We start from the raw sequence: 144,179 nt of genomic DNA, 5'->3' as shown, positions 1-144,179 counted from the left end.
TCTCAGATATTTGAGAGGAACATCCAATAAGGGTTTAAATTTTGGGGGCTCTACTAATAATTTATAGGGCTATGTTGACTCAGATTTGGTAGGGGATATTGATACCAGGCAGAGTACTACAAGTTATGCCTTTACTGTTGGTGGGGCAATGGTGAGTTGGGTTTCTAGGTTACAGAAGATTAATGCTCTATCCACTACTGAGGTAGGGTATGTTGCTACTACAAAGGTAGCCAAGGATATGATATGGCTTTAGTTCTTCTTAGAAGAATTGGGACATCCTCAGAAGGATAATTATTTGTTCACGGATAGTCAGAGTGCCATTCATCTTGCAAAGAATTCAGCTCTGCATTCAAAGACCAAACACATACAACTGTGGTACCATTTCATTTGATCAATTTTGGAGGATGGAAAGTTAAAGCTAGAGAAGATACATATAAATGAGAATCTAATAGATATGTTGAATAAGGTAGTAACAAAGGAGAAGTTGAACTCCTCTTCATCTTCGGTTGGTCTTCTAAACTGAACATGAATAAATGTATAGCAGAGTCTAGGGTGGTATGATGTAGTGAGAGCCTCATAGAGTAGCGGCATAGCTATAGGATCAATCTCCAAGTGGGAGATTATTTTTTAGTGTGGAGCCTGATCAGTCCCCAAGTGGGAGATTGTTAGATTGTGGTGACTAATCAAGAAAGTATTGTACATACTTCATAAATTATTTGGGTTTTGGGCCCTATTTTATCAAGATTTTTGGCCAACATGTAATTATTAATTATAACCCTAAAGTGGTAAAAAAACTTGTATAAAAGAGCTTAGGGTTAGGGATTGTTTCATAGTTGTGATGCAAAATTGGTTCTTGTGGCAGTATTGAGCTATAAGGAATTACGGAAGGTTTTAATCACTAGATCGTAATAATATTAGACTTTTTGTTTGGTGGAGATAGCCCAGGGATAGGGTGAACCACGTTAAATCTTGGTGCCTTGTGTTCTTTTCTGTGTGATCTATTATTTTTTGTTATTTGTTATATTTGCATGTAATTATTTTTTTTTCTATCCATGGTTTAATCTTAACAAAAAAAACAACAAGAAAAGTTCCAACAAGAAGTGGTCAAAGATAAGAGAGAATAAGAAGTGTTACATTACTCAAAGAGGTGTGACTGATGAAGAGTCAACTAGTGATGAGGAAGATGATGAGGATTAAGTGTCCTTTGTTTCTATCATAGAAGAAAGGGTGGAGAGATCCCTAATAACAAGTACTAGTATCCACAAAAATTAGATAATAGATAGAAGTTTCTGACATCATACGTCAAGTGACAAGAGCAAGTTCCACAAGGTTGAGGCCTATAATGGAGGAATGGTGAAGTTTGGAAACAACTCAGTGTGCATGGTGATGGTAAAGGTACTATAGCCCTAAATGAATCCACTACATGTGAAGATGTTTATCCAATGGAGGGATTGAAATACAACCTATTTGGTGTGACTTAGCTAATGGAAAAAGGCTAAAATTTTGAGTTCAACAAAAGGTCTTACAAACTATTTGATAAGACAAGCAAGTTATTGGCTATAGGAGAACAAAGAAGAGGTAACCTTTCCCACCTCAATATTTCAAGTACTACTTACATGGTAGCAATAAATGATAATAGTTGGTTTTGGAATAGGAGGTTGTGTCATGCAAACTTTTGAAAGCTTTGTCAATGTAGGAAGGAAGAACTATGTAAGGGGTTTACCCCCTATTACTAAACTTGACAATGTTGTATGTAAAGGTTGTCGATTAGGAAAGTTCAAAATCTTCTACCAAGTCATTCATGTTAGAACATGCATTAGATCTAATTCATAATGACTTATATGGACCTATGAGGACTAATTATTTGAAAGATAAGTCAAAAGCCTTTCATGTGTTCAAAGTGTACAAGGAAAAGGTAGAAAGAGAAACTAGTAGAGCACAAAAGTGACTAAGATCAGACTAGGGAGGTGAGTTCACTTCACAAGAATTTGAAAGCTACTATGAGGATCATGAAATCAAAGGGAAACTATTAACTCCCAAAACACCACAAAATAATGGTCTCCCTAAAAGAAGAAACAAAATAATCATAGACTATACCAAAACATTAATGATCCAAAACAATGTTGCATAGATCTATTGGAGAGAGGTTATAAGCATAATAGTGTACACCTTAAATTGGGTACAAGTAAAGAAAGGGACAAAGAAGACTCTATATGAGCTATGGTTTGGTCACACACCATTTGTCAGCTACTTCAAGGTATTTAAAATTAATTGTTATATCAAGAGAGATGTATACCAAGGGAAGTTTGAGCATAAGAGCAATGAAGGTATCTTTTTTGGATATGCTACCAAGATCAGAGAATACTAATGCCTAAATATTTGGGAAAAAATTGTGGAATCTGCAAATGTAAAGTTGATGAGTTCACAGAGAAGAATGAGAAAAACAAAAATAAAGAACCAAAGGATTACAAAAAATTTGAGTACATTCCACATAATGATCGAGTGGAGAGGGTATGGGTTGAGGTAGAACCTATACAAGAATTAGTGCCAATTTGAGCAAAATAAGATAGACATGAAAAGCATAGGAAAAAAGCACCCAAAGGGGAACCAATACTAGCTAACTACATGAGATGACACTAGTTAGCAAACTAGATCATTGGAGACAAGAATGTTGGAGTACTAACTAGGAGGGAGAGAGGGAGAGAGAGAGAGAGAGGGAGAGAGAGAGAGAGAGAGAGAGAGAGAGAGAGAGAGAGAGAGAGAGAGAGAGAGAGAGAGAGAGAGAGAGAGAGAGAGAGAGATCATGTCTACTCTCACTCATGGAACCTAAGGCTATGATAGAAGCTCTGAAGGATGAAGATTGGAGGAAGGCCATGGAAGAAGAAATTGATCAGATAGTGAAAAGTGATACATGGACCTTAGTGGCCTGACAAGAGGACAAGAATGTCACTGACACAAAGTTGGAGTTTCAAAATATAATGAATAAAGATGGAGAACTAGTCAAAAACAAGACCAGACTTGATTGCAAGGGATATGCACAAGAAGAAGGTATAGAAAATGGAGAAACCTTCACACCAGTGGCCAAATTGGAAGGAGTTGGGATACTCCTAGAATTTGTTGTACACAAAAACTTCAAAGTATATCAGATGGACATAAAGTCCACATTCCTTAATGGAATAATGGAAGAGAATGTCTATATTAAACAACCATAAGAATTTGAGAGTTAACAAGGAAAGAACCAAGTGTGTAGACTGAGAAAAGCCCTATATAGGGTGAAACATGCACCAAAAGCATAGTATGAGATGTTGTAGTCATACCTGATCAATATTGGGTTTGTAAGAACCAGTAACAACTATAATCTATACATGAAGAAAGAGATATAAACAAGCCTACTAATCGCACAAATTTTTGTAGATGATATTATCTTTGGTGTAGATGACAAGCTAAGTGTTGATTTTCCTAGAGCCATGAAAGAGTTTAAAATGTCTATGAATAGGGAAATCAAGTTCTTCATTGGACTTCAAGTATCCCAAATAAAGGGGGTATATTCATAAAGAAAACAAAGTATGTCAAAGAAATACTTAAAACATTTGGCATGGAAGACAAAAGACATGTAGGCACTCCAATGGCAACTAGTTATAGGCCATCAAAGGAGGATGAAAGCCCTAAAGTAAAAAAGCAACTTTATCAGTGAATGGTAGGTAAACCATAGTATGTGGTACATAGCAGACTAGACATAGCATAAGCAGTTGGGTTAGTGCCCAAATTCTTGGCCAACCCAAATGAACCACACATGGCAGCTTTGAAAAGAGTCTTCACATACCTAAAAGGTACTAAAGAATATGATCTATGGTATCCTCGCAAAGAAAACTTTGAACTTAGTGGCTTTACAGATGTTTACTATTTAGGGAACATAGATGGAAGGAAGAGCACAACTAGAGGTGCATTACTTATTTGAGGAAGATTGGTGTCTTGGACCTGCAAGAAACATAATTGCATATTGCAATCAACCACTAAAGAAAAATATATTGTTGAAGCTTTGAATTACACTCATCTAGATCAAACAACTACTTGAAGGAATCCAAGCAAAAATGGAGGAACCAATAGTTATCAACTATGATAACACCAATGCTATTAATATATCCAAATGTATGATCATTCACTCAAAGACCAAGCTCATATCCATCAAGTACCATTTTTTGAGGGAACGGGTGCAAGAAAAAGAGGTCAGGTTCGAATATGTACCAACTTAGAAGAAACTATTTAATATCTTCACCGAGGGTCTTGATAAAAAAAGATATGTTTAAGTGTCTGAAAGAAAAGCTAAGGGTATTACAACAATCCATGCTCAAGAAATGCAACACACTCCAAGTGGATTGACAGGAATAAGGGACTACTCCATAGGGAATAAGCTCTGTTATTCTTGCATGGACTTCACTTAGTATGCTTTTTCTAAGTCGATTACCTATGTCATCACTTCCAGTGGACTTATTGGAAAAAATAGTAGACAACCTAGCAAGGTGACTCAGTATGATGAGCACAAAGCAAGATACCCATGACTACCTAGTCATGTAGAGGGTAAGAGTGCAATCGACATCACATTTAATGGTGATTGGAAAAAGGACCAAGGAAAAGTCAAAAGAATTCAAATTTGAATTATTTGCAACTAAAGCTAGTCACCATAAACACATTGCACCCGTGACTCTGGTACAAATATGCCACAACTTGACAAGGGTGATGCACCACTACAATGGGTGGTTGAGTTTTGAGTAAGTCAAAAAAAGTCTTGAAAGGACCTGAAACCTTGTACAAAGGGAGAAGAAAGATATAACAATGAGGACCATAACACAAGTATGGAAAACTACCTGAAAAACTAGAGGGACACACCCAACTTCCCTACAAGAGGGTAAATAGCCCCAGAAACAAAGACCATCAAGATTTACATTTTGGTCTTGACTTATGAGAACGTAAAGCCATATCAAGTGAGGATTTGGTGGACTTGCCTATTTTTTCCTTTTAACTTATGTTGAACCATCCTCCACCTTCCCAGTAGCCTTTTTCCAATCCCCACTAACCCCCAAAACCTCAGCTACAAGAAAAGCATCAACAACGAAAATTTGGCCAGAGTCAATGGCAAAAAAAGGGCCAACATCAACCTTCTGTCTCAAATCTGCCAAAGGGATAGCAATTGAATCAACAGAGTCAATAGTAGGAGAAGAACCATCAGCAAGAGAAGTGATAGCAGTTGATGGGACAACATTCAAATTGCTGGAGATAGAAACCAAAACCTCATTTGAATCAGTAAGAGAAGACCAGTCTAACTCATCTACCACTATGGACACTTTTTGAACCGTATAGTGATCATCTAAAACCACCAACAACCAAGAAGGTGATTTCTTCGAATGAACTTTGTCAGAGAAACAATGTGCTGCAAGATGGCTAATTATATGACATTTATTACATCTAAAGGGGATACCCTCATAAGCAAGAAGTTGAATCCAAGACCCATGAGGAGAAGCAAACTTTATCTTTCCTAGAAGCCCCTTAGAGACATCGATCTCCACAAGGATGCCAGCATACATTATCCTATAAATGTTGCAGGAAGTTATATCAACCATCAAGAAATCCCCAAGGACCTCCCCCACAATCTCCAAGATTGACTTCAGCCAAAAGTGAAGGGGGAGGTTCAGCAGTCGAACCCAAAGAGGAATCTTATTGAAGGTTTCAGTATTTAGATTAAAAGTTGGATACCAAGGCTTAACAATTAGGGGGAACCTTTCCTCCCAAGAGAACCCACATCCCAAGATGGAATTTTTGTCATCAGCATTAGCAAATTATACAATAAAAAAAACCCTTGCCACAGGGTAAATTTGAGCTGAATCCAAAATGATTGGTTCCTAGAATTTGGAGATCCAAGCATGAAAAGCTGAAAGAGAAGGCCAAAAACTCATAAACCTAAAAATAATCAGAGGATGAAGGGTAGTAGAGGCAGCTAGATGAGCCCCAGTATGAGAAAAAAAGTTAGAACCAAGCATAGGAGTTCGAAAAAAGCCAAGCACAAGAACCTAATCAGAAGCAAATGCTTAAGTGGGATCCACTATAGATTCACCAAGGCGAGTACCACATGAGCAGATGCAGTGGGGAATCAAGTTGTAGTAGAAGGATGGGAAGCCTTCACACCAGCACTAGCCAGAGAACCATGGGTGGGAGCATGAGTTTGAAACATTGCATGGATGGGAGCAAGAGCCATCTAAAAAAATCTTTCCAAGAATGTTAGTAATAGGGAGGGAAATCAATTTTTGAATTCTTAGATTGAAGCTTCTAAGTGAAGCAAGAAGTGAAGCAAATAAAGTTGAAGGGGAAAAGGTTAGATTGCCAAATGAATAACTTGAGAGCTAGAAGTACCAAGCTAAAAAGGAATCTCATAAATAGAAGAAGAGTGATCAAAGAGATATCATCTTCAAGGTAGTGATTGTATTGGGTAGAGGAGAGTGATCCTAAAACAACACAAGCACTATCATGTGCATAAGTTGAAAGAGTAAAGCACACAAGTGACTAGAGACTAGAGTTGTAGAGCCCAAAGATGGAAGACCATAGTTCTAAAATTGGTCAAGCAAGTAAAAGAAGGATCTAAATCAAGCTAGTTCAATAGCAAAACTGATAAGTCATTTCTCTATTGTTTACTCATCTATACAACAACCAAATTATTTAAGGGCAAACGCTAATAGGTTCTTTGTACAAATCCCTTAACAGGGTAACACATTAACTTGTATTTTAGAGTCCTTTAACAATGTTGCTCCTAACAGAGAAAGGTCATAATAGGTCTTAGTCTAATCCCCTAATAGGGTGGCACCTAAGAGTGTCATTGTAATCTTTTAGGAAATTTTCATGCCTTGTTATAACCATGTGTACATCCTTTGTAAACCTTCAAAATCAAGTGATGTGCAAATATTCAATAAGCTTTTCTTGCTTTTCTCTAATATAAACAATGTCATGACTAGAGCCATCAAGATACCCCTAAACCCAATCATCAAACACAACAATGTCTGAACCCCAAGATATCATGCTTACATGTCACTCAATCGCTCCCAAAAATAATGGTTTGGAATCTCAAAGTTCATCTACAACATGTTCATCTCATTAAAATTCTACTCTTCTTGTAAAGCAATGATCATGCACATGTCGTGTGCTTTGCAAATGGAATAAATCCATGGTCAACCAACTACAATCCTTTCATACACAAAAAAGGAACATTAATAGAGTTTGTATCTCTATGCAATTGAGAAATCAAAATTGGCTTGGAAAGCTCGATGCAAGCACCTTCTTCGACCTTGTAGCTATTATGTAACCTTAGGTGTAGGGTATAATATAGTGACAAATTTTCATATTTTGGTGAATTCAAGGTTTTTAGGGTGTTGTTTTTGGTGATTTGTGAGCCCTTCCATGGTGGCCCAATTGCCTAGCTTTGTCGGGTTCACTCGGTCATACTCCATCTAATTTCCAAGAAAACTTTGCATTTGAGCTTTTCTCAGGTGATATTCACCTTTCACGCATCTAACCAAATAATGGTAACTAGGGTAATGTTCACCAAGTTTCAATGTTGCATTTACATGTGGTATGAGGGAATTCGTCAATAGTTGTTCATTTTGTTGTGGAGTTGGCTCGTTTTACCTTAGGGAAAATGGAGGAGTCGGCTCATTTCACCTTATGGAAATTGGAATTGATTCGTATAAATCCCAATTGGAAATTACTATTCACCCAAGCAATGAAACATTGACTAAATACTGTTGGCACTCTTTCAAATTTCTTCAGTCTATGTGTATCTCTAATTTAACTTCTCTTCAAGTAATGGGGTTCTAGATTTCAAGTAGGACACATCATGGGCATGACTCAGAGATAGCTTTCACCTTCCATTTCATAAAATATACTCCAAATCATTGCTATCCCTTGGTAAGAGTGAAAATTTTGCCTCCTAAATGTTACAAATTTTTAAAAATAGAATGGTTTCAATGGTTACATATTTAAGGATATAACTGATGCCCTAACCATAGTTTTGAAGTTTCCCCTGTAATTTCTTTAAACCTAAAAAATGCACTTGATTGCTCTAGCTTTTAAAATCACACTTCATTAAATTTTGTCTATTAGTACTTGTAGAAACTTTTAGTGAGATTGATTCAGTTAACTATGACTATTCTTTCACATAAGATATTAGGTGTCTCTAGAAAAATAGAGACACAATATATCTCCAGGTTGCTAACATATAGCTGCAGGCTTCCTATTCTTACTACTACATAGTAACCACCACTTTTAAAGAGGGATTTCTTCTTACATATGGAGTGTATCTTGAGGAGTAATTTCAAGAATATGCCTGATAGATCCAATGCAAAACCAAATTTTCTTTATGGAATATGTCTGATAGCTACCATCCATTACCAACTTCCCTTTATGACATTTACTAATTGTGAATTAGAATGACTTCTCAAGTTATGTTCTATAGAGTTTTGAAATGGGAAAGGCAAGATAAATGGATGAGTTTGGGAGATGAAAGAATGAAACAAAATTTATGGATGGGAATTGGTGGTATGTATTGTAAAATAGACTCTCCTTGAGCTTATCTAGGTTAATTTAATAAGAAGCTCATATATATAGCATAAATAAATCATGTTTAATTGACCTTGATGAAGATTTCAAGCCTACAAATCATACTGATTGCTTTGTAGGATGAGAGAGATTATCAAGAGATATAAAATGATGTGAAATTAATTTCTCAAACGTGTTTAGTTAGGTCACAAATTTTGAATAGGTGGGAATTGTCTAGATTTGAATTTGAACTTTTTAGAAAATCAAGGGTCATACTGATGGAATTAAGATTTGATCTACATTTGCAGAAATAATCGAAGATGATGAAAAGTTTAAAGGTCTATGTAGGGAATGATGCTTGATCATGATGGGTGTAATAAATATGGAATGCTTTAAAAAGTGTGTAGAGATTATGTCATTTGTCAACATGTAAATATTTTAAGATACTCTCAAAATGAGCGAGAAAATAAATAAGAATTTGCATGGTGTATATAATAATAGTAAATATTATATTGTTACAAATCTACCCTCTATGTTTTCTTTGACACCAAATTCCCTTTGTTTGTACAAAATCTAAATTGCTAGTTTGAATGATGAAAGATAGTTTACTTAAGATTAAAATATTATCATTCTCAAAAAAAATTATTTCATTTTTACTTAGTTCTAAGGCAGTGTTCAAAATAGAAGCTCACAAATTTATGAAAACTTGTTAACATCATACATCTCACCAACCTTGCCTCCACTCTCTGGCTAGTCCAAGTTGCTTGTTGCATCAAATGAAGGATTATCTAATCACCCCTTTTCACAAGTTAAGAAAGCATTTGCCACTTTCCACAAATTATAAAAGCATTCACCACTTTCCTTAAAATATAATGCATAAAAATAAATTGGAAAATGGTTATATTATAGTTTTTTTTGTCACTAACCATGTAAATATCACATCTTTCTTCCAAGCTCAATTGTTTAAGCATGTTATCATTTAAAAAAAAAAAATCAAAATCTAAACTCATCTTCAATACTAATCAATAAGAACACTCAAATATTGAGCTTAGTCATAAAAAGAAGATAGTTTGTCATAGTTTTAATGATAAGTTCCAATACAAATACCATCTTTGCAACCTCTTATACATCGAACTCAATTGATATCAAAGAAAATACTCAACCACTAAACACAAGAACATCGTAACACCAATAACAATACTAAGGAGTCCATATTTATTACACCCATCATGATCAAGCATCATTCTTTGCATATTATCATGGAATGCTTAAATATGGAATGCCATAAGGACCACCACTTGTGAATATAATGAACACCTACTTGATGATTTTAAGCTCATTCGTATGGTGTATAATCAAGTGGGATTACTTAGTAACGTAGCAAGGAAAACATATGTGCATGAGCCTCATTTGAAGGATCATTAGGTTAATTACATTAATAATTATGAAGTATAGATATGGGACTACTATAGAATGAACTTGGAGTTATTTGAGTATTCTCTACAAATAGAGATACCTCCAAAGGTCTAGAATAAGGATATTGATGATGCATCTGATCTTCTATACAATAAGGATGAAGTGTATAAGAGTAAATTTCAATGGCAAGGTGGAACAATTTGAGAATGATAACATTAATCATTGGTCCTGGCATAACACAAACTTAACTCTTAGATGGTTCAAAAATACTTTCCCTCTAGATCCTTTATTCAAGAGGCAAAAATTGTTGGAATCATATAAAATTGATAAGGGTAAAGGTCAATATTCCTACTTCGAAGCTTGCGACTCCCCTAAGGCCTAAATCAATATACATGCACAATAAGATTGTTTCTTATGAAGTGAGAAAAAAAGTAGGGAGGGACAAGGGTAAGAAAGATAAAACTCTCATACACAAGGAGGATGTATAGAAGAAAGAGGCACATGTAGCTCTGAAGAAGTCAACTACTATAAAATGAAAATAAACTTTTACATTTGCATCTAACTCAGGAGTAATTATTGTAGAACTAGAGCCCGAGCATATGCTTAAAGGGAAGGTATATCAGAGAAAAATATCCAATGCTAACCTTCACCACACATAGGTACTATATACAAAGAGTTTGAGGAAGAGGATGTCCCCTTAGTTAGAAGAACTAGTTAGATCATATTTAAGGATATTACTAAATCATTGATGTCTTAGTGTGAGTGGTGTATCACTAATCATAATTTGTATCTCTTATGACCTTTGATATATAATTTCATACTATTTTATCTCTGGCCTCTATTGTGATAAGACTTTAATTGTGTTAGGTCCTACAAGAAATGAAGACCATTCTTCATTTACCACAATTGGCATTGAGTCCTTGATCTCATCCTCATCTCATTGAATGTATTGAACATACTTTCTCTATTCTTTAGTAGTCTCAAAATTCATTGTGTCTTCTGCCTGATGATGATCTTCTTGAGCATCTATGTCCTAATCTTGCTTATCCAACTTTTGATCCTTTCACTTTTGCTTTGTCTACTCAACTTGCTCAACTTTATCTCCATCATCTTGTTCTTCTTGCTGATCTTGATCACTGACTTCATCTTTGATATTCTTTATCATTATTGATACTTCTTGCATAATTTTGTCAATTTCATCCAAATTATCAACACAAGTAGTGCTTGGATCCTTGAATGGATCTTCTTCACTTGTAGTTGCATCAATAGGTATTGGCACACCTCCTATATAAAAACTAGGTTGTTCAACTATGGTACCAAACTATTATGCTTCCTTGTCACTTCTTCTCAATATTTTAGGCTCATTAATTGCAATTCCCACTGACTTCCTCTTAGGTTTCATGGAAATAAGGTCTTTAAGTACTTGATGTACTAAATTCTCCATTTCTTCTTGAATTTTATCATATCGACTTGCCATAATTTCAATGCTTCTCAACATCCCACTCAACAATGGATTCATTTTTTCAATGGTTCTCAACATCTTATAAATTTGGACATTCTCACATTTTCAAAGATTGAAGAGATGGCAAGTATTGCACAACTAAGTCATCTATAGAGGATTATTATTCATGTCCAAACCCACAAAGTAGAATAAGTAGTATAGAGTTGAAAGGATTTTAGTATCTTCTTAGGTTTCATGGAAATAAGGTCTTTAAGTATTTGATGTACTGAATTCTCCATTTCTTCTTGAATTTTATCATATTAACTTGTCATAATTTCAATGGTTCTCAACATCCCACTCAACAATGGATTCATAATTTTAATGGTTCTCAACTATTAAGATAATATCTTTAATATCTTTATTAAGATATTATCTCCTTAGTTAAATAATTTCTATAATGGTCAACTACTTGTCTATAGTCTGTCTTTTAGTCTAGATAGGAATGTTTCCTATCATATCTCTTTTGTCTTTTGTCTAGATAGGAATGTTTCCTACCCTATCTTTAGTTTTGTTTTTAATTTCATCTTCAGTCTACATTCTTTCTTTTAGAAACAATGTCCTTGTAATTCTTTATAAGGAACACATTTGTTCCTCTAGTAATCAATCAATCATCTGGAAATTTGTTAATCTGCCAATCCTTGAATCTTGTAACATGGTATTAGAGCCTAGTTCTTAAACTTTTTGAAAAATTTATAATTTCATTTGAAATTATTTGCTCAAATTTTTTGAAATCTAGCTAGGTCTCTTTTCTGAAAATCGTGGCAAGATTTTTTTTTGCAAGGTCTGCAAATCGAGGGAAATCGTGGATTATTTCATCTGCAACTCGCAATTTTCTTTTTCCTGCTCCCGTGTTTTCTGAACTCATATTTGTGACTGAGGAACTCACATTTTTTTGTGCTAAAAACCATGGATTTTCTAATTTTGGCTCAGTTACAAATAGCTCACTTGTTCAAGTCGTGGCTTCTTTCAGGGTAGACGCAAAATCGAGACCCTCTGCCAATGAAAAATGGGAGCAATAATAAAAAATGTGTAGTTTTTTATAGACGATTTTCTGTGTTCAGCTCTACAAACTCACACCATTTTTTGGTGTTTGTTTAGCACACTCTAGCCCCATTCATCCATGCACATCAATCCTTGAAGAAAACTTTCCATTGTTATCAAGAAATCTGAGTTTTTTTCAAGCTTTTTTCAACCAGGGTAGTTTTTTTTGAAACCCTAATTTGTTGGGTTGAAATTTTTTTTTTTAAAGATTCTTGGTGGGTTTTTTGAGACCTCATCTAGGTCTTCATCAAAATTTTTTGGGTACCTCATTTTTTGTGCCTCAATTTTTAGACCAGCAGATTTACATTGTAGCTTTAGATTCCTTCTAGGTTTTTCATCTACTCTTCTTGATACTTGTCATTTTTTTTGGGTCAGCCTCAACATTACCTCAAACTTTGTGCAAATGACATCTTTGACTAAACTGATGTTGGAGGGCAGTCCATGATTCAATAGCCACAATTACAACCACTAAAAATAGTGTATGTTAGCCATCTTCAAGTAGCGTCATTTGGATGAGCTTGTTCTAGGCACAAAGACTATGTGACCTTTGACCAAGAAGAATAGGACAAGTTTAATGATTGTAATCGAGAGTTTGTTATGCTTCTCAAGCTCTCTGTTATCAATGATCAACTATCGTAGATTCCTTCTAGCAAGTCAACTACATAAATCTAGAAATATCTGAAGGAGTTGCATGAATTATCTGACAAGAATTAGGCATTCTTTCTGAAGAATAAGTTGTTCTCCATTATGATGGATGAACGTATGTCCTTGCAAGAGCATTTGACAAAGATTAAGGACATCTGTGATCAGCTTGAAGTTGTTGATCAAAAAATGGAGGAAGAGGATATGGTAGTCATCACTCTAAAAAGTCTACCATTGTCCTATGAGAACTTCATAGAAACACTCAACATTACATCAACTAATGTTGATTTGAAGTTTTTAGAATTATGCACCAAACTTCTACAGTAGGATCATTGGAAACAACAGTTTGGCAGCAATGCCTCTTCAGCCTCCTCAAAGAAAACATTTGTTGCAAAATCCTTTCAATAGAACATCGGCAACCATTAGTCTTCTCAGCCTTTTCCAGCATGAACCTTCTGCTCAATCCCTGGATGGCTCTACGAAGCAAAATGTATAGTGTAATTACTATCACAAGTTTGGCCATATGAATTTCAAGTGCCAAAAATGTTTGGCTGCCCAAGCAAGGCAAAATGCTTCCCAGCCAACAACACAAGTTGTCAAGCTTCCTGATCAAGGCGAAGCTGCATTATTCGCCTTCTAAATCTGTTTCTTTTTTTTTAGGTTTGTTGATTTTCTCCTTAAAAATCATTTCATGTTGTCTATAATATGCAAGGTTGCGTGAGATTCTAGGTTTTACCATTTTTTCCACAAAAATGAAGTTTTGAAATTGCAATTTGTTTTGAGTCATAGCACTCTTTTGGAAAAGCTTCTTGATTTTAGCATTCTATAGATCCAAGGAGGGTCTCAGTTATCACAAAATGTTTTGACATCTGTATGTTGACCATTAAGGGAGGGTATTAAGATATTATCTCCTTAGTTAAATACTTTCTATAATGGTCAACTACTTGTTTGTAGTTTTTTTTTCAATCTAGATACGAATGTTTCCTATCCTGTCTTTAGTTTTGTTTCATATTTTGTCTTTAGTCTATGTTGTTTCTTTTAGAAACAACGTCCTTGTAATTCTTTATAAGGAACACATTTGTTCCTCTGTTAATTAATCAATCATCCAAAAATCAATTAATCTGCCAACCCTTGAATCTTGCGACATCAACATCTTATAAATTTGTACATTCTCACATTTTCAGAGATTGAAGAGATGGCAAGTTTTGAACATCCAAGTCATCTAAAGAGGATTATTGTTCATGTCCAAAACCACATAGTAGAATAAGCAGTATAGAGTTGAAAGGATTTTAGTATATGTATCTTGTGGAGCTATGTAAATTTGAATTCATAGGTTAGTAATATTAAATTTTTATATAGAGAACCACAGGTCAAAGGGAACCACAAACCCCATAAAAGCTAGACCAAATAGCAAACAATGGAAACAAAAGCAACAGATTGTGTGCTTTAAGATACAGAAGGAAATGAATATAAAAAATTGCAAGATGGCAAGTTTAGGTAGAAAGGAAAGGAAAAGTAAGACCTAATGAAATCCTCTTAATGAACTGATGAGAGTTAACTACATCATAAATCTATTTTAGGAGTAAAACATGCAAAAAACCTTAGCAGTCAAGCAAAAATAGAGCAAGCTGAGATGACCTTCATAGGGATGTGGTTGGTCAAAAAGATCAAAAATAATTTTTATTCAATAATTTAATAAGTAAAATATTTTCACTAAACCTTCACTACACCAGTGTCAAATGCTCACATCGAAAGAAAAAATGTGAGTGATTATTTATCAACTACAAAACACATGTACTAATATGGTATACAGTCTCTATCCTTTGATTTCCTAGTTTATCTCTCTTATGAATTTGCTTCTACTTATAACACATCTAAATTTCAACAATTTAAGTGTTGTCCACTAGAGTCTTCTTGGGATTTGAATCACACCTCATGCACGCCCTTACTCTAGAAGCATCAAAACATGAGCATAATCAATTGAACTTCTCACTAGGTAACTAGATAATTTGTAACAATCATTAATAAGAGACTAGCTCTTTATGATCCTAAATGATGGATTTGGTTTGCTAGGCTTCAAACCACTTAGACTCAAGGGATTATAAGACTCGATTTTGATTCCCATGCTTCCAATACACAAAGTTCTTTCAAACTATTCCAAAGGCCTAATGGGTAGTCCAATAGCCCTACAACAGACTTAGGATGGTAATAACTTTGTCTTGCCACAAAAAACTAACAAGATGATAACATTTCTAGAAACCCTTTTCAGATTTCTATGACACATCAAAAACTTTCATATGCTTGTTTTGGATCAGTACACCTAACCATGACTGACCCCTTATTTTCAATGCATGAAAATGACCAAGTTTTGCAAAGGAAGTATGGGTTAAGGACCTCCTGGACAATGTTTAGTTATGTCTCCAGTTGCTCAATTCTAAAAGGAATTAGACCCTAGTGCTCCACAACATCAAAACCCCTAAATTGTGGCTCCAAACCCTTGTTATCTAAGGCTTTCTCAATCACTTGATTCTACACGTTTCTTAACCAAATTGATGATGGATTCACCATCAAATGCACATTGTATAATGCTCCCACTCACAAAATATACCCCTTGTTTGGCCAGATTAGCCACTGGTATACTTGGGTATCCAATTTCAATGCTTTCCTCACTATTCTTGAACTGTGATCACCCAAATCCTACTTGGATCTACATATGCATGGTTAGTAATCAATAATACAAATTAGAATTATCATTCCATGAATATTAGGCCTTTATATTCATGGAGTGATTCCCATTATTCTAGGTTCCTACTATAATAACAGTAGTAGTTAACAAAATTACTGGTTTACAACTTGAAAAAAAAATTCACTAAAATGTTAGAAACTTCATCCAATAGCAAATAAATTGGTTGAGAAAACCATGCCAATGCATATGGAAAACAAACCAATCAAATTTAGATTCAAAGTGGAAATGAATTGTAGTTGTATTATTGTTTGTTCACTAGTGCTGAGTACACACACCAGTCTTTATTTTTTCTCTATCGTAAAAGACTCCTTCCTTCATATAAAAGACTCCCTATTGAATAATATAACTATTTTAGAAACTAATTCAACCAACTTCAATTGTTGAGTTGAACATTAAGTCTAAAAACTCTAACAAACCAAAACTTTCCTCTCAATCCTTAAACTAGCTATTATCATTTAAATATTTGAATTTTAAATTAAAAAAAGCTTTATTTAAACAATAAACCCTTTCCTAAGAACTTAAACTTCCACACTAGCCTATTCTAGACTCTTTAGACTAGTTATTTATTGTTGGACACTTTGGTCCTTATACAATCAAGACTTGGTCCATTTAGGACTTGTAATAACTTCTAAAATTAGCTCTTTGTAGGTTTATAATTTTTGTTGGAATGTATATTTTGGTTTATAAAAAAATTTTGATGTATATTTTGGCAGACAACAGGCAAATGAAAGACTAGAGTTACAATCTCACAACACATTACACAAAAATTAGAATTTCAAAGAAAGTGTAAAGGACTAAGGTGGGCAATAATTTCTTTCCACTAAATAGTATTGGTATTATTAATTAATTTTAATTCCTAGCCTAAAACTAATACTACTTATTCTCAAGGAAGTAAACATATTGTCAATGGATTAAGATGTTAGGAGAGGGTGAGTCTCTAACTAATACTACTTAGTCTTAGGGAAGTGAAACTAAAGGGATTGTTAATGGAAGGCTATATGTTGACAAGGGTAAGACCCCCAAGGGCAGTGAAGGGATTAATCTTACATCAAAATGCCCAAAACTTAGAGATTCTACCATAAAAGCTTTCTTTGGAATCGACAATGTTTCTGGTCCACCAACTTGTGCAACTACAAGTGCAGAAGGAAATCACAATAGCTCACCACCACCAGAAGATGGGGTTGTTATTTAGTTCAATCAAAATGCATCAAATGAGGATAACAATGTTAGAACAACAAAAAATGTTGTAACAAAAGATAATATTGATGTTGGTAGGAAGAAAAGAAAAAGGAATGTAAAAATGAGGTGGGAGTGGGAAATGAAAAGGAATTTCCAGGTTGATTGGGTAGCAAAGTATTGGTTTATTGAACCAGTCACAAACAATGATGAACCACCAACAGAATGCAAGTGTACAATTTGTACCTAGAAAACTAAAAGAGAGAAAAAGTTCTAGCTAAATCTTGACAATATAGAAAAACATATTGGTGAGGTTTATGAAAAGCAAATAATAGATGGAAAGGAAGTAGCGACAATGAGATGGAAATCAAAGGAAGATTGCCTTCATGTTAAGTATGCCATAGAATATGAAGAGCATTTCAAGAAAATAGTGGTAATTGATAGTGGTAGTAGTGGTAATCCAATCAAGGCTGGGCATCAACATGCAACCAATGATGCAAACTTGGCAAAGACTATTCAGATGAGTGCTATTTTGTATATTCTATATAGAGGGTGTCTTATGAGAGACTTTTCATAATATAGCAATTTTTTATCTTTTTTGAGAGTTCCTCACTATCCTATGTCATATTGGTCAATATACATTGGATGGGAAATGAAAAGTTGTCTTGCTGAGGTGGAAAAGAAAAATGTACAAGAGAGAGTAAAAGAATCCAAGTTCATTTCATTATCCTTAGATGAAGTCACTATGGTAGATAACATTGTTTGGGTCTGTATGCATGTATGTACTGTAAAAGAACATGTTCGTCAAGCTCATCTACTTTGTGTTCATAAAATGAGGGCCAATTCAACTGTAGATAATTTATATTTAGAAGTTAAGAAAGCTTTGAATGAAATTGCTAGTATGGATGACTTCACAATTGCCAAGAAGTTAGTGTGTCAAAGCTAATGGAGTTGTAGTAATGCAAGAGGAAAGGATTGGTCTTTGTGCAAGATTACAAACTAGTATTGCAGCTTACATGCTTGGCATACACTGCATGGCCCATTGAATGAATTTAGCATATAAGATTGTAAGTAGTTTCTCTACAGTATCAAAAGTTGAAGATCTAATCTGTGGGCTCCACTCCTACTTTTGCATAAGTCCTAAACATTTTGCAAAATTTAAGATTTTTTTTGAGGGAGTAACAACAAGAAATAATATTCTCAAGGATGTTAAGACTAGATGGATATCTTTAAATGGACCAGCAGAACAAGTTCTAGCAGAATATCAATCCTTGATTGGAGTTATATATGAGCAACGCCTTACAATAGACAAAGCTCTTGATTTGTTAAATAAGTGAAGTGATATTGAGATCCTATTAACTTTAGTAGTCTTCTTCCCATGCTGGATTTAATGAACAAACTTGTTAAGAAAGCCCAAGATAGAACTATATATATTCATGAGTATAGTGATTTACGTAAAATGGCATGCATGGATTTGGATTCTTTATATCTAGATCTCATAAGTCATGGCCCAATTTTTTCAAGGTGGGAGATAATTAAAAATTTGAATCATGCTGAGAATTTTTTACAATTCAATGCAAACAATGAGCTATGTGTGTTTGTGAAAGGATTTCAAATACCAATGCACCAATCTAAGACAAGCAAGAGAGGCATAGTACTATCAATTAGAAAGGATGATTTTGACAAGATTGTTAAATTTGTTAGTGAAAATGTGAAGTCTATGTCCTACCAACTTTTAAGTGAGATTCATGAAAGATTCTCTCGAGAAGAAATTCTTGAAGCCACAAGTTGGAAATTCTTGAAGCCACGAGTTGTGTGTTTCCTCAATTTTGGAAACACTTTAGAGATAATCCAAGTGATGCAAAGTTGTTTCATAGTAAACTTGACGAATTGATAACACATTTTTCAAAGCATATAGATTGCAATGGAAAACCAATACAAGGAATCTTATATTCAAATAATCTTTAAAAAAATGTAAACATTTTGCATTGTGTATGAAACACCAGATGGAAAACTTTGAGAATCCATTCGATCCTGGTGATTTAACAAGGCTCTAGAAAAGGATAAGTCAGACTGAAGTATTACATACTTCAATATCAGAATATTTCAAACTTGTTGACTTATGTCAAACAATGATATTGGAGTCAGTGGAAGATGAGAGAGTTTTCAGTGCATTGGGGGTTTTGAAATCAAAGGTCAGAAACAAACTAGACAAAAAATTGGAAACTTGCTTGAAGTTGTTTGTAACTCAATACAATGTTAGATATTTTCCTTATGATAGGTAATTGGCCATTCGGAATTCCATGTGTGAAAGATGAGGCCTTTGTGACACTTTAAAAGATGGTGGTACTACTATTGATTTCGACATAAATGATGAATTTAGATCTCATTAGAATGAAGACGAAGATTTTATGGATTCTGAATGGCTGACTCAAAATGAAGAGGAACCTATTAGTACTAGTCAGTTTCAACATCTAGAGTCCATATGGGATATATAAGCATCACATTTGAGACTGAGTCAATGAAGTGATTTAGCATTTGGTTCTAAGGTATTTATAGCTATACTCTACTTCAGTTCTTCCATATTCAGTCATATTTTGATTGCAATTTAGAAAAATAGAGTTCAAGATTTTTGTTACTCTATAATTGACATAATTTTATTTTTGTTAGGATAACTTAATAGCATAACTTAATGACAACTCTGATATCAATACATCTTGATAAAAATGAAAATCTCAAACAAGAAATAAGAGAATTACGTCACAAATTGAAATTCTCAATGAGTGAATGCGTTTACAAAGATGGAAAATAATTTACAAACCCTGTCTGAAATGGTTTTTTTTTGTGGCAGAACATGCAGGCACGACTGTAGTTATTACAACAACATCAATAGCAAGGGCCTTTACTTCAAAATTCTCAAAGTCCTTCTCTTCAACAACAACAAGAGGGGTTAGGTCTTGGATTGTAGTTTCTTTTAGATCAAAGTGGTTTTAAAGTTGATAGTTTTTATTTAATTTCTTAACAAGGAAGGGGGACATGAATAATTTTGGTAGCAAGCCCTTGCATGCTCTTTTATGACAAATCACAATTAATACCCTAATGAAAGCAAGATAATACACTGTCCATTTATTTTGGTTGCTCACCCTGAATCTTATCATACATCATTTCTTATCATGCATGAATAAATCTCTCTTGTAGATTCCTTAGATATTTTGGGGTGAAATCCTTGCATTTGATTGTGAATATAGTGCATTCCTTTTGTGTTCATTGAACATAGTTTTTAGCTACTTTTCTTAGTACATCACACTTACTTTCTTAAACAAATCATAAACTGGGGCTTTAACAAGTAGCTTATGGTAGCTTATGGTTTGCACTTATTGACATTAAATTGCTTCAACAGATCAAATGCATATAGGTTGGGAGATGGGAGTTCCCTCTATTTGGATTATGGAATGCTTGTTAGTTTGGAAAGTAAATGTAAGCCTTAGTTTGTCATTTCAAATGTATTCAACAAGAATATCACATACTAGAGTCTTTGGTGAGGATAACCTAAAGTTGAACCACACCACATGAACCTACCTATTTCCACATTTACAGTCTCATCTTTTTAAGTAATCTACTCCATAGTCACAATAGGAGAAGTTTTCTCATCCATCTTGAGTATGGTATCCACACTAAATGGAAAAAAATTGTGAATGGTTTTGCAACTCTCAGGTCTTTCAAATATTATTGTATCATTGAAGACATTATTTCTCAAAATTAATGATCACCTCATCTTTTTGCTGAGTCTTGTGAATTGTAAACCTTCAATCATTTGGAATGGCCTATAAGTATCCACATTTAATTCTTAGGACTCTCATTCAGAATATGAGCAAATGCAAAACCAAGAGGTCAATTTCCTGGTAAGATTTCCATTATTTCATGTTAAATTCTAAATTTATTAAGTGTTGTTCGGATCTAGTTTTTAGATGGTAGAACTTGGGTGTTGGGATTTAGAAATGCAATCTCCTTAGGACTGCACTTTAACCACAATACACTAGACTATCACTAGAAATGCAATCTCATGGTTTTTTTTGTTTGCACTTCTCACAATAGCACACTATCTTGGACTATCACCAATGCTTATCTAAATTCTTTTGCAACTAACAATAATAACAGACTCTAATACCATATCAATAATTTTTAAATTTGAGATTTTTTTGAATGGTGAAATTATAAATCTAAATTCTCACTATTCGTATTAAATGGTATAGAACAATATCATTAGCTATGAATCTAAATTATAATATATTTATTGTTGTCATACTACTTTTGTTACTGTCATTGTTGTTATATTGCTAGAAAAATATATCAAATAGCCTTTTTTGAATTGTTAGTCTGTAGGAATTCCTCCAACCAAGTTGGCATTAGAACCGTAATAGTTATGTTAGCAAAGATCATTTTGGGACTTTAGGAGTTTCAGTAGTCATGCTTTTCTAGAGCTATAGAAGCTTTAGTTATTGAAAGGTTTTACTTAGGCTTAATGCTTTCTATGGTAGAATCCATGAAAAATAGATAGGGAATTGTTGTTTGGATTCATCAATTAATTAGCCTTCAACCCTTCTGAATGAAATGCTTGGATTGTTCTTGACCAATGCTCTCTCATTGGTAATGTTGAGTGTACAAGTATCCTTAGTTTAACTTGACACAAGTATAATAGCATCCCTTCATGCCCTACTTTCTTTCGTGACCACCCTTGGTGTCACCACCATGAGAACCTATCTTGTACACATCATCATTGGTTCCTTGATCATCCTTTGGATGCCCCTTTCTCCTAATTCCCATTGGAATTCTTATTAACAACTTTACCTTTATGGGTTTTATGTTTGAGAAAAAGCACCCCATGCCTCCAAATCTTAACAAGATTCATAGATCTACCTCAAGGCAAGTCCATAAGCTTCAATATTTTTTGAATCTCGATTTCTTCTTCAAAAATTTGATTTCAGCACATGAACATGACCAAACACCACTTGACTTTCCATCAATGCCCTTGCACATGATGTGATTGTGAAGAAGCCGAACCAAATTTTTAACTGTAAGCTCTAGTATCACTTGCATTACTCATGGGTTGTAGCATACCCATCTAATGTCATGTGTAGTTGATGAATGACCTACTTGCATGCCACTGAGTAACCATTTGCTACTGCAACTTAAAACCTTGAAAACTTTGTAGCTTTCAACCTAAACTGGAATAATACCCCCAAATTGGTGAGATTATTGTTTTCTTCCCCATCAATGAGTATCATTATGTGTTGCCCTCCAATTCAACCCTCAGATCAAAAATAGTGGTACTTTGGTGCAAACTGCTTTCCTTCCTCAAAGAACAAAAGGCCTTGTTACCATGCCTATTGGTGATACCTCATCTTCATCCACACTTATGCCTCTATGCATAACTTGAGCTCCATCTCATCATTATAATCACCTCAATCCAATGGACCTACCCCTCAATACTTCTTCTAGCTAAAGCTTAATTGCTTCCTCCACATTTTAGTGTGGGCTATGTCACCTTAATAATTCTTGAAGATTTGTCCTGTCCCTTAATGACCCATAGGTAATGAAAGTGGCACTTCCAAGTTTTGTAAAAGCCATCTGTATCGAGTGTCTTATTATTGTTGTAAGTTGCTAGGCTCACAAATCATAAATTGGAGGTTTAAGATGTAAGGAGTCTTCTCTAGCATATTTTACTTCAAACAGCAAGTATAACAGTCAAAAGTTGATTGGAATAGTAAATGTCCATGTTTGTGATACAAAGCGTGGAACAACCAACCTGTTTATGGATCATTAGGTCATGGAAGTTATAAAGAAACAAAGGGTGGAAAAGCTAATTGATTTTGGTAGAACTCATAACTTCATTAAGATCAAGCTAGCAACAAACTTGGACTGAATTGTTAATCAAGTATAGTTAATGTTTACTTCGAACTTTGAATTGAAAAGCTCACAAATTATAGGCAATTTAGGTGTAGCATGGAGTCTACATCTTTTAGGCTTTCACTAGCCTTTCAATTCAAACTGATACATGTCAAATAACCTGATGAAAATAGCAAGTATTGAATTTACATTTAAAATTTAGATTGTATGGTGTTCTTGAATCAAGATGCTAAAATAAATGCTATGTTCCTAAAGTATCAAATCCTCTTACTAAAGATTAACTTATGCCTTATGAGAGCAATGCTAAAATGAGAAATATAATTACGAATTGCTAAGATGAGAAATATTATTATAAAATTTAATCATATAATTGTAATGTATATAACTTATGTCTAGTAGTAGTACAATGAATTAATTTGCCCACAAAATTTATGTTTAATTTTGAAATTATTATTATTTGCTAATTTATATCTTTTTCGTCTAATACAATGAAATTATTTGCCCAAAAAATAAATATTTTACTATGATAATTATTTTTTGTTCGCCAATGGAGATTATTATTTTTCCTTTGTAAATTGATTTTTTCACCACAAAAAATAATTTTTTTTTTAGGTGTTTTACTACTTTTGCCAAGTTTTTACACCTTTTCTAAAGGCGGGGGGGGGGGGGGGGGGGGTGTGGGTGTTCTTAAAGTATCCTTGCTTAGGTGTTTTCCACTTGTAGTTGTAGTAGCAGATTTTTGCAAATTCTCATGTGGCTAAAGCGATTATGTGATCATATCTTCATCCTTCTTATATAACAAAAACCTTACTACCATGGTAGTTCTTGATGGTGACTAAAACTTGATGAAACATATCATGGATCAATTCTTTGCAATCCCAAATCCAAAAGGAGGGTCCTTGCTTTGATTTTTGCAAAGATCTCAACCATTATAAACCTCCTTACAAAAGGATTGCTAATGTTGTCATTAAGGCTTTGAAAGTTCTCAATTACCAAGTGCAATATCTACTTTATGGTCTCATCATCATATTGTACTCAAGGGGTAGTGATCCTCAAAATCTCACACAAACACAAGGTGATTACCATCATATGGTACTCAAGGTGATTGGTTGACCTTACTCAAACACACTTCCAATATATCAAATGGAATATCAACACCTTAGTCGAGTTCTTTGTCAATATTTTTTACACTAACCACCATTGTCCATCACTAGGTACCATAGTACAATCTAAATCCCCAAAATCTTAATCTCCCTTGGCAAGATCAAAAAAATTGAATACCATTGTGATTTACCAATCTAATTTGAAACTAAATATGTAATGATAGTTAAGGCTAGTTTCCTCATATGTCAAAATTATGGTGTCCCCATTAATTGGGTTAGCTTAGGATAATTATTTCCTACAAAAAAATTATAGAACTAAACAATAACAAGATTAAATATATATTATTCTAACCTCTATCCTAAACCAACCTTAAAGAAATCTCCAAGTCAGGTTTCCTAACCTTTAGTTATTCCATCATCTTCTCTAGAGTGCACCACTTAAGGTTCTTGGATGGGACATCCATTATCCAAGACCAATCATGTATGCATATGTTGTTATCATCAAAATATTATGGCACATGGAGATTGTCTATTAATCCTAGTCATGGTGGTTAGTTGGAGACCTTAACACCTCACATACCCCATGATAGAGATTTCATTAATCTCCATGGGGTCTGCCCAATGGACTTACAGAATATTATCTATTTCACAATATTAACCATTTATATAGAGATGACCCCAAAACATATACTGGCATGAAGCCATTCATATTGAAATGGGTGGATACTCTACCCTAGCTCTATGGTATATGATCAATTGCTTTCTATAAGAATTTATTGCTTATAACATATAACAATTAACTATATTTATCTTTAATAATATTATTGTTTTTACTTAATAATATCAAAACTTAAAATATTCTTCCTCTAAATTTCTATATGTAATTTAATAGTAATGTGCCTTTATTTCCTAATATTAATGTAATTCATAATTTAATATATAACATAAATGTATTACTTCAACTATCATAACTCATTTTAAACTAGTTTATCTTAACTTTTATTAAACATGTTCATTTTAATTTATGATATTATATTTTATGTATTGTGTCCTCTAATTATGTTGTATTAATTCATTGTTAATTAATGATAATTATCATATTCATAAATTAAACATAACTTTTGTAAACTAATAGACATAGTTTTTTATTACCATCTTCCTTTGTTAACAAATAAATATGAATTTGATTTAATGGTTTTTTTTTTTCAATGATCCCAATAATTTTATTAATAATTAACAAGATTTTTACATTGTTCCTTCATTCAAACGGGCAATAGTAGGAAAGAACAAAGTCAAGAAACCTCTAGTCTTGCCTAGGGACTTACGTCTAGTAATAGATACACACAATAAAATTGTTCCTTGTTTTACACAATATTTACTTCTTGATTTGTCCTTTTGACATCCCCTATATTTTCCCTTAAGATCTTTGTTTTTTATTAAGGAAAATAGCTTTTGAAGAGTGCCTGAAACCCTTTAGATGAAAGAATTTCGATGAAGCCCAAACATAGGATACCATAGACAAAAGGAGAAACAAATCACCAACCAAAAAAGGGTGACCAGGGCAGCCCTGCAGATATCGTAGTACATTTCTACCACCAATTGCAACTCAAAATAGTTAAGACCTCCTACTCCCAAAAGAGTGAGATCTAAGAAGACGATCTGACGATGGTTGGGAATATTTGTATTTTTTACCTTTAACCTTTGTCCTACCTTCCTCCACCAGAGAAGCCTCCTTCTCCCACAACAAAGAATCACCATCTAACCCAACCAAAGAAACATGTAAGATCACATCTGAAACTTTGTTCGATGAAACCCGAACCCCAAAGGGAGGGGAAGCAAGTAGCAGCCAAATCCAACAAAGGATCAAGAACAGGTCTAGCTAGCGCAGGGCAAATGGTACCCTTAGCAACCACAACCAGGGGGCATCCTTAAAAGCCACATCTTTAAGGACAGAGTAATGCTAAACCAAAGCCCCAGACCACCAAAAATGTTTATTCTTTGATTTCCTAATTTTCATAGGGTAGCTAGCATCAATATGACCAGTGACAGAGCAGACCCTACAATAAAAAGGAATTCCTTCATAGTCTAGAATCTGACTTAGGAACCATTAGGGACCTCAAGTTTCATCTTCTCAGGTAGTCCCTTCTACATATCCACCACCACAAGGGTGCAAGCATAAGTAGTTTGCAAGATATCAAAAGACTTGGAGTCCACCATTTGGAAGTCACCAATGGCATCTCCCATAGCTTCAAGAATCAAATCTAGCCATAGGTGAAGGGGAAGATTAGGGAGTCTAACCTAAAGAGGCAAATGAGTAAAAGATTATGTTGCAGGATCAAAGCCCTCATGTTAGGGTTTGGCCAGCAAAGGGTAACAATCCTCCCAACTAAAGAGGCTACATAAAATAACCCTCCTAACATCAGCAGCATCAAATTTTATGATGAAAAAACCCTAAGCCACAGGGAAAATTTGGACAGATCCAAAAATCAAAGGATCCTAATGCTTAGAAATCCAAGCATGAAGAGCCTGTAGTGAAGGCCAAAATCCACAAAATCTAAAGATAGCAACCCTCTAAGCAAAGTCATCAGCTGTGAGAGAAATTTCTCTTGCAATATCCTCATCCAAAACCAAATGTATCAGACAACTTACCATGACAAGATTCGCCACCAAGGGCAAGGATGGGCGATCCACGGTCAGAATCCTCAAACCATGGTCTGCAGCCTCGAAAGTTGCCACATCCACAAACAATTTGCCCCCAGTAGCACAAACAACCTGAAACCCCAAACATACTCTAAAAGAAGCCAGTCGAGCAAGAGCATCCCCATAAGCAAGAGGGACCACCAAGGAGCTACCAGAAAGGGCCATGGCCAGGGCCTAGATTACCAAGAAAAATAGCAGCACCAAGTGGGAGCTTTCAAATGTCGACCAGGAGCGGGAGCAGGAGCAGGACAAGTTTAAGTAAGGAACTAATGTTAGTATTAATCAATAAAATTAGATATTACTTATCTATCTTAACATGTAATCTAGATTGACATATTGATAAAAGGAATGTTTGTCTATTCACAACATTTAATTTACTTCAGCAAGGAAAAATCATGAGATTTTCACTATAATGACTAATTTTTATTCTAGATTTTGACCTTCTAATTTAATTAGTGCTATAGTAGTGAGCCTATTTACAACAAATAGAGACCAAGAAACACTATAGTAAGGACATCCAACTGAAGTGTTAAGATTATTTCAATCCTTAGGGTAGCTATCTTATACTATCATACCATGAGCTAGAGAATTGATAATTATTCTTCAAGCATAAGATTATTTTGTTTGGAGTTATGAGTTTTAGATTAGGTGACCTAGTTATTCCTTAGGAGAAAGTCCTCTCCATCTACTCCTTTGTTTGGTAATGTATTTGCTTCTTTGTTTTCTTCTCGATATATATATGTTTAATACTAACATCTTTGAATTTATCAATTATCTTTAATCCATTTTCAAGTTTAGAATTTAATATCCAATTAGGACTACTTTTCCTTGATGGATCGAGAATTATTTGTCAATGACTAACTTGCTAATGCCCATTTCCAGGCTAAGATTTAGACCTTCCATCAAGGCCTCTAATTCTAGTAGATTATTAGAAAGTACTCCCCCTAAGGGCTTGGCTTGCTTAATTATCCAAGAGCCTTTGTTTGAATGGACAATACATCTAACTCTAAGATTATTATTTTCCATCTCTATTATGCATGCTTCCACTTTTCTGAGGTACCAAGTTAAGTCTATACTTTTTTAAGAAAATATTATTCTATCTCTCTCTTTTTCCATATTTCCCATAGGAGTATGGATGGGGCTATTTTCCATTTATTACTATAGAATATATAGTTCTCATGCATGGGCCAACTTTTTAGAAAGTTCCTTAAATTGTCAGGAAAAGTTGATAACCAATTAAGTTTTTGACATAAAATTACCAACATTTATTAACAAAGGGTCATTGGAACAATAGGTGTTTAGTCATCTCATATTCATTTTTGCATAGAGAACATCTTAAAGGCCCCTCAAAACCCATCTCGGTAAACCTATCAACTGTAAGGATTCCCTATTACAAAGCTACCCAAAGAAACATACCTGCTTTGGAAGACACATTGCATCCCAACAAAGATTGAAATAAATGTCTATCTTTTCCCATTGTTGAGAATTAATTATCATTTCATATCCTCTTTAATTGTCCTTCCTATATTTGTGATTAACTTGTCTATTTTCCTTATATTTTTCCCATTGGGGAGGAGAGGTTCCCCTTGATGGCCTAACCTTGGTATCAGGATTTCAATCCAATTACTAAATCATTTAATAAGATACCCCTATGGGTAATATTGTCAAATCTTCCCCTTCTCTTTTGGTTGGATTTAGTCTTGGGGGTTGTAGGGGAGGCCATTGGGGACTTCAAGTTGGTTGATTTAGAGTCTTATAATGTGTATAAGACAACGTATGCTCGCATTCTTGTTGAGATTGATGTCTCTAAGGGTTTCCCTAAAAAGATTAAGTTGGCTTCTCCAAAGGGTTCTTAGATCTAGCTTCTTAATTATGAGGGTATTCTCTTCAAATATAAGAAATGTCATAAGATCGGTCATCTCACTACATGATGCTCCTCTGATAAGGTTAGATCGAAGAAATCACCTTCTTGGTGGTTGGGGATTTTAGATGATTACTACACGATTCAAAAAGTATCCAAGAATGAGGATGGGGTGGATAGCTCTTCTCAGAATGATCTTTCTTTGGCTAAGGATTATGTTGTTGTCCTTCACGATACAAATGTTGTCCATAAGACAATTTTGATTCAAAATGTTGTTGTTGTCCATTCTTGTGCTTCTAACTCTGTCCAGAACATTGTTGCTGGTGTTGATTCAGCTATTTTATCTCCTATTGTTTTATCTTCTATGAGGGTTTTGAGGGTCAGTAGTGGGGCTACCCCTTTTCCTATGGTTTTCCCTAATTATTTGGATTGGCACATGGCTACTAGGAAGGTGGAGGATGGATGGACATCAGTTAAAGGAAATAAAAGTCAAACCCTCCAAACCTTCATTTGATATGTCTTTACATTCTCAAAAGATTGGACCAAAATGTAAATCTTGATGGTCTTTGGCTTTCTGGGTTGTTAGTCCTCTTGTTGGGAAATCTAGTGTGTCCCTCTTCTTTGTCGGGTGGTGTTCCACAGTTGTATTAAGATCCTTTGTTATTATATGTTTCTTGTCCCTTTGTACAAGGTTTTGGGTCCTTTCAAAACTTGTTTTTACTTAATCAAAACTTGTCTATTATTTAAATAATTGTTCAAAATTTTGTTTTTCCTGAGTTGATAAATTTGTCTCTTTAATGGATTTCCACTTCCATTCACCATGTTGGTCATTATTAATTATTAGTTTCATCATTAATTATTAGTTTCTCTCCTAACCTTGACCAATATCCCAAGTAAGATTATTGGATATAAGGGGATGACAATGCATCATGAAATTCTAAGTTCTTGTCTTTTAGGTGATTTTCTAGTTTAGAATAAAGATAAAGGATCTGAACTATTCAGATAGATGTGAAATAAGATTTTTGCCCATTTTCTTTCATGTTCTTATGTTCTTTGCCAAAAGAACTTCCTTAGCTTGCTATCTAGGTTTCTTTTTACTCCTTTTGGAAGTGGAAGACATGACATCTGCTATGTAGGAATAACAGATAAAACTGGCATGGTTGATCTTCCAACTTTAGTTAACCATTTCCAATTTAATGGTCCATTTTTGCTCTGCAATATCTATTCCTATTTTTTCTCCCTTGTTTTCTCCCCTATTTTCTTTTATTTATACCATTCATTAAATATGGTGGGGATGCCACCTTTTAACCTTTTCAAAAGTCATTGCATTATCCTTTCTATCTCTTCATAATTAATTATTATTGTTTATTTTGTCATCCTTCTATTTTGGATGATGTTTTGAAATAGTAATTTGTTTTTTTATTAGTAATGATATTCTCCTTTTCAATTGGTTGTCACACTTGTATTGTTTAAGGTTGTTAGCATGTAGCTTAGGTCTACGTATTTATTTTGCAGTTTTTAGATTATTATTTTTTAATTTTAAACAATTGATCCACCTAATTTGGACAGTTCGTGGAGAGATTGTACTTTTGAAAGTGAGGTCACAACTTCAATTGATATTAGATTTTATCCAATATTGAGAGTTTTAAGGATTTAAGGTTTTTAATAAGGGAATTTGAGGGTATTTAATTGGTTAATGTTTTAAAGGAACACAAATTTTAAAAGGGATCGTGTCTAATGCAATCTTGTTCAATTTGAGGCATTTGAGGGTATTTAATTGGTTAATGTTTTAAAGGAACACAAATTTTAAAAGGGATCGTGTCTAATGCAATCTTGTTCAATTTGAGGCATTCAAGTTGTGTTGCTCAATAGGGGAGTTACACTAAAGCAAGGAGATAAGATAAGATAAGATAAATTTATTAATGTCCAACAGGAGACCGAGGGTCTAAGGGACTGGAAATAGTACAAAGGGAAAACACCAATAGGGGCAGCACCAAACGGTGTCTTTAGAAAGAACATGAAAGAAAAACAACAAAAGAAATGAGAAAAGGAATAACAACAACTAAGAACTCCTCACAGGCAACAAGTAGTTCATAATGGAAAAGTGGGCATTAAAGTAATCAGGTTATCTAGAAGGTTGCCTCTAAGGTCTACTAGAGGGATGCTGCTGAGTGTGATCTCTACGAGGTCTCACAGATCTGGTGTGAATTGAGATAGTGTAGGGAGATCGCTTCAATCCTTGGGTAGGGACCGTAGGACTGAAGAAAGAGGTGATGAGTTGCATAGGGTTCGATGTTGAGAAAAGTTGGAGTTGTATAGTGTGCTCACAAAGCCACATGGTCTCTTGAAGGTAGAGTGCAAGAAAATGTTGGTCAATATATCTAAAGAATAAGAGAAGAGACTGACACTCTCTGAACAAACAGTAGAATCTCCCTCATATCTCATAGTAAATGGGACAACAAAAAATAAAGTGAGACTCGATCTCAACCTCCCGAAGGTGACAAAGCTGATAGATCTTGTCCTCCTTGCCAATCTGGTGTTCAGTCTAAATATGTAACCGATGAGATCCCACTCTAAAAGATCCCAAGGAGATGCAAAGAGCGTGAGTCCAACAAGTGAGGTACAAGGGGCATAAGATGATCTCATCCTGGATATCAAGTTAGTGCTCAACATAGAATACCATACACGAACGGAGCCCACCTAGGGGATTCCTCCAGGTCATGATAACATACTGTCTATAGATGTCAAGTCTAACATGCTCATTCAACTCCCGTTGAGGTGGAAGATAGGTTGGAGCATCCAAAGAAAATTGAAAGGGGGGAAGACAATCCAAACTAATACCAATCGAGCCCAAGAGGGCAGAGACCTGGTTTACCAGCAACGAGACCTGTGGCTAGAGTCTGAACCTGCAACCTCTATAGAGGAATAGTAAGCCAAGTAGGAATATTGGTGACAACTGTTGGAGGAATTAGCAAAGCTCTGGAGCTAGTGAAGAAGCCAAACTAAATCAAAGATGGTCCCTAATCTGAAAGGGTGAACACCAAACTCTATCAAAACGATGTTGTGTAGTGTGGACCAGTGACATCTGATAATGCGCTAAAGGAAAAGAGTTTGGACTCTCTCAACAGAGGCCTAGTTAGCCTCCAAGGAGGGGCCCCAAACAGTAGAGCCATAGAGGATAGTCAGCTTGACCAGGGAGTCAAGAAGGGACATCTTAGTCGTAGTGTCGAAAGCATTGTTGCACAACTAGAAACTAAACAAAATTGCCTAACAATGATTATATAAAGAAAGTGATTAAACATAGTGTAAAAGATGCACCTTAAGCCAGAGCAAAGAATGCATAATATAAATAGGGGGTGAGGGGGAGGGGTTTCCCATTAAAAATTCATAGAAAATGATACTTACAAAAAAGACTTAGTGCCACATTTGTATGCAAATAAAACATAAATATTTATTAAATGAGATTAATAAAATCATAAGAGAGTTTGAGTGCTATTAAAACAAGTGTAGAAGGCAAGATAAATATAAAAGTGAATTAATGATCCTGATGATGGGTTATGGAGCATGATAAATGTTTTTTATTAAAGAACAACAATATATGAAGGGATCCTTAAACCCATAACAAAGTAGGTTTTAAATAGAAAGACCTGAAACCCATCTACAAAAGATGTGCACCAAGCTCTACAAAAAGAAATAAAACTCAAATGAGAGACAAATCCTAGAAAGAGGGAGTCAAGAAGCACACTTGCTCCATCAAAATAGAACTAGCGATCCAAAAAAGATAAGACAAATAATGTATTGAGTGCCTGGAACATGGAACCCACAAAATCTAAGATTTCCCCTTTGATCCCTTCGTAAGGGATTTCAAGGTCATGACAAAAGGAGAGGAATTCTTAAAATGTTTGTATTTGACCATATTCCATCCTTCTTCAACCTTGGCATCCTCAACTTGCCAAGAGCTCGAGTCCACAGAGCTACCAGGCATTGGCAAAGCAGAGATGAGGTTAGCGCCAGGCAAAATAACATTTCCCTCAACAATAGATATAGCAAGCTACTTAGGCACAACAACAACATGAGAAACATCAACAACACCATCATTAGTAGAAGAACCAACCTTAAGCTCTAATGGGACAACAACATAAGTCATATCAACTGGGGAAAGGACATTTTTCCCATTGACAAAACCAATAACAATGGAACCATAATTGGAAATGTGAGTTTTAAAAGCTCGTCGAGCTCGACAAAAGAAAAAAATTGTTGAGTACTCAACATTTGGCATGAGAATGCAATTTTGTACCCACTATGCATTTATATATATATCTAAACTCTGCAGGTTTGATCTGTGTTCTCTTTAATTAACTCATTACATGCATCTTCTCAAATGTTGAATTTGGCAAAAATAATATATTTTAAATTGTTTTAAGTTGTTTTTTAAGTTCTTGAGAGTTTTTTAAAAAACTAGCTAAATTTTTGCCAAATGCTCTTTTTTTTTTTTGGGTGGGGGGGGCGGGCAGGAGAGGTGGCGTCATATAAGGCCCAAAGTAGATTTTGGGGGGGAAACATCATCCCAAGCCTGCTCCAAACCATTCGATGGACCACGATAAATGTTGATGATAAAAAAACTATCACATAATATGATTAAAAAAAAACTTTTTTTCAAATGGTAAGAAAGCTAGCATAACAAAGAAGGCATAGCAATCAATCATTATAGTCACTGTTGGACTTTTTCCCTATGAAGACGGATACCTAATTTTTTTTGTGATGTTTCTTGATTTCTTCTTCTTTTGTTGTGCTTGTTCTTTTTTGGACACCGTTTGGTGTTCCGTTTGTCTGCTTTTTCTTTGTTGTAAGCTTCCAGTCCCATAGACCCACGTTGTGGTCTTTTGTTGGACATTGATAAATTTATCTTATCTTATCTTATCTTATCTAGTGATAGATCATGGAGCATGATCTGAAATGTTGATGCAAAAATCACTATTCAATCTAATCCAAAAACAACTATTCCGAATGGGAAGAAAGCGAGCAGAATAAAAAAGGCATAGGACAATCATTTTGATGATGGATCATGGAGTGTTACTACAAAAGCTACCATACAATCTGAACTAAAAACAACTCTATCAAATGAGAAGAAAGTGAGTAGAATGAAGAAGGTATAGTGAAGCATGGCAAAAAGTTAGATAGAATAATTTGAAATTCACAATTTATTAGGTGCTGGAGCATGGGCAATGTGTATGAAGCAGAGAATAAGGCTTAAAGAAATACAAGAGCCAAAACAGAGGCATAGCAGCTAATAATTTGATTTTTTTTGTGTTACAAACAATGGGCTATGATTCTTAATAAAATTTAAAAAGATTTTCTGAGATCGTTCTGCAACTTAATACCATCTTCATAAGATGCTCTTAACTTGGTCTACATCAATGGATTTTGTAATTTCTAATATTTCAATAATTAAAATTATATATTTTAAACAAAACATTTCCTGTTTTATTCATATTCTAATTATTTGATAATGGAGTCAACGTCAAACTAATGTGAGATATACAAACAAGAGCTCTACTCCTACCTTTTGCAAGGAGAAGGTAGATTTTGGAAAATAGAGCAGTTTACAATTGAATGAGGCACTATATAGTTGATCTTAGAGAAATATAGTTAGTAAATGTATTATTTTGAAATTGAGAAATATTGATCGTGTATTGCTGAGCACGAAGTGTCTGTTCCATTTTTCTTTAAGTAAACATTTCAATGAAGTAAAGTATTTCATTTTGCAATTTAGAGGGATGATAAATACAATCATAGATTGTAAGCATTATATGTATAATGAGAAGTTAGAAGTGTTCATGATAATTCTAAGTAGACATATAACATGTTCTGTGAACAGAAATCAGATCTAAAATATTATACTATTATGAACAAAAAGATCAAGATGTGTAGAAGTATTTCTTCAGTTTTAGTACTGAGTTTATAACAAAACAATGTGATGAGAAAATATTGGAGGCAGATCTACATATACTAAAACACTTCATAATTCAAATTTGAAAATGAAAAAATAAACATATAGACAGATTTTCCAATTTAGATTTGAAAATAAAAAATACAGCATATAGAGAGATGTAACAATAAAGCAAACAGGCGACAAAGCATATGGAAGAAAAAATCATTATCACTAAACTCTATACGCCGGACCTTAAAATAATCAATTTCATAAGGTGCTATGACTTTGTAGTGATAAACATGAGATAGGAAGCAAAAAAATATGGAACCAAGGTTATAGCTCAGTTCGTAACAACTTCTAACTTTCAAAAGAAGATACCTGTCATGTTGAGCTGTACCCAACATACGTTTAAATTTTATTCAAAATTGTAGGCAACACTAAAAGAAAAGAAAATAGGTCTCTAGTCGCCTGATTGGTTACACTTGTGCCATAAGAATTAGAGGCAATCCCAGCTTAGAACTTTAAATTTCAGAAATAAGAATAGGAAGTCACCATAAAACCCCAACTTAGAGCTTTAAATTTCAGACATAAGTGATAGATTTAAGTAAGACTTGAACAATGAAAGTAAAACTTATCACCTTCATCTTAATGCGCAGGCTTAAGCTTCGCTACTTTGAAAATAAATTTAAGGCAAGGCAAAAGGGCTTATAAACCAGTAAAGCAATTTATATTCTTTGTTTAGAAATTAGGGATGATCTATTACCAGTAGCAAACAATAAAAGATTCATATACATATGAAATTAATTGTTTGAGAATCCACAGCCTTACACTATAAAATTTGTGACATGAATAAGTTTGCCTAAACAAAATTGATGGATATGATTATAGAGCATAATCAGAAGAAATGTTTTAGTCTAATACATGTTTGAAGTTGCTACAGCTTTTGTTGAACTTCTTTTAAGAACCTTAGGCAACTATTTTTGTTCACTCATTTTCTCAAGTATAAATATTCATTATGCATGACAAGACACAACAACTTGAGGAAGTACACAACAAACAACAAGAAATCATAAAAGTTTGAATCTATTTCCATAGTTACACCACCCTGGGGATGAGGACATTGCAATGGGGAGGGGCGGATATACTATTCATGTTGTACTTAAAAAGCTATTTATGAAAAGTTGTACAACAATATAGCATATAAAGACGTAAAACAGAAAATTAGTAAACTAGAATTGCTAAATACTTGAACATTGCATTGCATTGCTTTGAACATTGAGCAATAGAATTTTAAATATTAGAATCAGCTAATGGTAGAGTTCTATTACATAATAGATATCCAAAGTATGAGTATCTAATCATAAAGATGATTACATCGAGTAGCATGATATCAAAACAAGTACAAACTACAAAATCAAAATGTCAAAATGTAGTAAAGGAGGCCTCTAATTGTCCTTGGCAGATCAGAAAACTCATTCATCACCAAAACTATCAAATTAAAATTGTCTTTTTCATAAATTGCACTTTTTATTTCTGTCATGATGGGAGACACCTAGACATCCTGAGAGGGGTCAGGGGACCATTTTTGCATCCGCCTAACCCTTCCAAGGATTCCAGGACATCCCCACATTTCCGACAGACAGTGGTAAGATTGTTGGCACCATTGGAGACATCCCGAGTGCGTCGGGGATTTTGGGGGGGACAAGTCCCCAAGTACACTGTCTATTTCCTAACTACTTTAATAGAAAGGGTGCTTTCCTTGACTCACAAAATACAAAATATAGTATCATGTCTTTGGCACTAAATCTCTTATGTTAAACCCATGGTCTAGTCAAATTACAGTCGAGATGTTGATAAGTGACTTTTTCATGTAATTCTACTAGATTTAATCCTAAAAGTAGCAAAGAAACAGTAAGTCAAAAATGTTAAGGCATAAACAAGGGCCAAAAAATTCATGCAAATAAACATACATTACCTCACAACCTATGGATCCAATTTTGACTACTGTTAAATGGAGCATAAGTGAATGCTTACCAAAATAGTATTCTACATGCATTTTTATGTTTGTATTTAGATCTTCATTTTGGAAGAAATCTGAAAATCACATCTTAATAGTTAGCATTTTCTTATTTTTCATTTCCTATCAGCCGGATCACTCTGTTGTTTTGATAGTGGCCTTTGAATGGAGGTTTTCTAAAGATCCTCCAATGGTCTTTGTCGGCCATTAGAGGATCCTCTTTAGTTTCATCCATTTATTTGTTTCTGTATTATTTTGCCATACTATGTTGCAGGAAAACCAAGTTGTAATGTAGATTTGAATGAGCAACATCCTCATGTGTTGACCCTCATTTCATTAAATTTCTATGCGTTTGATGAAATCTGTGTGCATGCATGTGAAACATAAAGTCGTGTATTGATTTTCTAAAAGGTTCTAAAGTCCCTATGCATCAAGATCTACTATATGGCCCTGTGTGAGCAAGAGGCTCGACTCCCTGACTATGTTGTAGAGATAGTGCTTCAGACATCACTTAAAGGTTACCTTGACCAAGATGTCCCTCTTGGACTCTCTGGTCATGGATCCATAGTTTTGGGTCCTCCCCTTGAGTCAGATTGAGCCTCTGTGGAGTGTATTCAAACCATCCTTTGGCACATTATTAGGTGTCATTGGTCCACCCACTTGGTATTTATCTTGGCGGAGTTTGGTGCCGACTCTTTCAGACTTGGGACCATCCTTGATTTTGTTTGGATTCACCAGTTATAAGGCCTCATAGACTCCTCTAAGGATCATCACAAATACTCCTGCTTGGCCTACTATTCTTCCACGATGATTGCGAGTTTCGACCCTATGAGCAGCACGGCTTGGTGTTGGTTCGCCCAGGCTTCTATTTCTTTTGGTTTGATTGGGATTGCGATGGATCATCTTCCTCCCTTCCAGTATTCTCTTCACTACTCTAATCTGATATAAATTTAATTTACATTGACATGGTATCAGAACTTTGCTAAGGAAGATTTGAATTAAATTTGAAATATTAGATTACTCTCCCTTGATATTGTAGTCACATCTCATTCTTCACAATGTCAAGTATGATCAAAATTGAGGATTGTCTTGAAGGTACAAGCAACTTCACATCATGGAAGCTTAGAATTATGACGATATCATACTACTCTCCCTTGATATTGCAGTCACATCTCATTCTTCATAATCTCAAGTATGATCAAAATTGAGGATTGTCTTGAAGCTTAGAATTATGATGATACTATAAGAAAATAAATTAAACTCGTTTGTGAAAGAACAAAAATGTAATGGGCACCCCTAGATGTCCCAAAAAGCTAAACCAATTTGCTGAAAGGAATTTTGTCAAACAGTTTGCATGCAACCTCTTATTTCTCCGTTTAATGTTTTAAACCCCTTATAACTCCGAAAATCAAACGTTTATTTGTTTGTTGTGTTTTGTGCATGGAATTGGTATCATACAACATAAACAAGAAAAAAACTACAATAATATGCAAAGTGGAAATGAACTGCTGCTAATAAAATGTTATTTTCAGAATTCATAAAACCAAATACATGGCAGATTTAACAACTCACTAATTACTTCAGCAGTATTGACATAATAATCCAGCCCATGCTTTTGAACTTGCTGCTACAATACTTTGTCCTTCAATCAGTCCACTACCTTCGTAATACCATTCCCTCAAAGCGGCATAAGCGTCGGACAAGTAGTGAAGAAGATATGAGCAAAATACCAAATCTGCCTGTAGCCGGAAATGCAACTAAACTGCCTGATAATGAAGCCAATAACAAAGAATTCCAAAGGCCAAACCCCAAGGGAATGACGTCTAGAATGTTACAAGAGAGGATAGACGTCCTCAAATGCCAAGAACGGAGCTGCAACTCACACACCAATTTCTTCTCATATTCAACCTGTCTAATGAAGTCACAAATGCTTCCTTTTATTCTATTTCCAAGGGTCCGCTCAACTCATATGGGCAATGTGGGATAAAAGATGTGTAATATATAAAACATATATTAAAATACCCCTTATGTCTCCTTTGGGTACACATCACCATAAAATAAATATTAAAGTAACACTTTAATATTTTACAATTAAATTAGATGTTACTTTAACAAAACTTCAGGCATTAAAATGTATTAGCAATCGGACTCCGAATAATGCGAGTGATAGCTCATCGGAAAGCTCTCACCGAAGAGTATCGAATCCAATCACCAAAATTGACCTGCACTGTGTCCTGCCGACTTACTAAAAAATAGTAAGTATGCTTGAAACTGAGTAAATCAACTTCGTTTTGGTTCAAACTGGAAATGACTAGGCCAAAACACTCCAGGATCCCATTAAACCCTTCGTTAGCCTTCGGGACCATGTAGAACAAGGCTAACGCACACACACTTGGTCAACTACTAAAAGAACGTGAAGGCCAAAAGATGGGATCATTACAAAAAAATGGACCTTGCAGAGTAAATTCAATGGATTGAGAACAATCAAAAAGCCATGAAACTTATAGGAGATGCAATTAGGGATCATATAGTACCCATATTAGAAAAACATGAAACTATAAGCCTTATGTATAAATCTCCTAAAAGCACATTTGAAATAAATAGCATCAGCACAACCTTTCCTCTAAAGAGGTAAATTAATCACATAAGCATGAACAAAGGAGAATCCATCAATGCATATTTCATGAGAGTCACTAAGCTAAGGGATCAACTCTTAACAGTTGGACATGAAATTGATAGCAAAGAGTTAATACTAATTTCTTTAGGTGACTTACCAAATTCATGGGAGTCATTTGTTCAAGGAACAAGTGCAAGATCAAAACTCCCAAAAGTTGATTAGTTAGGATCCAATTGTCTTCAAGAAGAAACTAGACAAATGACAAAAGAAAACAAACAAAAACCTATAGATGAGGATATTCATGTTTAAACACAAATTCTCATAAGAAAGGTAAGAAGAAGAATTTCAAAAGAAAGAAAAAATTTCATGGGAAAGGTTCATCCAAGAAAAGGAAAGATGTTTCTCGAATTCAATGCTTTTGATGTAATCAGTATGAACAGTATCCAATCAAATGTCCTAACAGAACAAAGACACGAGCATCATTTGCTAAAGTTGGAAAAACAAATATAGAACATTATTCTAAGAAATTTGTTTTCTACTCAACATTATCAAACCAAGTATCAAACAAATTCAACTTGGATGATTGATAGTGGCTCATCAGGGCACATCATAGGATTCAGAAAATACCTAGATACTACGGTAGAAGAACTGAAGAAGTAACAAATGGGGATAATTCTACACATCTAGTAAAAGGGGTCGGAACTTGCACCATCAAATTGAAACCAGGCATCTCTATTCAACTAATTGGAGTACTATTGGTACAAGGAACTAAGAGAAATTGTAGTATCCAACCTAGATATTCTCTCCAATTTTTCCTCAAATATATTTCAGAATAACAAACCAAAATTATACAATAATAACTTGCAAATAACCACTAAATAGCCAGCACAACTAACCAGCAAATACTCTTGAATTAGTTATTGCATTATAAACTAGCAATACAATAACAATCCAATCATAAAAACAATAATAACAGTTAGATTGGATAAATAAACATGAAAAGTAATTGTGAACTCAATCACTAATGCACCACAAAAGATGAATCGGGGCTACATCCAGTCCACCGAAGAAGAACCTGAGAGTTTGTGTCCTTGGATCTTGAATAGAAGCTGAAGCTTCCTTAATTTCTCTAAGAGAAATCTCAATCCAAATCAATTCAAGCATGTTGAAAGTGAACTCCCTCCTCTCCTTTTAAGCACAATACGATGACTCTTCATTTTAATTCTCTTTTCCCTTTTCATTGTATTTTTTCCACGAGAGAATAATATAACTTTATAAGCTGAAGTGACTTACTAATTCCCTTTTTAATTTTAAAGACACTTTATCAAAACAAGTTAATCTTTAGACATTAAAATAAATATCCTATCCAACACATAAAACCATGTATAAGAGTTTATCGAAAAACTCGTGCTTAGATACTCCAAGTTCAATATTGCAAATGTAGAAACACGGACCCCAATTGGTTTACTATAAATAGTAAGTATCAAGACCCCCCCGCTATCTTCGCTTTGATCGACTTGAAAGTGAAGAAGCATGTGTCAAACTCATATTGGCCTTTATCAAAAACCTAGTTAGCCCACAAGACCATGATGGAAAAAGCTAACGATGCGTCAGATGTAAATAGCTAGAAAAGGGGACATTACAGAAATTTAGTATCCATATTTGCCATGGAAGACAACGGATATAGGGGTACCTTCATTGATGGGAAAGTTTTGGCATGGCCAAAGAACTCCACCATAAAGAAACCTCAAACCATAGGTATATGACAAGGATACCATACAAACTTTGCACTGAGACAAATTAAGCCCTCAACCATGAGACTTCTAACTCAAATGAGATTTGGCATAGAAGATTAGGGTATATTCACTTTTGTGCCCTAACCTCAATGGAAAATTTGGTAACATGACTACCCAAACAAAATCAAACTCATAATAGGGCATGCAAAGGATATGCCTTATGGAAAAACAATAAGGGAACTTTTCAAAATAGTTTGCGTAGAACAAAAAATATATTAGTAGTCCACTCTGACTTATGTGGACCCATGTTTGTACCTCCCATGGGAGGATTCCTATATTATATTATTTTTGTAGATGACTTATAAAGAAAGACCTGGATATACTTTCTCAAGTGTAAAGAGTCAAAGAAAATACTTAAAAGGTTTGAGGAATTCAAAGTCCTTACCATAGTACTGAGAACAAACAATGGGAAGGAATACACCTTAGAAACTTTTTTAAAATTATGTGTAATGTTGGGATTATTAGGGAGTTTATTGTACCCTATAATTCTCAACAAAATGATCTCATTCAGAGGAAAAATAGAACTATTGTAGAAGCCGCAAGAACAATGTTATATGACCAAAACATAGAAACCTCATTTAGGGCAAAAGCATCTAGGAGCCATTTTAAAAGAAGACATTGCCTTCAAAAGGGCAAAGAGCTCTAATGAGATAGAAATTCAAGATTCACCTAAAGTTATGGAGGAGGATCTTGCTCTTGAGTTTCAAAGGGAGTATCCAAAAGAAACCACAAATGGAAACCAAACTATTCCTGAGATTTAGAGGGAGTATCAAGAGGAAAATAAAAATAATAACAAAAAGAGACCACTTTGGGTCAGAAGGATGATTTAGGAAGCTGAAAATTATGTAGCACTCAAAGAAACCTTCAAAGAAAGTAAGAGACCCAACAGATTCTCAAGTTATAACCATTAAATAAATAGGGATAGATGATTTAGGAAGCTGAAAATTATGTAGCACTCAAAGAAACCTTCAAAGAAAGTAAGAGACCCAACAGATTCTCAAGTTATAACCATTAAATAAATAGGGAAATTGCTGATGTATCCCATCATAGTTTTTTTGTTGACTCGTTGGAGCATTATCTCCCACGTCAAAGTGTTTGGGCATTCACTTTGCATCTACATAGATCTTCTATTGATCATTAGCTTCTAATCATTGTCAAATCAATTTAACTTGCCCTTCTATTTCTAAAAGCATCTATGGACCAAGGAATATCCTATTTTCTAGCTTATCCCAGTTAAAAGAAGTTTTGCAGCTCCTTCCATATAATGCTTTAAATGAAGTCATCTTGACAGAGGAATGATAAGTGTTGTTGTCTGCAAACTCAACTAATGGAAAATACTCATCCCACTTAGTGTTGGTCCATCCAATACATTCTAAGGTCTTTCAATATGTGATTGACCTGTTTCGTCTGGTCATCAGTTTCTGGATGGTGGGATAAACTAATAATCAACTATGTACCTAAGGCTGCAAAAAGAATTTACTAGAATATAGACATCATCCTAGCATCCCTATCCAATATAATCTTTTCATGTACCTCATAAAGTCTGAAAATTTCCTGTACAAAATTGTGCACTATGGTGGGTGCTCCATATGTCAAGTTTTTAGATATGAAATGAGCTACTTTAGTATGTTTTCAACTACCAATAAGATGAAATTGTGCTTAGGCAAACCTTGGAAAAGAATTCATGAAGACTACCTGCCATTCCAGTTCTGGCATAGTATGTGGTTGTAGTAGCCTGGCATAGCATGTGGTTGTAGTAGCCTTGTTGAGTGTTGATGTTTTGCCTTTACCCTTTGGCACTGCAAGCAACTGGCTATAAGTCTAGCAGCATCCCTCTTCATAAATTTCCAAAAGTACGAAGGTTTAACATTTGCCAGAAGTTTAGTAACTCCTGGATGTCCAGAGTAGGACGCTAAATGTACTTCCTTCCATACTAGATTTATTAATTTCGGCGACTCTAGAATATACATTCTACCTTGAAACCTTAATAACCCATCTAGCTCAAACCGGAACTCATCATACCTATGATCTCGAGGTCTACCTCAAAAGGCTTCTCTTATTGGATGGTAAAATTTATTGCCTTCTAAATGTTGAACAACCTGTTGCCTAAAATTTATATGCATTGAAGCTACAGCTGATATATGTCATCTATGGCTTAAGGTATCTGCAACATGGTTTTTTCTCCTTTGATGTAACTGATCTCAAAATCATAGTCGTTGTGCAGGAGCGCCTCTGCTACAGGAAGCCAATATGAAATCTTATGACATTCTGATCCCAAAATGTTATTCATTATATGATTCATATGTAAATCTGTTTAAATCCAAATACAAGGTCATCAATAATAAAATGTTCAACAGTACCGAACTGCGGCAAAGGTGAATCAAACAGTTACTATGCTACTGCCCAAATGCCATTATATAAGGGCCGAAATTGTTTCCAGAAAGATAGAGAACCAGAGGATGAAAAGAATGTAAAATTTTTATTTCCTCTGGTTGTTGACAGCCATGGTGCATGTGAAATAGTCTGAAAGTTTTAGTGCTTGGTTTAGGTGGTCCAATCTAAAAATTGTTCCACCTTCCATTATATCTGTTGCAGCATGCGAATGTGTTTAGGATTTCAAAATGTAGTATCTCGATGGCTTAAACTGATTTTGGGTATCAGTATTATACGTTTCTGAGATACAGTTGGTAGTTGGTTTTCTTTGTTTTGCATTCAATAGTTGGTTCTATCCATATGCATTGATTATGCAGGTTCATTGTTACCCGTTCCTTGTAATAAGCAAATATTAATATTGGAATGGCATTCATTTGATTTTTCAGAGGGAACCTCGATTTTGTAAGCCGTCAGTAATCAATAATAGATGATTATCGGTCTTGATGGCCATGACAGATTCTGAGTTTCTAATTTGTTGTATTGTTATTGACCTTTTTAAAGTTTTACAGTCAAGTCAGGATAAAACTAATTGCAGATGTCTATAAACACCATATATATAGTTTTATCTATATATTATTATGCAATCAAATGATATATATATATATTCAATCAAATATATATCTTATTAAATGAACTCAAATATTATTTTATTAAAAAAAAAGTGTAATAAAGATTGTGTGGGTATATATTTACATATATACTTATTAAATATCTTTACATATACTAAATCTCAAACCTTGTATATTATAACACATTATAATCATTCATGAATTAAGCAGAAAGAAGTGTAGTAAAGATAAAGATTGTGTGGGTATATATTTACATATATACTTATTAAATATCTTTACATATACTAAATCACAAAACTTATACATTAAAACACATTATAATCATTCATGAATTGAGCAACTACAAAACTTTGACCCATGCAGTTGTTTTATGTTCGGGTCATCATTAGTTTAGAGGAGTCATAACCCATGTTGGATACTGACTCCTTCAGGAGTCATGATACACCGTGGGTCATGACCTTGACAGTGGTATAAACAAATGTTGACCACTGCTGACAATAAGCCATCGAACAAATACACTAATATAGTCTTCTAAAGCACATTGTCGGAATCAACATTTAATGTGACATCCACCTTATTACAGTGTAAAGAGCTTTTGCAGTTGCTACAGTTTGTGCAGTCTGACATCAAGACATTTATATTGGTTAGTATAGTCTGAAATCAGAGAGAGATTGAGAAGCATTAGAATCAAGAAATGATAAATAAATCAGTACTATATATATATAGTAAATATCATATACCAATCTGATCTAGAAGTTTAACATGGTATCAGAGCAGCATTGCAATCGGGACATCAGATCAGGAATCTGGTCTCAGAACAGATTTGAGAAGTTTCAGAATTCACCAATAACGTCTTACGACTAGACAAGCAAATCTTAGCGATTGTAGGTCCATTGTGTGCCTCTATAGCTAATATCACAAACCTGTAAATAGAAGATCATAGCAAGCATAGTGGCAATACATAAGCAGTTTACGTCTTAGGTTGTAAGCCTTCTCTTGAACCACAGCTAGCCTTGGCATTCACAGTTTGGCATCAGATCACTGGTCAATCCCTTAATGAGGGTGCTATTGAAAACTGCAAAGACAATTATAATATATTCAGAAAGGTCACGCATTAGTGGGAGTTGAAATACATTCAAAATTTGATATAAATGATGCTATTCAGCGATGAAAAATGCAGCTTGTCTTTGATCTGGTTTGACACAATCGATAATGCAGCAATTACATCATCTGTGGAGTTTGCATTCATCAAAACATTCAGCATGCATCTGAAAGGATTGAAAATTGCGCCCCCCAATCACTTTGCAAGATTTTAAGTCATAATTTTGTTAAATATTCTGTCAGTATCCAGTTGCGTATGTCGGCACAGTGTGGGACTGATGTGAATATGTTTAAATCATTCAACAAAATTCTCCATCAAACGATAAAGAAAAAGGAAATGTTTATCAGATCTTAAGGATTAGAAGTGCTCTCCTGAGGTGCAAAACCTTTCTCCAGTTTTAGCATTTCAAATAATGTGAGTATATAGTCACAGAGACCATGGTCAATTGTTTGATACAATGCTTGTAGGTGCGCATAGAGTATGAAAGTAATGCAAGGAAAATAGGGGGTTTCGAATGTGTATTCAAGCTAGCTGGAAAGGTTAATTGTCACATGGTTAAATGATTCTGAGGATCGTGAACAGAGCTTGGTGTCTGTTTGACATCATGTCTCAATTAGATGGAGTATCTCATAAAAAAAAATAAGAGATTTTTTTGTGAAGGAAATTGGTTAAGTGCAGATGCTTAGAGACTTTTAAGTCCAATACAATTGGTTGCATGAAGAAGACCCCCTGAATTGAATATTGTGTCACCATTAAGTAAGCCAATCTATGAACATTCAAAGAGCATGCTATCTAACTATTTGACGAAATGTCAATAGGCTGCATAGTCACATCAAGTATGTTGAAAGTATACTGATTAAAATCATTTTGACAAGGATGCTGGCACAACATCCAAATAACTATAACTATCTAAGTAATAAGATGGTGATTTTACTGATTGAGGAATATTGCAAATGCAATATATGCAAAATGTGGAAATAAAGCATCCGAACTGTTGGACTTAATATCAGAAAAAAAAAACTCTTGAACAAATTATTTGAGTCAAGAGTTGTTGCAAAGATGTTTTGTTATCAAGCAGTACAAGGTTAAATGCAGGCTTGAAAATACAGATACACGTTTAGAAGTATTTGAATTGATGAAGCACAGAAGTTCACCAGCAATATAAAAATTGCATCACATATTGATCTCTTTAAGTTTTAAGTGGCAAAGATGTTTGGCATCGTGAAAGAATATTTTTAATCAAGTTTACAAAAGCACAAAGACTTTCTCCAACAAGAAGTACCAGGTCAATATGAAGTAAAAACATCAAGGGTACGAATTTATGTTAGTGTTTGAAAGTAACCTCCCTCAAATGTCAGGTACAAAGTTATGACAGGTGGGGCATTTAAGTCTAAAAGTTTTTGGGATAGTATAGAAGAAGGAAAAAGATTGTCGCCATCGGATAAGATGCTAGAAAGTGGTTTAGCTAATGGAGGAGGATTTCCCATATCCGTGCAGTGTACATAACTGGTCCTTGAATGCATAAAGTGCTATCATCCAAAGACTCGTTGGGAGGAGGTCAGAAAGTTGATATCAGATTCAGAGGGAGTTTGACTTCATGTAAACTTTTGATGTCGTGTGACTAAATGATTTTAATGGGCCTGCCCCTATGTACATCATAAGTGATGACTTTCAAATGATCATCACTTGTATTTGCTGAAGTTATTGAAATGTGATGATCTTACAATAACTTAAATTTTTCTATTGTGATAGACATTTTTTTGTCTATGTAGATCATGATAGATTATATCTTACAATTCAACAACTAAGTGATAGATATCATTACATTGACGGTCTATGAGTTGGTTGTATAGATATGGCATAAGTACTTGGTGAACACCATGTAACATGGTATTAAAGATGCCATTACCTTATAATCATTGGAGTACTTGGTGAATATCATATGAATTGATATTCAGGAGGCCATTACTCAGAGTACTTGTTGAATATCATGTGTTGATATTCAGGAGGCCATTACTCATGATATCATAAATGATATAAAAATGTTTGGATATCTTCTAATCAAAGATATTCTTAAAATTGCAATTTCACATTTACATTGAAGTAAATGTGAAAGTCATGAAGAGGTGCCTTGGTGTATGGCTTGCCAATCTCCCCATGCCCAGAGTATTGTGCAGTGGCTCAGTCAATCGCTGCATCACAGCAATCAAAATCAGAAGAAGTTATGGATGGAGAAAGTCATGATGATATGGCTTGCAATTTAGTAGATTCTTGCTGTAATTATATTGAGTCTGATTTGGAAGAATCAGAATGGGATGTAAATATTCAGAGAGATGTATATGGGGTTTATCACCAGAAAAAAATTTCAGATGTTGAGGACGAAGTTGATAACAGAGCATGCAATATGACATCTGATGTGGGACATATAAACTTGAGGAAACCATCCAAGGAAGAAATTGACAAAATAATTGCAGATATGGTTGCCCAGGTTTAGAGTACTTATAACTTAAGGAATGGAACAATAAATAATGACACTGGTAAGTCATCTGGCATTTTCATTAAGGATGTTACTCATAAAATAGCCGATGTTGATAAAGGAAAAGACCCTGTTAAAGCTAAGAAGTGGGAACCCAAAAAGGGCAATTGTATTCAAGCTGTAGATAAAAGGACAGAAGCTACAGAAGTAAAAAAGCCTGAACCAAATGCAAATAAACAAGTTGAGATTGTTGTTGGTCAGCCTCATGAGGATAAAGGTATGCTTATCCACTTCCTCCATATACTCCTGTTGATATGATGACCATGTTGTCACAAATCACTGTGAAGGTTCCTTTGTCTGAAATGTTTAGAATAGAAGAACATAGAAATAAGGCTCTAACATGGTTGATAGGGATTGGAAAGTATAGTATTCCTGGGAACAATTCACCATTAGAAGAAAAGGCTCAAAATTTACCCAAAACAAGGGAGGATGAACAAGGGGTAGTATCCCAGATCCCACCTATATATCTAGACAAATCTGTAGCAATTTATATCGAAAATATTGACCCTTTCTTTCTAAGCTTAATTATAAATGGTAAAACTATAAAAAAATGCATGATTGAATCTGGTGCCTCAAATATTGTTATGCCTTTTAAGGTCATTGAATCTCTTGGTTTGAAAGTAGATACTAAGCAAGGAAGATATTGTGCTCTTGATTCCCCAGAGAAGTCCCTGTCATAGGCATTATTAGTGCATTGCCATACAAGCTAGCTGCATATCCTGAAAACAATCTTACCATGAGTGTCTTAGTAGTACATATCCCTCCTTAGTATGGTATGCTATCGTCCAAAAAAAGAGTGTTGCTATGGGGAGAAGTTTACAATGTGACTTATCATTTGCCACTTTCCATATTGGTGATAAGGCCATTAAGTTAAACAGAGAGCCTAGGGTAACCCACATGATAGAAGAAAACATAGACAATGATACCACATGCTTCTTGGACAATGACATAAATGCCTTCAGGGTTGAGATAATTGTTCTAGAAAATGAGAAAACCCCCACATTGATTGCACAAGAGATGGATAAATGTTTTGATTCAGAGGAACTATGGACTATGTACTTTGATGGTGCTAGTTCCAAGGAGGGAGCAAGGGCTAGAGTAGTGCTCATCTCCCTAGACAAGAAAACTTTCAAATACTCTTACTCTAAGCTTCACATGTACAAATAACATAGCAAATTATGAAGCACTCCTGTTGGGATTGAAAGTAGCTGCTAGACATTGTATAAAGAAGTTACATGTGATTGGTGATTTTGAGTTAGTAGTGTCTCTGGTAAGGCATGCATATGAATCAAAAAATAAAAGGCTGAAACAATACAGAAATACTGTCTGGGACGAAATTGAAGCCTTTGATGCATTCAAAATCATTTGGATGGACAGAACAAATAATAAGATGGCAGACCTTTTGGAAAATATCACTATCAAACCAAATGATATATCTTTTGCAGGGGTATCTAAGGTTGAAATACTAACAAGGCCTTCAATCCCTGATAATGTCAAAAATTGGCAAGTTTTTGAAGATGATCAAGATATATTGAAATTTCTCAAGAGTGAAGACAAATACCATGGATAGGAATTGGATTGCAGTGCTTTGGTTGAGATTGTATTCAGAATTGGATTAACTTTGAATAGACTCAACTCTATAATATTACCAAGGATAATTATTGAATGAGATTATCTCCAATATTATTTGATGTTTGGTAAAAGGTGAATTAGGCTATCAAGGAGGAGCTTGTATAAATCCAAGGGTTTGCCCAATAGAGGGTAAGGGTCAATGATCTGTAAATCTTTGTAAAACAGACTTGGACCTGTAAACTTTGAGGGAGTCATTAGATAGTATCTAGGCAATTTGATTAACATTTATACTCTTCAACCCACAAATCAAATGATAATAACATTGGGTACGTTGGAAGCCAATTACTTCCTAATCAAAAACTTAGACCTGTTGAGAAGCCTATAGCATTACATGATGCAATTATGTAATTTGCATGTCCAACCTAAAGAGGGGACATTACACTCCCTATATAATGATATGGTGACATGAAATTAGTTTAATGGAAGTTTCAAAAAGAAGGAAGTCCAATGAATAAGAAGACACCAAAAGATAGTTCCTTCACCACCATATGTTCCTGGGGTAAGTTCTTCTCCAACCCTCCTCTCTTCTCAGTCTCTGATTTCTACAGCACCTCAACCCTTTGTCTCCCCTACTCAATTTTTTGTCTCACATGCTCCCCATTTATCTCTACAATCAATTGTATTTTCCCCGTTAGGAGCCATGTATACTGCACCCCTCAATCTGAGCTCTTCGCTGGCAATTACCTCGATTACTCCTACATAATCTTCTGTAAGTCTACCTCATTTCAGTCCCCCTGGAAGATATTCCTCCTGCCATCATAGGAGCCTGCTTCAGCACCATTAAAAAGGCCAGGTTGGAAAGAATCAAAAAGTGGAAAGGTAATTGCAAATGTTACCTCTCTATACAATGATATGGCAACATGAAATTAGTTTAATGGAAGTTTCAAAAAGAAGAAAGTCCAATGAACAAGAAAGAAATGCCAAGAATGAATGCACTGTCCCAGGTATATCAAGAGTGCAATTACTAAATGACCTTTTGCCTGCCAGAAACATTTAATGCCATGATCATTTGCTTCCTAACCCAATCAGACTCTAATTACCTATTAAACATAATGCAACTATTGTATCTAAAGAAGTCATAAAGTATCTAAAGCATAGCAACAAGGGCAATCAGATATCATGACAAATGAAATTCTTATGTGATGAATGACATTAGTATGTATGTGTTACAAAACAATAACAATGCATAAGTAATCAGTCAGTCTTGTGACAGTTCACAACCTTTTCAAGTGAAGCTTAACAGTGGTAGTAGAAGATCAAATCATGAGATAAAATTAGTCTAAGAGCAACTTTAAAAGGAAAAGTCTGGTCCAACAAACAAGGCAACAGGGCCAAAAGATAGTTGGAGACTAATAGTTTAAATTTTCGGCATCTACCTAGAATGAAAGGCTTGTTATAGACATATTAAGAGCACAGTTAGTAGATGATCTTTTCCTTTGAACCATTTAATACCATGGTCATTTGGATCTAAACAAGTCATAAAGTATCTGGAGCATACAAAAAACGGTGGTCTTGTATCAAAACAATTTTTTTTTTTTATGAAATGAATGAATCTAGTATGCATGCACTGAAACACAGTCATAGAAGATAAACTAGATAGAAAAGAGACAACCATTTGACTATTGAAAACTTTTAAAGGTGATGCAACAAATTTGGTAGAAGAACATCAAAAGGGTATGATCACATGAAAATAATTTAAGGCCAACTTCAAAAGGAAGGATCCAATCCAATAAAGAAGAACACAGAGCCAAAAAATAGTCAAAGAAAGCATCTACCAAGAGAGAAAGCATTCTTACAGACATATTAAGAGCATTAGTAAATGAAATTTTGCCTAAAAGATTTAATACCATGAGCATTTATTCTTAATCCATGCTAGCCTGCTAAACCTACTGCAACTACTTCCAGCATAATTGGATCTAAAGAAGTCATAAAACATCTAGAGCATACCAAAAAGGGAAAACATAAAGCATGAGAGACTTAAATTATTATGAGATGAACCACATTAGATTGTATGTGTTTCAAAACAGTCATGGTGGAAAGGTAAAGATTAATGGGTTAATCCCATGAGCATTGACAATAGTAGAATATCAAAGTGAAAAATGAAATGAAATTAGATTAAGGGCAGCTTTAAAGGGAAGAGTTCAATTGAATGAACAGGAAGACAGTATCAAAAGATAGTCAAAGACAACGGCAAATCCAATTAACAAGAAGACAGGGCCAAAAGTTTTAAGGCTTTAAGCATCTACCTAGAAAGAAAACATTGCTATAGACATATTAAGAGCAAAGTTAGTAAATGACCTTTTGCCTGAAACAATTAATGACCTGATAAACCTACTGCAACTACTACCAGCATTTGTTTAAGGGCAGCTCTAAAAGGAAGAGTTCAATCCAATGAACAAGAAGACAGTGCCAAAAGATAGTCAAAGACTAATAGTTTAATCATCTATCTAGAATGAAAGCATCATTACAGACATATTAAGAGAAAAGTTAGTAAATGACTTTTTGCCTATTAACATTTTAAGACATGATAAATCTACTTCAACTACTACCAGCAGTATTGGATCTCACAACAATCCTATGATTGTTGACAACTTTTTCAGGTTATGCATAACAGTGGTAGTATAAAATAAAAAGGGTATGATGACACGAAATTAGTTTAAGGGAAGCTTCAAAACGAAGAGTTCACTCCAATGAACAAGAAGGCAGTGACAAAAGATGCTCAAAGACTAATAGTTTAAGGATGTACTTAGCATTAAAGCACTTTTTCAAACATATTACGAGCACAGTTAGTAAATGTATTTCCTGAAATATTTCATACCAAGACAATTTGCTTCTTAACAGTGATAGTATAAAATAAAAAGGGTATGATGACACGAAATTAGTTTAGGGAAGCTTCAAAAGGAAGAGTTCACTCCAATGACCAAGAAGGTAGTGCCAAAAGATGCTCAAAGACTAATAGTTTAAGGATGTACTCAGCATTAAAGCACTTTTACAGACATATTAAGAGCACAGTTAGTAAATTATATTTCCTAAAATATTTCATACCAAGACCATTCGCTTCTTAGTCCATTTAGTCTTTACTGACCCACTAAAACCTAATGTAACTACTACCAGCTTATTGGATCTAAATAGGTCATAATGCATCTGGAGCATATCGACAAGGGCAGTCAAAAGCATGATGGACTTAATTTTTTATGAGATGGATGACAACAATATGTATATGCCACAAAATAGTCAGTGGATGACTAAAGAATAAAGAGATGGGTCCTATGAAGAGTAAAGAGATGGTCTTGTTGGTTCCCAAAACCATAGATTGGAAATCCAAAGGCCTGCCACTTCTCCGATAGGACTTCTCAATTAGTTCTGGCCAACGAATAGGAATACTTCTCAATTCCACTGCACGTTAGGCTTTGCTACACCTAGGCAAGTAAACCTTCACCTCAAACGTTGATTGTCTGGTTCAAAGTTTTTCTAAAGCAAATTTAAACTTCTGGAGTTCTCCGGCTGGCAAGGTCCTCAAACTCAATTAAAATAAAAATTGGATGTTGGATAATGATTGAATGTTTTGTATAAGGTTTTAAAAATGGATCCAATGCTTGTAGAAGGAATATATAGATTTTCTGACTTCAATAATAGTAAGACCAGTACCTCTCATCCGAGCAATAGAGTCAACTTCAGTGAATTTTCACGTACAACTTTATAATGTTTTACGCACTTTAACTGCCAACAATTTAATAATCAAGATGCAAAAGACGAAATATTACGCAATCTTAAATTAGTCCAGATTGAACTTTAACTCGTCTAGGATGAAGACAAATTGGACACAGATGTGGAAACAATTGAATATTTCACACTATCTGTGATGATCAAATTAAAATGCTAGATGACCATGTCCACTTATCTGACATTTAAATTGTATACAAAATTCTAAAAGACAATTACAAAGGACAATACACTTGTAGTTTAAATCTCCACGCCTTTAATAATAAACAAAGAACATTTTATTTTATTATTAAAATAAAATAAATCAATTTATATTACAAGTCATATTAAACTCCTTATTACTTCGTAGAATAAACAAATATAAAATACTCCTTCAAAGTGTATGAATGTAATTGTTCCGATATGTTTGGAGTATTGAATATGTCTTGTTCTTCCCTTTGCATTTTAACTTATGTTGGATAATGATTGAATGTTTTGTATAAGGTTTTAAAAATGGATCTGATGCTTGTAGAAGGAATATATAGATTTTCTAACTTCAATAATAGAAAGACCAATGCCTCTACTCATCTGGGCAATAGAGTCAACTTCAGTGAATTTTCACGTACAACTTTATATGTTTTACGCACTTTAACTGCCAAAAATTTAATAATCAAGATGTGACAGACCAAATGTTATGCAATCTTAAATTAGTCCAGATTGAACTTTAACTCCTCTGGTAGGGAGACAAATTGGACACAAATGCGGAAACAATTAAATATTTCACATTATCTGTGATGATCGAATTAAAATGCTAGATGGCCATGTCCACTTATCCGACATTTAATTTGTATACAGAATTCCAAAAGATAATTACAAAGGGCGATTTGCTTGTAGTTTAAATATCCACACCTTTAATAATAAACAAAGAACATTTTATTTTATTATTAAAATAAAATAAATCAATTTATATTACAAGTCATATTAAACTCCTTATTCCTCCTTACAATAAATAAATATAAAATACTCCTTCAGAGTGTATGAATGTAATTGTTCTGATATGTTTTGAGTATTGAATATGTCTTGTTCTTCCCTTTGCATCTTATATTTATATGCAAAATGAAAAGTCCTAACTTTAAACAACATGCCTTTTCCCCTAATTATCATAGGTTTATGATTAAGTCATATCTTTATATGCGATAATCTCTATTATTATAACCACCGCTCTTTGAAGAATCAAATGACCTTAATCGATAAGATTAAAGCTCTTATTCATTTTCCAGATATGGTTGCCGCCAATATTTATATCTTTTATGAGGCCCTTCGAAGTTACAAGACTCCCGATGATATTGAAACTTGAAAAAATTCCGCCTTGTTCACTCGCGTGGTTCCAACTCACGCTAATGCTCTTATCTGTCTAATATCTTCCTTCTGTTCTTCATTCAATGCATTCCATTCAATTGTCTAGCCTCGTTTTGGAGTATTTAGGCACGATATTCTTCCAGGAATTGCGTAGAAGCCTGGGTCTCTGCTTGTATCTTCTCTATTCATTTTAACGGGGCTTCAAAAACATTATTAATGAATTCATAATCTTGATTTAATTAAACTATAACATATTCTTGACTTTGTACAGTGATTTTGTATATTTTAATCATTTTCAATCATAACCGCATAGTTGTGAGTAATACATATGAGTCAACTTCTCTGTTCCTTTTGATCTCCTGACATGGACTCTAGGCTACTGACGGTGGTGGCTTTTTAAATCTTTTGCTTGATGGGGCCAGTGAATGGACGACATGGCTTTGATGCCCTTCATTATCGATGCTTCCCAAATATTCCTTCTAAAGTCGAATTCATACTCTTTCTTTGCTGTGTTTGGAAGTTGACTTCAAACTAATCGCTTATACTTAGTTGTCCTCACTCTTGCCTCTATTGCATTTACATGCTGTGTATGATGTTTTTTATATCACTGAAAGCTCCTTCTGTGCCCACGGTAACATAATAAGGCTATTTCATTGAATACTCAGTGAACAATACTGATGGATCTGTTCATAGGATCTTCTATGAAGTGATGTTATTGCTACCTTGATTATGTGATATCCTCTTTGATGTCTATCAGTCTCCTATGCATCATTCATGATTTTATTTGAAAATATTGCAACTATCCTTAAGGTTTTTGAAATTGCTCATTCACTGTTATCCATAACTCTGCAACAATGATTTTTCTTCAAATATTTAACCCAGCATAAACACATCTTTGAAAAGATCGATATATTATCTGTCATTTGCAGAGATTTCATTGAATCTTGTTAAATCATAAAATATAGTCAATGGCCCTGTCACAATTGAATGTATATTCCTTAGTTCTTTCCATAGATCAACCACCATTGATATGTATGCATTGTGGTTATATCTTTGACTTTGACATTGATGATGATATATCCATTTCTAACATTATAAATGGGGCTTAATTTTTGCAAAAATTAAGGTTCCATCAATGGCTCTCATTGGGGACATATGCTCCTTGTGGGCATAATGAGATTCCAGCTATCTCTGGAGGAGCAGACCAAGCATCCATGCTTCACATGATGCATGGTAAAGTTTAGGTGGCCACAAGCCCCCCAAAAAATGAACATAAATTCTCCCCTCTATCAAACACAAAGTTTTGTTTGTGTAACACTTTGAACCTGCTGATCATGATATCATATTGTTCCTTAGTAGAATCTGATCCATTAGCAAATGTTAGAAAACAATCATCATGTGACATATGCCTTTCTTTTATTTCCTTCGTTTGTTGTCCATCTTTCAAATCTGTATTAGGTGAATCATCTATATAGACAGTACATGCTGGCTTTGTTTCATCAACATGGTCTTTGAACGGAAGCTCCTTTGAGTAACACCTTTGAGAAGTTTTACAAGCATCTTCTTGGACATCCTTCTCCATACAATATGCCCCATCACCATGCTCAAGAAATTGTGTCTCCTCACGAAAAGGCTTAACTTAATGAAATGCTACTTCACTTTCATCAAGGATATGATTAGATAGTATATTTGGAAAACTTTCAGCACTATTCTTCAACACATTCTTTTCTTTGTGTAAGTCTGATTTTATCTCACCTTCACATGTATGATGTACTTCCTACTGAGGAGATAAGCTGAAAGGTATATCATCTTCTATATGCATATCATGAGTTTCATCAACTTCAAAATTAGACCTGCTATCTTCATCATGATGCCGATGGACTTGATTGCAAGGAAAATCCTCCTCAAACAATGGATTTGAGAATATAGTGAATTCAGGTCTTCTATTACTTCTTCTTCAAACAATGGGTTTAGGTACATGGAGAATTCAGGCATACTAGCATGAGAACTTTCATCTGAATCAGAAAATGTTTCATCAAATAGTGTACTAATTTCATCCTTCTAGGAATCATCATCTTCTTGATCAGTAAGATAGATATCTTCATCAACAATATATCCTAAGATTTCTTCATGTTCATATGCCATATGCAATTCTATATCATCTTCACTATATGGTTCCTCGAAATGATCATCTCTTTCATCAAGTATCTCCTAAGTGTGCACTGATCCATCAACTTGCGCACCTTGGTGGATTGAGAAAAAATTTGAGCTATTTTTCTCAACATGCTTCTAATATTCTATATCTAACAAGGCTGAAATTTCCTTCGCACTAAGAGAATCCTCTTCCACATTGTCACATTCACCGTCACCTGTAGGCATATAAATATCATCATGGGCTGATCCTCCTTTGGAATATTCAAAATGTTCATCTCCATTTGAACTTGAAACTTCATTTGAATTATATGTTACTTCAGTGTGGCATTCACTTTCCTCTACAACTAGTTCATTATCAATAAGTTTGAGAAAGTTAAGAAACTGATGATCATATAAGAGGCCTAACTCCCGCATCCTGTAGAGAAGATCAGATGATGGAGGTCTATATTCTGAAGGTATTTCTTGATAGGCATTAAACATCCTCATAAAGAATTCTATTGCAGATTCATCTTCTCGTTTTTCTAAGTTCCAAAATGCATCCAAAGGAGATATATAACTTGAACTCTCATCCAATATTTGGAAGAGAAGCATCAAATCAGGATCTTTTGGCCAGATTCCCAACTCACAAAACTTTCTTATCAATTCTTTGCATGAAGGCATGATGTCTGAAGGTACTTCCCGAAAAATATCTACCATCCTTATAAATAAGTGTGTTGATGTCTCACCTTCATATCTTTCCAAATTGAAAAATTCATCTAAAGGGTGTATGTATTCTTCCTCCATGGTGTAACATAGATCCACCTCCTGATCATAGTATACTTTCTCCATGTTAGGTAATCAAATCATTTTTTTTTGAATCCTTTCCCTTAGCAGAGTTACCAACTGAAGTTTTATTGAATAGAGTCACCACCTCTTTCAATGTATTGATCTTCCAGGTTCTTACTTCTAATAGAGCACACCTCCAATCAAACTGATACAACTTCTGATACTGATCTACGAACTTAGAAATTCTAGGTAACTTTGCAATATGTATTGCGAGCAACTCTCCCTAGCAGAGTCGCCAATCTGTTGGTTCCCAAAACCGCAGATTGGAAATCCAAGAGCCTGCCACTTCTCTGATAGGACTTCTCAGTCAGTTCTGACCAATGAATAGGAATACTTCTCAATTTCCCTGCAGTTCAAGCTCCGCTACACCCAGGTAGGTAAACCTTCACCTCAAATGTTGACTATCTGGTTCAAAGCTTTTCTAAAGTGAATTTAAACTTCTAGAGTTCTCCGACTAGCAAGGTCCTCGAACTCAATTAAAATGAAAACTGGATGCTGGATAATGATTGAATGTTTTGTATAAGGTTTTAAAAATGGATCTGATGCTTGTAGAAAGAATATATAGATTTTCTAAGTCCAATAATAGGAAGACTAGTGCCTCTGCTCATCCGAGGAATAGAGTCAACTTTAGTGAATTTTCATGTACAACTTTATAATGTTTTACGCACTTTAATTGCCAGCAGATTAATAATCAAGATGTGACAGACCAAATGTTATGCAATCTTAAATTAGTCCAAATTAAAATTTAACTCCTCTGGTAGGGAGACAAACTGGACACAAATGCGGAAACAACTAAATATTTCACACTATCTGTGATGGTCGAATTAAAATGCTAGATGACCATGTCCATTTTTCCAACATTTAAATTGTATACAGAATTCCAGAAGATAATTACAAAGGATGATTCGCCTGTAGTTCAAATCTCCACGCCTTTAATAATAAACGAAGAACATTTTATTTTATTATTAAAATAAAATAAATCAATCTATATTACAAGTCATATTAAACTCCTTATTCCTCCGTACAATAAATAAATATAAAATACTCCTTCAGAGTGTATTAATGTAATTGTTCTGATATGTTTTGAATATTGAATATGTCTTGTTCTTCCCTTTGCATCTTATATTTATATGCAAATGAAAAGTCCTAACTTTAAACAACATGCCCTTTCCCCTAATTATCATAGGTTTATGATTAAGTCATATCTTTAATATGCAATAATCTCTATTATTATAACCACCGCTCTTTGAAGAATCAAATGACCTTAATCGATAAGATTAAAGCTCTTATTCATTTTGCAGATACGGTTGCCACCAATATTTATATCTTTTATGAGGCCCTTCGAAGTTACAAGACTCTCGGTGATGTTGAAACTTGGAAAAATTCTGCCTTGTCCACTCGCATGGCTCCAACTCACGCTAATGCTCTTATCCGTCTAATATCTTCCTTTTGTTCTTCATTCAACACATTCCATTCAATGGTATGGCCTCGTTTTGGAGTATTTAGGCACGATATTCTTCCAGAAGCCTGGGTCTTTGCTTGTATCTTCTCTATTAATTTTAAAAGGGCTTCAAAAACATTATTAATGAATTCATAATCTTGATTTAATTAAACTATAACATATTCTTGACTTTGTGTGGTGATTTTGTATATTTTAATCATTTTCAATCATAACTGCATAGTTGTGAGTAATACATATGTGTCGACTTCTCTATTCCTTTTGATCTCCTGACGTGGACTCCAAGTTACTGACGGTGATGGCTTTTTAAATATTTTACTTGACAAGGCCGGTGAATGGACGACATGGCTTTGATGCCCTTCATTATCGATGCTTCCCAAAATATTCCTTCTAAAGTCGAATTCATACTCTTTCTTTGTCGTGTTTGGAAGTTGACTTCAAACTAATCACTTATAATTAGTTGTCCTCACTCTTGCCTCTATTGCATTTACATGTTGTGTATGATGTTTTTCGTATCACTAAAAGCTCCTTCTATGCCCACGACAACATAATAAAGCTATTTCATTGAATACTTAGTGAACAATACTAATGGATCTGTTCATAGGCTCTTCTATGAAGTGATGTTATTGCTACCTTGTTTCTATGATATCCTCTTTGATGTCTATCAATCTCCTATGCATCATTCATGATTTTATTTGAAAATATTGCAACTGTCCTTAAGGTTTTTGAAATTACTCATTCACTATTATCCATAACTCTGCAACAATGATTTTTCTTCAAATATTCACCCAACATAAACACATCTTTGAAAAGATCGATATATTAGCTGTCATTTACAGAGATTTCATTGGATCTTCTTAAAATATTAAATGTAGTCAATGGCCCTATCACAATTGAATGTATGTTCCCTAGTCCTTTCCATAGATCAACCACCATTGATATGGAATTAGCTTAAGGGCACATTCAAAAAGAAGAGTTCAATTAAATGATCAAGAAGGGAATGCTGAAAGATAGTCAAAGAGTAGTAGTTTAGAATCTAGCAAGAATGAAAGCATTGTTACAGACATATTAAGAGGATAGTTAGTAAATGAAGTGTTGTCTAAAAAACAAAATACCATGATCGTTTATTCTTAATCCTTTCAAACTTTAATGACCTATTAAACCTACTAAAACAACTAACTAGCATAATTGGATCTAAAGAAGTCATAAAATCATGACAAACTAAATTTGATATGAGATAAATGACACTATTATGTATGTGCTGAGAAATAGTCATAAATGAATAAGTAGAGAGTAAAGAGAAAGTCCTATGACTCTTGACAACACTTTTATGTGATACACAACAGTGGTTGTAATAGAAGATCAAAATGGGTATGATGGCATGCAATTAGTATAAGCACAATGTCAAAGGAAGATTTCAATCCAAAGAACAAGAAGGCAGTGCCAAAAGATTGTTAAAGGCTAATGGTTTAAGCATCTTCCTAGAATGAAAGCATTGTTATAGACAAATTCTGAGAATTGTTAGTAAATGACCTTTTGCTTGAAATATTTAATATCATGACCACTTGCTTATCAATCCATTCAGACTTTAATGACTTGCTAAACATACTATAGCCATAACCACAATTATTGGATCTAATGAAGTCATCGAGCATCTAGAGCATACTAACAAGGGCAGTCATAAATCATGAGAAACTTGATTTGTTATGAGATGAATGACATTAGTCTGTATGTGTTACAAAACAATCACAGTGAATAACTAAAGAGTAAAGTGACTATCCTAGGACTGTTTACAACAGTGGTACTATAAGATCACAAGGATATAATGGCATGAAACTAATTTCAGGGCAGCTTCAAAAGGAAGAGTTCGGTCAAACAAATAAGAAGACAGAGACAAAAGACAGTCAAAGACTACTAGTTTAAGCATCTATCTAGAATCAAAGCACATAGCAAAGTCAGTAAAAGATCTGAAACATTCATGTCCTTTTGCTTCTTAAATCATTTAGAGTTTAGTGACCTAATAAACCTACTGCAACTACTACCACCATTAGTTAGTAAATGACCATTTTCCTTAAAACATTTTGTAAACATTTGTAACAAATAAATTTCATAACAAAATAAAGAAGAACTATAACCTAGTTCCACATAGAAATGAAGGAGTTTTTCTTCAACCAACTTTTGAAACAAAATATCTTAAATCCTTTTCAAGCGACATTAACAAATTTAACTACTAACAATTAACTAAGATAACCATTCAACTGAAATATCCGGAATCACGATTAACTAAAGTAACTGAAATAACATTTGACTGAAGTAACAGAAATAACGATTAACTAAAGTAACAATTAACTATCTTTCCTTACATAAAATAAAGTACATACATGATGAGTTACAAGAGGAATATAGATGCGTATCAGGAATGGTAAGAAGAAACATACAAGAAGTAACTGGCAAGTCTTTAACTAGCTGTGCAAGCCTCTGCTTTTACTAAGAGGAGAAGTATTGACTTAGGCTTAACCTCCCAACCTTGGACCATATTCATCCCCACACAATTTGTTGAATAGAAAAGCCCTCCCTACCTCGGGATCAGGCTTGGGATACTTTGTTACATCCCAATTTTTGCACTAATTTCTCTTTAGTTAAAAAATAGCCGTTGAACCAAAATAAATTTTTATGTTCATGTGAAGTTAGTTGTTGTTCCATCATGGTAGTTATAGCCGTTGTGTTCATGTGAAATGAATATAGTTTATAGCCGTTGTGTTCATGTGAAACGAATATAGTTTATAGCCGTTGTGTTCATATGAAATGAATATAGTTTATAGCCGTTGTGTTCATGTGAAATGAATATAGTTTATAGCCGTTGTGTTCATATGAAATGAATATAGTTTGTAACCGTTGTTCAATCAGTTATTATTTATGATGAAATTCCTAACGATATTATTTAAGCAAATTATGAATTATGAAATTGATGTTTTTTGGCGAGAATGATTGTTTTGAAGGTTGCAGGATAAAGGCTCGAGTAGGAGGGGAAGCATTACGAAATGAGGTCATCCGAAAATGGGACGATCATGTGACCTAGTTATCAGGAATATCAGTTTTGATCTAAAAGACGCGATGGCAAGGTTGTTAAAGCTTGACAATTAAAGTTCAAAGTGGAAAGTTACATGAGCTAAAAATAATACAAGATTATTAAATTAAATAATAAAATTCTTACCTTTATTTATTAAATAAGTAATATCATTTAATATTATATCATTATTTTGATTAGAATCACAATTAAATATTTGCAAAGTGGCACTATTATAATAGGATCTATAATACAACAATGTCACTTTGAATATACTTAACTACAATCTAACCAAAATAATAATATAACATTAAATTATATTAATAAAACTATTCACCCTCCCAACGTTTCATATTTTCCAATCGATGGGAATTTCAATCGCATTTCAATCTTGTAACGACAGGAGATGAAGAGCCAATCAATATCTTTTATATATTGCCTTTGTCATTTTCGAATGACAGCAACAAATGTTCCCGCCTGTTCATGCTTTCGCCATAGTCTTAGGTATTGTCTATCAATAATCCAAGTTGGTCTTAAGTGAAAGTCTCTCTCTCTGCAGTGAGTTATCTGTTCTAGATTTCCTTTTAAGATCCCTCGATCTTCTTGCCAAACAATCACCACTTGCAACCTCGTTTTGATTAACCATGAAATCATTCATCTAAGCAGACATGAAGCTATTCATGCACGTTTTCTGAGAGTCAGGATTCAGCTTATATTGAAGACTTCACCAGCAGGGCGCTCAGTAAACTGTAGACAAGTAAGGGTGTATTAAAAACGTTTTTATTTCCTTTGCTCATGGGTTTCCATCTTTTTATGTCTTCTTTCTTTCTGAGTCAAGTTGAAACAGAGTGAAGGAGTTATGTGTAAGATTGAGTCATAATGTTACACTTGTGCTCATCATAATTGTAGTAAAAGCAACAGAGTTTGTAAACATTGTTTAGCAATTAAAGTAGATGATGCTTATGATAGTATTAAGATTTCTGATCTCATTTTATTTTGTCTGATATTCCACTTCAATCAACAATACTTTTGAATATAGAACTATTCCATTATCAGCCCGTGTCATAAATCTGTAGAATTGTGTCATGAACTATTCTGCCTCAATCAACCAAAATTAGTAATAATGATCAATTCTGAAAACCAAGGAAATTCTGAGAATGCAGAATCATAATCTTATGAATAAGATATAACGAGTTCAGGCACCGAGGAATCACCGATCTAAAGATCTATTAATGGTGTGAGGTGTGGATGAACCTAACACAAGAAAAACAAGAAAGATATCAATAACTAATTATAATCAAAATAATCTGATTAGCTCATGTAAATCCACTTTGATAATTAATTGTCAAGCTGAGCGGTGGAGATCGGGTTATAAAAACCCACCTCTGAAATCCCTGGCTAGGGCAATAAAAGGGCAAACATGCCACAACAAAAGATCGCGTTGTTGTCCTGATACTTCAGCTATTCAATCGAGTAGCTATTGGGGCCTCAACCCACCTGAGTACTCCGATGACTGGATCGATGAACATCCCAAGCCTGACCTCAGGGTAGGGAGGGCCATTCTATTTATTTAGAACTTGTGGGGGATAAGTAAAAAGGTCCGCGGTTGGGAGGTTAAGCCTACGTTAATGCTTCTTCTCTCACCAAAGTCAGAGCTTGGTCAATTAATTGGATAAGTCTCTCAAGTAAATCAGTACGTATCTTTGTTTTTATTAAGTTTCTTTATTTCTTTTATGCAATATATATAACTGAAATATTCTCTCTCTTTGTAAATAGATGTATCATAAATTGAATCTTTTAGTATGTTAGTTTGCAATTTTTCTTTACAGTAATCTAGATCAGGATTAAATTTCAGTATTTTCAAACGTTAGAATGAATTTGAAATTCAGTAATTAAAATAGATTTAGAATTTAGATTAACTTCAGTATTAGTTTAGATATATCTCATCAGATAATTAGAATATTAAATTCAGCTGATTTTGTAGTTGTAAAAGAACCTAATGTTACATACTTCTAGTCCAACCACCTAAGCATTTCCGGAGTTTAGAATGTCCACACAATTATGGATGGACATGTCTGAATAACAAGCACTACTGACATCAAGTGATCATAGACGGAAAACATGCCTTTAACGACATTGGCCAAGGTTTTCGGATGGGTTTAATTACCCGATCACCACCGTTCAACTTGACAACAAGGGAACGATAAGTATGAACATACATGAGCTATTAAATGATTTTTCTTTTTCAAATAATTTAGAATTGTTATGTCATGTCTGATTTTTATTCCATGTTATTGCAGATTTCTATCTCACCTCATCACCTCTTCCTTGGCTATACAGTCGAGTGAGTCCGGGGTGTTTGAATCTCAAAGAAACCAGCTCTTTCTGTTGATCCTCAACTGATATAAGAATATTACATGTTTTCAGCATATCACTTTCCTGTGACCTGAGAAATATAATCTTAAGACTTGCAAGATAAATACCATTTAATTCTGACATTCTATGGTAGAATAAAGATATGATATCATGACATGGATATTTGGTCTTGACTCATCATAAGAAGTTTTTTTTCCTAAAGAGGAACTATCTAATGATATTAAAATAAGGATGATGTACAACATACTTTGGAAACTGTATCATACTGCCGTAATTACAAATACAATAGTATCTGATCAAACATATTATAATCATTGGGATATGGGGAGGCAACCACATAACCTCGTAAATTCGAAAAGTAATTTGAGTCTTGGTTGGACGCTATTAACCAGCTCCTTCATGGAAAGAACTCTAAACGCGGTCTTAGTGTGATTACCAATCACGTATTTCAGCAAGAGTATAGATTGAATGGGAATTATCGTGGCAGAAAAATATGCAAGGAAGGAACGAAAGGATATTTGTAGGGGAATAGAACGTAAGGAATTTTGCAGAGGGAGATGTTGTGAGAAATGAGACTCAATGGTCTTATATCATCTTGGTTTCTTACGGCTTTCATAATAAAAGGTTTCCCAAGATCATCAGTTGTAATTCATGATCGGTTTTTAAAAAGATTTGTTTTGTTGATCCATCGAGAATCATATGCCAAATGTACATTTCGGTTTCAAGTAAAGAATTGAATTAAATAAGGAAAAGAATTTGAACGATATGAATCAAAGATAGATTATAATATATTTATCTAATTGCACGTAGATATATTTATAAGATTGGCATCATATTATATGTTTTTATCCAAGGTTGTATCTCTTGTTATGTATATCTAGATACATGTTTTATTTGGAAGATTATTTTATCTTCTTGTATATGTATTTAAATGTACGTATTAGATACTCTTTTATAAGAACTATATTATGGTGTCACCTTTATTTCTATACCTATGTGCACGTACATAAATATGTGTTACAATGAAATAATGGAAATGTCAACCATAAGCTGATAAAGGTATGTATTTTAATTAAGTTAAAATCATTTTAGTTTTTAATGTTTATCTAATAGCTCATGCATCTCCAAATGATTGTGCCCTATTATACAAGTTGCTAGGTCCTTACCAAGATAGTTAGAGGTCATACCTGTCGACTAGATAAGTGGACTAAGATAGTATCACATTCTGTTGATCTTGGTTAGCAATGCTTCTCCCCTTCATCTTCTCCTACAATCACCCATGCAACATTTTTCATGATAATAACAAGTTCCATGATAAATCCATAATAACATTTAATGTAGATATTAGCAAGTAATTTAATTATTAACCATAATTCTAGAACCAAGCAACTACTAACTTCTATCATCATATGACGAAAAATGGATAGCGATCATCATCATTAAACAATTAAACAAATAATGAATACAACGGATATTTTTAACTACCCTTTTCACATGATTATGAAAGGAAATCCATTTAATTCAATGGCTATAAATAAATTTAAATTAGGTCAAAATTTGGGATGTAACATACCCTCCCCCTTTAGTTTTTTTATTGTCCCCGATGAATGTCACAACAAAAACTTAAAATTAATATCTATCCAGACCATTACATTAATGAAAAGAACTTAAAAGTAAAGTTCAAGCTCTAGCCCTGGAGAAAAGGTGAGGGTATTTTTGGAAAATTTCATGATAATCTTCCCAAGTAGCATTATCCTCTACATATCGATCCCACTGGATCTTGCATTGAGTCACATCTCAATTTCGTAAGTGTAGCTTACGCACCTCGAGTATTCTAAGTGGTTCTATTTCTACCACCCCTGGATCTCTCACCTGTAATAGATTCCAATCAATTATATGATCATGATGAGTGATGTACTTCTTAAGATATGACACATGAAAGACGTCTTGTATCCTAGCAAGAGTTGGTGGTAGGGCAATTCTGTAGGCTACCAAGTTCATGATTTCCAATATTTCAAAGGGTCCTTCGTACCTTGGGGCCAAGTTTGCATTTTTACCAAACTTGATTATACTTTTTTTGAGGTTTTACTTTTAATAGCACCTTTTCTCCCACTGAGAATTCTCTAAGTGTCCTTTTTGCATCTGCATAACTTTTCTGTCTATCATTGGCTTCTTTCAATCTTTGACAAATTTGGATTACCTGTTCTTCCATTTCCTTAAGCAATTTAGGTCCAACAATACTTTTTTCCTCTAATCGATTCCAACTCATAGAAGTTCTACATTTGCGGCCATATAGAGCTTCAAAGGGGGGTCATTTTAATGGTCGATTGATAGGAATTGTTATAAGAAAATTCTACGAATGGCAGATACATTTCCCACTGGTACTACCAATCCATACAATAAACTCTTAAAAGATCCTCTAGAACCTAATTTACGCTTTCTGTTTGACCATCAGTCTCAGGATGATAAGCTGAGCTGATGTTTAGCTTAGTCCCTAATGCCAAAAATAATGTTTGCAAAAAATGGAGGTTATTCTAGCATCCCTATCTGAGATAATTTTCTCTAGAACTCCATGTAGTCTAAAAATCTCCTTTATGAATTTATAAGTGATTTTTGGTGCTCCATCGATTAGATTTCTTGGTATAAAATGAGCAACCTTAGTCAATTTATCTACTACTACTAGAATGGCGTTGTGTCTATTCTGTGTCATAGGTAACCCTTGTACAAAATCCATGGAAATTATCTGCCATTTCCATTCTGGTATCTCATTTGGGTGTAAAAGGCCAATTGGATAATGATATTTTGCCTTTACTCTTTGGCATTCCAGGCATCTTGCCACAAAATTTGTTATTTCCCTTTTCATTCCTTTCCAAAAATATAGAGGTTTCATATCTAACAACATTTTAGTCATTCTAGGGTGTCTTGAATATGGAGCTGAATGGGATTCCTCTAGAATCATTCTTCGAAGTTCAGTTTTGTTGGGTATATAAATCCTGTCATGATATCTTAAAGTTCCATCCTCTTCTATCCTAAATTCTCAATACCTGGGATCTTGTGGGTCTCTAATGAGAGCTTGGCTGATCTTTGCATAAAAATTTTCATGCTCTAGATGTTGCAATACCTGCTCTTTTAATCTGAAATTGATAACAACCATCGCGAAAATGTGTCTCCTTTTGCTTTGTCATGTCCCTTCCCCCACTATAGTTCTATGGCGCCGGGTTAATCTATCTCCACATCCAGATAGATTAACGGCTTCATTAGAAAGGATGCCTGCCAGTCACAAGGGAGATTAATTTGAAGTTGTCACTTAATGTATTGAAAGTAGTTTAATAAGTTACTTTATGTTTTAAAAGTCATTTACTTTATAAGGTGACTTAAGTGACTACAAGACGAAATTGGAGTTTAATCCCACATCTCTTATCCCAATGCTTTTCCCTCACTTCGAAGTTATAAATAAGAGACTCTGTCTTGGGATTTGGACACAACAAGTTTATGTTATTAAACAAATTCATTAACATTACTTGATGTGACTTGGCTATTTTCTTGGGGATGAAAACCCTTGAGAAAAACATTAAGTGGAGTAAGTGGATTGCAACACAAAAACAATTTCCTAACCTAGCAAGCATTAAGGAAAACTTCTAGATTTGTGATTGATAACTTCAAATTTGGATTGCTTATTAAAATTGTATTGTGCTGAAAGAAAAGGTTAAAACGATTTGTTTAATCAAAAGTCCTTAAAGAAAGAAGATGGAAAAATGCCAGCATTCAATTCAATAATCTTCAACAAAGTTATGATCAGTGTCAAATTCCAATTGGGTAATAGAGTCAAACATATATTTTTTACATACAACTTTATGACATTGATGTTGTAACTCTTGCTAAAGATTTACTAATTATGATGCCACAAATTGTTATATTTTAGTGTATTTAGATTAGTCTATTATGCTTTAACCATTAGCAGACACAATAGATACAAATAACAGGAAATAACTTATATCCTATGCTATTTGTATTTGTTAAATCCGAATAACAATAAACAACTTAGTGTACCTATCAAATTAGTAAATTATAAACAAATAAATGATCAACACCATAAAGGATGAATTATATGTATTCCAACTCTAAAAAACAATTAAAATCCTTACTGATTTTATTGCTGGATAAATTGTACTAAAGACACTCAGCTTCCCGATGCTCAATTCAGCATATTCAGATCCATACAATGCTTGAATTAGTGCTCAAAAAATTACAATCTTCTTTGCTTAGTTCACAGATCCAACTCCTCCTTTAAAGAAAATAAAAATTTCAAACGTATATGCTTGATAGTGATCAACTCTCTTTAGAAAAAACGTATCCCTTTGGATTTACATCTTATAATATATATAGATTATGAATGGTCACGTTTTGAAAGGTTGTGTTTTTTATGAAGAGTTATGTTTTTACATCACACCCTTTCAAAACGAATGACCAACCGCTAGTGTTTATGAAATAATCAAAACACAATCCATTCTTTAGCCAGCGGTTTAATTAACATATTATATCTCTTCATATTCTCCTGCCCTGCAACATATGATCATTGCTCAGTCTGCCCAGGTGTATGTTGTTCCTGCCGTGAGCAAAAAACACTCCAACTTCCGTTGAAAATGATTGCACTGGCTTCTACGCTCAATCCTCCATTGCATGCAGGTTAAGATCCTTTCACTGCACTTTAATCCACGAGCCATATTTGATAAGATTTACTCCTAAACGCACACCAACAGGCTCATAAAAATTGTTGACACTGATAACACAAACTTTGGTGCATAGACATGTTGATAACTTGAAGCCTTTGTTCTCCATGTCAAAACTAGTCATCCGCTCTCACATCACGCAGACCTGCAAGCAAACAAGAAGAACCAATGAGTCACGCAATATTTACTAAACCTTTCAATATCCAACGGAGCTTCCCCGCAATGGTTTCTCCTGCAATGATTTCAAATTTTTTCGTGTATCTCGAACAAGTTTTCCTGTTACCACCTTCGCTGGGAAATAACACTGACTCCGTGATGGATGCGCTGGAACCTTATTCAGTTGCAACCAGAGAAAAATTTCAAATCGTGACTCAATCTAAATTGTGAAACTCTTAACACGTTGGAGGTTATTCGCACATATATTGCTTGGTTGCGCTTGAATTCACTTCTACACCCATCCTCAAAAAAATGGATAACCTTGCACACGTATAAATTCCGCTAAGCATTTTGCAATGTTAATACCATGGATAAATATTTTGACCAAATGACTTCATCACCGCTCAAACAGTAAGAACGCAATATTAATTATGCAAGAATATACTGTCATTTTCTGGCTACAACCATATGACCAACACAATCGGGACTTTCAAAGCATAGTGCCGTCCAAAACCCAGGTAGCAGTCTGATTCTAGCGGTTCTGCAATTTTTATCAAAAGTATCAATTCCATACAACTCATCATGAAACTTCTTATAGTCAATTTCCAGATGACACCTTTTCCCTAAGACAGGTGAAGGAATATCATCTTTCTCATCTATATTCAAACTTTTGGACAGTTTAGACATTTTCTGAGTATTCTTGTCCATGGCCATTTTAACCTTTTCCCTTCTTGATCCTATGAAGTGCTCACTGAAATTCTCTGATTCACCTTCTAAGGAAAATTTAGAGGCATCCTCACTCTCCGAACCTTCATCATCACTATTTGAATCACTTGAGTCACTTGTATCATTTGTGCCATCACTCTCTTCAGAGCTTGAAGACTCCCTCTGTCTATCATCAGGCAATTCCAGTGCATCAGGATCATAATTATCATCTTCTATGTCATCAGATGGCATGTTCTCCAAGTCGAGGAGTTCCACATTTCTAGCTGCAATAGTGGCTATGTCGGCAAAAAAATTCTCCCAACTATCCTTAAATTCAAATTATGTGCCCAGTTTCTCATTGACTAAATCTACACAATTAAGTTTGCATGTATCTTCCAGTTCATCCTCTGAGAAAGGTATTGATGCTTGAGGCTAATGAAGCCACTCAAAATAAGGATCTTCCACATTTTCTAGAAGGCACAGACCATGATCTATAGGTATGAGCTCCACAGGTTCACATCTAACTTGAGGGTATCCTCCCACTCTTTCCATATTCTTCACAAGAAGGTTGCCTGGATGCCTATCAGTATTAAGTATCCTAATATCTAATATGCCAATCCTATGTTTAGAAGCCATTGGAAAACTAGAAGTTCCATGATCATTGGCATCAAAATCATGTAGGACAAACTGCTGAAAGGAAGCTATCTTGCTTACATTCTGTCTTCCATTTTGAAATTTGCTTTCATTCATTTCTTTGTTAACATTTAAAAAAGTTGAGTATGTGATTTTAATGAGCACAGCAAAGGGCATCTTTGCAAAATGATCATGGTCTAAAAGATAAGCTACCATTTCCCTAATTCCTGTCTCGCCCACTCTCATTAACCTCATCAACCTTGGATGCCCCAGAACTTTGCCCACAAAACCTTTGCCTATTGCTTCCCGTCTCAATCATTTTCAGACTTATTTTGAATCCTTTATTTTGTGATTGTGGGCGAATTATACAGTCTGCTTCAAGATTGACAATTATGATAATTATTGACCACTATACCCTTCTCAATTTCTCTATGTCATCTTAATGCCATGACTCCTGCAATTCAAGCTGAATGATCAGTTTAATTGGCGGTTGTTGGGAAGAGATAGGAAGACTTGATCATCTCTAAGTTGCTGCCAACACTTATAACTTCCACTGATGACTTGGCTTGAAAGGTATGCTGGGAATCATCATTATTTGCAAATTTGGATGACAATTGTTCAGACATAGTATTAACCGGGGTCAAATATGAGTAAGGTGCATTCTTCTTTAGGACTAAAGCCTATTTTTAAATAGGTCCATTAAAACCTTATAATACCACACAAAATCTATTTTGAACATCCACATCTTCAATCATCAGTTCTGAATTAGCAAAGAAGCTTGCAGTAGTTGATAATAAAGCTGATATTGCAAGTACTTCGTATAAGATTTTGAAAAAAAATTCTTTAGAGTTCCATCAGTGGTTCTTATTGGGGATGTATACCCCTTGCGGGTATAGCGAGATCTTAGCTATCTCTGGAGGAGCAGACCTGCCATTAAGAGAAGTCAGCTTGGATACTTATATATAAAAATCTAAACAAACAAACAAATAAAAATAAAAGAAAGAGGGAACAATGAAAATAAGGAAAATTAAAGAAAAGCATAATAACTTCCCTTCAAGCTTATTGAAAGAATGGCTTGAGGTATTGTCCTTGGATCGGAAAATCCTGAATATGACCATCTGTATCCTGCAAAAAATAAGATTGTTCTCCCGCTTTATCAGAAATAATAAATGGTCCAAGCCACAGAGCTTCGAATTTTCCATGCTTACCTTTGTCCTGATCCTTAGCGTTCCATTTCAAGACCCAATCACCTACCTTAAAAGATCGCTTAGAAGATTTTTTTGTCATGAAGGAACTTGACCTATTGCTGCCTATTTATATTTTGATCCTGTGCTATCCTTCTTACCTCATCTAATTCAATTAATGCATTCAGTCTATTTTCCATAAAATTGATATCTTCTAATTGTTCTTCGATAACAAATTTGTAAACAAATAACAAGTTATTTAAAGGAAGCTTGGCCTCTTTGCCATAAACTAAATTGAAAGGAGAGAAACCTGTTGACTTCTTTACCATGATTCTATCCACCCATAATGCTAAATTCAACTTCGAATGCTAGGCACGTTTGTTGTTATCCAACATTCTTCTAATAATCTTAAAAATATTTTTATTGCTAGACTCTGCCTATCCATTACCCTAGGGATGATATAGAGATGAATATGAAATTGCCATGCCATATTTCCTGCAAAACTCAATAAATTCTTTAGACCTAAAACACATACCATTATCAGCTATGATCTTTTGAGGTACTCCGAATCTAGTTAAGATGTTTTCAGTAAGAAACTTAATAACCACTTTGCTTGTTGATTGCCGAGTAGGTATAGCTTCCACCCACTTGGTAAAGTAATCGGTGGCTACTCAAATCCAACTATGTCCACCACTTGACTTTTCACTAATCTCTCCTATAAAATCAATCCCCCACATTTGGAAAGGTTCTTCTGCTTGCATTGTCCTTAATGGGAGTGCGCCATCATACTTTAACTTACCGGAGAATTTCTGACAAGCTTCACACTTTCGAATATAGGCATGGCAATCTTTGAAAAGTTGAGGCCAATAGTAACCTGCTCGCAATATTTTATGTGCTGTATTCCTAGCTAAAAAATGGCCACCGCAAACCCCTTCATGCATTTCCTTAAGAATAATCTCTGATTCTGCAATATCTAAACAAAATAATAGAATCCCATCCTAATTTTTCCAATACAAATCATCTTGAATTAAAACATATTTCACAGTCTGTAACTTGATAGTCTTTTTCTGATTTTCATTCAAATTATCTCTACATTTAGTATGCTGCAAGTAATACACTATGTCTGTATACCAAGGGCACATCTCAATGCTGACATTTTGATCACCATCCACTTGGTTAACTTGTACGGCTTCCAAATTTGACTCTGCCATAAGCTTAGCCAATCCCTGCCCTCTAACCAATTTTGTAATCCGAATGTCTATGTTGAATTCTTGAATTTGATTTATCCAATGACATCGTCTCCCACTAGTTTTAGATTGTCTAAATATGTCTTTAATGGCAGCATTTGGCACATAGGCGATAACTTCAATCCCTACTAAATAAGATCGAAAGGATTTTACTACTTTAACAAGAGCATAAGCCTATTTTTCATTTATATTATAATTTAATTCAATGGCTTGCAAACTCTTGCTAAAGAACGCAATTGGTTGTTCATATCCTTCATCATTCTTTTGTAGCATAACTGCAGCTATGGTATGGTAAGAGGCAAATGAAAATAATTGGAATGGCTTGTCAAAGTCAGGGGATTTCAGAACTAGGGCTTCTTTTATAGCTTGCTTTATCTTGGCGAATGCTCCTACAGCCTCACTATCCCAAGCAATTTTAGCACCCTTCTTAAGCATCTTAGCGATGGGTTTAACAATTTTAGCAAAGTTAGAAACAAATCTTCTCACGAAGTTGATTTCCCAAAAGAAAGATTGGATTCCTTTAGTTGTTTTGGGTATCTAAATGTTGTCGATAGTTGCTACCCTTTCAAGATCAATTCTTACTCCCTCCTTGGAAATGATATGGCCTAACAACTTTTCTTCAGTTACCCCAAACTGACATTTTTTAGGATTCAAAGAAATTCCAAATTTGAGGGCTCTTATGAAGATCTTCTCTAGATGTTTACAATGGTCTTCTGCTTTCTTTGAATAAGCGGTAAGGTCATCCTCATAAACAACCATGATTAAGTCAATTAATCCATCAAAGGCAACATCCATTGCCCTTTGAAAAGTAGCTCTCGCATTTGTTAGCCCAAAAGGCATCCTAGCATAGACATAGGTACCCCAAGGTGTGGTAAAAGCAGTCTTATATTGTTCGGATTCTTTGACTTTGACTTGATTATAACCTGAGAATCCATCCATCATAGATAGTAATTCATTAACGGTTGCTTTTTGTAATAAAATTTTCATGTTAGGTAATGCATAATTGTCCTTAAGGGAAGATATATTCAAGTTTCTGAAATCTATACATAACCGTATATCTCCATTCTTCTTTCTTACTGGGACTAAATTTAAAACCCACGTAGAGTGCCTTATAGGTTTTATAATTCCGGCATCTCTTAATTTGATGAGTTCGTCTTTCATTTTTGGAGCTAAGGTTGGATTAATTGGACGTTGTCTTTGTCTAAATGGTTTGGCATCAAGTTTTAGAGGTATTTCATGCTGAAACAAATCTTCCCTATATGCTTTAAGCTCGTCATAACTCCAAGCGAATACGTGCCTATATTTTCTTAATAAAGCGATGAGGTCAGCCCTTATTTTTTATGACAATTTCTTTCCTGTGCAAACCCTTTTGGGAGAACTTTCACTTCCCAAATTTATTTCCTCAATTTCATTTTGGATCTTAGTAGATTTGCTGTTTTTTGGACTTTCCTTTTCATCAAAAATTTGTTCTAAGGCAACTAGACCCTTTGGTATTTTATTAGTTTTTAATTGCATTATTTCCTTTCCAAACAATGTTTCCTTACCTTCTTTTTCTTCTACACACCCATTCCAATCAATGCATTGATTTTCATAATCTTCCTGACAAGTTAAAAATTTAATAATATCCTTGTCATCTTCAAAAACTTGTCAGTTTTGGACATTGTCTGGTATTGAGGGCCTGTTTTTCATTTCAACCTGAATGACCTCATCAAAAGGGATATCTATTTGCCTAATAGCTAGGTTAGCCATTATATCAGCTAGGTAATTAATTGATCTATCAACCCATTTAATTGAAAAAGCATCAAAAAATTCTAGCAAATCCCACACATAGTTTCGGTATTGTTTTAACCTTGGGGTCCTAGTTGAAAATTTATGCCTAATTTGTGAAACAATTAAATCTGAGTCCCCTAAGATAGAAAGCATTTTAATCCCATATGCTTTTGCAATACCCAAACCAATAATTAATGCCTCATATTCAACAATGTTATTAGTACATTCAAAATTTAGTAAGAAAGAAAATTTAAAAGTTTTACCTAATGGCGAAACAAAAATAACGCCAGCCCCATTTCCTTCCTTACTACACGCGCCATCAAAAAACATTTTCCAAATATCATTACAATTTTCTTTTACACAAATTGAAATTGGATCAATAATCATAGAAATAGGTTTAGCTATGCTTACCTAGAAGTTGTCCATGTCTGAATGGCAAAAGTTAACCTCAGGATCCAGAATATAACCCTCAACCAAATAGTAGGACTGGGGTTCCCTTTCAATTCGGATTTCCTTGCCTCCCACAGGTATGGTAGTGTAAGACAAATTTAATTGCACATGACCTCCAAATAAATTTGACTAGATAACAACATACCATAACTTGCAGATATTTCAACTACTGTAATGTCAATTCTGTATGATATATGTGGAAATGATGAAAAATGAAATTCAACATTTTTAATGATTCCAACTACAGGTACAAATCTGTTATCCATGGCATAACATTTTTCAAAAGGAGTATCAACTTTAAGACCTATCTCTTTCATTACAACAACAGACATGATATTGACTGCTACGCCAGAATCAATCATACAATTTTTAACTAGTTTATTGTTTATCAACAGTGTTAAATAGAACGGGTCTACTTGATTTGACCTTTTATTTAATGTTGTTCCTAAATATACAATAGGTGTTTCTTCATTATTTTTAACATCATCCCTATTGTTAATATCTTGCACACTAGACAATATCTTCATAGTCTCGTCCCTGTAATTAGAAAATTTCATCATCTCCATTAGAGGCACAACAATTTTTAAGTGAGATAAAGCATGACTCATAAAACTATGACAATCAAATATTTTTTTACCATTAGTTTGCATGAATAGTTGCTTGGTCATCCTATAAGATTGATTACCTTCCTTTTGTTTGGCTTGGGTTTGATTACCAGATTTTTTAGGCGCTTCAATCTATTGCTGATTCCTTGCAAATATACCAACGGGACTTCCTTGATCAGCATTATTATCTTTATTCCTTCTTTGGTATGTATGCTTAGTGTGCTCAACTGCTGCAATAGTATAGGCTCTTCTTTCTTCTGGTGTTAATCTGTGAAAGGTAGGATTATCTTCCTCATCTGAAAATACTTGTTGAGCACATCGCTGCTGGTTAGAGCCCCTGTAGTAATAATCAGCGCTTTGGTCTTCATCCATAGAGTTGTCTTCATCTCTTCCCCATAATGGTTTGGATGTTATGGTGTTGACTATGGGTTTTTCTTCACTCTCCTGATTTTCTTCTTCAAAAATAGCTTGCGCAACAATACAATGATTAGGATCGTGGGGCAGCCTGCAAGCATCACACCATGGGCCATCATCAACGGTATTTACTTTCTTCAAAGGATTAGGTGTATCTTTAGCATGAGTCGGTCTTTTTGGTTTTCCATCTTTCCAATTCATGTTGTAAGGCATATCATGCAATCTTACTCTGTCATTTCAATTAAAGAGTGGCCTCTCATTTTTGCCTTGTTTGACTTTTATCTCCTTCAACATGTCCATTATTTCTTTAAGTTCGTCCTTCTTAGGGTTTTTTGGATTATACAGTTTTGGATCATCCCTCTTATTAACTCTTCCTACTGCCTTCCTCTCATTTTCAATAGTCATGGCAACTTTGAAAGCTTGGGGCAGTGTAGGTGGTCTATGAGATCTTATTTCATAGTGAGTTTTACTATCAAAGGCACTTAGGTAAAAATCAACCAGGAATGAATCCATCGACCTAGTTTCCCTTGGAATTCTATCAAGAACTTTATTAAACCTTTTGTTAAACTCTAACACTAATTCATTTGAGTTCTTTTTAATGCTTGTTAATTCATGTGACGCAAAGGATGTATCAATGTGATCCCCAAATTGCTCAATAAATTGATCTGCAAAATTACACCATCTAAAAATAGATCCATCTGGCAAACTTCTATACCATTCCGCAACATCATCGGTTAATGATTGAACAAACAATTTCATGAACACATCTTCATGATCTTCTTCAAAATCTTCAATCACATTTTTTAGGTTAATAACATGTCTTTCAGCTAATTCAGTTCCATTTCCTGAAAATTTTGGGATGGCATTCCTTAAGTCATTTGAAATAGGATTCGAATATCCTTGAATCCCATTGAAATCAAGTTGTCTATAGCATTCAATTGCCATAGGTTGCCTTATCATTTGATTTCTATTGTCTTGATTTTGCATCACATGTCTTTGGATGTTTTGATTATTGTTATTCTGATTTAGCCCATAAGGTTGCCTAGTATTCCCACCATTTTGCTGAATTCCTCTATTATGTTGTCCATTGTTCCATGCTCGTTGATTGTTATGTCTATTAAAATTATTATCTTGATTTCTATCTCTTCTATTCTCATAGAGCGGATTATCATGACTAGTAGCATATTGTGCTTCCAAATTCTTTCTATGAGTTGGGCTGTACTTAGGTGGGATATTTTGATCTGACTTTTCTTCCCTCCATCTATCTGATCTTTGTTCATTATAAGCTTTAGGTGGGGAAGTAATAAGATCTTTTGATATTCCTATTTTTGCTAGGATATCATCTGGCTGCATTTTTAATGTTTTTGCCAATATTGCATTATTACCATTCGTAGTTTCAGCCATTTTCTTTATTATCATGTCCCACTGCATTATTTGTTCCTGTTCATCATCATCCTCTATACGAGTTATTTCACATTGAGGCTCTTCATCAATCCTAGGGATGTGAAATAATGGATTTTCTTCTTCTTTTTCCGGGCTATTATGACTTGACTCACATACTTTAGGTTGTTTGTTGGCTCTTTCCTGAAAATTTCTATGCCCTGTGTAAAACATGTTAGCCTTCTGATTTTTTCTTTACTTATTTCTTGGTTTTTTATTAAAAGTTAATTGTTCGAGTCTTTTGGGTCGGGGATTTACTGATCTCCTACCCCACATACACTTCAAAATTAAACAAATGCTGATCAATACATATTATAGAGTCGCCACTTTTTTTAAGTAGAAAGAAATAAAGGTTTAGGTTCGTTATCCAGCAAAGTTTATGCCAATAATTTGAAAACAATTTGCTGAAAATAAGAAAAGAAATTTCTCTTTAGTTGCTGATTAATGTATATGTGAAATATGTGACAAAGATTGAACACAACTTAAAGTTTTCAGAAAAGACATGTAAATTTTATCCGACTTCTGTTTAGAAATCTGAATATTGAAATTTGAAAGTTATAATCAGCAAATGGAAATAAAAGCAAGCTTTGTAGTGTATTTATGTTTGTATTGAAAGAAGACAAATTTAGAGAACTTACCTCAAGGCTTATGCCTAAATGAAACTCTAAAGTGGTCCTGAAGTAAGTAAACCATACTTGCGACTTCCCCAGTGGAGTGGCCAATCTATTGGTTATCAAAATCACTGGTTAGAAACCTACAAGCCTTGCCTGTTTGATGCTAGGTATCTAACTGATTTTGGCCAACCTGACAGGATTAAATCCTCTGTGCTTTAGGTTCCGCTGGACCAAGGCCTGTTTACCCAAATCCAAAAACTCGGATGCAAGATGTATTACAGCGGATTGCAACACAAAAACAATTTCTTCAACTAGCAAGCATTAAGGGAAAACTTCTAGATTTGAGATTAATAACTTCAAATTTGGATTGCTTATTAGAATTGTATTGTGCTGAAAGAAAAGGTTAAAACGATTTGTTTAATCAAAAGTCCTTAAAGAAAGAAGATGGAAAAATGCCAACATTCGATTCAATAATTATGGACAAATTTATGATTAGTGTCAAATTCCAATTGGGTAATAGAGTCAAACATATATTTTTTACATACAACTTTATGACATTGATGATGTAACTCTTGCTAAAAATTTACTAATTATGATGCCACAAATTGTTATATTTTAGCGTATTCAAATTAGTCTATTATGCTTTAACCATTAGCAGACTAGATACAAATAACAGAAAAGAACTTATATCCTATGCTATTTGTATTTGTCAAATCCGAATAACAATAAACAACTTAGTGTACCTATAAAATTAGTAAATTATAAACAAATAAATGATCAATACCATAAAGGACAAATTATATGTATTCCAACTCTAAAAAACAATTAAAATCCTTACTGATTTTATTGCTGGATAAATTGTACTAAAGACACTCATCTTCCCGATGCTCAATTCAGCACATTCAGATCCATACAATGCCTAAATTAGTGCTCAAAAAATTATGATCTTCTTTGCTTAGTTCACAGATCCAACTCCTCCTTTAAAGAAAATAAAAATTTCAAATGTATATGCTTGACAGTAATCAACTCTCTTTAGAAAAAACGTATCCCTTTGGATTTACATCTTATAATATATATAGATTACGAATGGTCACGTTTTGAAAGGTTGTGTTTTTTATGAAGAGTTATATTTTTACATCACACCCTTTCAAAACGAATGACCAACCGCTAGTGTTTATGAAATAATCAAAACACAATCCATTCTTTAGCCGACGGTTTAATTAACATATTATATCTCTTCATATTCTCCTGCCCTGCAATGTATGATCATTGCTCAGTCTGCCCAGGTGTATGTTGCTCCTGCCGTGAGGAAAAAACACTCCGACTTCCATTGAAAATGATTGCACTGGCTTCTACGCTCAATCCTCCATTGTATGCAGGTTAAGATCTTTTCGCTGCACTTTAATCCATGAGCCATATTTGATAAGATTTACTCCTAAATGCACACCAATAGGCTCATAAAAATTGTTGACACTGATAACACAAACTTTGGTGCATAGACGTGTCGATAACGTGAAGCCTTTGTTCTCCATGTCAAAACCCATCATCCGCTCTCACATCACGCAGACCTGCAAGCAAACAAGAAGAACCAATGAGTCATGCAATATTTACTAAACCTTTCAATATCCAACGGAGCTTCCCCGCAATGGTTTCTCCTGCAATGATTTCAAATTTTTCCGTGTATCTCGAACAGGTTTTCCTGTTACCACCTTCGCTGGGAAATAACACTGACTCCATGACGGATGCGCTAGAACCTTGTTGCTGTAAATGTGACAAGAGATACTTTATTCAGGTTCTGCCCGAGAGAAATTTCAAATCGTGACTCAATCTAAATTGCGAAACTCTTAACGCGTTGGAGGTTATTCGCACATATATTGTTTGGTTGCACTCGAATTCACATCTACACCCATCCTCAAAACAATGGATAACCTTGCACACATATAAATTCCGCTAAGCATTCTACAATGTTAATACCGTGGATAAATATTTTGACCAAATGACTTCATCACCACTCAAACAGTAAGAACACAATATTAATTATGCAAGAATATACTGCCATTTTTTGGCTACAACCATATGACCAACACAATTGGGACTTTCAAAGCATAGTGCCATCCAAAACCTTGGTAGCAGTCTGATTCTAGCGGTTCTGCTATTTTTATCAGAAGTATCGATTACATATAACTCATCATGAAACTTCTTATAGTCAATTTCCAGATGAGCCTTTTCCTTGAGACAGGTGAAGGAATATCATCTTTCTCATCTATAATCAAACTTTTGGACAGTTCAGACATTTTCTGAGTATTCTTGTCCATGGCCATTTTAACCTTTTCCCTTCTTGAGCCTATCAAGTGCTCACTAAAATTCTTTGATTCACCTTCTAAGGAAAATTTAGAGGCATCCTCACTCTTAGAACCTTCATCATCACTATTTGAATCACTTGAGTCACTTGTATCATTTGTGCCATCACTCTCTTCAGAGCTTGAAGAGCTTGAAGACTCCCTAGGTCTATCATCAAGCAATTCCAGTGCATCAGGATCATAATTATCATCTTCTATGTCATCAGATGGCATGTTCTCCAAGTCGAGAAGTTCCACATTTCCAGTTGCAATAGTGGCTGTGTCGGCAAAAACATTCTCCCAACTATCCTTAATTTCAAATTCTATGCCCAGTTTCTCATTGATTAAATCTACACAATCAAGTTTGCATGTATCTTCCAGTTCTTCCTCTAAGAAAGGTATTGATGCCTGAGGCTAATGAAGCCACTCAAAATAAGGATCTTCCACATTTTCTAGAAGGCACAGACCATGATCTATAGGTATGAGCTCCACACGTTCACGTCTAACTTGAGGGTATCCTCCCAGTCTTTCTGTATTCTTCACAAGAAGGTTGCCTGCATGCCTATCATTATTAAGTATCCTAATATCTAATATGCCAATCCTATGTTTAGAAGCCACTGGAAAACTAGAAGTTTCATGATCACTGGCATTAAAATCATGCAGGACAAACTGCTGAAAGGAAGCTATCTTGCTTACACTCTGTCTTCCATTTTGAAATTTGCTTTCAGTCATGGCTTTGTTAACATTTTAAAAAGTTGAGTATGTGATTTTAATGAGCACAGCAAAGGGCATCTTCGCAAAATGATCATGGTCTAAAAGATAAGCTGCCATTTCCTTGATTCCTATCTTGCCCACTCTCACTGACCTCATCAACCCTCGTTGCCCCAGAACTTTTCCCACAAAACCTTTGCCTATTGCTTCCCATCTCAATCATTTCCAGAGTTATCTTCAATCCTTTATTTTGTGACTGTGGGCGAATTATACAGTCTGCTTCAAGATTGACAATTATGATAATTGTTGACTTCTCTGTGTCCTCTTAATGCCATAATTCCTGTAATTCAAGCTGAATGATCAGTTTAATTGGAGGTTGCTGGGAGGAGATAGGAAGACCTGATCATCTTTGAGTTGCTGCCAACACTTATAACTTCCACTGATGACCTAGCTTGAAAGGTATGCTGGGAATCATCATTATTTGCAAATTTGGATGCCAATTGTTCAGACATATAGTATTAACCGGGGTCAAAAATGAGTAAGGTGCATTCTTCTTTAGGACTAAAGCCTATTTTTAAATAGGTCCATTAAAACCTTATAATACCACACAAAATCTATTTTGAACATCCACATCTTCAATCATCAGTTCTGAATCAGCAAAGAAGCCTGTAGTTGTTGATAATAAAGCTAATATTGCAAGTACTTCATATAAGATTTTCAAAAAAATTCTTTAGAGTTCCATTGGGACCCTCGATCACAGATGCCTTGGTAAAGGCAAGATTCACTATGTTGAGGTTCTTTCAGAGGATGAAGGAGAGCAACAGGAACGTAATGATATTGAAGACAGCGAGGAGGAAGAAGTTAAGGAGCAGGCCCTTAAAGATAAAAAGAAGAAAGCCACTACTGAACAGCCTCCTATTATAGCCAGCCTTTCTAGTGATCCAGCATGTCGTCCTTCCAAGGTGAAGCGTGTTGTTAGGGGACAATGCGTTGTTTATTTTTTGGATATAGAAGCATCCCATAATTTCATCAACACACTGATGGCATCTAAGAGAGGATTGTAGACAGTCGGCATACCCGAGTTCGAAGTGAAGGTAGTAGGTGGTGAGGTCTTGAGTTGCATAGAGATGGTATCCAATCTTTAGATACAGTTTGATGATTATCTCTTAGAGATTGATATAAATGTGGTTGATTTGGATGGGTTGGATGTCATTATGGGTAGATAGTGGTTAAGGACTCTCCGCAAGTACACATTTGATTACGAGACAATGTTGTTGGAATTCTTACAGGGTGATCTGTTGATAGTCTTAAAAACCATACCAAATAGTGGACCCAGGTTGATAATATCTCACAAGATGGAAGCCATTTTGAGACACGATGATATTGAATGGGTGACACAGTGTTTCATCTCTTCTAAGGAGACACAGGATACAAGACAGTAGTACCACTATGATCCAGATGGTGCTAGACAAGCACAGGCGAGTATTTGAGGATTCACCTCTAGGTATTCCACCAGATAGAGGGCTTGAGCATATCATTGAGCTAGAGGAGGGCGTCAAACTAGTCATTACCACTCCTTATCGTCACCCTAGGCATTACAAAGAAGAAATAGAGAAGACGATTAAGGAACTTCTAGATATGGGACATATCAGGCCTAGTTCTAGCCCTTTTGCCTCTTCAGTGGTGTTGGTTAAGAAGAAGGATGGCACCCTTTGGATGTGTATTGATTACCGCGCCCTTAATAAGATAACCATTAAAAATAGGTACCCAATACCCCGCATTGATGAGTTACTATATGAGCTACATGGAGCTATTTATTTCTCGAAAATAGATCTTCGATCAGGATACCATCAGATACAAGTCCGAGAGGAGGATGTGCATAAGAAAGATTTCAAATGCCACTATGGACACTATGAGTTTTTGGTGATGCCATTTGGGCTCACTAACACACCAACCACTTTCCAGTCATGCATGAACCACATCTTCAAAAAGAAAGTATGAAAGAGTGTTGGTTTTCTTTGATGACATATTGATCTTTAGCAGGACTTGGGAGGAACATTTGTAGCACCTAGAGGAGATCCTTAGCCTCATGGAAGAACACTTTATTCGCTAAGGAGTCTAAGTGCGAATTTCGATTAACTAAGATTCTCTATCTGGGTCATGTGATTGGTGTAGAGGACATTAAGGTACATCAGAAAAAGATACAGGCAATCCTTGATTGGCCACCATCGAGAGATGTATCTGAGTTGCGGGGCTTCCTTGGCTTTTGTTCTTATTATAGGTGATTCGCCAAAGGTTTTTCCCAGGTAGCGGCCCCCCTTACCGATCTGACATAGAAAAGGGCATTTAGATGGATAGAGGATTCAGAGGTAGTCTTTGATAGACTGGAACAGGTGGTGAGAACGTGCCCAATTCTGGCACTTCCTGATTTTTTTAGACCCTTTGTTTTGGAGTGTGATGCTTCAGGGAGCAGAATCGGGGCATTTTTTATGCAGGACCATCATCCCATAGCTTTTGAGAGCAGGAAACTTAGGGGCAGCGAGCTATTATATTCTACATATGATAAAGAGATGTTGGCCATAATGCATACCTTGGCCAAGTTTAAACAATACTTGGTGGGAAGTAAATTTACAATGAAGACTGATCATAACAGTTTACATTACTTCCTAGAACAGAAGGAGATGAACGAAAGAAAGCAAAAATGGGTCAGCAAGGTCCAAGCATATGATTTTGACATTGAATATGTCAAAGGGAAAAATAATATAGTTGCTGATGCACTTTCCTGAAGACCTCCAGCAATAGAGTGTTGTACCATTTCCGAGATTTCAGCAGATTGGAGATCCCAGCTGTTAGTGGAGGATTCCAAAAATACTCACACATGTCAGATTATGGATGGTATACTTCAGAATGATTAGTACAAGGTAATGAATGATATTATATATTATATAAATAGAATCTACCTAGTACCTGAATCTAAACTTAAAAGGGATATTATGCACACTATACATGATGCACCTTCAGCAGGGCACCCAGGTTTTTTCAAAACCTATAGGCAGATTAGAGAGAGATTCTCATGGAAGGGGCTAAAGGATGATGTTTTGCAGCATGTTAGAGAGTGCCAGACTTGTCAATAGAACAAGTCAGAGTAAGGCTTTCCCGCAGGTTTACTTCAACCTCTCCCTATTCTAGCCCAGAGGTACATAGGGTTGTCAAGGGTCCAGGGCAGAGCTTGCATTTTTGTGGTGGTAGATAGATTGACTAAGTTTGTGCACTCCTTTGCTATTGCTGCGGATTGGTCAGCCACTCAGGTGGCCAAGTTGTTCTTTTCATAGGTTTTTCGTCTCCATGGATTACCCAGGACTATTTTGAGTGATAGGGACAGTAGGTTTCTCAACATTTTTTGGCAAGAGGTTTTAAGATTGACAGGTACAGAGTTGACTCCTAGTACTAGCTATCACCCATAGACGAATGGTCAAACCGAAATAATAAATAAATGGGTGGAAGGGTATCTGAGAAACTACATTGTAGGTCAACAAAGAGCTTGGGTTAAGTGGTTGTATTTGGGAGAGTATTGCTATAACTCCACATATCATATGTCTATTTAGATGACTCCCTTTCATGCTCTTTATGGCTACGAACCTCTCTCTTTCATTGATTTCGCTTTTCAGGATAGCAGGGCTCCCTTAGCTAAAGATTGGGTCCAGGATCAACACGATATTCTCAGATCTCTTAGAGATAATATTCAGTGGGTGTAGAACCAACAGAAGTTATATGCTAATCGTCATCGTTCAAAGTGGAGCTTTCAGATAGGTGACCAGGTTTATCTTCATCTATAGCCATATAGACAGAGCTCCTTGAAAAAAAGGTGGGTTAGAAAAACTTAAGCCCAAATTTTACGAACCCTATTGCATCATCAGGAGAGTTGGTGAGGTTGCTAACAAGTTGGATTTACCTGGTGAAAGCGAAATCCACAATGTATTTCACGTCTCATGCCTCAAGAAGGTGATTGGCCAGTAGATTGTTCCTTTAGAGGGTTTGCCTTCACTTGATGAGGAGGGTAAGCTTATTTTGGAGCCGGTAGAGGTGATTGAGACCAGGGAAAGGAAGCTACGAAATAGGTCCATCAGAGAATATCTAATCCGTTGGAAATATTTTCCATACTAAGATGCGACTTGGGAAGGTGAATCTATTTTGCAGCATCCAACATTGAGATTGCTTGAGGGCAAGCAATTTTGGGAAGGGAGGACTGTCATGTCCCCTCCCCCACACTAGTTCTATGGTGTTGGGTTAATCTATCTCCACATCCTTATAGATTAATGGCTTCATCAGTCAGGATGTCTGCCAGTCACAAGGGAGATTAATTTTAAGTTGTCACTTAATGTATTGAAAGTACTTTAATAGGTTACTTTATGTTTTAAAAGTCATTTACTTATAAGGTGACTTAAGTGACTACAGGAAAAAATTGGAGTTTAATCCCACATCTCTTATTCCAATACTTTTCCCTCACTTCAAGGTTATAAATAAGAGACTCCATCTTGGGATTTGGACACGAGTTTATGTTATTAAACAAATTCATTAAAGTTACTTGATGTGACTTGGCTATTTTCTTGGGGACCAAAACCCTTGAAAAAAAACATTAAGTGGAGTTCAACGCAAACATGACTGCACATTTTGCTGCAAAAAACTAAGGATTGAAAAGAGATTGTTTTCAAATGGCTCGGCTACAAGACGTCAACTGGTAGAGTTGGAGTTGGATGGCAAGAAGAAATGAAGGAGACCATTTACAACAGCAAGGTAATGTGAGTATCGCTTTGCAGTTCAGTTGGATTTAATAGCAAAGTTTATCATAGGAGGATCATAGCAGATATAAGGCTTTTGAAATAGCAATCGGGTTGGCTTATACCTAAAGCCCATATGTGAGAAGACCCCCTATAGAAATTGTTGGATGGGTTAATTACAGGAATACCTCCTTCAAGGCGTTGTGTCATGAAACAAGTGGTCATGTTGGGAGGTAATAAAAGTATAATAGTCGGAGTTGGAACGCCATCGCCATCCGCCCAACATAGCTCTGTATTCCAGCCGCAGGAGTAATAGTGGAAATCTGTTGAATAAGAAAATAGTTGGGTCCAATAGGTGTTAAGTTGCAGGCAACTTTGGAACCAGGATAGGACCATTAGGAGTAATTTAGGAGTTGAACTAGTCCTACCATTAAGACACTCCAACAATATGACTGCATGTTACATCATTATTCACTCTTAAAACATTGAACGTTCATAAAATGTGTTCTCAAAACTTTGGAATACAGATGATTGAATTAGTATATCTACCATCTTTATTGCAGTGTTATTGTATCGAATTCCATTTTGAAATTTGGTTGAAGAACTCAGTTTCCTTATTATTTTAGTAATTTATTGCATACCATCTTCTGCTAATAGCTTCTATAGTAACACATCAATAATAACTTGTTCAAGAGCTTGATTTCATGACAATTCTTTGACAAAAATTACACTGAGTCCAAATCCAATATTTCTATTCCCATCCAATAGAGATTACTACATGCTTAGGGCATCTACCTCCTTGTTTTCCTTACCCTTGATGTAATTAATATCAAATTCATGATCTGCTAAAAATTCTAGCCATCTCCTCTGTCTAGCATTAAGGTTGGGTTGAGTGAAAATGTATTTTAGGCCGTGGTGGTTAGATCAAAGATCAAAAGATTTTCTTACCAAGTAGTGTCTCCACATTTGAAGAGCATGTACTATAGCTGCTAATTCTAGATCATGGGGAGCGTAATTCTACTCGTAATTCTTCAATTTCCTTGACTTATATGCAATTAACCTACTCATCCTGCATTAGTACTCCAACTCATTCCCCTGATGCATCTGTTATGACTACATATTTATTTTGTGGATCGGGTACTCTTAGTATGGGTGCAGTAGTTAACTTTTCCTTCAGATACTCAAAAGCTGATTGACATTTTTTAGTCCATACAATTTCTTTCCCTTTTTCTGTAGTGATGTGATGGGTAAGCTATGTTGGAAAAATTCCTGATAAATTTCCTATAAAATCCTGTCAATCCCATGAAACTCCTGACTTTTGTCACATTCTTAGGTATAGGCTATTAGTTAATTGCTTTGATTTTTGAAAGATCTATGGCTATTCCTTGCACTAATATAATATTTCCTAAATACTAGATTTCTTTTTGATAAAATGCACATTTAGACAATTTTGCATATAATTTATGTTCACTCAGCCTTTGCAAGACTTTTATAGATGCTCTTGATGTTCTTTCTCGTTTTTCGAATAGATCAGGATGTCATCTATAAGGACCAGTACAAACTTATCAAGGCAACCTTGGAATATGCTATTCACTAAATTCATGAAAGCTGTCGGAACATTGGTTAACCCAAAGGGTAATACTATGAACTCATAATGCCCAAATCTAGTTCTGAATGCAATTTTGTGAATATCTTCATCCTTGATGCAGAGGTGGTGATATCTTGACCTTAAGTCGGTCTTTGGAAATACTATAGCGCCTTTCATTTGATCAATGAGCTCGTCAATTCTTGGAAATGGGTATCGGCTTCTAATGATGACCTTGTTGAGCATTCTATAATCTTTGTACTTTTGCAGCAATTTTTGGACTTCATTTGGTATGGGCTCCTTTCTATCAGTTTTGGTGTTATCCTTGGGCTTTGGAATCAAGACAAATGACTCATTATCAGATTCTTTCAAAGTTTTAAACATCTCCTTTTCTCTTGTGATACTTATAGTGGGTTCTTTTTCAGCCTTGCTATCCAATATGGGCTTCATGGTATAGGTTTTCCCATCTTTAGTAATGGAGTAGGTGTTCTTCCTACAATGGTGGGTGGCATCAACATCAAATTGCCAAGGCCTGCCTAGAAGAATATGGGCTGCATCCATCTCAACAACATCACAAAGAACTTTATCCTTGAAATCAAAAATAGAGAATTCTACCCAAGCTTGCTCTGTAACTAGAGTTTGTTGGCCTTCTGTTAACCATGAAACATTATATGGGTAAGGGTGTGGCTGCTTAGGCAAGTTTAATTTCTGAACCATTTCACAAGACACAAGATTTTCAGTTGAACCTGAATTAATAAGGAGATTGCATACCTTTCCATGGCATTTGATCTTTGTCCTGAAGACATTCTTCCTTTGTGGAGGTTCTTGGCTTTGTGGCACTTGAAGGAAGACTTGCCTCATCATTAGACATGCTCCTTCTTCTGCTTCCAATTCTCTAGCAGCATTATTGTCTTCTTGCTTATCCTCTTGGACAAGTTGTGCTCTCCTCTCACCTTGGTTATTGTTCCTCTTCTCTGGGCATCTTCCTGCATGATGTCCAAGTTGATTGCAATAGTAACATCTCAATTGTCCATTACCTCTTTCTGAGTTTGTCCTTCCTCTATTGAAAGGCCTTCTTCCTCTATAGTTTCCTCTTGAATTGGAGTCACTATTCTCCTTATCTCCTTGGTCATAGTTTTTGCTGCTGCTGTTGCTTTGTCCCTTGTTCCAAAAGTTGTTTTTGCCTCTATAACTCCTCCCACTATCATTGTTCTTTCCTTTTTCAGAGTCTTGCTTCCTCTTCCACTTTTCTTCTACCTTGAGTGCCATTTGATAGCACCTGCTGACTGTGGTAGGGCAGTGTAGACTTGATTCTTCCTGGATGGGTATTTTCAGCCCATTCATTTTGAACAGTATTGGTCTTCATACATAGTTTCAAGAACTCCTCAGTGTACAATGCCATACCCTTGTCCTTTTGTTTTAGACTTTGCTTCTTCCTATGGGGTTGTACCCCATAGTCCTCTGGTACATATGTTTCCTTGACCAATGCTATCATTCTATTCCAAGAACTGATCCTGCTCTTTCAATTCTTCACCCTCTCTGTTTGACTGAAGTTCCACCAAGTTAGGGCTGCTCCCTTCAACTTGGATCTTGCAATCTTTACCCTTTGCTTCTCAGGGATGTCTTCACATTCAAAGCATGTGGTTAATGACTATCCAATCCAAGGCTAAATCAGCATTCATCTTGCCATTGAAAATTGGCAAATCCATCTTCTCCTCCATGGTCCTCCTTCTCATAGATTTTAAAGCATCTATGAAAGGTCTCTGATCTGTAGGGATGTTTTGAGCAGCATCCTCCTCCTCTTCTTCACTCCCTTCCTTTGTTTCTGACTCTTCTTTGTCTTTTCCTTCAAGCTTTTTCTCAAGCTCTTGAAGCCTTTGAGTCAAGGCCTTATTTGCAGCCTTTTGTTCTCTCACCATCTTTGCTAACTCACTGTTTGTAACCCTTCCAGGGCTCTCTTCATTCTCAGGTTCAGACATGGCTCTGATACTGCTCGAAGTAGCAATGCACAATGGAAGCCTTCAACAGGCAGGAAACTAGGCAACTGGATAAGGTTAGAATCCTTTAATACCCCAAAGAGAGGGTTCAACACTTAGACACTTATCACAAGTATCAAAAACTGGACTCAAACAAGTTATCACAACCCCAAAGAGGCAAAGAACCTAATCACTAGGTTTGCCAAAGTCCACAACACCAGTATGCAAGGATTCCCCAAAATGCCTATTAGAGAACAAACACCTAACTTCAATAAAATGAATGCAAGCACCATGGATTGAACTATGAACACTTCTCTAACCTATTTAGGTCTGACGACAGCAAATCCAATGATTCTTTTGGTTCCAAACAGCCCAAACATGACAGTTCAGCATATTGCCGTACCTTGGCTAGTAGCCCTTCAAACTGAAAATCAGGCATAACAAGAAATAATTCCACATGAAGACCAAGTTTAGATTGATATTCAGACACCCTTTATGGACATACAAAACATATCCAAACCGCACAAACTAAAGTTCCATACAAACCCTTGCTGTAACCACGTTTTGGTTCAGCTAATAGGCCTAATTAGGCTGCTGCTGCACTATAAGTGCCTCTTCCTACATGCCAAATCACCAAGTGGCTACTGGAACATGTTGGGGCATGCAAACATGGTCTAATTCCAAAGTTTCAAGCTTTGAATCGCTCCCAAACTCAAATTATGATGACTGTTGCAAATTGCTTTATGGTGTATGTATGGTGCCATACACCTAGAGTATGGTGGCAAATCCAAATCACTGCTCCTCCATCCATAAAACCTGCAAAATATGAAATTACATTGACAAAGCTTTGATTCCACCAAGAGGCATCAAAATTCCATTGTGGAAAGTGCCAAAAGAACAAGGTCCTAGGTGAAACCCTTGTTAAATGCTGATTTCTAGACACCTTTCAGCAAAATGTGAATAACTTGCAAACTATAAAGGATAAAAGCATGAGACCACTTGCATATGAAAGCTGATTCAACCCTCTACCTTCTTGAGTTGCTAACACACACTCATACATCCGTACAGGTCCGTACAGCACCCTAAAACTCACCAAATTGCAGGAAAATAGTTTATTTTATTGATTTCTTTGCCAAAACAAATACATCTCCCTATCACCTGCCTCTGAGGGCTATTTATAGGGTTCTCCAATGGTTATATGGTTGGTTTAAACCAACTAGCCATTTCAAGGAAAGTTTTACAAGTTTTAAACAAGTTTTTGAAAAGTTGCTCAATTTTTGCAATAATGCATATTTATCAACCAAATTTTGTCCTAGGCCTAATTTTAAGATCCTTAATGGATCTAAACATGAGAAACATGAATAAAAACATGAAAATACCTATGCCTAGGGACTAGGATAAAAAATGACCAATAGTTAGACAAGGGCTTATAAAATGCCAATCTTGCAACTATGGTCTTACAATAAGATCCAGTATGAAATTTATTATTCCTACGTATGGTTAGAGGTCCTAATGACCTTAGTGAACTCCTTAATTGTATGATGGTGGAGTGGGTGCTCCTACACGATACTCCCCTGGATGATTAAAACTCAAGTTGCTACTTGAGAGTAGATGTTCCAATGAAGTGCCATGTTGTTGTATTTGATCCTCAATAAGCCATGTGGCATCAATGTTTGGGAGGCCCTTCCATTTGACTAAGTACTGCATGTACTTCCTTGGTCTGGTTTGCTTGAATACCTTGGAATCTAGAATGGCTTCAATCTCCACCGGTTTGCTTTGTGGAAGGTTTGTGACATAGTCCTCATCTTCTTGCTCATTGTTTAAAACTGCTATAACCTTGTTTAAATCTGCTATAACCTTGTATTGTTTAAATCTGTTTAAATCTGCTATAACCCTGTATGCTAATAAATGCCCTATCAAGACCAACACCAATCAGCCGCACCGACCATCCCTTCCACAACAGTAGCATGTTTATAAACAAAGGATCCACGCAACCCTTGACAATAGACAAGTAGAACAACAGATAGGCCCGATTGAAACTCCGAGTAAGATCTACGAGAACCCCATTTCTATTTTAATTGATATTGGAGCTTCTAAATGTTTTATATCACCTAGACTATTAAGTAGATTTCCAAAGAGATCTAGTTTTATGGCAAAACCATGGACAGTCGAGTATACAAGCTAGTCGAGGGCTAAGGTAGAGCAATGTCTATTTGAGGCTTGGGTTGATTTTCCAAATTTCTCCACTTAATTGAATCTGTTTGTAGCACCTCTTGGGTCTTACCATATTATTATAGGCATTAATTGGCTCAGTGGGGATAAGGCCAAGGTTGATTGTCTTGCAAAAATTGTAGATTGTTTGGATGACCAAGGCAAACCTGCAAGCATTATAGAGATTAAACATGAAATTAAATCAAAACAGATATCTACCATGCAACTTAAGAAATGTAGAAGAAAAGGCTGCGAGATTTTTGCAGTAAGAGTTGAAGACATGAGAGATCCTCTAAACACCACATATGGAAATGACTACATTCTTGAAGATGGGGAAATCAAAGAAAAATTAAAGGAATCTTTCGAAGAAAAGTATCCCTACCTAAAGAATTATCAGGATGTGTTTCCCGAAGAACTCTCTAGTTTACCTCCATCTTGAGTCTTTGATTTTACTGTAGATTTATTACCAGGAATAGAACCCATCTCTCAAGCACCTGATCGAATGACCACCACAAAATTAATGGAGTTGCAAATACAATTGCAGGATATGTTAAATAAGAAACTGATTTGGCCTAGTCTTTCACCATGGGGAGCTCCAGTATTGTTTGTTAGGAAGAAGGACGGAACTATGATATTATGCATAGATTACAGAATGCTCAATGAACTTACTATCAAGAACCGGTACCCACTTCCTAGGATAGGCGACCTTTTTGATCAAATAAAAGGTGCTACAGTATTTCCAAAGATTGATTTGAGGTCAGGATATCACTAGCTTCATATTAAGGACGAAGATATTCACAAAATGTCATTCAAAACTAGGTATGAGCAATTATGAATTCACAGTGTTACTTTTGGGTTAACCAATGCTCCAGCAGCTCTTATGAACTTAATTAATAGCATATTCCAAGATTGTCTAGATAAGTTTGTACTAGTCTTTATAGATGATATCCTAATCTATTCGAAGAACGAGGAAGAACATCAAGAACATCTGGAAAACATCTGGAAAAAGTCTTACAAAGGCTAAGAGAACATAAATTATACGAAAAATTGTCTAAGTGTGCTTTCTATCAAAAGGAAATCTAGTACTTAGGGCAGATTATATCAGCTCGGGGAATAACTGTAGATTCGTCAAAAATCAAGGCAATTAAGGAATGGTCTATACCTAAAAATGTGATAGAAGTTAGAAGTTTCATGGGATTGGCAAGGTTCTATAGGAAGTTTGTCAAAAGTTTCTCCAAGATAGCTTACTCGATCACATCACTCCAGAGAAAGGGAAGGAAGTTTGTATGGACTGAAAAATGTCAATCAGCTTTTGAATGTTTGAAGGAAAAGTTAACTATAGCACCCATACTAAGAGTACCTGACCCACAAAAGAAATTCGTCATTATAACTGATGCATCAAGAGGAGTAGGAGGTGTGCTAATGCAGGATGAGCAGGTAATTGCATACAAGTCTAGGAAATTGAAGAATTACGAGTAGAATTATGCCCCTCATGGTCTGGAATTAGCAGCTATTGTACATGCGCTCCAAATGTGGAGATATTATTTGATTGGAAAACCTTTTGATCTTCGCTCCGATCACCATGGCCTAAAATAAATTTTTACTCAAACCAATCTTAATGCTAGACAAAGGAGATGGCTGGAATTTCTAATAGACTATGAATTTGACATAAATTAATCAAGGGAAAGGAAAACAAAATGGCAGATGCCTTAAGTAGGAGGAGACACATTTCTGCAATGCCTACTATAAATTTCAAATTAAAGGATCAGATTTTACAATTTCTAGAGCATGATGAATTTCATGCAAAGATCAGCCTAGCTCTCATCAAAGACCCACAAGATCCCAAGTATTCAAAATTTAGGATAGAAGAGGATGGATTGCTCAGATATCATTAGAGGATTTATATACCCAACAAAATTAAACTTCGGAGAATGATTCTGGAAGAATCTCATTCATCTCCATAATCAGGACACCTCGAAGTAACTAAAATGTCGTCAAATATAAAACCCCTTTATTTTTGGAAAGGAATGTAAAGGGAAATAACATAAGTTGTGGCAGGATGTCTAGAATGCCAAAGAGTAAAAGTAGAAAATTGTTACCTAGCTGGCCTTTTGCACCCAAATGAGGTACCGGAATGCAAATGGAAGATAATTTCCATGGATTTTGTACAAGGATTACCTATGATATGAAATAGACATAACACCATTCTGGTAGTAGTAGATAGATTGACAAAAGTTGCTCGCTTTATACCAGGAAATCTAACCGATGGAGCACCAGAAATCGCTCATAAATTCATAAAGGAGATTTTAAGATTACATGGAGTAATAGAATTTTTGGTAGGATGTCTCAAATGCCAAAGAGTAAAAGCAGAACATCGTTACCTAGCTGGCCTTTTGCACCCAATTGAGGTACCAGAATGGAAATGGCAGATAATTTCCATGGATTTTGTACAAGGATTACCTATGACATGGAATAGACACAACACCATTCTCATAGTAGTAGATAGATTGAAAAAATTTGCTCACTTTATACCAAGAAATCTAACCGATGGAGCACCAAAAATTGCTCATAAATTCATAAAGGAGATTTTTAGATTACATGGAGTTCCAAAGAAAATTATCTCCCGACTAATTACATTATTTTCAGATTTTCATTATGGTTCTCTGAGAAAATTATCTGAAAACCATAATTTTCATTATGGTTCTCCAACGGTTGCTATAATTTTCATTATCTACTAAACTGTTGGCATTTTATAAGCCCTTGTCTAACTATTGGTCATTTTTTATCCTAGTTTGTAGGCATAGGAATTTTAATTTTTTTATTCATGTTTTTCATGTTTAGATCCATTAAGGACCTTAAAATTAGGCCTAGGACAAAATTTGGTTGATAAATATGCATTATTGCAAAAATTGTCAAAAGTGCTCAAAAGTTGCTATGCAACTTTGAGTAACTTTTCAAAAACTTGTTTAAAACTTGTAAAACCTTCCTTCAAATGGCTAGTTGATTTAAACCAACCATATAACCATTGGAGAACCCTATAAATAGCCCTCATAGGCAGGTGATAGGGAGATGTATTTGTTTTGGAAAAGAAATCAATAAAATAAACTGTTTTTCTTGAAATTTTGTGAGTTTTAGGGTGTTGTACGGACATGTACGGATGTATGAGCATGTGTCAGTGACTCCAGAAGGTAGAGGGTTGAATCAGCTTTCATATGCAAGTGGTCTCATGCTTTTATCCTTTATAGTTTGCAAGTTATTCACATTTTGCTGAAAGGTGTCTAGAAATCAGCATTTAACAAGGGTTTCACCTAGGGCCTTGTTCTTTTGGGACTTTCCACCATGGGAATTTGATGCCTCTTGGTGGAATCAAAGCTTTTTCAATGTGCTTTCATATTTTGCAGGTTTTATGAATGGAGGAGCGGTGGCACCATACCCTAGGTGTATGGCACCATACATACACCATAAAGCAATTTGCAACAGTCATCATAACTTGAGTTTGGGAGTGATCCAAAGCTTGAAACTTTGGAATTAGACCATATTTGCATGCCCCAACATGTTCCAACAGCCACTTGGTGATTGACAAGTCGGAAGAGGCACTTATAGTGCAGCAGCAGCCTAATTAGGCCTATTAGCACAACCAAAACGTGGTTACAGCAGGGGTTTGTATTAAACTTCAGTTTGTGTGGTTTGGATATGTTTTGTATGTCCATAAAGGGTGTCTGAATATCAATCTAAACTTGGTCTTCATGTGGAATTATTCCTTGTTATGCCTAGTTTTCAATTTGAAGGGCTACTAGGCAAGGTACGGCAATATGCTGAATTGTCATGTTTGGGCTGTTTGGAACCAAATGAATCATTGGATTTGCTGTTGTCAAACCTAAATAGGTCAGAGAAGTGTTCATAGTTCAATCCATGGTGTTTGCATTCATTTTATTGAAGTTGGGTGTTTGTTCTCTAATAGGCATTTTGGGGAATCCTTGCATACTGGTGTTGTGGACTTTGGTAAATCTAGTGATTAGGTTATTTGCCTCTTTGGGGTTGTGATAACCTATTTGAGTCCAGTTTTTGATACTTGTGATAAGTGTCTAAGTGTTGAATCCTCTCTTTGGGGTATTGAAGGATTCTAACCTTATCCAGTTGCCTAGTTTCCTACTTGTTGAAGGCTTCCATTGTGCACTACTGCATCAAGCAGTATTAGAGCCATATCTAAACCTGAGAATGAAGAGAACCCTGCAAGGGTTACAAACAGTGAGTTAGCAAAGATGGTGAGAGAATAGAAGGCTTCAAATAAGGCCTTGACTCAGAGGCTTCAAGAGCTTGAGAAAAAGCTTGAAGTAAAAGAAAAAGAAGAGTTAGAAATAGAGAAAGGGAGTGAAGAAGAGGAGGATGATGCTGCTCAAAACATCCTTGCAGATCAGAGACCTTTCATAGATGCTTTAAAATCTATGGGAAGGAGGACCATGGAGGAGAAGATGGATTTGCCAATTTTCAATGGCAAGGTGAATGCTGATTTAGCGCTGGGTTGGATAGAGTCATTAACCACATTCTTTGAATGTGAAGACATCCCTAAGAAGCAAAAGGTAAAGATTTCAAGATCCAAGTTGAAAGGAGCAGCCCTAACTTGGAGGAACTTCATCTAGACAGAGAGGGTGAAGAATGGAAAGAGCATGATCAATTCTTGGAATAGAATGATAGCATTGGTCAAGGAAACATATGTATCAGAGGATTATGGCATAAAACTCCTTAGGAAGAAGCAAAGTCTGAAAAAAAAGGACATGGATGTGGCCTCATACATCGAGGAGTTCTTGAAACTATGTATGAAGACCAATATTGCTGAAGATGAAGAAGAGAAGTTGGCAAGGTACATGAATGGTCTGAAAATACCCATCCAAGAGGAATTATGTCTACACTGCCCCACCACAGTCAGCAGGTGCTATCAAATACCTTGAGGGAGCAAGACTATGGAAAAGGCAAGAATAATGATAGTGGGATGAGTTATAGAGGCAAAAACAACTTTTGGAACAAGGGACAAAGCAGCAGCAGCAGAAAGAACCATGACCAAGGAGATAAGGAGAATAGTGACTCCAATTCAAGAGGAAACTATAGAGGAAGAAGGCCTTTCAATAGAGAAAGGACAAACTTGGGAAGAGGTAATGGACAATTGAGATGTTACTATTGCAATCAACTTGGACATCATGCAGGAAGATGCCCCAAGAAGAGGAACAATAACTAAGGTGAGAGGAGAGCACAACTTGTCCAAGAGGATAAGCAAGAAGACAATAATGCTGCTAGAGAATTGGAAGCAGAAGGAGCATGTCTAATGATGAGGCAAGTCTTCCTTCAAGTGCCACAAAGCCAAGAACCTCCACAAAGGAAGAATCTCTTCAGGACAAAGATCAAATGCCATGGAAAAGTATGCAATCTCCTTATTGATTCAGGTTCAACTAAAAATCTTGTGTCTTGTGAAATGGTTCAAAAATTAAACTTGCCTAAGTAGCCACACCCTTACCTATATCATGTTTCATGGTTAACAAAAGGCCAACAAACTCTAGTTATAGAGAAAGCTTGGGTAGAATTCTCTATTTATGATTCCAAGGACAAAGTTCTTTGTGATGTTGTTGAGATGGATGTTCTTTGTGATGTTGTTGAGATGGATGCAGCCCATATTCTTCTAGGTAGGCCTTGGCAATTTGATGTTGATGCCACCCACCATTGTAGGAAGAACACCTACTCCATCACTAAAGATGGGAAAACCTATACCATGAAGCCCTTACCAGATAGCAAGGCTGAAAAAGAACCCACTATAATTATCACAGGAGAAAAGGAGATGTTAAAAACTTTGAAAGAATCTGATAATGAATCATTTGTCTTGATTCCAAAGCCCAAGGATAACACCAAAACTGATAAAAAGGAGCCCATACCAAATGAAGTCCAAAAATTGCTGCAAAAGTACAAAGATATCATTGCTAGTGACCTGCCCACTAGCCTCCCTCCCATTAGGAACATAAGCCATCAAATAAACCTTATACCAGGTTCATCCTTGCCTAATAAAACCCCATATAAGATGACACCATTGCAGCATGTAGAGATTGCAAAACAGGTCACTCAATTGTTGGAAAGAGGACTCATACAAAAGAGTCTTAGTCCTTGTGTAGTACCTACAGTTTTGGCCCCTAAAAATGATGGAAAATGGAGATTATGTACTAATAGCAGGGCGTTAAACAAAATCCCAATAAGGCACAGGTTTCCCATGCGAAGAATTGAAGACTTGTTGGCTCAACTAGGAGGTGCTTGCTACTTCACTAAGATAGACTTAAAGTCTGGTTACCATCAAATCAGGATCAAGCTTGGAGATGAATGGAAAACAACATTCAAGACTACTGAAGGTTTGTTTGAATGGTTAGTAATGCCTTTCGGTTTGAGCAATGCTCCTAGCACTTTTATGAGGCTTATGAATGAAATATTCATAGATTTTATTGGAAAATTTGTTGTTATTTACCTTGATGACATACTAATATTCAGTCATAGCAAGGAGGAACATCTTGATCATATAGAACAGGTACTAAGAAGACTCCATCAGCACAAGTTGGTGATCAACTTGGAAAAGGAACTTGTATTCCTAGGCTTTGTCATTTCACAAGGTACCCTCAAGATGGATCTTGAGAAGGTAAATGCCATCATTAATTGGCCTCCACCTAAGAACCAAAGTGATGTAAGAAGCTTCCATGAACTTTCAACATTTTATAAGAAGTTCATAAAAAATTTCAGTCATGTGTATGCACCAATGCTTGAAACAATCAAAGGTGGAAAGAAGACTAAGTTTGCATGGACAAAGGAAGCAAATGATGCATTCCAGTACCTAAAAAATAGAGTCTCTCAATATCCTATCTTGGTTCTCCCTAATTTCAACAAGGTTTTTATAGTGGAAACAAATGCAAGTAATGTGGCCATAGGAGCAGTCCTAAGCCAAGAAGGCAAGCCAGTTGCTCTCTTTTCAGAGACATTGAATGAAGCCAAGAGGAAGTATTCCACATATGACCTAGAGCTGTATGCCATGGTCCAAGCCCTCAAGAAATGGAGGCACTACTTGATTCCAAAGGAGTTCGTAGTCTATATTGACAATCATGCACTAAGCTTCCTGAATTCACAAGAGAAACTTTTAGTCAGGCATCTCAAATGGGTAGAACAGTTGCAGGCCTATACCTTCACCATTCAACATAAAAAGGGTGTAGCAAACAAAGTTGTTGATGCTCTTAGTAGGAGGATTGGTCTAGTTGAAGAGTTGCAACTACAAAGTCTGAGAATTGAGTTCCTTAAGCACCTATACCCGGATGATTTTGATTTTTCTGAGATATATCAGATTTGTACAAATATGGAAGGCAGATATCATACTGATTTCTCTGAATATCTGATCCAGAATGGTCTACTATTCAAAGGAGCACAACTATGCATACCAAAGTGCTCAATGAGAGCAAATATAATCAAAGAAAAGCATTGTGGCGGCCTAGGTGGACATCTTGGCATTGACAAAATAGTAGAGATGGTAAGAAGAAGTTATTTTTGGCCTAAGTTGAATAATGATGTTAGGAAGTCTATTGAGTCTTGTACTATTTGCCAACAAGCAAAAGGGATGACAACAAATCAAGGACTCTACTGACCTCTATCAATTCCTTCAAGACCTTGGGAATCTATTTCAATCAATTTCATCATGGGACTACCAAAAACAAAGCAAGGATTTGACAGTGTGTTTGTCATAGTGGACAGGTTCAGAAAAATGGCTCATTTTGTGCCATGCAAGAGTACCTATGATGCATCCCATATAGCCCATCTCTTCTTCAAAGAAGTAGTAAGAATTCATGGCTTACTTCAAACAATTGTCTCAGATACAGATGTCAAGTTTCAAGGCCATTTTTGGAGGACACTTTTCAAGAAGTTAGGCACAAATCTCACCTATAATTCGGCCTATCACCCTCAAACAGATTGGCAGACCGAGGTGGTAAATAGGTCCCTAGGAAAACTTTTAAGATGTCTAACCAAGCAATACTCACAAAGCTGGGGTACCATACTACCCCGCGCAGAGTTTGCTTTCAATGATTCCATCAATAGATCTACTAGTACAACTCCTTTCCAAGCAGTGTATGGTTTGCATCCCAAGGGACCATTGGATCTAAGGGAACTACCAACTGATTTCAAAATCAGTGCACAAGGCCAAGAATTAGACGAGCTGATCACTAAAGTGCAGCAACAAGTAAAGGATACATTGCAAAAATCTGCCTTGAAGTATAAATAAAATGTTCATAAGAAGAGGAAAGAGGTACATTTTAAGGTTGGGGACAAAGTTTGGGCATTCTTAAGGAAGGAAAGACTACCTAAGGGTAAGTATTCCAAGTTGCAAATAAAAAAAGTAGGACCTTGCAGCATATTGAATAAAATTGGTGATAATGCTTATGAGATATCTCTTCCTCCAACTTTGCAAATCTCTCCAATTTTCAACATTGCAGACCTTACACCATACAAGGTTATAGCAGATTTAAACAATGAACAAGAAGATGAGGACTATGTCATAAACCTTCCACAAAGAAAACCAGTGGAGATTGAAGACATTCTAGATTCCAAGGTATTCAAGCAAACCAGATCAAGGAAGTATATGCAGTATTTAGTCAAATGGATGGGCCTCCTAGACAGTGATGCCACATGGCTTACTGAGGATCAAATACAGCAGCATGGCACTTCATTGGAACATCTACTCTCAAATAGGAACTTGAGTTTTAATCATCCAGAGCAGTATGGTACAGGAGCACCCACTCCACCATCATACAATCAAGGAGTTCACTAAGGTCATTAGGACATCTAACCATACTTAGGAATAATAAATTTCATACTGGATCTTATTGTAAGACCATAGTTGCAAGATTGGCATTTTATAAGCCCTTGTCTAACTATTGGTCATTTTTTATCCCAGTCCCTAGGCATAGGTATTTTCATGTTTTTATTCATGTTTTTCATGTTTAGATCCATTAAGGATCTTAAAATTAGGCCTAGGACAAAATTTGGTTGATAAATATGCATTATTGCAAAAATTGTCAAAAGTGCTCAAAAGTTGCAAAACTTTTCAAAAACTTGTAAAACCTTTCTCCAAATGGCTACTTGGTTTAAACCAACCATATAACCATTAGAGAACCCTATAAATAGCCCTCATAGGCGGGTGATAGGGAGATGTATTTGTTTTGGAAAAGAAATTAATAAAATAAACTGTTTTTCCTGCAATTTCGTGAGTTTTAGGGTGATGTACGGACTTGTACGGATGTATGAGTGTGTTTCAATGACTCCAGAAGGTAGAAGGTTGAATTAGCTTTCATATGCAAGTGGTCTCATGCTTTTATCCTTTATAGTTTGCAAGTTATTCATGTTTTTCTGAAAGGTGTTTAGAAATCAGCATTTAACAAGGGTTTCACCTAGGGCCTTGTTGCTATGGCACTTTCCACCATGGGATTTTGAAGCCCCTTGGTGGAATCAAAGTTTTGTCAATTTAATTTCATATTTTGCAAGATTTATGGATGGAGGAGCAGTGGTTTGAATTCGCCACCATACCCTAGGTGTATGGCACCATACATACACCATACAATAATTTGCAATAGTCATCATAACTTGAGTTTGGGAGCAATCCAAAGCTTGAAACTTTGGAATTAGACCATGTTTGCATGACCCAACATGTTCCAACAGCCACTTGGTGATTTGGCACATGGGAAGAGGTACTTATAGTCTAGCAGCAGCCTAATTAGGCCTATTAGCACAACTAAAATGTGGTTACAGCAGGGGTTTGTATTAAACTTCAGTTTGTGTGGTTTGGATATGTTTTGTATGTCCATAAAGGGTGTCTGAATATCAATCTAAACTTGGTCTTCATGTGGAATTATTCCTTGTTGTGCCTAGTGTTCAGTTTGTAGGGCTACTAGCCAAGGTACAGCAATATGCTGAATTATCATGTTTGGGCTGTTTGAAACCAAAAGAATCATTGAATTTGCTGTCATCAGACCTAAATAGGTCAGAGAAGTGTTCATAGTTCAATCCATGGTGTTTGCATTCATTTTATTGAAGTTGGGTGTTTGTTATCTAATAGGCATTTTGAAGAATCCTTGCATACTGGTGTTGTGGACTTTGGCAAACCTAGTGATTAGGTTCTTTGCCTCTTTGGGCTTGTGATAACCTATTTGAGTCCAGTTTTTGATACTTGTGATAAGTGTCTAAGCGTTGAACCCTCTCTTTGGGGTATTGAAGGATTCTAACCTTATTCAATTGCCTAGTTTCCTGCCTATTGAAGGCTTCCATTGTGCACTACTGCATTAAGGGCACCTTCTAAAGGAAGACTTAAGCCAATGAATAGGAAGACAGTGCCAAAAGATTGTCAAAGACCAATAACCTAAGCATCTAGCTAGAATGAAAGCACAACCACAAACAAATTAAGAGCACACTTAATAAGTTACCTTTTGCCTAAAGCATTCATTACCATTGGCCATTTGATTCTTAATCCAGACTTTAATGCCCTGCTAAACCTACGGCAATTACTACCAACATTATTGGAATTAAAGAAGTCATTAAACATCTAAAGCATACCAACAAGGGCTTTAGTCGTGAAGCCAAAATGTTTGGGCCTTCAACAAATTGCCATACGCATATTGAGCCAGCCATGTAGCGCTTCTGGATGTGAGCGCAACTAGAGCATGTTCAAGCACATCCACTTGAAGAGGCATAACAGGTTGTCTGTAGAGAAATTGAATAAACTACTCTTTGTGCATTACAACTTATGCATTAGGACGAAGGAGATTTTGGATAGTGACACCTCTCTGATTACTCTAGAGGAGGTTGATCCAGAGTTTGAGTGGATCATTGAGGCTATTGATCCTTTCTTTGATGATGAGGACCTAGAGTGGGTTAACGAGGCAAATAGAGAGGCTAAGGCCGTAGCTACTATTTTACAATCTTGCTCTAAATTTTTTATATCATTTACAAATTGTAAAACTAATACTACCCCTCAAACTTACTTTGAATTAAGTAATCAACAATTTATTTTTAAAAATTAAATATTTGAACTTATAATTGAATTTGTAGAAATGAGTAGTCCATTCATATAATATAACTTCTATTGTTATTTATATATTTTTTTAAAAAATATAATGATTAATATTTTTAAAATTCCATTCAACTCTCTCTGCCATTCTACCTTTAATTATCCTTATAATAACATATTATTCTCTCTTTTAACTCTTTCTTTCTTTCCTTCCTTTCTATCTAAAAATCTCTATTTTCCTTCTTTTCCAATTATTGGCAGGAACTTTGACACATTGCGTCTCTTGTTAAAAGTTTATTTTTTGAGATAACATTATTCATCTCTTTTATCACCAATTAGAGATGAAAAAATAACAAGAGAATCCAGACTTACATGTACGACTGTAAAAATCTTGCACAAAAACAAAGCTAAGATTGAATTAATTAATTTGTAATAACTATTGACAAACAAGACTATTAGCGAGCTAGAGTCTCTCTTTTTGGAAGGGTGGGGATTAGAGAGTTGCAAACATAGTGGTTTTAACGATGGAGGAAACACTCTAGTTAAGCACACTCAAGTTGGAATAGTACTGGGATGTGTTTCATCTATGTGTTCCATTTATTGTGATGAGAGATAGATTCGTGTTGAATCACTACTCAAAAAATATGGGTCACTAAGTTTGATTGTAGATTTGTTATCTGATGTGGAAATGTGTGAGTGATGTATTTGTAATTATTTATTTATTTTTAAATATCAATTTAGTTATGAACTACCTATTTCTAATTTTAGAAATAATGATTGGCCATTAAATTTTAAGAATAACCAATGTAACTATAAATTAATTTAGGCACCTAAATTTGGTTCTCAATAGTCATTAGCTTGTAACTAGATACATGATCATGCTAAAATATGTTTTGTCCTGCTATTGTCTATAATAAAAAAATATATTCCATGATAACCTAAAAAATTACAAGTTAAGAAAGATCTAATTTTTTTATTAATAATAAATAAGTTTCCTAATTAACATTACTAGTTAAAAAATAATTCTCAAAACATATGAAAATAATTATAGTAAAAAGAAAATCTAAAACTAGATTTTACTTACTTTTATAGGAGAATCATGAGTTTAATCTACTTAATCACCAAAAGCGTCATGATCATTATGGAAAAAGGAAGATTGTTGATGATTTATAACACTATAAATGATTATTACATTTTATAGGAAAAAAAATTATTTTGATCAACTTTAAAATTATAATTTAATATCTTGGTACAATTATTAAATCTAACAATCAATTGTGTTATAAGCTACCATTAGCTATTGTGATATTGTGTAAAATATCTTATTATTTATATATATATTTTTTTTTAAATTAAAAAATATTATTGGGAAATTTTTAATAAAATATTTGCTTAAATTACCAATGATTAATATTATTGAAAATCTAAACATATAAATATTATTACAATTTAAGTTTTGTTAATATTTTAATTGATTATTTGACTAAATTTATTATTAACGTATATAAAAAAATTGTCATTGTCATTGCTTTGTGCACAATCTTGTGAAAATAAAATAGGAGTCTCTCGAAAGTTCCATGGAAAAAATGATTTTTTTAATTATTTCTAATACTTGAATTTCTTGAATTTCTACTAACAAAAATACTAATAAAACCCAAGAAATTATCCTTTGACCAATCATAAAATCAGAATTTGTATAGCATAACTGATTTTTGAAATCAAACATTAGAAAGTATCCAATGATGCATTCATTTTTTGGCATAAATTAATTGGGAGGCTAGCTAACAGGAACATTAGTTCCCTGCCTTAATTTTTTTTTTTGTATTTAAATTTTTTTTTTTTTATTTATTTTAAATTTTGTATTAAGATTTGATATTTCATTTAGTTTATTACTCAAACATGGAGGGGGAGGAAGGGAGAGAGTGAGAGAGGAGAAGATGGGAGAAGGAGGAGGAGGAGGGGGAGGGGGAGAGAGGAGGAGGATGTGTGAAGAGGGAGAAGGAAGAGAGGAGTGAAGTGGAGGACGGGACAAGGGGTGGAGGGGGAAGAGGGGGAGAGAGAGGGGAGACATGAAAGGGAGTGGGGAGAGGAAGAGATGGGAGGAGGCAGGGGATGGTAGACGAGGGGAAGAGGGAGATAGGGATGGAGAAGGGGAGGGGGATTGGTAGAGAGAGGCAAAGAGAAGGGGAGAGAGGGAGGCAAAGAGAGGGGAGAGGGGAGTAGTATGGGGAGAGAGAAGGGGTGACAAATGGATAGAAGGAAAGAGAGGGAGAGGGGGAGGGGAAGGCAAAGAGAAGGGTATAGAGGGAGGCAAAGAGAGGGGAAGGGAGAAGTATGGGAGGGAGAAGGGGTCCTTCCACTCTCCTCCCCTCTCTCCCACTCTACCCCTCCCCAATTCTCCATCTCTCTCTCCCTTCCCTTTTACTCTCTCCCTCTCTCCCTCTCATCCCCCCTTCTTGTCCACCCTTCCATCACTCGCACCCCCCTTTTCTATCTCCTTTGCTCCCCCCTCCCCGCTCCCCCTCAATCCCACCCACTCCTACTCTCCCTCCCCCACACCCTCTTTGTCCCTCCCCTCTCCATCTCATTCCCTCTCCCCACACCCCCCCCTTCCTTTGACATCACATTCCCCTTCCCCCTCTCCACCCGCCCTCCCCCCCTCTCCCCACCCCCCACTCCCCTCCCCCTCCTCTCTCCCCCCCATTTCATCCTTCTTGCCCTCCCCTCCCCCTCTCTCCCTCGTCCCCCCCTCCCCCATCCCCCTCTCCCTCCCTCACTTCCCCCCTCCCTCCCTCTCTTATCCATCATCCCCCTCCCCCTCCCTCTCTCCCCCTCCCCCTCCCCCTCTCCCCCTCCTCCCCCTCACCCCTCTCCCTCTCCATCCCCCTCCCTACCTCCCCACAACCTACCCTTCTCTTCCTTTGACCTCACATTCCCTCTCCCATCCCCTTCTCTCTCGCATCCCTCTCTCCCCATTTCCACTCCCTCCCTCCCTCCCTCTCCCTCCCTCCCTCACTCTCTTCTACCCTTTTCTCCCCTATCTCCCTCCCTAGCTCCCCCCTCTCTTCATCCTCTCCCTATCTCCCTCCCTACTTCCCCCCTCTTCATCCTCCCCATCCTCTCTCCCCTCTCTTCCTCTCCTCATCCCCACCCTTCCCCCTCTCTTCCTCCTATCCCATATCTCCCTCCCTACCTCCCCCCCTCTCTTCATCCTCTTCCTCTCTCCGTCCCTACTTTCCCCCTCTTCCTCCTCCCCATTCCCTCTCCCCTCTCTTCCTCCTCTTCCTATCTCCCTCCATAATTTCCCCTCTTGCCTCTCTTCCTCTCCTCATCCCTACTCTTCCTCCTCTCCCTACCTCCCTCCATAATTTCCCCCTTTCACTCTCTCCCTTCCTACTTCCCCCCTCTCTTCCTCCTCCCCCTCTCTCTTCCTCTCCTCATCACCCACTCTCCTCCCCCTTCTTATTTTCATCTCCGCATACCGTCCCCCTTCTCTCCTCAACCTTGCCCTCTTCCTCCTCTCCCTATCTCCCTCCCAACCTTCCCCCTCTCTTCATCCTCTTCCTATCTCCCTCCCTACTTGCCCCCTCTTGTCATCCTCTCCCCCTCTTCCTCCTCCCATCTCCCCACTCTTCCTCTCCTCATCCCCACTCTTCCTCCTTCCCCCTCTCCTCATCACCCACTCTCCTCCCCCTTCTTCTCTTCCTCTCCCCATACAACTCCCTTTCTCTCCCTCCCTACTTTCCCCCTCTCTTCATCCTCTCCCTATCTCCCTCCTTACTTTCCCCCTCTCCCTATCTCCATCCATACTTACCCCCTCTTTTCATCCTCTCCTCTTCTCCTCCTACCTTCCCCCCCTCTCTTCCTTTCCTCATCCCACTCTTCCTCCTCTTCCTTCTCCCTCTATACTTTCCCCCTCTCTTCCTCCATCCCCTCATCCCTCTCTCCTCAACCCCACTCTCTTCCTCATCCCCTCTCCCCTCTCATCTCCCTATCTCCCTCCCTATTTCCCCCCTCTTGCCATCCTCTCTTTATCTCCCTCCCCCACCTTTCCAACTATCTTCCCTCCCAAATTTCCCCCTCTTCCTATCTCCCTCAAAACTCCCCCCCCAGCCCTTTCTTCCTCCTCTCCCTACCTTCCCCCTCTCTTTCTCATCTTTTGCCTCTATTCCACCTCTCCCTTATCTCTCTCCCTACTTTCCCCATCTCTTCATCCTCCCCCTCTCTTTACCTCTCCTCTTTCCCCTCTCTCCCTCTCCTCATCCCCACTCTTCCTCCTCTTCCTATCTCCCCCTTCTCTTCCTCCTCCCCCCTTCCTTTTTTCTTCTCCCTATCTCCCTCCCTTCCTACTTTTCCCCTCTCTTCCTCATCTGCTATCTCCCTCCCTACTCCCCCCTTCTCCCTCTCTCCCTCCATACTTGCCCCCTATTTTCCTCCTCTCCTCCCCCACCTCCCCATCCCCTCTCCCATCTCTTCCTCTCCTTGTCCCCACTCTTCCTCCTCTTCCTATCTCCATCCCTACCTTCCCCCTCTCTTCATCCTATCCAATATCTCCCCCGCTACCTTCCCATTCCCTCTTCCCTCTCTTCCTCCTCTTCCTATCTCCCTCCATAATTTCCCCCACTCCCCTCTCTTCCTCTCTTCATCCCCACTCTTCCTCCTCTCCCTATGTTTTGTCCTGCTATTGTCTATAATAAAAAAATATATTCCATGATAACCTAAAAAATTACAAGTTAAGAAAGATCTAATTTTTTTATTAATAATAAATAAGTTTCCTAATTAACATTACTAGTTAAAAAATAATTCTCAAAACATATGAAAATAATTATAGTAAAAAGAAAATCTAAAACTAGATTTTACTTACTTTTATAGGAGAATCATGAGTTTAATCTACTTAATCACCAAAAGCGTCATGATCATTATGGAAAAAGGAAGATTGTTGATGATTTATAACACTATAAATGATTATTACATTTTATAGGAAAAAAAATTATTTTGATCAACTTTAAAATTATAATTTAATATCTTGGTACAATTATTAAATCTAACAATCAATTGTGTTATAAGCTACCATTAGCTATTGTGATATTGTGTAAAATATCTTATTATTTATATATATATTTTTTTTTAAATTAAAAAATATTATTGGGAAATTTTTAATAAAATATTTGCTTAAATTACCAATGATTAATATTATTGAAAATCTAAACATATAAATATTATTACAATTTAAGTTTTGTTAATATTTTAATTGATTATTTGACTAAATTTATTATTAACGTATATAAAAAAATTGTCATTGTCATTGCTTTGTGCACAATCTTGTGAAAATAAAATAGGAGTCTCTCGAAAGTTCCATGGAAAAAATGATTTTTTTAATTATTTCTAATACTTGAATTTCTTGAATTTCTACTAACAAAAATACTAATAAAACCCAAGAAATTATCCTTTGACCAATCATAAAATCAGAATTTGTATAGCATAACTGATTTTTGAAATCAAACATTAGAAAGTATCCAATGATGCATTCATTTTTTGGCATAAATTAATTGGGAGGCTAGCTAACAGGAACATTAGTTCCCTGCCTTAATTTTTTTTTTTGTATTTAAATTTTTTTTTTTTTATTTATTTTAAATTTTGTATTAAGATTTGATATTTCATTTAGTTTATTACTCAAACATGGAGGGGGAGGAAGGGAGAGAGTGAGAGAGGAGAAGATGGGAGAAGGAGGAGGGGGAGGGGGAGAGAGGAGGAGGGATGGTGTGAGAGGGGGAGAGGAAGGAAAGAGGAAGGAGTGAAGTGGGAGGAGGGACAAGGGGTGGAGGGGAAGAGGGGGAGAGAGAGGGGAGACATGAAAGGGAGTGGGGAGAGGAAGAGATGGGAGGAGGCAGGGGATGGTAGAAGAGGGGAAGAGGGAGATAGGGATGGAGAAGGGGGAGGGGGATGGTAGAGAGAGGCAAAGAGAAGGGGAGAGAGGGAGGCAAAGAGAGGGGAGAGGGAGAGTAGTATGGGGAGAGAGAAGGGGTGACAAATGGATAGAAGGAAAAGAGAGGGAGAGGGGGAGGGGAAGGCAAAGAGAAGGGTATAGAGGGAGGCAAAGAGAGGGGAAGGGAGAAGTATGGGGAGGGAGAAGGGGTCCTTCCACTCTCTCCCCTCTCTCCCACTCTACCCCCTCCCCAATTCTCCATCTCTCTCTCCCTTCCCTTTTACTCTCTCCCTCTCTCCTCTCATCCCCCCTTCTTGTCCACCCTTCCATCACTCGCACCCCCTTTCTCTATCTCCTTTGCTCCCCCCTCCCGCTCCCCCTCAATCCCACCCACTCCTACTCTCCCTCCCCCATACCCTCTTTGTCCCTCCCTCTCCATCTCATTCCCTCTCCCACACCCCCCTTCCTTTGACATCACATTCCCCTTCCCCTCTCCCACCCGCCCTCCCCCCTCTCCCACCCCCACTCCCCTCCCCCTCCTCTCTCCCCCCCATTTCATCCTTCTTGCCCTCCCCTCCCCCTCTCTCCCTCGTCCCCCCCTCCCCCATCCCCCTCTCCCTCCCTCACTTCCCCCCTCCCTCCCTCTCTTATCCCATCATCCCCCTCCCCCTCCCTCTCTCCCCCTCCCCCTCCCCCTCTCCCCCTCCTCCCCCTCACCCTCTCCCTCTCCATCCCCCTCCCTACCTCCCACAACCTACCCTTCTCTTCCTTTGACCTCACATTCCCTCTCCCATCCCCTTCTCTCTCGCATCCCTCTCTCCCCATTTCCACTCCCTCCCTCCCTCCCTCTCCCTCCCTCCCTCACTCTCTTCTACCCTTTTCTCCCCTATCTCCCTCCCTAGCTCCCCCCTCTCTTCATCCTCTCCCTATCTCCCTCCCTACTTCCCCCCTCTTCATCCTCCCCATCCTCTCTCCCCTCTCTTCCTCTCCTCATCCCCACCCTTCCCCCTCTCTTCCTCCTATCCCATATCTCCCTCCCTACCTCCCCCCCTCTCTTCATCCTCTTCCTCTCTCCGTCCCTACTTTCCCCCTCTTCCTCCTCCCCATTCCCTCTCCCCTCTCTTCCTCCTCTTCCTATCTCCCTCCATAATTTCCCCTCTTGCCTCTCTTCCTCTCCTCATCCCTACTCTTCCTCCTCTCCCTACCTCCCTCCATAATTTCCCCCTTTCACTCTCTCCCTTCCTACTTCCCCCCTCTCTTCCTCCTCCCCCTCTCTCTTCCTCTCCTCATCACCCACTCTCCTCCCCCTTCTTATTTTCATCTCCGCATACCGTCCCCCTTCTCTCCTCAACCTTGCCCTCTTCCTCCTCTCCCTATCTCCCTCCCAACCTTCCCCCTCTCTTCATCCTCTTCCTATCTCCCTCCCTACTTGCCCCCTCTTGTCATCCTCTCCCCCTCTTCCTCCTCCCATCTCCCCACTCTTCCTCTCCTCATCCCCACTCTTCCTCCTTCCCCCTCTCCTCATCACCCACTCTCCTCCCCCTTCTTCTCTTCCTCTCCCCATACAACTCCCTTTCTCTCCCTCCCTACTTTCCCCCTCTCTTCATCCTCTCCCTATCTCCCTCCTTACTTTCCCCCTCTCCCTATCTCCATCCATACTTACCCCCTCTTTTCATCCTCTCCTCTTCTCCTCCTACCTTCCCCCCCTCTCTTCCTTTCCTCATCCCACTCTTCCTCCTCTTCCTTCTCCCTCTATACTTTCCCCCTCTCTTCCTCCATCCCCTCATCCCTCTCTCCTCAACCCCACTCTCTTCCTCATCCCCTCTCCCCTCTCATCTCCCTATCTCCCTCCCTATTTCCCCCCTCTTGCCATCCTCTCTTTATCTCCCTCCCCACCTTTCCAACTATCTTCCCTCCCAAATTTCCCCCTCTTCCTATCTCCCTCAAAACTCCCCCCCCCAGCCCTTTCTTCCTCCTCTCCCTACCTTCCCCCTCTCTTTCTCATCTTTTGCCTCTATTCCACCTCTCCCTTATCTCTCTCCCTACTTTCCCCATCTCTTCATCCTCCCCCTCTCTTTACCTCTCCTCTTTCCCCTCTCTCCCTCTCCTCATCCCCACTCTTCCTCCTCTTCCTATCTCCCCCTTCTCTTCCTCCTCCCCCCTTCCTTTTTTCTTCTCCCTATCTCCCTCCCTTCCTACTTTTCCCCTCTCTTCCTCATCTGCTATCTCCCTCCCTACTCCCCCCTTCTCCCTCTCTCCCTCCATACTTGCCCCCTATTTTCCTCCTCTCCTCCCCCACCTCCCCATCCCCTCTCCCATCTCTTCCTCTCCTTGTCCCCACTCTTCCTCCTCTTCCTATCTCCATCCCTACCTTCCCCCTCTCTTCATCCTATCCAATATCTCCCCCGCTACCTTCCCATTCCCTCTTCCCTCTCTTCCTCCTCTTCCTATCTCCCTCCATAATTTCCCCCACTCCCCTCTCTTCCTCTCTTCATCCCCACTCTTCCTCCTCTCCCTATCTCCCTCCATTATTTCCCCCTTTCCCTCTCTCCCTTCCTACTTCCCCCCTCTCTTCCTCTCCTCCTCCCCATCCCCTCTTCCCTCTCTTCCTCCTCTTCCTATCTCCCTCCATAATTTCCTCCACTTCCCTCTCTTCCTCTCCTCATCCCCACTCTTCCTCCTCTCCCTATCTCCCTCCATAATTTCCCTCTCTCAATCTCTCCCTTCCTATTTCCCCACTCTCCTCCCAGTTCTTCTCTTCATCGTCCTCCTCTCCCTATCTCCCTCCATAATTTCCCCCTCTCCCTATCTCCCTCCCAACCTTCCCCCTCTCTTCCTCCTCTTCCTACCTCCCCCCTATCTTCCCCCTCTCTTCATCCTCTTCCCATCTCCCTCGCTACTTGCCCCCTCTTGTCATCCTCTCCCCCTCTTCTTCCTCCCCTGTACACCTCTTCCTCCTTCCTTCTCCCCACTCTTCTCTTCCTCTCCCCATATCGTTCCCTTTCTCTTCGTCCCTGTTTTCCCCTTGTCTTCATCCTCTTCCTATCTCCCTCCCTACTTTCCCCCTCTTTCGATCTCCATCCATACTTCCCCCCTCTTTTCATCCTCTCCTATTCTCCTCCTACCTTCCCCCTCTCTTCCTCCTCTCTTCCTCTTCTCCCTATCTCCCTCCATACTTCCCCACTCTCTTCATCCCCCCCACTCTTCTCTTCGTCTCCCTATACTGTCCCCCCTCTCTCCTCAACCTCGCCCTCTTCCTCCTCTCCCTATCTCTCTCCCCACCTTCCCCCTCTCTTCCTCCCTTCCCCCTATCTTCCTCCCTACCTTGCCCCCTCTCATCATTCTCTCCCTCTCTTCCTCCTCCCCTCTCCCCACTCTTCCTCCTCCCCCCTCTCCTCATCATCCAATCTCCTCCCCCTTCATCCCTTCCTACTTTCCCCCTCTTTTCATCCTCTTCCTATCTCCCTCCCTACTTTCCCCCTCTCTTCCTCCATACTTCCCCACTCTCTTCCTCCTTCCCCTCTCTTCCTCTCCTCATTCCACTCTTCCTCCTCTGTCCCCCCTCTCTCCTCAACCTCGCCCTCTTCCTCCTCTCCCTATCTCTCTCCCCACCTTCCCCCTCTCTTCCTCCCTTTCCCCTATCTTCCTCCCTACCTTGCCCCCTCTCATCATTCTCTCCCTCTCTTCCTCCTCCCCCCTCTCCTCATCATCCAATCTCCTCCCCCTTCCTCCCTTCCTACTTTCCCCCTCTTTTTCATCCTCTTCCTATCTCCCTCTCTACTTTCTCCCTCTTCTCATCCTCTCCTCTTCTCCTCCTACCTTCTCCCTCTCTTCCTCCTCTCCCTATCTCCCTCCATACTTCCCCACTCTCTTCCTCCTTCCCTTCTCTTTTCTTCTCCTCTCTCCGCTCTTCCTCTCCTCATTCCACTCTTCCTCCTCTTCCTATCTCCCTCCCCACCTTCCCCCCTATCCCCCTCCCCTCTCCCCTCTCTTCCTCCTCTCTCTATCTCACTCCCCACCTTTCCCACTATCTTCCCTCCCAACTCCCCTCTCCCTATCTCCCTCCAAACTCCCTTATCTCCCTCCATACTTCCCCACTCTCTTCCTTCCCGCCCCCCCCTCTTCCGATCTCCATCCATACTTCCCCCCTTTTCATCCTCTCCTATTCTCCTCCTACCTTCCCCCTCTCTTCCTCTTCTCCCTATCTCCCTCCATACTTCCCCACTCTCTTCCTCCCCCCCACTCTTCTCTTCGTCTCCCTATACTGTCCCCCCTCTCTCCTCAACCTCGCCCTCTTCCTCCTCTCCCTATCTCTCTCCCCACCTTCCCCCTCTCTTCCTCCCTTCCCCCTATCTTCCTCCCTACCTTGCCCCCTCTCATCATTCTCTCCCTCTCTTCCTCCTCCCCTCTCCCCACTCTTCCTCCTCCCCCCTCTCCTCATCGTCCAATCTCCTCCCCCTTCCTCCCTTCCTACTTTCCCCCTCTTTTTCATCCTCTTCCTATCTCCCTCCCTACTCTCCCCCTCTTCTCATCCTCTCCTCTTCTCCTCCTACCTTCCCCCTCTCTTCCTCCATACTTCCCCACTCTCTTCCTCCTTCCCCTCTCTTTTCTTCTCCTCTCTCCCCTCTCTTCCTCTCCTCATTCCACTCTTCCTCCTCTGTCCCCCCTCTCTCCTCAACCTCACCCTCTTCCTCCTCTCCCTATCTCTCTCCCCACCTTCCCCCTCTCTTCCTCCCTACCTTGCCCCCTCTCATCATTCTCTCCCTCTCTTCCTCCTCCCCTCTCCCTACTCTTCCTCCTCCCCCCTCTCCTCATCATCCAATCTCCTCCCCCTTCCTCCCTTCCTACTTTCCCCCTCTTTTTCATCCTCTTCCTATCTCCCTCCCTACTTTCCCCCTCTTCTCATCCTCTCCTCTTCTCCTCCTACCTTCCCCCTCTCCCTATCTCCCTCCATACTTCCCCACTCTTCTTCTCCTCTCTCCCCTCTTCCTCTCCTCATTCCATTCTTCCTCCTCTTCCTATCTCCCTCCCCACCTTCCTCCCTATCCCCCTCCCCTCTCCCCTCTCTTCCTCCTCTCTCTATCTCACTCCCCACCTTTCCCACTATCTCCCTCCCTACTTGGCCCTTCCTCCCTTCCTACTTTCCCCCTCTCTTCATCCTCTTCCTATCTCCCTCCCTACTTCCCCCTCTTTTCATCCTCTCCTCTTCTCCTCCTACCTTCCCCCTCTTCTCATCCTCTCCTCTTCTCCTCATACCTTCCCCCTCTCCCTATCTCCCTCCATACTTCCCCACTCTTCTTCTCCTCTCTCCCCTCTTCCTCTCCTCATTCCATTCTTCCTCCTCTTCCTATCTCCCTCCCCACCTTCCTCCCTATCCCCCTCCCCTCTCCCCTCTCTTCCTCCTCTCTCTATCTCACTCCCCACCTTTCCCACTATCTCCCTCCCTACTTGGCCCTTCCTCCCTTCCTACTTTCCCCCTCTCTTCATCCTCTTCCTATCTCCCTCCCTACTTCCCCCTCTTTTCATCCTCTCCTCTTCTCCTCCTACCTTCCCCCTCTCCCTATCTCCCTCCATACTTCCCACTCTCTTCCTCCTCCCCCTCTGTTTTCCTCTCCTCTCTCCCCTCTTTTCCTCTCTTCATTCCACTCTTCCTATCTCCCTCCTCACCTTCCCCCTCTCTTCCTCCCTATCCCCCTCCAAACTCCCCTCCCCCGGCCCACTCTTCCTCCTCTCCCTACCTTCAAAATCCTCCTCCCCCTTCTTCTCATCATCTCCCCATACCGTCCCCCCTCTCTCCTCAACTTCACCCTCTTCCTCATCTTCCTACCTTTCCCCTATCTTCATCATCTACCTATCTCCCTCCCTACTTGCCCCCTCTCGTCATCCTCTCCCCCTCTTCCTCCTCCCCTCTTCCCACTCTTCCTCTTCTCATCCCCACTCTTCCTCCTCCCCCCTCTCCTCATCACCCACTCTCCTCCCCCTTCCTCCCTTCCACTCCCCATACTGTTCCCTCTCTCTCCCTCCCTACTTTCCCCCTCTCCCTATCTCCATCCTCTCCTCTTCTCCTCCTACCTTCCCCCTCTCCTTATCTCCCTCCATACTTCCCCTCCTATACCTTCCCTATCCCCCTCCAAACTCCTCTCCCCTGGCCCTCTCTTCCTCCTCTCCCTACCTTCCCCCATCTCTTCCTCTTCTGCCTACTTCCCCCCTCTCTTCCTCCTCCCCCTTCTTCTCATCATCTCCCCATACCATCCCCCCTCTCTCCTCAACTTTGTCCTCTTCCTACCTTCCCCCTATCTTCCTCCCTACTTGACCCCTCTCTTCATCGTCTTCCTATCTCCCTCCCTACTTGCCCCCCCTCGTCATCCTCTCCTCCTCTTCCTCCTCCCCTCTCCCCACTCTTCCTCTTCTCATCCCCACTCTTCCTCCTCCCCCCTCTCGTCATCACCCACTCTCCTGCCCCTTCCTCCCTTCCACTCCCCATACTGTTCCCTCTCACTCCCTCCCTACTTTCCCCCTCTTTTCATCCTCTCCTCTTCTCCTCCTACCTTCCCCCTCTCCTTATCTCCCTCCATACTTCCCCACTCTCTTCCTCCTCCCCCTCTCCTCTCTTCCTCTCCTCATTCCACTCTTCCTTCTCTTCCTATCTTCCTCCATACTTTCCCCCTCTCTTCCTCCCTATCCCCCTCCTCCCCCCTCCCCTCTCCCCTCTCTTCCTCCTCTCTCCATCTCACTCCCCACCTTTCCCACTATCTTCCCTCCCAACTCCCCTCTCTTCTTCCTCTTCCTATCTCCCTCCAAATTCACCCCCCGGCCCTCTCCTCCTCCTCTCCCTACCTTCCCCCTCTCTTTCGCCTTACCCTATCTTCATCCTTTCCCTATCTCCCTCCATACTTCCCCCCTCTCTTCCTCCTCCCCCTCTCTCCCTCTCCTCATCCCCACTCTTCATCCTCTCCCTATCTCCCTCCCTACTTGCCCCCTATTTTCCTCCTCTCCTCCCCCCCTCTCCCTTCTCCTCTCTCTCTTTCTCCCTACTCTCCCTCTCTATTCTTCCTCCCTCTCCTCTCTTCCTCTTCTTCTCCCTCCTCCTCTCTCCTTTTCTACCTTGCTCTCTGTCTTTTAGCCCCCCCCTCTCACCCTCTCGCACCACCTCTCCACCTCTCTTCTTGCTCCCCCTCTCCTCCCCTTCCCCCTCCACCTCTCTTCCTTTCCCCCTCTCCTTCCTCCCATATTCACCCTCTTTGAATAATAAACTGAATAAAATATTAAAATTTAAAATGCAAAATGTCTAAGATGAAATAAAAAAATGAAACATAACTAAAAAAAATTAAAAACATAAAATGATCAATACTATATAATTTTATAGCAACAGTAAACCAAATAACAATAATATTTTATATAATTGATGCAGTTCTTGCAGGCTTTACTTATGACAAAGAAATAAACCTGTTTAGTTTTAAATATTCAATTTCACTATTCTAACTATTAGGAAAACAAAAGTATAGATTAAAATTATGAATCTTTTGAAGGAAAATGAGATTTCATCATTTAATTTTTCAAGGATAAGAAAACAGATCTCAGAGACATAAGCACCATCAAAGCACGAAGTGTAGCTCAAACACAACAAAGAGTTGGGAAATTCCATGGACATGCATTACACAAACAATATATGAATATTGTAAGCCCAATGTAGAAATCAAAGACATTTGAGATAGAATACGAACAAGTGAATCATCTCACTATGACTAAAGGAGCACATACCAAATCAATAGACACAGTTGATACAGTTTGGATATTCAAAACAGGGTATGAAGTGAATCAACTTTGTCCAAACTAACTATGGACTTCCTAATAAGGAACCTCATTGTTGAGTAATACAAAACCATTGTTGAGTAATAAGGAACATTGTTGAGTGCTAAGTGTTCCATTTATTCTCATGAGAGATGGATTCATGTTGAATCACTACTCATGAAACATGAGTCATCGAGTTTGACTCAAAATCACACAGTTAAATCCTGATATTCACATCACAATTTGACTAGCTGTGGAAATCATCTCCTACTTATCAATTGATGAGCTTAAGGGGCTTTCTAATGAATGGTTCATAAGGCACAACACTTGGTGAAGGTTTTGCAAATGGGGTTGCAAGCTTTGGGTTTAACTTTGGAGGAAACTCCGTAGTTAAACGCGCTCAGGCTGGAGTAGTACTGGGATGGGTGACCTCCCGGGAAGTCCCGGTGCTTCACCCCTGTGAGCATCACCTAGATCCAATGAGTGCTAAGTGTTCCATTTATTCTCATGAGAGATGGATTCATGTTGAATCACTACTCATGAAACATGAGTCATCGAGTTTGACTCAAAATCACACAGTTAAATCCTGATATTCACATCACAATTTGACTAGCTGTGGAAATCATCTCCTACTTATCAATTGATGAGCTTAAGGGGCTTTCTAATGAATGGTTCATAAGGCACAACACTTGGTGAAGGTTTTGCAAATGGGGTTGCAAGCTTTGGGTTTAACTTTGGAGGAAACTCCGTAGTTAAGCGCGCTCAGGCTGGAGTAGTACTGGGATGGGTGACCTCCCGGGAAGTCCCGGTGCTTCACCCCTGTGAGCATCACCTAGATCCAATGAGTGCTAAGTGTTCCATTTATTCTCATGAGAGATGGATTCATGTTGAATCACTACTCATGAAACATGAGTCATCGAGTTTGACTCAAAATCACACAGTTAAATCCTGATATTCACATCACAATTTGACTAGCTGTGGAAATCATCTCCTACTTATCAATTGATGAGCTTAAGGGGCTTTCTAATGAATGGTTCATAAGGCACAACACTTGGTGAAGGTTTTGCAAATGGGGTTGCAAGCTTTGGGTTTAACTTTGGAGGAAACTCCGTAGTTAAGCGCGCTCAGGCTGGAGTAGTACTGGGATGGGTGACCTCCCGGGAAGTCCCGGTGCTTCACCCCTGTGAGCATCACCTAGATCCAATGAGTGCTAAGTGTTCCATTTATTCTCATGAGAGATGGATTCATGTTGAATCACTACTCATGAAACATGAGTCATCGAGTTTGACTCAAAATCACACAGTTAAATCCTGATATTCACATCACAATACAAAACCAGTAAACATGTTAAGCATTTATGGCAGGGTAAGGAATATAATTGATGCAGTTCTTGTAGGCTTTACTTATGACAAAGAAATAAACCTGTTTAGTTCTCGATGCAGTTCTTGTAGGCTTTACATGTGAGTCATCTCGGTCTATAGGCAGGAATATAAGGGTAAAAAATAAAGACAACAGCAAATATAGGACTTCTCAGAATATAAGCATTCAAGGACAGATGGACAAACACATAAAACAGAGAAAAGAATTCTTTCAAGCAGAATATTGAACACAGATCGTGCTACAGTAAAAATATGAAGGCCTTAAATAAATCCTGCCAATCTTCTTGTTATGGATACTTAAACACAGAAACATACAAGGAAGAACAAAACAATGAGAACAGAGTATGGTTTAGAGGCTCTGCAATCTTATAAATACCAAATTGTTTTCATGCAGGGGAGGTAAGCGATAGTTTAACACTACTACCACGACAGGAAATTGGTGGCAAAATGAAGAAAGAAATAAGATACGGCTTATTAAAGTTTATAGAAGAATAATGTTTGTCTTCTTGAAGAGAAGGAAAAATGGAGAGGAGGTTTACTTACGTGTCTTCGTTGCAAAGCCGTCGAGTTCTCCTCGTTGTTACCCATGAAAAGGCAAAAATGCCCACATTGCTCATCATCATCATCACCATTGCCCACATTGCGGACACGGCTGCAAATTCAATAGAGGAAAAAGAGATCCATAAAATACCATCATTTGTAAACAGAACAGAGCATTTGTAAACATTCTACACAAAATACCATCATCAGTGCTCGAATTGCATTATCTTCACAAAATAATGGATCCCAAAGACATTCAAAAGAAAAAATTCATAGCAAAGATCCGAAGAGGATTAATAAACAGGTGAGGGTCCTTACGGCTTTAGAAAAGGAAAGAGAAACTGCGCGCTAGATATTATTCCAAGAAAAGACTAACTTCATTCATTATAATTGCAGATGATCAAAAACATATGATTATCACATTTTCCATATTCCTCCACACCAATTGATTATAATTGTAATTAACCCATGAATTCGCTGCAGGAGTGAATTCATACAAAGAAAAACTCTCCTTCTGGAGCAGAAACAAAAGAAAAATTCACTGCTTCTTATTAACCCATGAATTCACTGCGTCTGCAGGAGTGAATTCCTTCAAAGCAAAGCTCTCCTCCTCGAGCGGAAAATTCTCAACAATCAAAATTGGAAAACCAGAGTCTACCCCTATTCTGCACACAAATGGCCCATAAATAGAAACGATGAAATTGAGCTTTTAAATTTCCAACGGTAATATTATTTTATAAAACAAAAACTAATTTAAAAAAAAGACCGTTGGATAAAAGACGTTCCCCTAACGGTAATATTATTTTTAAAAAACAAAACTGAAAAAACATGACCGTTGCATTGCATAAAAGACGACGTTTGAGCTCCATCGTGGAAAGAGAACACGTGTTTTTTCAGGTAATATGTTTATATAATCAATCGTTTGAATGTGAGAAAGAATATTTTATTCTTTACATGTATATAGTTAACTACGTCATGATCGGAATTTATATACGAATTCAATTTTATTTTATTGTAATTTTTGTTATATATAAAGTTGCATTTATGGAAACATAATCACTTAGATAATATAAAATAAAATTATAATGTACAAAAATATATATTTAAACTATATTATAGATCTAGTATTTTTAATGATAAAATATAAATGACTAATAATTTTATTTTATTTAAGAATTTTTATGTTAGATGAAAAATAAGCAAAAAGGTTAATTGTTTTAATTAACTAGATATATTCATTCCCGCAACTAGTTTTGAATGAGTATGAAAGAAAACAAATATTTTAGTAACTTTTTTAAATTAGATTGTTTAAATAGTAAATTTTTATATCATGAATGAGGTAAATCAATAAAAAAGAAAAATTATGAGATTTTACAAGTTAAATTATGATATTGTTAAGAGGATTTAATTGTGTAAGTCTACTAGAACCTTATAAAAAATTATAGTAATAATACATTATAACAAATAATCAATAATTAATCTCGGATTCATCTTATAGATCAAAAAAATCAAAACATTAAAAGATACAAAATTATGTTAGATTCAATAAAATGACATTAAAAGTATACCAATACTTACCCAATATTGAAATATTAGGTAATCTTAGGCAAAGATTAGATGAAATAAATAATCTACAGAAACATGTATTTTTAACAATTTTTTAAGTGCTCTTTTACAAAAGAGGATCTCTCCATAAATAATTGGAATTTAAAAAGAATATTAAGTAAACTAGCACTTGCATCGGAAGATGCAATGTCTAAAGCAGATAGAAACATATGCTCTACCGTTTTTTCACAGTGACGATGCAATGTCTAAAGCCAATAGAAACATATGCTCTATAGAGAACAACCTCGCCTGTAATATTTGAACTATTATGTTTGGTGAGTCACTAAAATGCATGTTTTCTTAGATTCAACTTTCCTCTCAAAAAAAAAATGAAAACTCTTCCTCTCTTATTTTTATTTACACTTTTTACATCTACTTATTTTATTTCAAAGATCTACTTATTCAATAGCAAAAATAATGGAACTCTCTCTACTCTCCACCTTAACATAGGTGCTTGCCATAAAAAAGAATGAAAACATCAATTCAATATGTTCTCATTCGAAAGTCAATTTAGATGCATGTTAAACGGTCAAGCATATCCAAAACACAAGATTATCCCAAAGATCTTGTGTCCTTAATAAAAGAGGTCTGCAAAACCCACAAAAACTTCCCTCAACTGGCCTCCAATCTCTATCCACTTCTTAATTGTTTTGGAAAGTACTAAATAGGAAATTTCATAAAAGTGTGGGAAAAAGAGGGTGATGACTATACCCTTAACTTTTAATTCAATAGAAGAGGTTGTTAGGCTTATGCATTACAAATGTTTAGCCCACAATCAACTTCATGTCTCACCGAAAATCAGAAATTTAAGTCTCACTCAATAACATACTGTGCTAGAGGTTGCAGTTTCAAATTCCAAGGAGAAACAATTTTAGTGAGGTAAAGCATATTTACTATTAAATGATAGTGTAACTATAATACTTCTTTTCAAATTGAAATTTTAAACTATTACATACAGTCAAATAATAATAAAAGAACAGTCTAACACAATTTAACACAACTTAATTTTTATAGAATACTTCTAATAATCTAAACTACAAGCCAACATTGTTGTGTTTGGCACTTCTTACACCATGCTTTAATTTTAACCTATATTGTGTCACAAAGCCTTATTTCAAACCACAACACATTTTTATTTTTTTGGTTAGAAACAACTAGATTTTAGTGTATAATAAATATATCTTCATATCATTAGGTGACATATCATTAGGTGTCATCTAGGCCACCTACACCAGCAAAGATTAGACTTCAAGGATTGTAAAGATTGTTTGGATCTACAGTACTTGGATGGCTGCACCCCAGTGTACTGCTCCATTTCTCATTGACAAAGTTCTCTCTCTGAAGAACACAATATGAATTGGGCTTGACACTGGGGGTGGCATGGCCGAATTTGTGGTCCGGATGCTCAAACATAATGTCACCATTTTCACCACTTTAATGAATTTCAATGGCCCTTTCAATTTTTACATCACCATGAATCATCGATTGCCCTTCTTTGACATCACCTTGGACTTATATAATTTCATCCATGTTCTGAGCAACAAGATTCCTACCCAATAGAAAATAATTAACAGTGCTAGTACTTGAGATTTTCGTTAGGCACTGCAAGTTGCTAGTTGAGACTATAATTATCATCAAATATGCAAAATACATTGTAATGTTTTATTTGAATTACATTAAGTGTAGGCAAAAATAGGAACTCTTTTGTTTCATATCAGTCATTAAAGATTTGGCCTAAACTACAATTCATCATCTACAAGGATATTATCATAATTGTGTGAAACAAAAAATTTAATATTGTTGTAAGTTGTTTCTTTCTTTTTCTGGGCAAGAGCATTGATCGAAGGAACAGAAAAATATTTGAATTGACATGTTGCCACTGTGGAATAAAGTTGTCAATATTATGGATTTAAATTTCCTTTCTTTAGCATCCACATTAATATTTCATTGTTACAAGGCTTGCACATCGCTTCATCTTCTTAAGAGTAAGCTGGTGATTAATACTTGTCGTGAATGGACTTGGGCAATAATTATTTTTATTTCTGTGAAGATTTAATATTTGTCATTTAATTATTAATTTGTCGTGATGGGAACCAATTCACAACCATGCCATTTCATCCTTTTTTTGAGAAGATAACAGAATTATTTGTTGAGAAGTGAACACATTATTATGTTTGCTTTACTAATCAAATCAAGCTACAACTATCCACAAATTGTGAATTCGAAGCCAACAAAAATTGTGGCTTACTAACCTAGATTTTCAAGCTTCATCAAGAAACACTTTTTTTCAATGATGATTTTGTTGTAGAGAAGAAATCACAAACTAACAATATTACTTGGGATGTTGCCAAAACACAACTTTCTACATTGAGGAAAAAGTTATAAATCCACAAAATTAGGGCTTGATCACGCATGTAATCAATTAAAATACATACTGGGTTGTCTAATTAATATCAAAACTTTGAAAATTTACATTTCTTTGGTGCAATTGAATGGTATTGAATAGGATAATCGACAACCCAAAAAAAATTGTAAACCTCCTGATAACTATATCATGCAAAAGGAGATACAATAGTAAATAAAAAATCGACCAATTCTTGAGCTCACAAAAACCACTAGTGCAATAACAATCTTGGGAAAATTTACAAAAACCAACTCTCTTAGAATCGATTCTTTAACTTAGTTTTCAATTAGAAAACATTTTTTATTCATATTCATCCATTCTTGAAATTGTAAAAAATGATGCCAAAAACTAATTTTCTATATAGTTCAAGCCACAGATTAAACTAATTTTGTTCATTGAGCAATTTGGAGTTCCCAAATGTATAGCATGATGCATTTTGTAAATCCATCTTTGTATTCCACACTATGCATTGTTGATACTATCAAACATAAATCAACAACACACTACTGGAGGAGCAGCTATGCATAATATTGTTTTGGGGGGTATTTTAATATTTTGTTATTATTAAATTTTACGACATATTTTAATGTTTTTTTATCACTTTAGTAAATGATTAAATAAAACCTTTACAGGTCTAGTGGTTGCCAAAAATAGTTTTTAACTATTTACCTCTATTTATATATTCTCTCCAAAACCTCTGGGAGAGTATGATTTTTTTCTTTTCTGTGGGAAGAGGGCTAAGATATTGTGAAGTTATTTGTACTCTACCCTGAATAGATGAAATAAATAACATTGTGGTGGTTTCCTATTACTTTAGTTTATTTTATGTTCACACTACAAATTGATTAGAGATTCTTATCATATTTATTGGTTTCTTTTGAATAAAATAATAGTGGCATTTATTTTGCATGTAGAATTCATTGCTGCAGGAAGCAAGACTCACATAGAAACCTCTAGGAGTCAATTTCGGCAGAAATGCCTCTTTCTTGCATGAACACCATGTAAAGTGGCCTGAGTGTGGTGGAGAGTGGGTAAGAGGAATGTACAGTATTTTCTCCATGGTCATTTGTAGGAACAAGCTGTGAGTTGAAGAAACACGTGTTTGGTAAGGTAGCATCTCTATGTGGTTGTCATGAATGAATGGATTCAAACTATATGGTGTTGTTCGCATTTGAAGTTTCTATCATTCATCTCATTACATTGTTGTAGATTTCTCCAGTATATTCTTCTTTCCATCTCATATCACAGGCTATTACAAATTTTCTTCTAGTTAATCCTCATCATATTGGTATCAGAGTGAGATAAGGTCTTGCTAGGAAGTGTATGTCTATAGAAGAATCACAAGTTGAAGCCAAGGCTGACACCATGCCTCCAAAAAGTATGATTCCAGATGCAATCAAAAAGATGATGGAGTAACTTCTAGAAGAGAAGTTGAATGAGTTCAAGAAAGGGTCTAGTCATAAGGATAAGGAGAATGAGATGAAAGAAGGTACCAGTGGAGATGAAGAAGGAGAACAACACCAGGATCCACCAACAAAATTTCCTGTAGATCAAAAGGAATTCTTTGATTCTTTAAAGTCAATAAGAGGAGATGTTACTGAAAAGCTACCTACATATGGAGGCAGTCTCGACAATGAGGAAGTAATTGAATGGATTGAAGCAATCACCAATCACTTTGAGTTGAATGAAGTTGGAAAGAATTATATGGTGAGGATTGCAAAAGGAAAATTGAGAGGATGTGATCTCTTGTGGTGGAATTATATTCAAGGAGAAAGGATACAAAATAATAAAAGTCTGATTTCTTTATGGGAAGTGATGAAGGCAAAAATCAAGGCACAATTTCTATGTGCAAATCATGAGGCATAGTTGTTCAAAAAGCTGCAAAGCCTGAAGCAATGAGAGGTGAATGTGAATGCCTATACGGAGGAGTTCCATAAGTTAACTCTTAGGGCAAAGAAACAAGATGAGGAACTGGAAAGAGTGGCCAGGTATTTAAATGGTCTAAGAATGAATATACAGGAGGAGATCAACCTCTTGGCCCTAGATACATTGGGGAAGTATTTTCAACTTGCTCTTAAAGTTGAAGAGAATTTGAAGAGGAAGGGTGATCAACAACAAGGAGGGAGAAGTGGAAGGAATGACCGAGGTAGGGAAACTTCAACAATAGAGGACAAGGCCAGAGGTCCCAAGGCGAGTCTAACCTTAAGGAGAAAGTGGGTGACCAAGTAGTAGAGGAGGCTATGGTGGAAGGGGATCTAATGGAGGAAGGTCTAGTGGATCAAGTAGAGGATCTAGGTTGTTAGGAATGAAGTGCTACAATTATGGTCATATGGGGCACCCAAAATATAAGTTTTCAAAAAGGGCATCTACTTCTCAAAATGGTGAAAGGAGGGTAACTTATGTGTAGGAAGATAATGTGAATATGAACTCACCAAAGTTCAATTGACGATAGAGGCTAAAGGAGAAAGTCTCACGATAAGGAGGACACTTCTTAAAGAATCGGTAAAAGAAGATACCATGCAAATGAGGGCTCTTTTCCAAGTCCAATGCAAGGTGAAAGGCAAGTTGTGCAAGGTGATAATTGATTTGGGTTCCATGGATAATATCATCTCACTTAAGGCTATAAAAAAATTGAAGTTGGAGAGACTTCCACATTCTTGTCCATACAAGGTCAGTTGGTTGAACAAAGGACAATAGGAAGTTGTGAATGAGAAAGCTTGGGTAGAGTTCAGTATAGGGGGATATAAGGATAAAATATTGTGTTATATCTTGCTAATGGACACTTGCCACCTCTTGCTAGGAAGACCTTGGCAATTCGACATGAAGGCACGCCATGATGGTGAGAAGAATTCATATAGCTTCCAAAAAAATGGAGTAACATACAAACTAAATTCTGAAGGAGAAGAGAAATGGGCTGATCAAGTTGGACCAAGTGTGTTGATGGTGGGTGAGAAAGAGTTCATTAATACTCTTGAAGAAGAAGATGGAATAGGCTTTGCATTGGTGTTGAAGCCCAAGGAAGATAGGAAGAAGGAACGTAGAACAATAGGCCCAAAAGAAGTTGAAGAGTTGTTGAACTAGTACAAGGATATAATTGTTGAGGAAATGTCTGAGTCTTTGCCACTGATAAGAGACATAAGTCACTAGATTGATCTTATTCTTGGAGTAGTGTTACCCAACAAGGCAGCATATAAGATGACACCACAACAAAATGAAGAGATTGCTAGGAAAATACAAGAGTTGCTTGACAAGGGGTTGGTAAGAAAAAGTCTTAGCCCATGTGTCATACCCTTGGTTCTTGATCCAAAAAAGGATGGTAAGTGATGGTTGTGTACAAATTCTGGGACCATTAATAGGATAACTATATATAGATTTCCTATTCCTAGAATAAAATATTTGTTGGATTGTTTGGGGGGAGCCTCATATTTTTCTAAAATAGATCTCAAAAGTGGGTATCATCAAATAAGGATACATGAGGGGGATCAATGGAAGATAGCCTTTAAAACTAATGAAAGGTTGTATTAATGGTTGGTTATGCCATTTGGTTTATCTAATGCTCCTAATAATTTATGTGACTAATAAATGAAGCTTTACAGGACTTTATTGGGAAGTTTGTTGTTGTCTACCTTGATGAATTTTTGGTGTATAGCAGGAATAAGGAAGAGCATTTGCAAAATTTGAAGATGGTTTTGCAAAGGCTACAAGAACAAAAGTTGAAGATAAACTTGGAGAAGTGTGACTTTTTGAGACAAGAGTTGGTGTATCTTGGATTTGTGATATCTAAGGGAGATTTGAAAATGGATCCATCTAAAGTGGAGGCCATCATTAATTGGCCAACACCAAAGGCTATTGGAGAGGTTCAAAGTTTCCATGGCTTGGCCATATTCTATAGGAAGTTCATAAGGAACTTCAACAATATTTGTGCACTGATTTTAAACACCATCAAAGGAGGAGGTAAAATAAAGTTTGAATGGAATAATGCAACAAATAAGAGTTTTGAGGAACTCAAGCAAAAGTTAGCCAAGTATCCTATTCTTGCTTTAGTAGATTTTAATAAAGTTTTTACAATAGAATGTGATGTTAGTGGCTTTGCACTAGGGGTTGTTCTTAGTCAAGAAGGCAGACCTGTTGCATTTTTCAGTGAGAAGTTGAATAAGGAAAAGAAAAAATATTCTTCTTATGATTTGGAATTGTATGCTATGGTCCAAGCATTGAAAAAATTGAGGCATTATTTTCTACCTAAGGAATATATTGTGTATACTAACAACCATGCTCTTAGTTTCTTGAATGGACAGGAAAAAATCAACCATAGGCACATGAAATGGGTTGAGAGTTTGTAGGCTTATACCTTCACGATCAAGCATAAGAAGGAAAAAGCCAATAAGGTGGTTGATGCACTTAGTAGGAGAGTGCTAACAATGCAAGAAGTAAAACTCCAAAGCATGGGTGTAGACACATTGAAGGGAATATATGTGGACGATGGAGATTTCTACGAAGCATATGAGGTTTGCACTAAGTTGGGAGCTATTTTTCATTCTGATCTAAGGGCAGCCAACTATGTATTCCCAAATGCTCTATGCAGGACAATGTCATTAAAGAGAAACATTGCGGAGGTCTCGGTGGTCATTTTGGACTCAACAAGACATTGGCATTAGTGCAAAGATTTTATTATTGGCCGAAGATGCAAATCAACATCAGGAAGTTTGTGGAAGGTTTTCTTGTATGTCAAAGGGCAAAGGGAGTGTCAAAAAATGCTAGACTTTATCATCCTTTGCCCATACCGAATAGACCTTGGGAGTGTTTGAGTATGGATTTTGTGATGGGGTTGCCAAGGACAAAGACATGTTATGACAACATATTTGTGGTTATTGATAGATTCAACAAAATGGCTCACTTTATTCCATGTAAAACCACTAATGATGCTAGTTATATTGCAGGACTATTCTTTAAAGAAATAGTTTGTATTCATGGTTTGCGATTGAGCATTGTATCTAACAGGGAGAGAAAGTTTGTGGATCACTTTTGGAGGACCCCATCGAAGAAGTTGGGCACAAATTTTTCTTTCAGTTCAACCTATCATCCTCAAATAGATGGGAAAACTAAGGTGGTTAATAGATCCTTGGGAAACTTTTTGAGATGTTTGACATGGGAACATGGAGGTAGTTGGGATGCCATCATACCTCAGACAAAGTTTGCATATAATGACTTGGTGAATCATAACACAGGAATGAGTCCTTTTGAAATTGTGTTTGGGAGACATCTAAGGAGATTTTTTGAGGTTAGGAATGTGGACAGTTTGGAGAAAAGGAGAGGACATGCAGAAGAGTTTGCTCAAGTAATGGTGGAATTGCATGAGCATGTAAGGAAAACATTGCAATAAAATAGCCTGAAGGTGAAGGCTAAGGAAGACTTGAAGAGAAGGACTATGCAATTCCAAGATGGGAATTTGGTTGTGGTACACCTGAACAAAGATAGGTTACCTTAGGGCAATCATATGAAGTTGATGATGAAGAAGATTGGACTGTGTGAAATTCTAGAAAAGTACAAAGAAAATACTTACAAAGTGGCATTGCCTCTAGATGTAGCTATTTCACCTATCTTTAATGTCTTAGATCTCACATTATATAAAGGGTCTAATGATGATATTGGTATTGTTGAACCCACACATAAATCAAATGACTCGATTCACGAATTGCCTTCTAAAGAGAAGTCGTAGATGGAGCACATCATCACCAGTAGAGAGAGAGGCCATGAGGACAAGACACAAAGTGCACATAGAGTTCTTGGTCAAGTGGAAGGCCCTTCAAGATTCTAAAGCCACTTGGTTGCTAGAAACGAAAATTTTGAGACAAGGTGGGGATCTACAATAGTTGGTCTCTAAGAGGACTTGAGACAATTTACCCTCAGGAGTATGCTGCAAAAGCATCTATGCATAGTATTGTTTTTAGGGGGTATTTTAATGTTTTGTTATTTTTAAATTTTAGGGCATATTTTAATGTTCTATTATCACTTCAGTAAAGGATTAAATAAAACCTTTGTGGATTTGGTGGTTTCCAAAAATAGCTTTTAACTATTTACCTTTGTTTATATATTCTCTCCAAAACCTCTAGAAGAGTATGATTTTTCTTTTCTTTTCTATGGAAAGAAGACCGAGATATTGTGAAGTTATTTGTACTCTACCCTGAATAGATGAAATAATAACATTGTGGTGGTTTCCTATTGCTTTAGTTTATTTTTTGTTCACACTGCAAATTGATTAGAAATGATTATCATATTTATTGGTTTCTTTTGAATAAAATAGTAGTGGCATTTATTTTGTGTGTAGAAGTCATTGCTACAGGAAGCCAAACTCACACAAAAACCTCTGAGAGTCAATTTGGGTAGAAATGCCTCTTTCTCACATGAACACCATGTGAAGTGGCCTGAGTGTGGTGAAGAATGGGTAGGAGGAATGTACAATATTTTCTCCATGGTCATTTGTAGGAATGGGCTGCGAGTTGAAGAAACATGTGTTTGGTAAGGTAACATCTCTATGTGCTTTCCATGAATGAATGGATTCAAACTATATGGTGCTATTTGCATTTGAAGTTTCTTTCATTCATCTCATGACATTGCTGTAGATTTCTCCAGTATATTGTTTTTTCCATCTCATATCAAAGACACTTACATACTTTCTTCTAGTTACTCCTCATCACACACACCCACCATTTCATAATTATAAATTAAAAGAGATTGATCTTTGGAGGCATGAATCGATCCCACAACATGCATGCTACCTTGTCTTACCGATTTCTCAAGAATGAGATAACTAATTCTAAGATCTACCAAGTCTTTTTAACATAAACTGATTCTTGAGACCAAATTTATGTTAAATACACAGGTTTTGACCAATTCCAACATATAGAAAATCATAGAAAATATTTGTCTTGATCATTTTTGGAATACCATTATAGAAATACCAATTTTTAATTACAAAAAATCCAAATTAAGAATGTAGACACATTCTACTTCAAACCTGATCTTTTACAATCATAATTTGCACTCATCAACAATGGGCTTGATTCTTAGATAGCAATTTCGTATTCCAAATTACAAACTCAAAATATTTCAATATTTGCTAATAAAAAAATGAAAAACATAAATGGAAAAGATTGGCAATGCACAATCCAGAAGCCAAGCCTTCAAAAAGCATTGAAATTTAAAATTTAAAATGTGAAAATGGAATGTAGGAAGCTTTAATTTATTCTATTTTTCTTCCATTACATATTATTTTTCCACACAAAGAACTATGTTTTTTATTCCCACCAAGATTGGGTTTTCAAGTACATCCAAAAATCTATCACAACAAAATCTTTTAACCAAAAACATCAATCTGGTTCCTGGTAGTTGTCAAAATAAAAAACCTAAATACCCACCATCATATCTGCCTATTTTTGGAATAGTATTTAAAGTTGTGTTCAATTTTTTAGGCAACAGCAATTTTATGGCATCTAACATCCAACACTTTTTGATATATGACAACTTTTTGACCATTGTGTGCCACAATAAAAAAAAAAATATAAAATATCAACACTCAAGGAAAAAATACAAAAAAATTAAATTACAAAAAGGGAACTCAATGTTTAACAATCTATGCTAAAATTAGGTGAAATAAATAGTATAGACAATATATATTTTTCATGTAAATTTTTTAACAAATTTTGTAGTGCCCACAAAAGAAAAATTGAATTACAAAAAGGAAACTTTCAAAGAACAAAAATTTAACAACATTCTAAGGTTCTTATATGATTTCTAAGGTGGCTTTCAATTTTGTAAATAAAAGGTACTCCTTAAACAATTTTGTTGCTACAAAATCTATATATAGAAAGACATTATCCATTAAACCAGATAATAATAAGATCTACAATCTAGTTTACCTTTGCAATAGCAAAGCAATAATAAGGTTTTCCTTTTTTGACTTCATGTGACATATTATTAACATCAAACATTGAAAAAGTCATATCTATTAGCTAACTTAATAGAAAATTGAAACAACTTAAATACATAAATTTGATACACTTTCAAAAGCCACCTTGTCCAAAGGAGAATAATACTTACAACATTAGGATTTCAAAAATCTACAATGTATGGACTCTCATATCAATGGAGGTAGGACCTAACATAAACTCCAACACAACTAAAGGAAAATGAGAATTGAGCATAAGAGTAGAGGAATGTCATCTACCCTATACATCTTATACACCTATAATATGTAGCTCTATTTCTAATTATTTGAATTAACTATTTTTTAATAGAAAAGAAAAAAAAATCTTAAATACAATTCAAAACACTTCCAAAAGCGTAGCATTGACATTTAGTTGAATTGTTGAATCTTCAGTTTCATGGGTGTCCCATTAACTACTTTTTATAATCTCTTTATTTTCTTCATTATGCAAAACCAAAGTGACTGGAAGTTTGTGAAAAAATTAAAAATACATGGCTTTTTCTTCAACTTTGATAAATAAACTGCTTATATAGATTTCCATATAACAACTTATTATTTTTTGTATCTATAGTTATTTTTTGGTTAGTAATAATTTTTTTAATTTATATAAAAGATTTACATAAGTACATATATAAGCTTTCTTACTTAGTGTTTCCTCTCCTATTACAACTTTAGTTATCATCAACTTCCCATATATCATTTACCCATATTCATCTATTGCACCTTTTCACGGGCTATACATCATTTACAATACATATTTATCCAAGGCCAAATTACACATAAAACCTTATAACAAATTCACCACCTATCCTTCCTCTGCTTGTGTCTGAAAACTACAACCGCTTTACTTCTATACTCATTAACCACTTTAGCCTTGGTTGTTTTGCCTTAAATCTCCTGGGAAGTCTTGTCTTGTGTAAGCACTAACAAGTCCATCACTTCAAAATTTACCCTAAATATGCCATTAGCTGATCTTCCTCTCAAAATTGGCATCAATCATCTTTCATTTATAAGGTTTATCCTTTAAATCCTTTCTATCAAATCAAAATTTCATAACCTTTCTCTGGCCTTATCAGTGAAAAAGGAAAAAAAAAACATAAGACATCCCCTTTGCAAGTTATTCTTCCACATTTACTAGGAATCAAACCCTCACCACTCGACAGATTCTCCTTGTCCCTACACTCCTTAGGCACTTTTGATGGGCAACCAAAAATTCCTATCACCTTCCATCCCTCCCTCTCCCTAAAAATGTGGTTTTCCCCCACTAGTCGCAGCCATGCGAATTTTATCTTTTCTTTGTAAGCTTCTTTATCTAACCCTATTGGCCACCAGATGAAACCAAATTTTTCTCGAGCATTGCCTTCCTCTTCATTTTCAAAATAATCACTATAATCAAGCCCCTACCTTGGCCACACTTATTCCAATAGAGATTCTATCCCTACAATCATTCCTTGGAAAATAACATTCCCATCACCCATTCCACCTCACCCTCTGAAACACTAGTTCTAGACCCCATGCCATCACCATAGCAGCTATATCTACTTTGATTTTCTAGTGGTGGGTTGAATTTTGGAACAATTCCCCCACCTTTCCCTTAACTACCTCCAAGACTCCTTGCGATGGGCACTTCAACAACAATCTCAACTTCTGATTTTGAATTGGGTCATACAATGCCTTCTGTTATCTTGTCATTTTGAAAGTGATGGTAGCTTCCATCTTTCTTCTCTTTTTTTTCCTTGTCACTTTTACCAGATCTTAAAATTTACTATTCAAATTTGTTAAAAATTTCCTTTTTAGCTACTATATTTATAGCATGCTAATAGTCTCCTTTTTTGCACTACTTTTAGTTCTCCTAAATGCTTAATCATTCTGTCTACTTTTTCATGTCTTTTCATCACGTGAGAATTTAAAAATCACCCAAATCTTATAACTTTAATTTATAGTGATAGTCCTTGTTTATGTCAATTTCCACTCAATCATTTACATCTTTATTTGAACTCCACTTCAGTTTTACAGATAGTTGTAGGGTGATATAGTGACCACCTAGTAGTGAAAAGGAAAAACTAGTGAGGGAATAAAGTTATAGTAATTGATGCATGAGATCTCGTCGAATCCCTTAAAGAAGTTGGAGTTGTACCATTTACATTACTCTCTAGAAATGTTGGTCTAGTAGGTGGATTGGTTATGTTGACATCACTTGTTAACATTGACACAATTTGGGTCATTGTTGGACACATGAATGGAATAATATTTAGACAAAGTAGAGAAATTATTATTGCCCTCACCATTTTCTCTTGTGGGTACTCTCCCTCCATCTTCAGATCAACCACCTCCAATATTTTCTTCCTCTCATATAGTTTCCAAATCTACAACCATAAAATTTAATAATTTATTCATTATAATATATGTCTTTGACTATTCATGAACAAATCAAAGAGAAATAACTAGTTATAATAGTTGAGAAGATTGAGAGCACACCCATTGCAAAAGAAGCTAAAGAGGATCAAGCAAATTTTCATCTATACACTATCTTCCACTAAAAATCTCAAGAACCACTACCCCAAAACTATATACATCAACTTTTTTAGTTAATTTCCCTCGAAAGACATACTCAAGCACAATATAACCTATGTTTTAAATAAATGTTAGATATTAATAGGTTTAAATCTCCAAGCTTGTGGTGGATTATTGATAGACTATTAATGTGGAATGTACCTACATTTTTCCTCCAACTTCAATGAGAACATGGGATTCCCCTTCAGGGTAGAATCTAGCCTATCCAAAATTTTCTAGCTTTGGAAGAAATTTATCATCTAGAAGGATGTTTCCATGTTTGATATCTCTATGAACTATGAAAACATTGTTAAACACAATTACATACCATAGATATATGAAAGAAGGACTGATTTTATCATAACTAATTTAGGGGAAAAGACCCACTATGTTGGAAGTGGTGGCTTTTCTGAGAGGGGGGTGAATCGGAGAAGATCTTTTACTTTCATTTCTAATTTTTCTTATCACTTATATAGAAACATTGAATACTAAATTAACAAGAGCATTTAAAATAAATTCAAGATTGAAAGATAGAAACTCACAGAACAAGAGACAAATTTTTTGACGAGGGGAGAATCCTCAAAAGCCTTTTAGTTTCATCATAGGGAGGAAAAACCACTCCATTTAACCTACCTTCTTTATTGAGTATAAAAACTCTACTAAAATAGCAACAACCACTAATAGGGCTACAATCATTTTCTCTATTTGAAACAAATGTTTTCAACCAAATGAATACATATATAATTGTGTGCTTTACAAACACACATATGCATGTAAAAAATTTAATATAAAACTTCCTCTGAATATTATCAAGTATCGTTCACATATAGAACAATGTGACTTGTGTGCCTTCTCCACCTCTTTGATTTTCTCTATATTTTTTACAGAGACGCACTTCCTTATATAGAGATATACACAAAATAGTTTACAATAATTTTTGTATTTTAGTTTTAAAAATTGTCATAGACTTAACTGTGAGATCCTTAATAGGATAAAAAAATACTAATCTGCAAATTGTTACAAAAGATATAAACCTTTTTAGGTTTAAAAATTTAAACTTAACTTTCTCCTCCTTTAAATTTTTTTCATGTTCGAGAATGATAACCAAGAAATGCATTAGAGATACTTAAAAAAAGGTATGCTGCATATACAACTGAACCCACATTATGTTTGTTTATGTAAACCAACAACTGTCAGAATATCAATTAAGAAAGTAACCCTTATCTTTATAGTATACAAATGAAGCATGTCATATATGTGAAGAATAATAACCATCTAAATAATTTTTTTTGTCAAACACTAGTCTGACCCAAAGAAAAACATTTTAATTGTCGGGTATGTGCAGGATCATGGTGTGCCAAAAAGTGGCAATGTGAAAAAAATAGAGTTTAAACACGTCTAAAAGCGCTTCAAAATTCGCTTTGACTTTTTTTCACCTATCCAGGTACCAAACCTGGAAAGTAAGGCCCAAGCCTTATCGGATATCTGATTTGAGATCGGATATTCGATATGAGATCCGATATTCGATATCAGTGGCATAAAAATTGGAGGGAAAAGGCAGAAAAATTAGAGGGAAAAATAAATTTGTAAGTGATATAACTAATTTGAGTTATGAAATGTGTAAAGATATAATATATAACCTATAAATATATAATATAATAACATAACTATTATATATAAAATAATATATAATCTATATATTATATAATAAAATAAAATTATATATATATATAACGCAATGTAAAGATATAATATATAATCTATTAATATATATAATAATATATTATGTTATTATTATTATTATTATCTATAAATATAATATATATTATTATAATATATTATTATTACTTTTACTATATTTTTATTAAATATAATAGTGTAATATATTATATATATGTTATTAATACATATTATTATTATTATCATATATAAATTATAATCTATAATATATTATTATTATTATCATATGTAAATTATAATATATAATATATTATGTTATTATTATTATAATCTATAAATTATATATATATATGATTGTTATACTATATTATTATTATTTTTACTATATTATTTCTAGTGGAGTCATTTATATGAGTCAAAAGGGCTCACAGGATGACTTATGACCCCTTTCGACACATTCCATGACGACATATGTCCCTAAGGGATTCTAGGACCCCTAGGGACATATTAGAATAGTTTATATGGGTCGAAGGGGGTCACAGGATGACCTCTGAACCCTTTCGACATATTACAAGATGACATTTGTCCCTGGTCCTAGGACACTTAGGGAAATATTATAATCTTCATATGGGTCGAAGGGGGTCATAGGGTGACCAATGACCACCTTTGACACATTCCACGATGATATATGTCCTTAGGGGTCCTAAGACCCCTAGGGACATATTAGAAGCATTCATATGGGTCGAAGGGGATCATAGGGTGACATATGACCCCCTTTGACACATTCCACGATGACATATGTCCTTAAGGGTCCTAAGACCCCTAAGGACATATTAGAATCTTTCATATGGTTTGAAGGGGGTCATAGGGTGAACTATGACCCCCTTCGACAAATTACATGACAACATATGTCCCTAGGGGTCCTAGGACACCTAGGGACATATTAGAATGCTTCATATGGGTCAAAGGGTGTCATAGGTTGACCTACGACCCCCTTTGACCCATTAAATGATGACATATGTCTCTAGGGGTCCTAGGATCCCTAGGGACATATTAGAATCATTCTTATCGGTCAAAGGGGCTCATAGGGTGACCTATGACCCCCTTTGACCCATTAGATGATGACATATGTCCCTAAGGGTCCTAGGACCCCTAGGGACATATTAGAATCGTTCTTATGGGTCAAAGGGGGTCATAGGTTGACTTATGACCCTCTTCGACATATTACATGACGACATATGTCCCTAGGGGTCCTAGGACACCTAAGGACATATTAGAATGTTTCATATGGGTCAAACGGTGTCATAGGTTGACCTATGACCCCCTTTGACCTATTAAATGATGACATATATAGCTAGGGGTCCTAGGAATCCTAGGGACATATTACAATCGTTCTTATAGGTCAAAGGGGGTCATAAGTTGACCTATAACCCCCTTTGACCCATTACATGACGACATATGTCCCTAGGGGTCCTAGGAACCCTAGGGACATATTAGAATGTTTCATATGGGTTAAAGGGGGTCATAGGTTGACCTATCACCCCCTTCGAACCATTAAATGACAACATATATCCATAGGGGTCCTAGGACCTCTAGGGACATATTAGAATCTTCGACCCATTACATGACAATATATGTCCCCAAGGGTCCTAAGATCCCTAGAGACATATTAGAATCATTCATATGGGATAAAGGGGGTCGTAGATTGACCTATGACCTCGTTCAACCCATTACATGATGAAATATGTCCCCAGGGGTCCTGAGATTCCTCGAGACATATTAGAATCATTCATATGGGTCAAAGGGGGTAATAGGTTTACCAATTACCCCATTTGACCCATTAAATGACGATGTATGTCCCTACCGGTCCTAGGACCCCTAGGAACATATTAGAATTGTTCTTATGGATCAACGGGGGACATAGGTTGACCTATGACCCCCTTCAACCCATTAAATGATGACATTTGTCCCTAGGGGTGCTAGGACCCTTAAGCACATATTAGAATTGTTCTTATGGGTCAAAGGGAGTCATAGGTTGACCTATAACCCCCTTCGATCCATTACATGATGAAATATGTCCCTAGGGGTCCTAAGACCCCTAGGGACATATTAGAATCCTTCTAATCGGTCAAAGGGGGTCATACCCTATGACCCCCTTCGACCCATTACCTGACGACATATGTCCATAGGGGTCCTAGGACCCCTAGGGACATATTAGAATGCTTCATATGGGTCAAATCGGGTCGTAGGTTGACATATGACCCCCTTCAACCCATCAAATGACAACATATCTCCCTAGGGGTCCTAGGACCCCTAGGGACATATTAGAATCATTTTTATGGCTTAAAGGGGGTCACAGGTTAACTTTTGACCCAGTTTGACATATTACATAATGACATATGTCCCTAGGGGTCCTAGGACCCCTAGGAACATATTAAATTCGTTCATATGGGTCAAAGGGGGTCAGAGGTTGACCTATGACCCCCTTTGACCCATTAAATGATGACATATGTCCCTAGGGGTCCTAGGAGCCCTAGGGACATATTAAAATTATTCTTATGGGTCAAAGGAGGTCATAGGTTGACCTATGACCCCCTTTGACCAATTACATAATGACATATTTCCCTAGGGGTCCTAGGACCCGTAGGAATGTCTTAAAATTGTTCGTGACCCATTACATGATGACATATGTCCCTAGGGGTCCTAGGACCCCTAGGGACATATTAAAATCTTTCATATGGGTCTAAGGGGGTCATAGGTTGACCTATGACCCCCTTCGACGCATTATATGATGACATATGTCCCTAGCGGTACTAGCACCCATAGGGACATATTAGAATCGTTTATATGAATCAAAGGGGCTCATAGGTTGACCTATGACCCGCTTCGACCTATTAAATGATGACATATGTTTTTAGGGGTCTTAGGACCCCTAGGGACATATTAGAATCGTTCGTATGGGTCAAAGGGAGTCATAAGTTGACCTATGACCACCTTCGACACATTACATGATGACATATGTCCCTAGGGGTCCTAAGACCCTTAGGGACATATTAGAATGCTTCATATGGGTCAAATGGGGTCATATGATGACCTATGACCCCCTTTTACCTATTAAATGACAAGCTATGTCCCTAGGGGTCCAAGGACCCCTAGGGACATATTAAAATTGTTCTTATAGGTCAAAGGGGGTCATAGGTCGAATGATTATATGACGACATATGTCCTTAGGGATCCTAGAACCCCTACGGACATATTAGAATGCTTCATATGGGTCAAAAGGGTTCATAGCTTGACCTATGACCCCTTTCGACCCATTAAATGATGACATATGTCCCTAGGTGTCCTAGGACACCTAGGGACATATTAGAATGCTTCATATGGGTCAAAGGGTGTCATAGGTTGACCTATGACCCCCTTCGACCCATTAAATGATGACATATATTCCTAGGGGTCTTAGGACCCCTAGGGACATATTAGAATCATTCTTATGGGTCAAAGGGGGTCATAGGTTGAGCTATGACCCTCTTCGACCTATTACATGATAGGGGGTCATAGGTTGACCTATGACCCCCTTCGACCTTTTACATGATACCCCCTTTTACTGATAAGAATGATTCTAATATGTCCCTAGGGGTCCTAGGACCCCTAGGGACATATTAGAATCGTTCTTATGGGTCAAAGGGGGTTATAGGGTGATGTATGACCCCATTTTCCCCATTAAATGATGACATATGTCCCTAGGTGTCCTAGGACCCCTAGAGACATATTAGAATTGTTCTTATGGGTCAAAGGGGGTCATAGGTCCCTTCGACCCATTAAATGATGACATATATCCCTAGGGGTCCTAGGACCCCTAGGGACATATTAGAATCATTCTTATGGGTCAAAGGGGGTCATAGGTTGACCTATGATCCCCTTCGACCCATTACATGACGACATATGTCCCTAGGGGTCCTAAAACTCCAAGGGACATATTAAAATTCTTTTAATAGGTCAAAAGGGGTCATAGGGTGACCTATCACCCCCTTTGACCCATTACGTAACAACATATGTCCATAGGGGTCCTAGGACCCCTAGGGACATATTAGAATTATTCATATGGGTCAAAGGGGGTCATAGGTTGATCTATGACCTCTTTCAACCCATTAAATGATGACATAGGACCTCTAGGGACATATTAGAATCATTCTTATGGCTCAAAGGGAGTCATATGTTAACCTATGACACCCTTCGACATATTACATGATGACATATTTCCATAGGGGTCCTAAGACCCCTAGGAACATATTAGATTCATTCATATGGGTCTAAGGGGGTCATAGGTTGACCTATGACCCCCTTCGACCCATTACATGACGACATATGTCCCTAGGTGTCGTAGGACCTATAAAGACATATTAGAATCATTTTTATAAGTCAAAGGAGGTCATAGGTTGACTTATGACCCACTTCGACACATTACATGACGACATATGTCCCTAGGGGTCCTAGAACACCTAGGGACATATTAGAATGCTTCATATGGGTCAAAGGGTGTCATAGGTTGACCTATGACCTCCTTCGACCTATTAAATGATGACATATATAGCTAGGGGTCCTAGGACCCCTAGGGACATATTACAATCGTTCTTATGGGTCAAAGGGAGTCATAGGTTGACCTATAACCCCCTCTGATTCATTACATGACAACATATGTCCCTAGGGGTCCTAGGACCCCTAGGGACATTAGAATGCTTCATATGAGTCAAAGGGAGTCATAGGTCAACCTATGACCCCCTTCAATCCATTAAATGACAACATATATCCCTAGGGGTCCTACGACCCTTAGGGACATATTAGAATCTTCAACCCATTACATAACGACATATGTCTCCAGGGGTTCTAGGATCCCTTGGGACATATTAGAATCATTCATATGAGTTAAAAGGGGTCATAGGTTGACCTATGACCCAGTTCGACCCATTACATGATGACATATGTCCCCAGGGGTCTTAGGATCCCTAGGGACATGTTAGAATCATATATATGGATCAAAGGGGGTCCGGGTCATAGGGACTTATTGGAATCGTTCTTATGGATCAAAGGGGGTCATAGCTTGACCTATGACCCCCTTGGACACATTACATGATGATATATGTCCCTACGGGTCTTAGAACCCCTAGGGACATATTAGAATAGTTCTTATGGGTCAAAGGGGCTAATAGGGTGACCTATGACCCCCTTCGACCCATTACATGATGACATATGTCCTAGAGATATATTAGAATCGTTCTTATGGGTGTAAGGGGGTCATAGGTTGACTTATGACCCACTTCGACACATTACATGATGACATATGTCCCTAAGATTCCTAAGAACCTTAAGGACATATTAGAATGCTTCATATGGATCAAATGTTGTCATAGGTTGACCTATGACCCCCTTCAACCCATTAAATGATGACATATGTACCTAGTGGTCTCAGGACCCCTAGGGACATATTAGAATCATTCTTATGGGTCAAAGGGGGTCATAGGTTGTGCTATGACCCCCTTTGACCCTTTAAATGATGACATATGTCCCTAGGGGTCCTAAGACCCCTAGAGACATATTCAAATAATCATAATGGGTTCAAAGGTGTCATAGGTTGAACTATGACCCCTATGACCCCCTTTGACAGATTACATGATGAAATATGTCCCTAGGTGTCTTAGGACCCCTAGGGACATATTAGAATTATTCATATGGGTCAAATGGGGCCATAGTTTGACCTATGACCCCCTTCGACCCATTACATGATGACATATGTCCCTAGGGGTCCTAAGATCCCTAGAGACATATTAGAATCATTCATATGGGTCAAAGTGGCGCATAGGTTGTTTTATGACCCCCTTTGACTCATAAGAACAATTATAATATCTACATAGGGGTCCTAGGACCCCTAAGAACATATGTCATCATTTAATAGGTCGAAGGGGATCATAGGTACCCCTATGGGCCCCTTTGACCCATAAGAATGATTCTAATATGTCCCTAGGGTTCCTAAGACCCCTTAGGGACATATGTCATCATTTAATGGGTTGAAGGGGGTCATAGTTCAACCTATGACCCCCTTAGACCAATAAGAATGATTCTTATATGTCCCTAGGGGTCCTAGGAACCCTAGGGACATATGTTGTCATATAATTGGTCGAAGGGGGTGATAGGTCAACCTATGACCACCTTTGACTCACATGAATGATTCTAATATGTCCTTAGGGGTCCTAGAACCCCTAGCTATATATGTCATCATTCAAGGGGTCAAAGGAGGTCATAGGTCAACTTATGACACCTTTTGACCCATACGAAGCATTCTAATATGTCTCTAGGTGTCCTAGGACCCCTAGGGACATATGTCGTCATATAATGTGTCTAAGAGGGTCATAAGTCAAATTATGACCCCCTTTGACCCATTAGAATGATTTTAATATGTCCTTAGGAGTCCTAGGACCCCTAGGGACATATGTCATCATCTAATTGGTCGAAGGGGGCATAGGTCACCCTATGAGCCCCTTTGACCCATAAGAACGATTCTAATATGTCCCTAGGGGTCTTAGGACCCCTAGGGACATATGTGGTCATGTAATTGGTCGAAGGGGGGTCATAAGTGAACCTATGACCCCATTTGACTCATAAGAACAATTCTAATATGTCCCTAGGGGTCCTAAGACCCCTAGGAACATATGTCATCATTTAATGGGTTGAACAGAATCATAGGTAAACTTATGACCCCCTTTGACTCAAAAAAATGATTGCAATATGTCCCTAGGTGTCTTAAGACCCCTAGGTACATATATCATCATTTAATGGGTTGAAGGGCGTCATAGATAAACCTATGACACCCTTTGATCCATATGATGCATTCTTATATGTTCCTAGGGGTCCTAGGACCTCTAGGGACATATGTCATCATGTAATGTGTTGAAGTGGGTAAATTGTCAACTTATGACCCCTTTTGATCCATAAGAACGATTCTAATATGTCCCTAGAGTTTCGAGGACCCCTAGGGACATATGTCATCATGTAATGTGTCAAAGCGGGTCATAGGTCAACCTCTGACCACCTTTGACCCATAATAATGATTCTAATATGTCCTTAAGGGTCCTAGGACCTCTAGGGACATATGTCATTATGTAATGGGTCGAAGGGGATCATAAGTCAACCTATGACCCCCTTCGACTCATATTAATCATTCTAATATGTCCCTAGGGGTGCTAGGACCTGTAGAGACATATGTCGTCATGTAATGGATCAAATGGGGTCATAGGTCAACCTATGATGCCCTTTGACCAATATGAATGATTCATATGTCATCATTTAATGGGTCAAAGGGGATCATAGGTCAACCTATGACCCCCTTTGACCCATAAGAATGATCCTAATATGTCTCTAGGGGACCTAGGACCCCTTTGGACATATGTCATCATGTAATGTGTCGAAGGAGGTCATAAGTCAACCTATCACCCCCTTTGACCCATAAGAAGCATTCTAATATGTCCCTAAGAGGTCGTATGACTCTTAGGGACATATGTCATCATGTAATGGGTCAAAGGGGGTCATAGGTTGAGACCTATAAGAACGATTCTAATATGTCCCTAAGGTTCCGAGGACCCTTAGGGACATATGTCATCATGTAATGGTTCGAAGTGGGTCATAGGTCAACTTATGACCACCTTTGACCTATAAAAATGATTTTAATATTTCCCTAGAGATCTCAGGAACATATGTCATCATGTAATGCGTCAAAGGGGGTCATAGGTCAACCTATGACCCCCTTTGACCCATAAGAACAATTCTAATATGTCCCTAGGGGTCCTAGGACCCCTAAAGACATATGTTGTCATGTAAAGGGTCAAAGGGGGTCATAGGTCAACCAATGACTCCCTTTGACCCATAAGAATGATTCTAATATTGTCCCTAGAGTTCTTAGGACCCCTTTGGATATATGTCATTATGTAATTTGTCGAAGGGAGTCATAGGTCAACCTATGAACCCCTTTGACCCATAAGAAGCATTCTAATATGTCCCTAGGGGTCCTAGGACCCTTAGAGACATATGTCATCATGTAATGGGTCAAATGGGGTCATAGGTCAACCTATGACCCCCTTTGACCCATATGAATAATTCTAATATGTCCTTAGGTGTCCTATGACCTGTAGGGACATATGTCATCATGTAATGGGTCAAAGGGGGTCATAGGTTGACCTATGACCTCTTTTGACCCATAAGAATGATTCTAATACGTTCTTAGGGGTCCTAGGACCCCTAGGGACATATGTAGTCATGTAATGGGTTTAAAGGTGTCATGGGTCACCCTATGACCACCTTTGACCCATAAGAACGATTCTAATATTTCTCTAGGGGTCCTAGGACCCCTAGGGACATATGTCATTATGTAATGCGTTGAAGGGGGTCATGGGTCAACCTATGATCCCCTTTGACCCATAAGAACAATTCTCATATGTCCTTAGGGGTCATAGGGACATATGTCATCTTGTAATGGGTCAAAGGGGGTCATAGGTCAACCTAAGACCTCCTTTGACTCATATGAACAATTTTAATATGTCCCTAGCGGTCCTAGGATCCCTAGGGACACATGTCGTCATTTAATGGGTCGAAGGGGATCATAGGTCAACTTATGACCCTCTTCGATCCATATGAACAATTCTAATATGTCCCTAGGGTACCTAGGACCCCTAGGGACATATGTCGTCATATAATGTGTCGAAGGGGGTCATAGGTCAACTTATGACCCGCTTTAACCCATAAGAATGATTCTCATATGTTTCTAGGGGTCCTCAGGACATATGTCGTCATGTAATGGGTCAAAGGGGGTCATGGGTCAACCTATGATCTTCTTTGATCCATATGAACAATTCTAATATGTCTCTACGGGTCTTAAGACCCCTAGGCACATATGTCATCGTTTAATGGGTTGAAGGGGGTCCTAGGTCACCCTATGACACCCTTTGACCCATATGAATGCTTCTAATATGTCCCTAGGGGTCCTAGGACCCCTAGGGACAAATGTCTTCATGTAATGGGTCGAAGGGTGTCATAGGTCAACCTATGACCCCCTTTGACCCATATGAGCGATTCTAATATGTCCCTAGGGGTTCCAAGACCCCTAGGGACATATGTCATTATGTAATGTGTCGAAGGGGGTCATAGGTTGTCGTAGGTCAACCTATGACCCCCTTCGACCCATATGAACAATTTTAATATGTCCCTAGGGGTCTTAAGACCCCTAGGGACATATGTCATCATTTAATGGGTCGAAGGGGTTCATAGGTCAACCTATGATCTTCTTTGATCCATATGAACAATTCTAATATGTCTCTACGGGTCTTAAGACCCCTAAGGACATATGTCATCGTTTAATGGGTTGAAGGGGGTCCTAGGTCACCCTATGACACCCTTTGACCCATATG

At 36.8% G+C, this 144,179-nt stretch overlaps 1 long non-coding RNA gene across 1 annotated transcript; it reads right to left on the bottom strand.

The window, feature by feature from the left end:
• Positions 1-49,696: 49,696 nt before the first annotated feature.
• Positions 49,697-119,128, bottom strand: LOC149551741 (uncharacterized). Its single transcript, XR_016353331.1, has 4 exons — positions 118,820-119,128; positions 118,505-118,613; positions 65,437-65,516; positions 49,697-50,057 (listed from the first exon to the last, which is right to left on the bottom strand). It is a non-coding gene; the product is annotated as an uncharacterized LOC149551741 (long non-coding RNA).
• Between the last annotated feature and the right edge of the window lie 25,051 nt (positions 119,129-144,179).

Source organism: Cupressus sempervirens, chromosome 6, assembly GCF_028749045.1.
Source record: "Cupressus sempervirens isolate cs-2001-9-10 chromosome 6, ASM2874904v1, whole genome shotgun sequence".
Lineage (NCBI taxonomy): Eukaryota > Viridiplantae > Streptophyta > Pinopsida > Cupressales > Cupressaceae > Cupressus > Cupressus sempervirens.
This window is presented reverse-complemented; position numbering and strand designations above follow the sequence as displayed.